Source organism: Notolabrus celidotus, chromosome 14 (assembly GCF_009762535.1).
Source record: "Notolabrus celidotus isolate fNotCel1 chromosome 14, fNotCel1.pri, whole genome shotgun sequence".
NCBI lineage: Eukaryota > Metazoa > Chordata > Actinopteri > Labriformes > Labridae > Notolabrus > Notolabrus celidotus.
In genome coordinates this window covers 20,459,877-20,601,577 of record NC_048285.1, presented here as the reverse complement: position 1 = coordinate 20,601,577, position 141,701 = coordinate 20,459,877, and the positions used below count along the sequence as shown (strand labels likewise).

Here is a 141,701-nt window from a genome sequence, read left to right as displayed (position 1 = left end):
CTTGTACAGCTTACCAATGGGAATGCCTGCTCTACCAACTGAGCTGAACCAGCTCCCCAAAAATACTCAATATTCAGCTTTGACAGAAATATATTCAGCCTTGCCTCTGGGTACAGCTCAGTATGAAAAATGAGAAAGTTAACCGTGATGAGTTCTGATTTCTTGAATTAGGAGTGCCTTGCATGATTTCAGCAAGGTTTCCAATACTTAGATTTTGGGATTATGTCTGAAAGAAGTGAGTGCTATCAATCTCTCAGTCAGCTGCTCTGAGGGGAACAGGGTAGGGACTAAAAAGAGTAATGGAGTAGGCAACAAAGGAAAATAGAAGGAATCTAGGGAGGGAAAGTGTATAGAACATGTTGAATATTACTGAGAGATGTGAGGAGGAGAAGAGAGTTTTGTATGAGGAAGCCTATTGATAGTGGAGATGTTATAAAAACGAAGAGATACGAGGAAGGACTGCTTTGTATGCCCCCTCCTTCCCCACATACTCTTCTCAGCACTGTTTTCCAGCACACCTTGTTTTTCGCCTCAGGGCTACCCTTGATGAATACAAATGATCTGGGACTGTAATGACTCATATTCAGGTAAGATATTCTCAGATGAAAGGCATAATGTTCCAACTTTACAACGATAATGCATGCTGCACTCTTTGCAGAGAGACAGGTCTCAAGCAGTGCCACTGATGCCACATTTTGATGCAGCCTTACCTGCATCTTATTGCTTCAATGCGATCAGATGTTGTGAGTGGGAGGCAAAGAGTCCTTGGATCAGAGAGAAAAGATGAAACATTTGGAAACGCTGCTTGCCAAGGCCTTTGATATTCATGTTTTTTTATAACATTTTTCTTTGTTTTTGCAGCCCTTTTATGCCCTTTCCTCCATTTTCATCCTGCCTTTCCGATATTTGCTTTTCACTCTCACTCTGTCCTACCACAGAGACTTTATCTATAAACATCTGCATGTTCAGAGGGATAAAAACAAAAAAAAAATGGTGAAATCTTCCTTTAACACAAAAAAATAAATGTTGTAACTGTAGATTTTATGCCAGCTCAAACGCTTACAAGAGCACAATCAAAATATTGTAATCTGTTGTGGATTAGTCACAATCCTGGGTGCTTTGGGACATAACAACCGATGATGGCTGCTATCTATCTAGGTCAGTCTCCTTAAGTAGATAATTATTGTGTTTTATTAGCTTTTTTCTACAACAGAGAGCCCTTGCTGAGCAGTTTTTGTGTTGCCAAATTGGTCCAGATGGTTGAACTGGCTGAGTCAACATCCAAACAGTTGTACCGCTAATGCACAATTCCCAATGTCACTCAAAGAAAGCAAATAGCAGTTTATTGATCACAACGGTTTATGAGAAGGCTTGACCAGAAGCTTCTGTTTAAAAGCGAGAACAAGCAGAAGATCAAATTACTTCCACTCTGTTTGCTGGCAGAGATGAAGCTCAGCTAAAAACCTTTGGCACCATTAACAGCTGAAATGGCTGACATTGAATACAGCGTTACAATCATTGTGATTCATTGGACGTTGTTTTTTTCTTTTACATTTTCCCAGGAGCGCTTGGAAAAAGCAATGCATTGCAATTCTGTTGGAGGCAATTTCCTGCGATGAATCTTTAATGACAACATTCTTTCAGGGGGATGGAGCATGTCGCGGCTGATGAAGAGGGCTCGCTAAGGTACAAATCAAAAGCCTGCAAATGACGTCCACAAAGTGCGGATGTTTTTTTTTTGTTGAAGATCACACATTAAAACAAATGACATATAAAAGACACCATCATAAAACAAATCGAAATAAATACATACCTTTAAGTTACTTTGAAATAGCTATTTTACTGAATTACTGCAACGCTTTAACACAGGTAAATGTGCATACAAGGAATGGATCTATCATGTGAAAAAGAAAAAATATTTAACTTGTTATTCTCAGTTCATATTCCCTGTTCAAAACCAGTGCTGGAATACAAAATACTGTCTATGAAAATTAGATTCCTGTCCTCAATTTATGCATGTATTTGATAGAAAGTGAGAGGCCACTGGTGGCTCACTGATTGGATGGGCAGTGAACTGAGCAGGCAGTACCATGACACCTCAAATCAGCTCTGAAATCTACATTCATATGCTGCCTATACTATTGTAAAATATGCACACTGTCACTCATTTAACTTGCACTGAATGTGCATGAGGCAGAAAAAAAATGCTCTGCATAAGCATCCCTGCAGCATCTTTTTCTATCAAGTGAATTATCCCTCTAGATTTTCAGCATAAAGTCTCTGTCAGTTGATAGGAGCAAAATCAATCATAAGACATGCACATGTAGTAGATGGATTAAAAAAAATACAACATTTAAAAGGACTGTACGCAGAATAATCTCAATATAATTATTTTTGGTAGCTGCAATGAAAAACAATCATTATAATACTTGAACCCTCACCCTTTTGTGCACGGTTTCTACTCACACACAAAAATGCACAAAAACACACACTTGGATGAGTCAGACATGGGTCAGGTGACCCCTCCCCTCACAGCTGAGTCACTGGTGACGTAGTCCACAGTAGACATGTGGCCAGACCTTGGCCCCTCCTTTTCCACGCCTAAGTGAGTTTCTCTCTTTCAGTATCTGTCTTATGATGACAGGTTGCCATATGGTGAAAGTCTTGAAGGGAATACAGATGCTCTGCTAGAATACTGTTTCTCTCTCCTCCGTTTCCAGTCTTTGGCTTTGTCTCTCTTGTTTACTCATGTTTTTCAACACTCAGATCTTTTTCTTTGTAATATACAGACAAATGATGCATGTGCTCTCATGATAATATCCAAAGAGGAAGTGTAAGACTGTGTTAACAGTCTGAAGCTGAGTCTCTATTTGGGTCACCTGTCAGCTCTGTTAGAGTAGTGATCAGAAGGAAGATAATGTGGAATGATTAGGAAATTTGTCTTTAACACTTTTATGCATTTAAAGCACCCCAAGAACCGTATCCTGTGTCACTCTTCCCTCTCCCCAGCTTGCTTCCTGTAGGCCTCATTGAGCAGCTGTATCTCCTCCTGATATCCTGAACCTTCCTGCGTCTGCCGTCGGCTGTTCTGCCGGTGAGCCTCTACAGTGTCGGGTATAGTGATATTGATGGTCTCTGTCTCTGGGTTGCCGCTGCCGGGGATGAGCAGAGAGTAGGAAGCTGTCTCACCCAGATCACAGGAGACAAAGCGGTTCTCCCTTCGAGAGTAACGCAGCGATGGTGAGCGTGCATGGGTGGAGGACTGGCTGATGTTTGAGATGATGGAGACGCTGTCCATGGCCTCCTCGTTGTCACAGATTTCCAGTACCTCAAGGTGGATCTTGACGTTGGTGTCCCCAACTCCAGCTCCTATCCCCATTCCGATCTCCATCCCCATCCCCATTCCCATGTTGATACTTATATCTCCAGCATGGCCTCCTGATGCTGGGTCATCTGCACTGGGCTCGTGGCCGACTGATTTGGAGCGATACACTTCCACCTTGGAGGAAGATATGGTTTTGTTTCATAAACACAATTGTGTAACAATGCAATTTAATATGAATACACTCTCCAAAATATCTTTTGGTTTTTTCCATTCATACTAAATCAACCTCAATGAACAACTTTCTGACTTTGAACAAACAAGAAAAATCTTTGGAGCTCTTTAAGATGTTTCCAGCCATTCCGAGTCCTATGTAATTTTTGAAACTATTTTTCTTTTTGTACATCTGACATCTGTAAAATGAGTAGTGTAACATTTAGAAAAACATGTCGTCCTTTTTGAGGATAGTTAGAGGAGAAGATTGGTCATTCCTGTAGGTAGCTAGTCCGACTCTTCTTAACTCAATCAACAGCCAAAACTATTAGAAACAAGTTAAAGTGTGTTAATTTAGTCAATAAACCACAACTTGTATTTTTTTGTGCATAGTTTGAGCAAGGTTAGCTGTATCATCCTGCCACCAGTCTTTATAGCCGATCTTAATGTCTCCTGACTCTTCAAAGTTCAACAAACCATTTATCATAAACATGTTACAGCAAGTTAATTTAATCAACAAATCAAGTAAGAAAACAAGACCAACAATTTGATATTTTTATTTGAGCCTGGCTAGCTGTATCTTCCTAACCCCAATCTTTATAGTCTAGCTAATCATCTCCAGGTTCTTCGAAGTTCAATAAACCCCTACAACCATCTTCAGTCAGGAAAAAAGACAACTACAACTCTCTATTGTTATGGTATTTGTAAAACCTTAACTAATACTTTGTTTGTGCATGGTTTAAGCCAGGCCAGCTGAATCACCCTTGCTAGCTGCATCATTATGCCACTGCTCTTTTTAGCTTTGCTAATTGCTTTCGGTAGTGAAGTCAAGACCACATTAACCGAGACCAAGACATGTCCAAGACCAGAGTGCACAGAGACCAAGACAAGACCAAGACATTTAGGGATCGAGACCGAGTCAAGACCAAGGCAGGGCAAGACCGAGACAACACCAAGACCATATATATCAATGAAAAATCATCATGAGTGTTAACAAAACAAAATACTTCTGTTTATTTTATTTAAGTTTGCTTTAAATACTATTGACATCAACAAACAAGGTTTGGTTTTGTCTTTTTTGCCTTTCTTTTGACGCGCTTCCTCTCTTATTACAGTAATGACACAGAGTGCATCAGTGGTGGTCTCGGCCGGTCTTGATATAAAATACAGAGCCTGCCCAGTCCGAGACCGAGACAAGACAGAGTAAGAATGCTTTTGATTCTGAGACGAGACCGAGACCTGAAATAAGCAGCTTAAGACCGGTCTTGAGACCAAGACCGGTCTCGAGTACTACAACGCTAGCTTTTGGCTCTCCAAAGTTCATTAAACAGCAACATTTATGACAGACTTGTTACAGCACCTTAATTTGACAACAACTATTTGTACATGGTTTGAATCAAGCTAGCTGCCACATCCTGCATTAAGCCCCATTAGCCTAGCTAGCTGTCTACTAGTTCTTTAAAGTTCAATAAAAAGCTTTATCTATCATGAAAAGGGTTGCTAATTGTCCTGAATTACCCAGGACATCCCATATTTCAAACTAAATTGATCTTCATTCCCAACAGTTCACTGATCCTAGATTAGACAAATCAATTGAGTTTGAAATATGGGATCTCCCAGTTATTATGAGGGGCTACAGTTTGCAACCCTTATCAAGAACATGAAACAGCATGTGTATTTAGTCGATAAGTCAAGTGAAAAATGAGGGCAAGCACAACTTGTGCTTTTTTGTGTATGGTTTGAGCTAGGCTAGTTGTATCATCCTGCTCCAGTCTTTCGAGCCTAGCTAACTATCTCTTAGCTCTAACTCTATGTTGATCCAACAAAAATGAGAGCCATATTAGTGGAACTCCTAGCAGGAAAATAACAGGCATTTTTCTTCAAAACTTAAATAATTTCTTAGCATAGTTTCTTCGAATGAACAGGAATCATTTGAAAGACAATATGAGAAGAGATGTTACCTTCCTTGCATTGTTTGGGGAGATTTTCAGTCCATCGCTGCTGACCTCGTAGGTGGAGAGAGAGAGGGTCTTTCCTGTGGGTGCTTGCAGGGAAACAGTGCCCTGAAAGGCGCACAGGGGGATTGACAAACCACCTGATGACCGCTGCATTGGAAAACCAAGGAAAGGACACAAAATGTGAAATCAACACAAAAACATCTTTATCTATGTACTAACATGGCTTATCATACATGTATGAATTCCATCTAGGTTGCTTATCATGCTACTGACAATCAAGACATATCTTACAAGGTTGTTTTGCATTCAATCTCTGCTCAAACTAATTACGCTTATATCATGTCCATGATGTCAAGGGCAGGGAGATAAATGTGTTGACCAGCCATCTCTATACCATGAGGTAATGAGGCTTACATGTAAAAGCCCTGTCAAGCAAGCGCACACTGCTGGTTAAATGAGATGTTAGCATGTAGAAGCAACCAGAGACCTTCAAGGTTCATAGAAGAAAGATGGCAGCTTGATTTATAAGTTTTTTCAGTCATTATGGAATTTCCTCTATCAAGTAATTTCATCTGAATAATAGGATTTCAGTGGATAAAGCATTAATCAAATTCTCTCCGGTTGATACTTTGAAATCTTTTCTGTTTTTTTTCAATTTCAGGGCCCATTAATAACTCTCACATTTTTAATCATACTGAATGTTTACTTGTCATTTTGAAAATTGTCTTCTTAGAGATTAAATTACTGCACAGTGCATCAAAGTGAGCCTCTGTCAACATGATGTTTTTGAGATGATGCATATTGCCAGAAGGGGGACGAGGAGAAGCATCCTGTGGTGCATCAGTGGGGGGGAATGTGGCAGGTCTCATTAAGCTCTCTAAATAATTTAGATTAGTTTAATGTAATGATCTGATTGTGACTATGAGGCACAATGAAGACAAAGAGAATGCCAATCTTTTCTCTGTTCTGACTCTCTGTTTTCCTGTCATTGTATTTGCATCATGAAAAGAGAATGACAAGAGACACAGTGAGGGAGAGGAGACCACAATGGAAGTAAAAACATGAGTAATTCAAATAATGTTCAGAGTGTGTTTGTTGACTTTGATGGATGTGCGTGAGTGTATTTGTTTCTGATGAATTAACAGGACTTATTGTTTTCTATAACATAGTATTTTGTAAATATCTTTAGTATCTACATTCATATTTCAATATAAACCTACATGACACTGACTTAACCATCTCTATGGCACATTCCTTTTACATCACTAATATGGTCAAAGGCTAAACAGATGGCAACAAGGCAGAAATATCTTAGTTACTTTTAAATTTAGTAAAATAAACTTTAAACATGCACACTGCAAAGTCTCAAATCTTGTATCAAATCTATTATCTAATACTAATATCTAATTTTAGGCATCATTGACCTGACAAGACCTGATATAAATTTAATTTCAAGATATTATAAGCCTGAAATAAGGACTACATTAATGTTTAAGAGTAAAATGTAAGTGTTAAAGGTGGCTGCCAATACAGCGGGCAATATTTACTCAGTAAGTTTCTTGAATTAAGTTGCACACCTTGTTTTCTTTTCCCCAGTGTTCTCATGCTCCCTATGACTAATTTTGGTTATCCCTTGACTTTCCTCTTCACCAGGATATTTTGTGTTGTATTTTTTGCTAAACATTAAATTGATTAGCATGGAAAGTAAGCTCAGTGGTTCTATCATGACACCTGGTTTGACTAATGTTTTCAAATTTTAGAAAGTAATCTGAAAAGTTAACACCTATTGCATCAAAACATTAACACTCATGTTCAACTGCAGACAGCAATTCCTTGTAAAAGTGATCATTTTTCAGATACAATGGAAGGTCTGTATGAATATTGGGTGTATTGCCATAACATCTTGTAAAGACATGAATGTTTCTCCCTTATAGGAATTTGAATAACTTAAAGGGGACCACTGTTTTTCAGCACAAATATGTGTTTGGCTCCGGGTGTAAAGTGTCAATCACTAGTGTTACTATTTAAAGCATTTACTGGAGTACCATTGGGACTATGCATACTCTAAAACACTTTATTTCTACCCCTATTCTATACATTGTTAATCATGCACCACCTGTTTAACATTAGCTACAAGCATGTGTTATTCATGCCAATAAATCACAGGATTTTTGCTGCATCTGAATACTGTTGTCCACTTAAAACAATTTCTTTCCTTTTGCATATCTACTTGCCTTACAGGCAAGGAACATACAAACGTTTATTTACAGTTTCGGATGTTTTCTCAGAAGGGCAAACAGGGTTTCAGGTCCCAACATCTGAATTTACATTAGGTCTCTATTTCCCCTCCGGCAGAGAACTTGTGCTCTGTGCTTGCCAATAGAGAGCATGAAGTCACAGAGAGGGTAAAGATGTCTTTAAGCTCTAATTTCACCTCCCCCTGCAGACGCTGAAGGCCAGAGGGGCTGACAGTGAGGAGAGCAGAAGCCGGGTAATGACATCTAGCCTGCTAACGAGGAACAAAACACAGCCTGGAAATTCTATCAATCACAAACTCTTACCACGTGGCCTTCATCTGGCTTTGAGTGCAACATAGGTTGCTCTAGGTCGCAAAATGTTGTTTGTTATTGCTGTTTATTTGTTTCTATAAGCAATGCCTGACTGCACATACATACTGTACTTGAACTTGCATATATTGACCCCAGTCAATGCGAAAGGCCGAAGGGGGCATAATATACAGTTTTCCACTAAGAAACTAAAAAGTATGACACAGAAACACACGTAGAAACACACAGATTCTTAAGCCAGCAGTGAACATCTGAGACTTATACATGATGCAAAGTGAGTGCCAAAGTTGAGCTGTGGGTGCATGCTCTGTGGATTTTCCACCCTCTGGTGATTTTCATACCAAACATTTCATAAGAGGAGCAGAGACAGGAGAAAGGAGCAGAGAGGGAGCATGTGCATCTATGCATTTGTGCTCGGGAAGTAATGCATATTTCTAGGCCTGCTCATTTCTCAGTTGATTTCATATTTTTGAAATGAGCTCGAAGTCTTATTGTTCCAAAAGTCACATACTACCAGTTTGAATTGTAATGCATGTGGCCACTCAAACAGAGTTTTGTCATGTGTGTCTGGTATTTCTGAGGTCAGCCATCCTTTATCTATCCCGCTTATCTCGGGGTCACACTGGGATACAACCTGGACAGGTCACCACCAATTAACCTGATGAGCATGTCTTTGGACTGTGGGAGGACGCTTGAAAGGACCCAGGCATGCACAGGGAGAACACGCAAAACTCCACAGTGACAGGCTCCTGCCCAGCCGGGGATTCAAACAGGCAAGCGAGGCAACAGCACAAACCTAGGACACTATTGTGCAACCAAAAGCCAGTATACATAATACATAAAGGGCTTTACTCTTCTGTCCTTGTTTAGCAATTCAACTGGTTCCACCAAAAACAGAAAGCATTTAGCGTCTGGTTTTACAAGAGAACAAGGTGTCAACATGAAACGAAAGAAATGGATTAAAATGGATTAGAGGGTAGAGTTCGTGAGCTTGTGGTAAACTGCCTTGAGCTGTACTGTTTACATTTACTGCTCCGTGACTTTGCATCTACGGGGTAGATTGACTTCTTCAAACAATACATTAATGAGCTCTAAAACATGGATCCAAAATGGGATGTGTTAAACTTTTCATCCAGTTTGCATGCCACATTTGTATGAAATCATATACATGCAGAGAAATATTCTAAAATCGCATATGTCCATAAGTCAATGAATAAAGCAGAAAGATTGACTGATTTCAGAGGTTCAGGTGAGCAGCAATTGATGTTCTCAAAGGCAGGTTGGGACATGTTCCTGAAGTAGCATGTTGCAGATTATATTTCTCAAAGGCTTCATTATCCTGAATCTATTCATCCCAAATAAAGATGAGAAGATAGGTAGAGAGGTTTTATATCCACATCTAAATTGCATGCACACCCCAATATCTTGACTATAAAAGGGCACACTCAAAGATGCTGAAAAAGAAACGTTGAGCACAGAAAGTCATACAGGAATCCAGACGGACAAAAATGCACCCATACGTACATCCTTTTATCACACCTGGCTGTGTAAAGGCTGCATCCTAATCTAGCAGCTGTGTGTTCTCTTCATCTTTGTACAGGTACTCTGCACTGGGACAACATATAATTTCCTTTTGAGCAAAATGTAAACAGAGACAAGAAGATTAGAAATCCCTATTTTATAGTTTGGTGGACTATAATCACTCCTAAATGATTGTCTCAAGCGCCATATGTTGCATGCAAATGCAGCAGTTGTTAGAGAGTTTACATAAACAGTCTGCCTGAGTGAAAGCTAATTAATCCCAGTCTTACATCTCTGACAGATACAATGACTTAATTTGATGGTTAAACATCAGGCTAATAGGCTGACTTCTCTGCTTGGGGAAAGTGGTGTACCTGTCTGGGCGTCCTCTCTGATTTACTCCTGCACCACTCCCAGTCTGTCAGCTCGATTTTCCGACATTCCTCGTGCGAGAGCCTCCTCTCTGCCCCCTCGAACACAGACGACGTGTCAGTAAGGTTGTGATCCTGATGAGAGGGCAGCAAAGGGATACAACGGAAGCCCTCATCATCATCTCCAAGGGTTTCATGAGGGAGTGTAAGACAATCAGCCAACGCCTCTCCTCCACCAGCTACGGCTTCTAACAGCAGGTCTGCATGAGAGGAGCTGTCCACAGGGCAGGGGGTGCTGAAATCAAAATTGGGTCCGAGGCTTGAAAAGCCGCCACTTTCGAGTGCATCAAGGCGGGTATTGGGGAAGCCACAGTTGAAGAGGTTGTGATAGGCAGGCTTGTCAAGGGTGGGACTGTTGTGAGACATGGCAGCATGTGACAGTTTGTACACCCCATAGCCTTGTTGGAAGGAAAGGCTGAACTCAAATTTTCTTTTCATCTCTGTGGAAAAAGTTAATGAATACAATTTTGAATCAATCTGATGCCAAAAAGATAGAAATAAAATCTGTATCACATTCGGAAACTTGTTCAAGTGATCACAACTATGGAGCATTGATGGTCATATTTACTCAACATTATGTACCTGAGTGCGCCTGCTTTGGATCCCGTTTGCAGTTAATGAAGCAGCCACAGGGCATGTGGATCCATCGCTCAGATAGCACAAACAGCGGAGTGACGGCAGGGGCGAGCAGAGTGAGAAAGAAGCTGAGAGTCTCCAGGGACGGGCTGCGTGTATTCAGTGCGTGGCGGACCAGCACCAGAGTCTGTGAATGAAGGCGAAGGGGAAATTAATTCACTCAGGAGTCACTGATCCAATATGCATGAGGGAGAGGGGGAGGGAGGCGAATGAATGGAGAGAAATTACAAAGACCACTCACCCGTATTTGTTTCTTTGCTTCACATTTTCTTTGCTAGTGTTATTCTAATGTCTAATGCAGTTTGAACTTTAATGCAGCATGATTAGAGCTGTGCTATTCATGGTGTACTGATATAAAAATAAAAGAACACTTTTCTCCTACTGATTAGAAAATTAAAGTGTTTCTTGATAGTGTTTATATAACCAGCATAGGTTCAGGTTTTTTAGGAAATGATACCAGTCAAAACAGATACAAGTAACAGGTATCATAGATCAGTCTTAGGTGAAACATGCTTGTAAGAGGGTGAAAACAAAAGAAAACAATACCTGGAACACTAAGGTCTTTCATTTTTTTCTTGGTATGAATATGAACAAATGTAACAGAAACCCTCATTGCATGGAAATCACGTACAGCACAGTTGGATCCAATAAGTGTGGTCCTAAAGGGGTTGACTAAAAGACATCAAATATCTTTCTCGAATCCCTTCAGGAATGACGTGATTTTAATCTCCCTTTTCAAATATCAGTGTTTGATACAAACCTGTGATGAAACATCTAAATGGTTTAAAAACCTGAAAAGTTACAGATATAGTGTCAGTAATATATCCCTTTAATACTGAAGCTTTTCTCAAAGTTGCCTCAAAGGAAGTGTTAAGTGTCTTAATGAGTCTCAAACAAAAGAGGAGGAGAGTTTAATGTCTCACAGGAAATACTTCTAAAATAATAGTAAAATGATAATGTGATTTAAAAGCCTTTCAAGGTAATGTTGCAGTCTTGTGTGATTTTATCTTCTAACATTTAGGTTTGTTTAACTCCAAAAACCTTCATAAACTTTCTAAAAACATGTCAAATCATGCCAACTTAGTGACTCAAGAGATTCTGCAACAAGTATGAAATAAGTAGCCTACAAACATTATTCTACAGGTAGATTTTGCATGGGATATTTGAGGCCCATCGGTTTGTCAGGGTTTTTTTAATGGCAGAGTATTTATGAATCGAACATTCCACTCTGATCACACTGCTTACCATGATTGGCATCCATAAGATGATTCGGACCACAGCCAGGATCATGGAGAATCGCTTTTGAGCAAACACCACAGGTGTGTCCTCGACAGCAGCAGTGCTCTGTCCGTTTTGAGACACAGGAGACATTCCGCTGTCCTCTTTCTCTCTCAACTGTGTCCCACATGAACTCGGGCTCAGCTCGTTGTACGCGCCGAAACTTTTGTTCAAGCTGTCCCGGGAGAATGACTGGAGATCACAGAGGGGAGCGGAGCCACTCAGCCCCCTCGTCATCTCCAGATAACCGGGGTACAGTAGAGTCCTCTGGGGCTCTCTGGAGCACAGCAGCTGGTAGGTGAGCGGGATAAAGAAAAACAACAAGCCGCAGAAACACAGGGCATAAATAGAGAAAAGCAGCAGTATGTAAAAACTGTCGCTCTCAGGGAAACACCCAAGAGACGCCGGCGTAAAGCTGCCCCATCCGCACAAAGGTAACACACTGACGGCCAGGCTGACCGCCCACACACCGCCGATGGCCCACATCACTCTCAGGGGCCGGCGGACAGATTGAAGCACTCCAAATCTCTTTGTGACATAAAAAGTGTAGGCTGCAATAAGGCAAGCCTTCATATTGCTTGAAACACCCTGGAACACATACAGAAGTCCCGATAAAGTGCACAGGCTGCCCGACCCTCCACCTCCATCTGTCTCCCACTGAAGGAGCGTGAACAAGCAGAGGGGGACCACACTGAGCAGGTCGTCCACGGACATGGACGCCACTATGAGACACAGTGAGGTTTTCCTCCTCATCCGGAGGAGAGAAAGCAACGAAAACACACCTCCGACAAAGGTAGCAGAGGCGAGAGTTACGCATAAGCCGAAAAGAAGGAGGCGAATTTGCCTCTCCATCCCCGCCGGGTCTGTCTTCTCGTAGGTGGCTGTGGAAGGGTAGCTCTGGTTGGGCGCCGGGGAACTGAGCTGCGTCGTGGACATTTTCAGTGAATGAACTTCTCTGCTCTTTCGGCACTTTCTGGTAGAAAAATATTACCCATCAGCCTGCAAAGTTTACAAGGCTGCAAAAACGGAAGAACATGCGCAACATCTCCAGAAAATCCAAGGAGGAGACGTGAATAGAGAAACAGAAAGCAGCATATTTCTCAGGTCCAAAATAAAGCGCACGGTTCCTTGGATGTGGAGTCTCCGGATGCCGTGCTGGTTCACCGTTCAAACAGCGCAATCAGTGCACACTCCTGCTTCCAGCTGCCGATTTACGCGCTTTCGTCATCCTCGTTTCCTTTCACGGAATAATTTGGGGATGGGCCAAACGCTGCCTACTACTACCACCACCCTTTACGTGTGTGTACAACTGGTGGATTGCATGCATTAAGGCTGTGGTTTCATTAACGGCTTAGGTCGACCTTTACCTCACCTCGGGTCATGACAAAATGCTAACAGCCTCCACCCCCTCTCTCAGTCTATGAATATGAGACCTTTGACCGTAACTCAATACAAATGAGGGAGGAAAGGATGTTTTAAAGATTTTTTCCCCTGCTAAAGGAGACTTTTGCTCACGCTGTAGAGCCCATCACTTTCTGGTTAATTCCATGTAGAAGCCACATTGAAATAAGCAAGGTCTGTGCAGCAGAGTGGCTCTTATTGTTCCATTTTCAAACGCTTAATGGAGGCAGGGAACTAAATGTCAGGGCTAAAATAATGAGGGAAATACAAATTAGACAAGATAGATGCAATATTAGTGGTTCCACCAGTCTGAAAACAGAGTAACTGTGGTTATGTGTCTGTTTATTTTCTTATCACAACGATGAAGGTCTCACGAGGACACATAGGACACATTCAAGGCAACGAGGAACTTAAAAAAAAGTTATCATTTCCTTGAGTCATCCAAATGGACTCTGAGATATCAGAAAACATTAATCTTGCTGTCACTCGAGGCATGTGTTTTTTGATGATAACATTATGAGTGATTATGTTGTAATTGAAACAGTTGAACATTAAAGTAGGTTCCAGGGATAACATTGATAGGAGGAGAAAAACATCTAATTAAACAACATGTGACCCTGTAGCTGAACAGAGGCAGGTTAGTTTACAAGTGTAGCCTGTGTTTGTGTGTATGAGTGTCCATGTCCTGTACGTCCTACACACTGGTGTGGTACAACATGGCCTTGCCTGTGGTTGTTCAAGGATTTTCAGGCTGAAGGACTCCTGAGTTTGTTGGTTCATGGGTGTTGATTTATTCTTATGGCTGCCCACAGTCTGAAATAATGCTCTATGTGTCGCACCCTGTTTATCACTGGTGATAGATATTTGGACTCATGCCCTTTATGCAAATGAAAACATGGGTTCGCATGAAAGCAGCCTTAAATCATGCTCCCACTCACTGTATGATATCACTTCATACAGTATCTGTGTATGCTCAGGTTTATTAGCTGCCTGCAGAACACGCAGACCTGACTCTGAGTGCATCTGACTCCAGGTTGTGTTATTGAATTAGAGTTTGGGGCTAAATGACTTACAGCCAGTCTAATGAGTTGACTCTCTCTGGGGGCTGAGAGGATTCATAGAACAAGAGAGGACAAAGCACAATCCACAAGGGTGCATGAATACAAAAACTTATGCACACACAAACACACACACACACACACACACACACACACACACACACACACACACACACACACACACACACACACACACACACACACACAAATACAGATGTACCAGCTGAGCTCAGCGTCACACATCAAGGTGACCTACTTTGAGTGAGTGTTGGTGTGTTCTGCATGTGATAGTTTGTTCATGTGTTCATGCAAGGGCACAAGGTGCGTACCGGTCTTCACGTGCAAGAGAATCAGCAAGGAACAGAGTAACTGTCACTAAACAGGATCTGTTAGAAATTCTAAGAAGCTACCATTCTGTCAAAAAAAAAAATCCCATCATGTTTTTAAGGAGGGAAGACTGAAAATAAATCTAAGACCTGTGTCGCCGAATAAAGAGACAGAGAGGAAGGGAGGGACATAAAGATAGCGGATGGGGTTATTAAAATTTTACAAAGTTGTTAAAATCGCCATGGAGGAAGAAAGTGTCAGTAAGATGTACACCGTCAAAACAAAACAATGTAAAATATTCAAATATGTAAAAGTGCAAACTATGAAGCAGAATAGGAACCTGTGAAAATAAATTCATGAATAAATGAGAAAGAAAGAAAGAAAGAAAGAAAGAAAGAAAGAAAGAAAGAAAGAAAGAAAGAAAGAAAGAAAGAAAGAAAGAAAGAAAGAAAGAAAATGTATACAAGAAGCAGGCACATAACATACAGGGGCGGAGTCTATGGACGCCCCAAATTCCTAAACTATGATTTGCCTTATCAGATGTTAGACGTGTGTTCCTATCAACTGTTGTTGATATTTAAGATGCTGCCAGAAGCTTTCTTTGCATTTAAGTTTGGCACATTTCATTTTGTCCATGCTTCACATTGTATTTTAGACAAACATCTTTTTAAGTCCCTAAACATCTAAACTGATAGGATTTAAATGTTACTACTGTGCGGTTACTTTTTAAAAACTATGATGTTTATACACAGGCATAATACATCTTAGGTTACATTAATGTTAGCGGTTAAAGTAGATATGATTAGTTTGGATAGAAAGGGTAAATAAATGCTATACATCCTATGAATGAGCAGACATACTTTATCCCATATCTGCAAAAGTTGGTGCCCCAGTTTAGCCACCCCAGTCAAAAGTATTCTGGACACCCCCCTGATTACATGAATAGCAAATCTGCTACAGGTGGCCAAAACTGTGTTCCCAATGCATGATAGCCCTTAGACACATTTTATTTTGTAGCTTAAACCAGGTTAAATCTGAAAAAATACACTGCATCATGGTATTTTCCATTTGTACTCACATTCACATCAAACCAAAGAAAATATCCCTCTGTATGCAGACTGACACACCGCCCAGTGTTCCTGCTTGCTGTAACGATGAACAGAATGACACCCGTGCAAACCTGCTTTGGAAATACAAACAGACTTTCCCATTCATTTCACATTCTGCTCTCCTTTTTCAGAGTTATGGTGCATGAAATCTGTGAAATGAGGCCTGATATGTGACTGATATTGTTCTTGTGTCCACATAGAAAAGGTGTTAACCAAAACCTGGCATTTAAAATATTGTAGCATTACAGTGTCTACTTCAATATACATTGATTTACTCCCATGTATTCAAACTTTATCAATTTTAAACTAATGAAGCCACACTCTGATTTGAGAGCAACAGCCATATTGCAACATCTAATGCATCATTCATCTGTGATATTGGCTTGGAAGTAAAAAAAACCTTTGGGTTGCTGTGAAGTTCAAACCCTCTGCTGCATTCATTTGGACCATGAAACAGGAACTGCAAATCAATGATACATGACTGTTACATGTTGTATAAATACCCCTCCTGTTCATTAATAATGCACTGTGTTGTACTTTTGTTCACATGTCATTAATCTGGCGCTTACTGGCCTCTGCTGGGCATCAGAAACTCTGCACAGGTCAGTTTGTAGCTGCAGAATCCCCCACCTTCCTCTCACAAATCAACCCACAGCTTCACTCACACACACATAGGCACAGCATGTACACAGTCTAAGTGCATCATTGCCCTAAGTCACATCAAATATTAATGAAGCAGCCTTTGACAAAGAGACTGAGACAGAAACAGAATGGAAGGTTATATTTGCATAAAATAAGGGAGTAAAACTAAACGAGGACAGGAAGATGATTAGTTAGTGCCATCATTTCATAATGGCTCGACCAAAAAATCTGAGGTGCTCTTTGAGGCGCATGTAAAAGAGAGATTAGACACTTTTCTTCAAGAGTGAAATGAGTCTTTGGCCACAGAAATATTCAACTTAACTTTTCATGGTTTAATCTAAAAGCTGTGATGAATATAAACTGGCTGACTTAAGCTAGACAAGGGCATGTCTATGATAGGGAGGAGACCAAAATGAAGCCAAACGCAGAGTAACTATTAGTCTGATGTTATTTGGATTAATTGTATAACTTTAAGATTAATGCTAATGGTCCCTAGACAGACAGAGGCAGCCATCGTGATTTTTAGTCCAAAAGGCATGAAAGCGTTTGCAGGCTTTTTACAAATCTTTGCTGCCCCATAGTGGCCAACTTTGAACTTGCCTTGCCTTAAGATGCTCAGGGACAATAACCACACATTGTTTAGTGTAACTGAGTCATTGTAAGGGGACCAAGAAAAAGGAATAACAAAAAGTTATCGTCTAAGACAGACACAGGATAGTTAAATATTTCATGGGGAAAGTTTTCATGAAAATAAAACCTGTTAAGTGTACTTTTTGTGTCAGTCTGTCAGAACACATTCAGGAATTTTTCTTTGTAGAATACAACAAAACTATGAATTGAAAGTGTGAAATGAAGCACCAACAGAAGGGCAACCTTATTAGGTAAAAATGTGAATGGAATGTTACAGCTCATATTAAGAGTTTGCCAACAAAAGGAAAGATTTTATAACTATAATGAAATTTCATCTGATAAGCATCCTATTTCAAATACCGACATACAAATTATTAAAGAATATTTCAAGATAAGGGCACACATCTCTATTTAATTAGATAACTCCATTCATTATATTTAAATAGTTCGTGCTGTAGTCTGTGTGAAACCACGGACTGAACAACAACCTTTCCAAGTGAAGCCAACACTTTTAGAGCTCCCTCTGGTGACCGGCTGCGGTTTTTGTTTTAAAGCCTCTTCTATTTACAGATGAAACTATTAAGGCTATTAACTATATTCTATTAACTGAAATATACGTCAAATGAACCTCATTTTTTCAGAGAAGCTTAGTTTTAATTAGTTACTTTGGTCTTAAGAAGATGATCGATCTGTGTAAAAGTGTGTGTGCCTGCGAGACAAAAGCCAGGTTACTACTTCTGTCTTCACTTTACACCATAGTGGCTGACACAATCACGCATACTTGTGCATCTCTCTGGAGTACTCCACTGAAACACTTGAGGGCAGTGTGGTCCATAATTTAGTCAGGTACCCTGTTTCCGGTCTCGCTGCATATTATGCTTGCTTTTTCACAGCGATTCCGAGCCTATTATGTTCAATAAGTGGCTGATAAATGTTGCTGTTGATCATACAGCAATTATCACAAGGGTGAATAGATGGGATGAAATGTACGGCTGATGAATGGATTCAGGAAGCGTTGTAAATGCAGGAAATATGATGCAGCCCAGTGGACCAATCACAGAGCTTGCGGTCCTTGGTGTTTTGACACCTAGCTACCTTTGGGAGGAAGGCACATCAGGCATATATGTGCACATGAGGAGCTGTCATCTTTATCACATCATGGCAGATATATTTCCATTGCATATTGATTTAAAATGACTGAAGTGAGAAAGTGTTTTCCTCTTTGTTTATGTGTGTGTAATCCCAGGCCAGGCAAAAGTTGAAATTTGTGATTTATCACATATAATTCTAAGCAGCCATTTCCGCAGAAACACTGACAAACACATTTTGCCTTCCACCCTCTTTTTCTCTTACATTCAGAAATAGACAGACATGCACTCAAGTTCACTTTGAATATATTTATTTCATGATGTTTCCTAGAGATCTGCAAAAGTGACGAATGCTGTTCTCTAGAGGGTTTACAGAAGGTAAAATCCTGGTCAGTCATCCAAACTGTAAAACACACCCACCCCTCTCAGTAACAATGATTTTGAGCTGAAATGAGTGGAAAAACATCCAACAGTAACAGCATCTGCATGGAAGCAGCCGCTCACTGCCTTCCTGCAATGAATATTTAACACACTGTATGCAAATTTAACTATGGTGAAGTTAAAACAGGAACAAAACGACTTCAAGTTTTTAAAGTTTAAAGGAAAAAAAAAAGTTTGGTGCAGAGTTAGTTGATCTACATTTACAAAAGCTTTTGCAAGGAAGGAAGACGTCGACATGTCACTTGGAAGCCAAGCATCTCCTTTTCTTCACAGAATTGTCAAAGAAAAGTGAGAACAAAACAAGAGCTGATGAAAGTCGAGAAACAACAAATGCAGATGCACATGGAACGAGAGGCAGACCTTCATATAGTATAAAATGAAATGAAGATGTATTGTAATATTATTGTCGGTAGTTCTGGACCAGCCATTATCCCCCACTATCATCCATCTATCCACCCATCCTTCCAGCCATTATCTATACCGCTTTTCCCATTGCTTAGCCCATCATTGCTGTCATTTGGCGAAAAGCAGGGTCACCCTCGACAGGTCGTCAGTCTATCCCAGCACTGACAGGTAGAGACAAACAATTATTCATGCGCACACTCACATGACATTCAATGACCTGTAGAGCATGTTTTTGGACCGCTGGAGGAAGCAGGGAGTACCCAGAGAGAGCCCCCACATGTACATGGAGAACATTCAAACTCAACAAAGAAAAGCTCCAGACCAGTCAGTAGCAGTGGTTTGAGGCAGCAGCGCTATCCACTGCACCACTGTCCAACCCCTTCACTGTCATCAAAACACAAACAAGCCAAAAACTTCAGAATGGTTGTCAGACATCCAGCAGAGTCCTGTATCAAGAAATGATGACGTTTTTCTTGACACTGTTTGTAGAAAAACACCTTATCTTCCCTTTGTTTGGCCTCTAACAAGTTTTCCTTTTTAGTAATAATCTTTTAGAAGTTGCATGGTGCCCTTTCATGAATCCACCTTTGGACAGAAATCGATATCAGTTCAGAAGGGCTCGCAGTGTGGAAATGTGTACTCATAAAAACTCAAATTTCAGGATACACATCTAAAACTTAGGTCAAAGAGTTTTTGTAAGGAAGTTATGCATGAAGCATAGTTGGTGTATGTGCTGTTTAGTGTAAATTTCTTTGCTGGAGTTCTGTGTACAAGTCCAGATAATGTAGAGACTGGCATGACATGCAAAAAGCTGACAGGAAGTCCATATTTAAATAAACAAATTATAAGCACATGACACAGAAGATAATAAGGGTACTTCAAATGAACAGTTTTCCTTCCTGTGCCTTGGGTCATTCATTAACAAGGTGCATGTTAAAAAAATTAAAGCAAATTATCAGACGTGGTGACACTATAGTGGACATTGCACAAGAATAGTCATGCCAGCTAAAATAAGATAAAGTTACCTACTTTAAAGAGGCGGTGTGATATTGAATTCTTGTCAGAGTCTCTTTGGGGATTGGACTCCACAGGGAGACAGGGTGAAGCTGTTTGCTCTGTGCAGCAGCAGAATGCATCTCCCTGTAGAGTCCAGACTCTGGTGTTGGCTCTTGACGTTGTCTGAGGCTGTCGAGATGATGAAGCTGAAGAAAAAGCAAAGACTGGGCAGTGATGGTAAGGAGGCACGTTTGATGATGGTATATTTGAATGAATGGTAGGAAGAGAAAGCCATATTTAAAAAAGAAAGCAGCAATATTTCTGTGATATTTCTGTGATAGGGTACCAGTGAGGGTGTGTTGCAATACTATTGGATATATATGACCAGGTGATGAGAACAGCTGATGACCACAGGAGAGATGAGCAAGCGGCAACCTCTGGTCTCAAAATATGAAGCCCATGCGGAAGTGTTATAAACTGCAATTCATTGAGAGTCCGCTTGAGGCTGGCTGCAGAAACACTGCAAACCACATACACACCAATTCAAAAAAGACAATCTTTGCAGCATTAATAAACATGTTTACAGCCTGGTTCAAAAAACAGCTTCAGTCTACATCGCTAATTTCTCTATCTTTTCTAATTTTTTTCTAACACAACAGTTCAGAAGATATTAAGATTACGAGTTTTTGCACAAATAAGGACATGACTGAATTGATTGACAGGCGGAACACATAGCTGATGGCCAGAAGGCTGAAACCCCACCACTTTACGTCACACTCTTTTGGATGAGTTCAGCATTTCCAATATGGCTCCCGCCGACGATTGGCTTCAAAAGAGTGCTCAGGAACAGATGAGTGATGTCATGGATACTACATTCATTATTTATACAGTCTATGGATATGAGTGAGCATGTGTGGAGGAGGAGTGAATGCAACATAGTGACAAGTGAGCTTCATTTCATCAATGGATTTAGACCAAGCTCCAAACCTGTAGACCTTTGGACGACCGTATTTGCAAGTTTAATGTGAGTGGTCATGAGGATTTTACAGGATATCTAAGTGGAAAAAAGTATTTCTGATAGTAGTGTGAATTGATCTTAAGCAGTAAAACACACATTTGCATCTTTTTCTCTCTGTCCATGACAATAAAAAGAACAGTCTAACAAACTTTCCATGTAATCAATGGGGGACAAAAAATAGGGTTAATCTTCACACTTAAGATATCCCTTCTAGTTTCTTTAAAGGAATATGAGACTAAAATCTTCATCAAACTAAACAAGTTTTACTCTTAAATACTAGGCATCAGTGCTTATAATACCATGTTTGTCTTTACCAGATGGTGTTTTCTTGCTGACCCTGTAGCATGAGTACCCTGGGATGTCTAGGCGATGCTCATTTTTTTGCCAGACGGTTGAAGCTTATCTTAGCTTCAGATAAACATTGGTAAATATTTTTCATGACTGCTTTTCAGTCATCGTGTACATTTGGAAGGAATCTCTAAAATGTGTGAACCCACTTTGACATTATTAGCAGGTAATAAAAGTTTCTAATTTGTCCACCAGATGGACCTATTGCACTGTGGGAGAGCTAACCTGTGTAATGGACCTTGCAGGGTCAAACATAGCCCTTAACAACGGGTGACTCAGGAGGGAGCAGGTGTCCAAAGCATTCCCTAAAGCCAACAAAAGCCAGACATTACCATAGCTGGACAACAATACATTTGTCTTGTACAGCTCATATCTGCTCCCCTGCAGGTTTGCAGCCTGGCTGTGTGATAGTGTGCGGAAACTGTTGTTCCTACAAGTCCTGACTGCAGAGGACAGAGTGGGTTCACTTGGGTCGTGGCTACACTGCTGCAGCTGCCCTACTGGGACAGAAATCATCAAGGTATCTGACTGCTAAGAAATGTGACAAATTAGCTTTGTGTTTTTTGGACCAGCTCTCTCCATGATCTCCAAACCTTTAGTCTAACATTCTGCGCCACACTAATCAGCATAATGAATTCCTCTAGCATGCCTGGCTTAATGGAATCAATTACTTGTAGAGGAAGAAAACAACGAGCCCAGAGTTATTTACCTTGGTGGTTTACAGACAGAACATTAAGGCAAACCTGTGTTGCTTGCTGGAGTATTTATTTACACAAAGAAAGCCTATCATTTGTTTTCTCATTAGAATGAAAGATAGCGTTACATGATGGAAGAGGGAGGAGATAAAAACAGAGCATCATAAGGAGGTGATGTGACAAACCCATCTGTTTCCCCCCCTGTGTGTGTGTGTGTGTGTGTGTGTGTGTCTCTCTGTGTGTGTGTATGTGTGTGTGTGTTTGTGTGTGTTTGTGTGTGTGTGTGTGTGTGTGTGTGTGTGGGAGTCTGCTAGTACTAAGCCTTGCTTCCCTTCCCTGTCCATGTGCATGAAGTGTGTATATTTTTACATTAATGAGAAGGCTAGTGACTTTCATTAAGGCACCATTAGGACCTCTTTCTCCCTCGAGGGCCCCATCTCACTACTGCACTCTCATTCATTCCTCTGATGCAATAACATTAGAGATGCAGACAGAGAGTGGCAGCAGACACATCTCAGAGTCGCATGAATTTGGTAAACTCCAGTAAGTCTGGCACTAATTTTAGAATATACAGATACTTTTGAGCACTGAGTTTTCTGAAGAATCATCAGCCTGCAATGTGATAAAAAGGCAAGGAAGTAAATGATGGAGAATAATTGTTCATTAAATATTCTTTTATGCATGAGGCGTTCAAAGTTAAGAGTTTAACCGCCCAAGTTTTCTGCAACAAACAAATGATAAGCCGCTTGTTTATGTAAGGGATTTTTTGACTGACATCTGTGCATGAACTCGGCTATCATCCACACTCGGCTGACAAGCATGGCTGGGCAAACTTTTAAAAGCCTTTCAAGCAGGCGTGCTATCAAACTAGAGCGCTCTTCAAACCCTGTGGAAGTGCAGCATCTCCCAAGAAAATCACTGGCAGCTGATTTTATCTTGTCGAAGTTGTATTTTTTTCTTTTTTTAAATCTGGTCTTTCCCAAACTGCACACATCTCAGGCAGAGATGAGCGGTTTGAGGAGAGAAAAAAAAGGCTGGTGTAAAAAAAAACCAAAAAGTGTGGAACATCACTAAAAATAATAAGCATGTTTCACTACAGGGGTTAACAAGTGAAAGTGGGTAATGCTGTGCTTTCATTATAGAACATTAGAGGGCAGTGGCTTTACATAAAGAAACCAAAGTGACATCCAGGCCAATCAGAACCCTTTAAAATGCATCTGAGGGGTAGACAGCTTTGAGCAGTTACTGTTAACAAGTCTCTTTGTGCATCCTGCATCCTGCTGTGTGTTTCACCTCGCTGTCTTGACCCCCTTCTGCTGCATAAGTTTCACATCACTTGCTCAGCTGTTGCTGAGTCTTTGAGGAAGATAAAAACAAAAATAGTAGGTCTTTGGAGCAGCAGAAGAAAAAAAAGTTGGGCAATTTGTCTGTCTGTGCTGACTGTTCAAAGTCAAGTAGAGTATAACATTTCCTGTCAGAGAATTCAAGACAGAGGGGAAGACGAGAGAGAGAGAGAGAGAGAGGGGGGGGGGGGGGGGGGCAGAGTGAGTAAAATCCAAATAGAGGTGTAGGAATGTCAGTGGTGGTCGACAGATCATGTTAAGGTGTAAAGATGAAATACTGCTTGAAACATAATGATGTCTTCTTATGGTTGAAAGGAAAATGATGGCAGAGCACCAAGGTGACCACATAAGCCAACGCTTGCTTTCTTATCGATGTTCCTGACCGAGAACAGTGTCACACAGCCCTAAGCTAAATGATGCAGCATTACGACAATAAATCCTGGTTGTTTGTTGACTAGAAAAAAAAAAGAAACCTTGGGAATCCGTCTCGACATGCCTCACATTTTCATCAGTGGCTGCTCTCAGTCAAATCCGCCTTCAGCATCAGGATTATCCCACCGTTGCATCTGCATTGTTAAGCGCCCACATTATGCCAAGCCCAGATTCTTGCTGAAACATGCGGTGTGATGACAAATATAAAAGGCACAAAGGAACAGAATCTATGTCGAAATCAATTCATTGCTACAATAACCAGAACATCCTGTGCATGAACTGTTGTCTCACTGATGCTACTGATCCATTGCTCCATCACAGAGAGGCGAAAAGAGAGAGAATGTGTAAAAGAGGGTGGAAAGTTGTTTTTTTCTATGAATAGTAATTACCCGACACAGAAACACTGAATTCAAAATATATTTGTTGGTAGTCATGATATTTTGTTACTGTCAAGATATCACATAAGTTACATTGGTCCCTGAAAAGTTGTGTAAAAATGCTTTTGGATTTTTTTTTCTGTTGGTAACAGTGTAAGTATGTTGGATATAAGAAAATGCATGAGCTGTTAATTAAAAAATGAAGGTAAAAACACTCTGCTGGTCTTTTCTGTAAGGTCAGTGGTTGTACAGTTCAAGGGTTGTACATCAGATGGCTCATAACCAAGTGGAAACTTCATGTTGTTGGAAAATGCACACCACTGCAGAAGTGCAAAGAAACTGCTGTTCCTCAGGTGGCCACTAGATGGTGGCTCCAAAGGTCAAGGAAACCCCATTAGAGTGCATATTAAAATATCAATTTCTACAGCAGAAATAAACATGTTTACATCCTGGTACAACAAAAAAATAGTTTTGGTCCCCTAACTAGGAATGTCCCTGTAATTGGGCTAAACGGTTAAACGTTGTCAGCCTCATTGGTCGGCATCCGAAATACCAGTTGGTTAATCAAATTATATATAATGGTATTATTGTAGACCTATCACCTGGGTATATGGCGTGTCTAAGCTCTAGCATAGCCATCTGTCACTATTCAGGCTTGCAGCTTTGGTTGGTGGCTGCTGCCATAATGCTCTACTACCAGGATGTAATCAAGCACAGATGAAAGAAGGTGTAGCATGGCACTTTCCAGCAGTAATTTGATCTAGATAAAGGGGTTAAAGTTATGTGATGGTTGTGTCTGGTTAAACTGGCATACAACACATGTGGATGTTAAAGGTGACATATCATGCAAAATCGACTTTTTAATGGTTCTCTACCTGAAATATGTGTCCCTGGCATGTCTACAAACCCCCCCGAAAATGAAAAAAATCCATTCTGCCCCTGTTCTGATTTCTCCACCTTTCTGTAAATGTGTGATGAAACGAGCCGTTTCAGTTTCCAGTGTTTTTCATACGTCACAACGACATCCGGTCTGTAACGGGAGTCAGAGCTCGGAGCTTGTTCAGCCCATAGACTGTATAAAATACAACTCAACTCCTCCTCCGTTTTTCACCAGTTGTAGGCTGTCTTAATAAACACAAAGGTCGGTTTTACTCCCCACGTCTGCAGATTTGAAGATCTAGTGGATGATTTTTATTTTTCTAGGAAAAGTTAGTTAGCATAGCCACATAGCTACATGTTCGTCGCTGTATACCAAGACACACGTCGACATACTGACAGATAAAACAACAAGAAACACAAAGTATGTGACCAATCCTTCAGAAAGGCCCTGCTGCAGGCGCCTCTCCGTCAGGATCAGATTCTGGATCAAATTCAGAGGGTTGAAGTAACGCAGGTCTGTGAGCAGCGTATATTCAGTGTATATTCAGCCAACATGTAAACATTAGATCAGGCACAGACACAGAAAACAGCCTGTTCTGAGCAGGGCTGAAAAAGAGAGGTTTTACAGGCATGCCAAAATCTGATTTCAAAGTGTTTTTTTGAGCATGAACTTTAAAGACATGTTTTGGGGACCTCTTGGACCAAAATATTTTGATGAAAAAGAGCATAATATGTCACCTTTCACCTGAAAGGAAGACAGAAGGCGGGTGATCTTAGCTCCGTTAACGTTAGCAATTTGACATTGTTATATCACAGATTCTGTGTTGACATGTTACACTGTTTTAATTGAATTGTGCTGAATCCTGATTGTCTCTTGAGTGTTTTCTCACCTTTGGACTAATCAAAGACATCAGAATTTAAATTTAAGTTTTTTATCTGTAACAAGTGAACAGGAGATGAAATATTAACTATACTAAGGTAAATAGTTATGCACAATTATGCATGATCAGGGAATTTATATGACTGACAAGTGAGCAAGTCAGTGTTTCTGCATAGCTACCCCTGTGGCTTCATAACACCTCTTGATAATGAATGATGCCACTGAGACTACATCTGTGCTAATAACTAATTTATAAAGCATTAGTAAGTAATTTGATAACAATAAATGGATTAATTATCAATAAATCAACATCTTTTACTATTCTGTTTTGTACAGCTATTTTTGGATCTCCACTTACTTCAAGTAGTCTTGTACTCTTTCCAGCATTTGTGTATTGAGACAAATTGTACAGTGCAGGCAGACAGTTTAGTGGTTTATCAATCTCTAAGAGCTTGGCACAGAGGTGCAAGGGTGTAAGAGAACACACTCAGGAGGAGGCATGCTAAGTGGCCCTGACAGATGAGAGCTATCGGAGGGCATTCTTTGGAGTCTGGATCAGACCAAGTCAGAACAGCAGACTTGTAACATGCACAAAAGATGCTTACAAACTGACAAAGAAATAAAAATAATGATTATTTGACATTTTTTGTCAAATACTACATATTCATTTTTCAATAGTAACAGCTGTTCAGAAGATCTGGGCTTTATTTACATGGCAAGTCTAAATTTAGATCCAATATACATAATGTAACTGACCCATTCTTCATAGAACATCAGCCTCATCCCTGGTACAGCGTGTAACTAAAAGCACAGAGAATAACACATACTGTACTAGCCTCTGAAAACAGAGCAGAACTCAGTCCAGGACAAATTATCACTCTCAGTCTGAGATCAAAGAAACCAACTCCACTGCCTTGACCTTCAGCTGTCAGTGTGTGAGGGTCTTTAGACCGACAGGCATGGGTGTTTAAGTGTGTGTGTGTGTACCTGACAGTGAGTTTGTGTGTGCATGTGCGGATGAAAGTGAGAAACAGAGTAAACAAGGATTCAGGATTCTTGATGTGAAACACCTGCGAAACAAATTTCATCCAGCTACATAACAGCACATTCACAGCTTCAGTTTCGCACCGGAAATTTGGGCTTATCCAACGCCAAGTGTCTGACAAAAAAATAAAATAAAATAGATGCAAAATTTTAAAAGGAACAGTGGTACTGGTTTAAAACTGCAAGTCGAGATGTGAGAACTGTCTCCAGCTTTTGGGAGTCAACAGTCCACTCAACATGAATTAGTGAGTTTTTCGACCACTGTGATACATGTCGCTGCTGAGATCTTGTATCTCCATATTTCATTATTTATTTCTTTTTCAGAAATAAATGTTTTCGATCACCCTTGGTGCCTGTCAGATGGCATTACAAAATTTCAGCCAATGAAATGCCTTAAAAACAGCTTGTGATTGAAGCAGGGTTTTTTTTTTTCTGAAAAGCTGTAGTTTTGGAGATACAAGGTTTCAGGCTGACAGCAGGGATATGTTAGTATTGGGTCTGAATCCCAGTGAGCGGTTGATTTTTTGCTTGTTAAAAAGAATAGCATCCATGTTTTAGCAATTAGTTGACTATTAATATAAAGGGTATACAAAACCCCCAGCATAGAAGACATACTTCATTCTTTAGCACCTACCCAGAGGAAAATTCTACTGCTCAAGGCTTTCTCTTCTAAGTCTCCGGAGACAAAATTGAGATTCTCACTTCAGCCTCATTCAAGTTTCAAATTGTTCTCATTTGTTTCTCATTGGTTTCTCCTAAAATTCACTAGGATAAATAGTTGAGACCATGACATGAGTCTTATTTGAGACTTAAATGAGAGATCTCATTAATGGCTAATTTTCTTCTCTTTTTTAAAATATATTTTTGACCTTTTTGCCTTTATTTGACAGGACAGCTGAAGAGAGACAGGAAATGTGGGGAGTAGTGAGCGGGGGCAGACATGCAGGAAATGGTCAACCGGCCGGGAATTGAACCGGCGACCCCTGCGACGAGGACTGTAGCCTCTGTAAGTGGGGCGCTTAGACTGCTAGGCCACCAGCGCCCAAAAGATTCCACCCCTGTAATTTTAATAATCTGGCTAAATCTGGTCAGCCCTTTTTTGGCCCATATGTTAAATAAATGGTCTGTCATACCTGGTATGAAATCTCTATCTTTTGCAATTTCTCTCAAATCCACTAAACCTTTGTGAAGTTGTTTTGTTCCAAACAGACTTGTAAAGGAAGGACCATATTGTGAAGGCAAAGAAGAGATTTGACCTCTAAATAGCTGATCTTGCAAGTGGTTCAAATGTTTTAATGAGAATTGTAAGTTTGTGGACAATTACATTGAAATCTTAATTTTGCAGGGCACTATAAATGTTCATGAAAAGATGAGCTCAGGCTCTTTCTTTGCTCCATCTGAGCTCAACTTGAGACACAAAAACTGAGTCTGAAAAAAACAAATGGATGAGGTTAGATTGAGAGAGCTCCCTGATTTCTCCACCTGAGCTCAAAAGGAGTCACAAAACTTGAGAAACACCTGAGAATCATTTTGGATGTGGTGACGTGGAACACTAGTAAAGACAGTAACAACAAGATAGTAGGGACAATAAATATAGAAACCTAAATATAGAAATTCTAAGTAAAAATATTTTTTGTGCAAAGATGTATTAAAGTGCTATTTAAAGACATGAATAAATAAATAAATTCACTTTGCCATTTCATTGAGTGAATTCTACTTGTACTACTATGTGTAATAAAAATGATACTTCAGGATGGAGGGGCTTGTTAGGACAAAAGAAAAGAGATTTGAAGGAAATGTGACAGCACACACGGCACAGTTAGGGTACATCACTTACAAACCACTGACATGTTGGGGAGTGATGGTTTCTGGGGGACAATATTAATATTTCAATATAAACACTTTCCAACTCACCATAAGAAAGCAGATCTGGCAAGTGAAGAGGATCCATCCATCCATCCATTATCTTGACCGCCTATCCCGTTAGGGGTCACGGGGGGCTGGAGCCTATCCCAGCTGGCTTCGGGCGGAAGGCATGGTACACCCTGGACAGGTCGCCAACCTATCACAGGGCAGTGAAGAGGATCATGAGTGATAAAAGGAAATGCAACTTCAATTGTGACTTTGTTCATGAAGAAGATTAAACTGATAATGATAAATTAACTAACAGTGCTGTTAAACACACAGGAAAGCACACTGAGCAAGGAAATGGATCTCCTGATTGTACAAACTATGAAAATGTCATCACTTAAACAATCTGTGCTTTAATAAACGGATATCAGAAAAAATGTGAATGAGTGTACAAAAGTGTCAATCACATTTTCAAGCCTTAAAGCTACACCGCTACCATATGGGTCCACACCTTCCATTTGGGCTCTGGAAGTACCGGGAACCACATACACATCCATTCAAAAACAGTCTATGGTCGTAAACCCTGCCTCCTTCATGTTAACAGATAGAACATTTGTCAAGCCATACAATTGAAATACAAATCATATATTTTTTTCTCAAACATGGTTTCTGTCATTACAGTTAGTTTTTATCACGCTATTTTATGACCATGTTCATTTTTCTGACAACTTTAGTTATGCATTGTTATTGATTTTAAAAAGAAGATTGATTGACAGCTCTCTTGAAAAAACTAAAGTCACACTACAAGGACTACAACCTCCCATGTGGGGACCTGATAGCCACAATGATACACTAAGGGGACCCACCTCTCTTGGGAGTACATACAGCCACACAGTTAGTTATGGGGACTCATCTCTGCATTGGAGATAGAAATCTCAGTCACAATAGGAACTCTCATATGGGATAAATAAAAAGTCACACAAGCTCGACACTGGGACTGACCTCCCATGGTGACAACCCATTCCGAAGAGGGAAAAAAAATCTCATCAGTTACAATACTGGGACTTTCCTTACATGTTGGGGCAGATAGCTAGTTACAATGTAGGGACTGTCTTCCTACAGAGATATACACATCTTGATATGAAAAACCTACAGCTCTGTCACAAGGACTGACTCCCATAGGGGTAAAACTCACCAGAGAATAAGTGCAAGTAAGTACAATGTCCTTCCAAGAGACAAAAACATGTGCTTACTGTATGTGTGTAAACAGAGGACATTTGATTATCCAGCCTTGTTTCATTCCTGCCTCAGCATCTTGTCCGTACGCTTGGCTAATATCTTATCACAGTTTATAACCCACTCACAGTATCATAAACCACTGAAGTGACTCCAAAGAGCAGTAATATCGGTGTCACAGAGTTGTGAAGAACAACAGCTGACCTCTGTTATCAGAGTGGAGTTCTGTTTTTGGACACACTCGAAACATTATTTTCTTCAGTCAAATGGCTCATAGATAACAAAAGTTAATAAAAAAACATTCCAAGCTGTCTGTGTGAGGCTGGAAATATTGGCTAAGTTGACACTTTTAACCATTTTCCTCATCTTATCTCCCTGACCATCTCTCTGTTCCTCTTTCTGCTGCCTCATGACCGGCTCAAACCTAAGTCGGAAAGCCTCTGTCTCCAAGTGACAGCAGTGAGGTTATTAATGTGTGTGCAGTTTATCTGCCCTTGCCTGTGTGGGTGTGTCCGCGTGCTAGTTTGTGCATGTGTATGTGTATAACTGTGTTTTTGCACGCTGACAGCAGACTTTTAGCAGAACTGGACAGCTCGTCTGTTGCTGATAGGAGAGTTACTCCCCTGACAGTTCGTGAAGGAGGATGGAACAACCCGTCGGAGTGACCTTGATCTAACCAAAGCATCTTTATGTCTTGCCTGCTGCGAAGACTTCCGCTCGACAATTACACATCAGTGGACTTTTTCATCTGATAAAGAAGAGCTACTTGAGAGTGTAACAAATTTGCTGTTGTGTGTGATTCCTTAGCATATGTGGAGCAAATGCAGAACTGCTTATTAGTCATGGTGTTTGCCTCTTTGCAATAGCAGTTCTCTGGAACACATTATTCACATCCTTGAAGGTGGTAGTGAACAGATGATGTTATTCGATAGCAAAACCAGAATGCTGTCAATCTGATTCTCATAATTAATCACCACTTGAGTAACACAGAAATGTTTCCTCTTTTGAAAATGACATTCAAGTGAAACCACATGCTGAAATTAAAAAACGTCTTAATGTTACTGATGCAATGAACATGTCACTGCATGATTCAAGTGAGGAAGTGTGTGACACTACTTGGTGTGGGTTGGTTTCATTGAGAAATACTGCCATAAAGAGAAATACAGACTGCATGTGAGTTTGTGCATCTGCGTCTGAGCTTTCACACCTGCACCCATTTTTCAACAAAAGACTGTTTAATACCCATGTCACCCTGGGCACAGCGCAATTAAAATCCAATACTCTCCAGGAGTCCATAACATGCTGCTTTACTGACAGCGAACAGAGCTCAAATGGCCAACAGAGAAGGGGTGAGGGGTTTTATTTGAAGAGCACAGCAACAAAACGGTGGAAAATATGATCACAGAGGTTGCACTGCTGGCAAATGTGAACATCTTTTTGAAGCATTGAAAGGCAGCTTCTGTGAAAACTGCTGTCATTTCAGCTTCACAGAGATTCAAAAGATATACACACAGATGGAAATTCCTCGGAGGGGAATCAGGCTGTTCATTATCAAAAGCAATGAAACATGGATGGTATGACAGGGACACACTAAACTAGGCTTAAATAATTATATATCTTTTAAGTTTCAAGGAGATAATTGACAACTGAACTTTTTAATAAGAGCTTATGCAGAGATGAGTCTGTGGGCTGCAAGAAATATTTTGGGTGTAAGAGAGAGTCAAGAATAAAATACTTCACTTCAGTTTCCCAACTGTAGATTCTTCGTTATCACAGTGTATATGATTTATGATAATTATTCAACTCAATCACCTTTATTGTTCAGCTGTGACCTTTAGAGGCTGTAGTAATTATTATTGGATCACCAGGGAAAGCCAAATAACTATAGAGAGAAGGGCAGGAGGGATAGGACACAGGAGTGGGTGAATGGTTCAAACATCACATTTAAATCCATGACAGCAGTGTTAATATAAGATAGTCCTTTACTTGTCCCACAACGGGTAAATTCAAGTGTCACAGTAACAAAGTAGACATATCTTACACACACACACACACATATATATATATATATATATATATATATATATATATATATATATATATATATATATATATATATATATCATTGGTTATAGAGTCTGACCACTGCAGGAAGAAAAGACCTGTTCGTGTCCTTCATCACGTACCAGTGTTTTTCAATTTGAAACATTTTACGTACACATTTGTTTTGACATTTCCTAATCAAGCTATGACTGCTGACATAACTCCTTTTTCAGAGGTTTCTCAACAGCACCAACATGAGGCAACACCCTGTTTTCTGCTTTTACTCTCAACTAAGTTAAAAGCACAAGCTGTATAAACCACGGATGAAGTCCTAACTCCAACTACCACTTGTCAGTTGAATCAACCATGCCCCCTATTATGCACGACTATCAGACTTAGCAAGAGCTAAGTTGAGCTGAAAGACTCATCCACCCACCCTTGTACGAATATAGAGCTGTAGAGACCAAGACCATTTTTTTGCCATGCTGTAAATGTCTAGGGTGCTTTTCCACCAGAAGTACCAGGAACTTTTAGTTCAAGGAGCTACTCTTCAAGGAACTACATGGTTCCTGTGGCCCATTGTTGTCTGTGTTTCCACCGAGGCTCATGAAGATTCAGGCCAAAGCAAAAATGTAATTGCTCTACACCACCAGACCAGTAAGGGGCAGTAAGAAAAAGGAGAAAGCGATAGAACACAGATGACACTATCGGTGGCGACAGACAGGCCAGCATTTTCAAGTTGTACACAAAAATGAGCCTGTTAGCAGTGAGGAGATTCATCTTGTGCTGTCTTTAATCGAGCTTTATTGAATTGCAAAGCTCCCTTAACGCTATTCAGAAAGTAATTTTAAAAGCCATATGGCAGAGATCAACCGGTGTTTTGGTTTAAAGAGCTACCATGTTAATTGGTTAATTTCAATAAGGGCTCTTAATGGAGTTAGCTTGGATTTTTGAGCCATTCCCAAGTGGACATTTGAGAAACTGCAGTTTTGGCATCAACACTTTTATTAGCTTTATTATTCAACACAGGAGGCTACTGTCTGGTGAATAAGTGCTGCTTCAACCTGCTACTCTATTTCCACTGGTGTTTTTTAGTCCATTTTATGCCTTTGATATGCCTGTGTTGCTACCTCAATTACTAGATCAGCTGTGGAACAAGCTGACTCCAAAATTCAGCTTCTGCATTTTTCCACACAGCTGACAAGGAGTAACTGAAGTGCAACAGTTCTATGTCCACCAGGCTGTGTAAAAGGGGCTTTATGTTATCCACTTGTCTCATGTCTGTCAGATGAGCCTGTCACTTGACCCATACTGTTGTTCCTGCATGAGGACAGCATGCTTGCCTGCCAGCACGATGGGTGCCTCTCAGCGAGGCCCCTGTGGGTCATGATGAAAGGTAGGAAAAAATGACTTGGGGTCTCAGGCGTTGGAGGAAAAGTTCAAAATATGAAGGTGTCATTAAAAAACTCCATATTCTGTATTCTGTGCACATGTATTTTTATCAGCAACCACAGCTGAGCATGGAACAAATGAGAAAGATAAGTTACAGCTAACAAATGACAACAAATTCTCATCTGATAAATTCCCCTGCATGTACTGAAACGAGGTCATTCATTCTCTGCAGTGATTCACTCTATTTACTTTCTTCTCACTTTAATGCTAATTTTCTCTTTTAGACCCTACATCTTCTTGTGTTTGCTGAGCTAATTGCTCTTACACAAGTAACCCCTCGATGAACTTTGGGGATCAACATTAAAAAGGGCATGAGCAACAGGCCACATGTAACTTGAAAGCAACATTAATGGATCAAAGCGAAAGGGTTTTTAGTGGGTTATACTTAGCTCTGTCTCCATACTGTAACATGTATACGCTTTTAAGAAACCCAAGTGCTTTAGAGGAACAAATATCAGAGAAATCACCGTAGATGGATCACGTACAATATAGAGTGCTGGTGATGGTCTTATTCTCTCAGTATGTGTTCTTCCAGTCACTGTCAGAACTGACAAAACCGGCAAACTTTGATCATTATGTTGACGCCTCCTTGACTGATGGCATGACACATGATTGACAAGTGTTGTTCTGTTAGGACAGTTGTGTATAGCAGTAAAGGAACTCCTGGGCATGGCGGTATGAGCATCAGGGCAAACAATGTATAGGTTTCTGCAGGTTTTTACAAATGTGTTAGATCTACTTATCAATAAGCACTGTTTGGACATTTCAATGATAAAATTCAAGTGAAAACCAGAACCAGGTGTCTGATATACGCTCTTATTTCAGTATCATAAGCACATGGAGAAATGTATCCCTCACAATAACTAATGAGTTGCATTAAACACTAATAAAATACAAAATGGTTATTTGTAAAACTTTGTCTAGCTGTCCCAATTATTGTGCAGCCAATAATGTAATCACTGACCTTGGTTCTTATTTTATGAAATACAAACCCAACTCCAAGTATTTTTATTTTATTAGTTTGTCATCTGTTGAAAATGTAATGTTGTCCTATTCTTGCGTGTTATAAGATTTCAGCTGCTTAACAGTTCAGGGTCACCCCTGTCTAATATTTTATTTCATGATGTGCCAAATGTTTTCAATGGGTGACAAGTCAGGACTGCTGGTAAGCCAGTTTAGCACCTGGACTCTTCTACCACAGGGCCATGCCGTTGTAATACGTGCAGAATGTGGTTTGGCATTCTCTTGCTGAAAAATGCAAGGTCTCCCTGGAGAAGGCATTGTCTGGATGGCAGCATACAGTATGTTGCTACAAAGCCTGTATATACTGTATCATTCAGCATTAATGCCTTCCAAGATGTGGAAGCTATATGCCATGGACATCTATTCATCTGCATACAATCAGGGATGCTGGCTTTTGAAGTGGCACCAGTAACAGGCTGTGTGGCCCCTCCCAATGAGATTTCCAGAGAGAATGTCAAATTTGAACACTTTTCCACTTTGCCTCAGTCTTATCTTAAATAAGCCTGATATTTACTGGATCATGTCAATATGTGGTTTTGTCTTCGTATGGTATAGTTGTAATCTTCATTTGTGGATGCAGCAACAAACCTGTTGACAATGGTTTTTTCAATTATTTTGAGCCCATGTAGTAACTTCCATTACAGAGTCATGTCTGTTTAACGTGCCATGCCACTTGAGGGCCCTTAGAATCATATCCACATATTTGTTGTCCCTGTCCCAACTTTAAAAAAATGTTATGTTGGCATCAAATTAGAAACAAGAATATGTTTTTCATAAAAAAATTAAAAATGTTTAGTTTTCATCATTCCATGTGTTGTCTTTGCCCTATTTTAATATTTAAGTAATGGATTTCAGTGGCATGCAAATCATCAAAATCTGTTCTATATAAATTTAAAACAGTGTACCAACTTTTTTTTTAAATTGGGGCTGTACATTACTTAGGACTGTCAAACTTGGCAGTTATGTATAGTTAAATTAGGGGTCTAAATGTTATAATGGTAATGTTATATGAGTGGCTTCCAAAAATATGCCCAGTAACCTTCAACAAATCCTGTAATGAAAAATAAAGATTTATGAAATTGAAATGTATTAAATGTATGTGGACGTATTTAGTGAAAATGCAATGATATTGTATGGATGGCCTAAGTGACCATGCAGCATTACATTTTACTGACTCAATTATCCTGTGATGAGTTCATTTCAGTTATTTTTCACGATCTTGATCTAAATGTCAGATGATCATAAATCATATTCCCATAGTTGCAAAATCATCATCATCACTAGGTTTAATTTATTGCATTACAGTGGGTGATGGTAGCATGGGATGTCGTAAGCTTGCATGGGTCATCATGTGACCCGCCAACTGTTTGTTCTTTAGATGACAGGAAAACCAGCCTTGTTATGTCGAAATAACAAGAAGAAAAAAGATGAGATCTTGAGAAAACAGCCAACAGAATTTCTCATTATCACGGGAAACCCAGCTTTCTTATCCTGGGATAATTCGAAAAAAATAAATAATAAACATCTGGCAAAAACAGCTAAAGCTGATTATGTGCTGTACAAGCCAAGGCAGTATTTTTTGACAAAACTTCTCATCCTGCTCTCATTGAACTGTCAAATACCACTCACTGTGAATATTTGCTTTTGAAAACATAAAAAAAGGGTGTTTCTCTGGCAGGCTGTCAATCATCTGATCTGACACCTACCCCCTCTCAGCTGTTACAGATATTAAAATTTCCATGAATTTTTTTTAAAATTGTGTTGCTGATAGTCCTGTTTACTTTAAAGATACATCACTATTACTCTCAGTCTGTTTCACAACCACTTAAAACTCCTTACACTGGCTTTAAGCTTCAAAACCAACCATATGTGTCTATAAGAAGCAATTTACCATATGAGCTGTGATTTCTATTATATTATAGTTTGCCCATCTATTATTACAATTACAATGGTGATTTTCTCATTTTTGACAGCCTTACAAGTAAGTACAGTGAAATATAATATAACAAGAGACGTCAACTCATCTCACTGTTCACCTGAACCTGCGCCCTGGAGCTACTCAGACGCTGCTGACAGCAAGTGCCGCTGACAGGGTCACTTCTAAACGCCGCCCTGACGGAGGAGGTTCGGTTGACGGGGAACTTCAGAAGGCTGCTTCACTGCCTCACTACATGTCATAGGCTCTATAAATATGGGATCTTCCCCCTGTGGATCACACACTTGACCAATTGCGCTGCGCAAGTGTCTGATGGCTCATTTGAATTCAGCGATCCTCTGTGGGTAGATGAGGTACAGTATAATAGGTAGTTGAAGTGAAGGGTCTGTGCGAGAGAGTGTGCGTGTGAATGTGCACTCCTAGAATAGAAATCCAAAGGAAGAAGAAGAAGAAGAAGGAGAAGGAGAAGAAGGAGAGAGGCGGGATCGGTGTGTGCCTTGCTGAAATCCAGGGTGAAGCAGATAGATAGTCTGGAGCAGATCGATCAGCACTTCGCGCTCCCTTTGTGGAATTGATGGATGTTTGATCAGTGGATGGGATGCCCATATATATCATCGACCGAAAATTTCCCGACACATCTGGTAAGTCGTTCACGCAGCCTGGGCGCTTCTTATAACACTGTGCCATCTGTGCGCGTTTTTCTCTGTACAAATGTGTGTGTGGGTCCGCGCGCGCCAGTGCACTATTTTTGCGTATGCGCATGCCGGCTTGGCGACACGGGCCGGGGCAGCGTGCACCAGTTGATCATGCCACCCCCCTTGGAATTCCCGACGTGCAACAGGAGATGAGGAGCTGGCATGTATTTAACTGTGTCTTGCTTAGTTGCAAATGACCGCGTGTGTGCTGTTGCTGTGTATCTTTTACCACTTTTGACACCACTTAGCATTTAGTCCAGTCAGAAACTATTCAATCTTATTTTCCAGCTGGATGTCCTATGTGCCCATGTGCTTTTTGTTCTCTGTATTCCAGCTGTATGGGCAATGGGAATGTTTAGAGTTCCAATATCCCTTTACAAGTCAATTATTTCTATTCCAATCATGCTGCAATCCAATAAAGCAATGGAAAGCAATTTAAGAGGTAGACTTCACCCCTGCCAGATTACAGCACCTTTGGGCATCAAGCCTCCTCTCACCAAAATGATCCTAAAGTGATTCTAGTCTACAGTGTACAGCTATAGGCTCCATGTTGAAAGTGATGTCCCAGAGAAGGTGTTATTTTAAGTTAAAGTAGGCCACATTCCTGCACTTATTCAAACTCAATTAGGTACATGGCATGTTCATGGCTCACATGGATGTAGGTTGTTAAAAAGAGTGACTGTGCAAGCAGTCTCCTGTTGAGTTGTGTGAGTGTGAGTGTGAGTGTGTGTGTGTGTGTGTGTGTGCGTGTGTGTGTGTGTGTGTGTGTGTGTGTGTGTGTGTGCACCTACACGTGTGTTTTTCAGGTGTCCTAGTGAATGATGGGTTTAATTTTGGAGGCATTTGTGAGGTCTCACAAGACATTTTTATGTTTTTAGATATATCATGACGGAAAGACAGGGAGCAGAGAAAACAAGAAAGAGAGCTTTGACTTTGGTGGTCCTTGTCTTCGACCTGCAGGCATGGGAGCACAACTCCCTTGAAGAAGGAACAGCAGAGCCGCAATGTTAAAAGTTCAGAGTGTGAACACTATCAAGAACAGTAATGATAACCATTTGTTCAAACAAGTATTTCGCACTCTCTCATTTCAGGCACAAGTGTCATGCATATAGTGCACTAACTCGAATCTTGATGAACCAAGTAGCAATGCTGATAAGTTAAAGCTCCTGTGAGGAGTTTTTAACTGGATCTGAAAGAAACTAAAATGAACAACTGTGGATCTTCGTGTAAAATAGAATATAAGCAAACTAGATCATTAGAATAAAGACTGATTTTCTGTGTTGTCATTTTTAATGCCTGTGACCACTGCGAGGGGTGTCAGGCGGTGCACCCTGAAGACCCCCCCCCTTTTTTAAATCTTCCTAATAACTGATACATGTGACTTTCCATCAGCAAACATGACTTAACTCATATACAAGACAAGAACAGCAAAGATATAAAAGGTTTGGGTACAAGGTATGTATGTAAATTAGCTCATAGCTAAGTCTGGTACAGCTAAGGGTCTGTGCTCTTCCTGTCAAAGTAAACAAACGCCAAAAAGTTAAAGAAAGTATCACTTTGTCCATAGGGGGCGCCAAAATCAATACAAAAAGAAAGTTCCTTAAAGGAGCTTTAATGAAAATGGCGCCAGTTGGCCTAGTTGCTGGTTCGACACCCGGCCAAGACCCCCTGCTGCATATGTTCCTCCACTCTCCACAACCCACATGTCCTTCCTTTCCTCAGCTGTCCTAATTATGGCAAAACATCCTAATAATAACTTAAAAAATCTGCACACTGCCAAATTATCAAGTGAGAGTTTTTCTATTGAAGAAAACAATTTCCATGGCCATCCTAGAAACACGTTAAAGACTGGGTGAAAAGTGAAGATTTTTTTTCAGCATCTATTCAAAGAAGTTGATTAAACACTACAGATCAGATTTCCAGAATACCTGCTTCTGTCCCAAGATCCACCCCACATTCAAATACATATTAACTGCGATTTTCAAGGTGCATCTTATAGATATTGCATACTCAAGACTGCATGATGGTCAGGGGCTCACCTTCATGGGATATGTAGCCCTCACTATCGCTGCTGTACTCCAGGTATTCATCTTCAATGCCATCATCCAGGGGTCTTTCGACCTTTGAAGTCGGAGCTGTGCAGCCCAAGTAGTAGCACAAATCATTTTATCTCCCTTTTAGAGGAATAATGTTCAATACTTGTCTCTTTACGATGTCTCTGAGCTCTCTTGTTAACATCAAACAGCCCATGAAGTTTTGTATTTATAGTTTCATATGAAAAATGCATTTGAACTACATCCTTGCGTAGACTCGCTTTTAAACCACTGCTGAAAACTTACTTTGAGGAGATACCTACACAAAAATCATTGCAGTCCTCTTATCAGCCCTGGAATGAACAATTTATCAAAGTTAGAAGACAAAAATGTGTTTTCTGACATGTTGATATTCATGAACTGATTTAAGGGTTGAGAACTGGTTGAAATCAGGTCATGGACATTCAGACCAAATTTCAAATTTGAAATCCTGATTAGTGCTCACTGGTTATGTAGAATGGCACATCAGTTAGAAGTATGTGTGAATGATAATTCATTTAAAGGACATGCATTGATCGTTTGATAACATTCATACACCTCAAACACCCTTAGACCACAAAAGAGGATACACTTATGATTTAGAACCTCTCAGTGTCCTACTCTGATTTTATGGCTATCTCCCCCCTCGCTCTTTCTGTACATTCCTCAACTTCATCTTAATGTCCTTTTTCCTTTTTCAATAAATTTCGCAGGAGCTTCATATTTTTGGAATGCGACGTGTCAGTATAACAGTGAGGAAATATATTGTACAGCCTCTACAATGCTGACATGCACGCATGGTTTTATTGGAGCTGTGGGACGGCTGTCACGGTGATGTGTTTGCTCGCAGGATACAGGGCTAGGGGGAAAAAAGTTGAAGTTTTTTGCCCTCTCCTGCAGCTGGAGATACGTTGACAGGAAGTTGTGATTAACATATCAGCTCATGTCTTCCCACTGTCTCATTAGTTCCTCCTTTTATGCCGCCATTCAACAATCTCCTGCTGTGTTTTGAGTTGACTCAGTGTCTGTCTTAGAATAACATAAGTCAAAGGCAAACACTGCCAGGAGAAAGGTATCTATTACTTGAATGAGGCTGCCACTTTCTTCTAGCGTATGCAATGATCTGTGGTGAAGTCATGCATGTTGTAATGCTGGTGTGGAGTAAGGAGAGCGGCGTGTTGTGCATGGTGTATGCAGTAATGGCCAATTACCAGGCTGGGTAACGACTGTTACCTGAGGGAGCTTACATTAGACTATTGTTTAGTCATGAAGAGGAATCACAGGGGATTTGACATTCAGGAGAAGCTGTGTTTATGTGTGTGAGTGATGCATGAAGATTTATGTGCGTTGTGTGTATGAGGCTCTCTGCTTTCTCAAAGGAAGCCAAGAGACTTTGTCCTTTGGTCGGGGTGATGCTCTCATCTCAGCCGGCATGCCGGGAGACCCACCCATCAGCACAGGCGCCTCATGACACCAGCCTGTAAAAGTGTGTGTGAGGGCATGACTGTGTGTGTGTGTCGGCAAGGGATTAGGGATTAATTGCCTTTAGAGATAGACTTAACTGCTTGTTACATGAACTTTGTAAAGTTCTCACTTGGCCCCAGAGAGGAAAACAACAGTGTAGAGTGAGAAGCAGAGGGAAGGTCTGTCTTTGTTTCCGTCCCTCAGAAGTGTGTGTTTTTTTTGTTTTGCCTCGCCACCAGAGGGTAAGAACTTCCATTGTTCTCACCTTTTGCTCTAAGACTGGTTTAAAGAAATACTGAGTCTTTTTTTCTGCATTTGTTTTCTTCTCGCTATCATGCGCCTTTTATCTCACTTTCGCTTTGTATTTTCTCTTTTCAGCGGATGCCCTAAAAAATCTTTAGACTTGACAGAATGTTTGTTTTTCCATTGTCAAAATTAATAAATCTCAGTTGCAGCTGATGTGTTGCCAAAGTGTGAAAAAGTCCTCGCATTTGAGAAGCTAAAAGAGGCGCATGTTTGACATTTTGACTGATGAGTTCGAAGATAAATGGATATTCAGAATTGGATTTCTAAACGGTGCTGACATGGTAAAATTTGTTTTTAAGAAAAGGCAAAGGTCAAATGCACAAATTCCTCAGATGTTGCAGATTCTTTGGTTCAATTTCAGCCCAAATATGATTCATACTTTGAACATTATGTCTATTCTTTTCACTGCAGGTTAGGGTTACTTTCATCACCAACTAATCTATCCCCTCATTTTCTCAATCTTCCATGGCTCTCCCTCTCTCTCTCTTCTTAGGTGAGTTGATACAGTCGGCAGCTGAAGGAGGAGATCTGAGAATGACAGAGACTAACCCCCCCAAGTCGGCTAAAAAGCCCCGCTGGACCTCTCTGGAGATCGGCCTAATTACCATCGTGTCCTTGCTCTTCATCGTCATTGTCGCCCTCATCATCCTTTTCGCCACGCAGAAAACCGGTGAGTGTTAGAGAAAGAGCAGTGGATAAATATCTGAAACCCCAGTGGATCCTTTAAAAAAAATCCTCATCAGACTGCGACAAAAAAACCCAGAGTGATCCAACAAAGTGTGTCATGTAATTAAAAAACTATTTTAGGAGCTCAGACAATCTTTACTTTTCTCCTGCCTCCACAGTATGAAGTGAACCTTTCATAAGTTTTAAAGCTTGCCTTCTTTTAAACGTATCCATAACTTGACCATCACTTACAGCCAAGTTCATGGTTAATGGTTGCACAGCATTTGCTAAAGTGAATAGAAGACACTCGAGCAGTGTGCTTTTAAAGCAAAGTGCAAAAGTACAGCCGCTGAGCTAGAAAAGATGAAAAACGGCGTGCAAAGGTTATTTTTTTTCCCCTACAGTTTCCTGTGTTCTCAGGCAACAGTATGTAACTCAAAACGCTATGCTATTTCACATTTCAAACCTCTCTGCAAGAAGACTCTTATATCTTGCTGTAAATGTCACATAATGAGAAATGGATCATTTCCTTGGTTTTCTCCGCCAAAGGGAACTGATCGAACCTGCTTCAGATCAATGTCACAATTTGAGTATCCTAGGGGGTTTCCAATCATCAATATCCTGACTGCTGCTTTTCTTGTTTTTTGAACAGAGTTATCACAATGATTCAACTTGTCAAATGCCTTTAGAAGAGTTATCTGCTAGTATGACATTAACATGGATGGCAAACAGCCGACCCTCTATCAGATCTGTGGATTAACAATTGACCAAAGTTACAACCGTGAAGTTCAGCAGGTCAAGAAAACAAAACTTTGACCGAAAAACAAGATTTTTTCACTCTATTTCTGATGATGCTGACAGTTACGATGGGATTAGTGGGGAGTGTGTGTGTATGTGTATGTGTGTGTGTATGTGTATGTGTGTGTGTGTGTGTGTGTGTGTGTGTGTGTTTGATTTGAAGCGTGTAAAAAAGCTTTGTCAGGAAAATGAAAATCTTAATCACCTTGTCAATGTTTGCATCTGTGTGCTCACCCATCTGTGTGCACTTTATGAAACAATGTGGGTCATACGCCTGTTAACTGATTGGTGTAAGTGTGTATCTGCATGTGTCAGACTGTGTTTGATTAAGAGTTAAGCACCTGCATTATTCCTGACAGGTTGAAAGGAACACTTTTAAGTAGTTTAGAGTTGTGTGCATGAAGGATGAGATGGAGAAATAAATCACAGAAAAGGGGAAAGGAGAGAATGAACATTTGACATGATGACTGATGACTGCAAATACCCCTCTGAGTGATGATTTGTTCTGCATTTTCCCGTAGATGAAATCTGCACCACAGCTGACTGCACGCAGTCAGGTAAGCACTGTTTGTTTCTTTCTTTGTGCTTTCTTTATTGTCTCATTCTGATGGCTTTGATTTTTCTCAGAGGAGAACAGAATGGGGAAAATTGAGACTGCAGCAGAAGCCGAGGGAATACAGACATGCTTTGAGAAAATGGCCTCTTCAACTGTGAATGTGTTGCCTCTAAGTCAAAACAGTGATCAAACAAACACTCGTGATCAGCAGAAACATGTTGCAAAGGGTTATTGTCCTCAGAGCACCTCCAAATAACTGTGCAATAGAGGCTTAGACACTGGTAATGAGTATGAGCATGTGTCTACAGCTTAAGCAAATCCATCAGGAAACATGCACATCCAAAGCTGAAGTGTTTCAACATACCCAAGTATTAATGCGCTTTTAAAAGTTCAGTTTAGGGTTCGCTTACTGCAGTTATGAGACCATTTCATTTCAAACCACCAGTTCGCCAATCCCCCCCATTTATCCGGGGTCAGATGTGGGTGAGATATAAAATCCATCCAGTGACCTCTGAAGGGTAGACCCTGGATGGTCAGCTACAAGTCGAATGTGCCTGGAAAGCTTCACACAGGATGTACCCAGAGTGCATCCTAATGAGAAATAAAGTAGTTTCAATACTGATATCAATTTCTGAAATGCCTCGGATACATCCCAAAATGCAGACATTGAATATACTAGCCAATGCATGGACAGTATCATCATTTATTTTGAGTCTATCACTTTAAAAAAGTCAACTTGTTTTTCCCAAAATCAACTCTTCCTTCTCCAAAACAGTGTCCTAACCAACAATTTACTGCAACCGTCTCCAGAAATATTTCAGATGCTTTCTACCACCGAAGACAACAACCAGTCGTAAAGATAGGCAAAGAAAAACTACCCCCACAACAACAGTCGAGTACAAGAAAATAACATTATTGAGAGCTACATTGAATATAGAAGTGTCATACACAGAAATGTATGTTTTTATGATGCCAGCGACACAGCTCACCCTAAAGGGCTTGGAGTCAAGTCATGTTAGCTTAGATTGTTTCTCCTGTGTTGTGTCCTCCCCTTTAAAAACAAACAAATACAGTAATCAAGTCGAGTTAAAAGACTGAACAAAGCAGTTTTACATTAAGAATCAGTGTTTTTGTGGTGCGTTTAAGAAAAACCCTGATCTTATAATATCAGAACAGACCTAAGTATTGCTGCTATCACAGAACTCCTATCAGTTAACTGTAAAAAATCAGCACCCTGATTTTTCTCTGATCAACCTCTTTTATGCAACATCACATATCCATTAGTAAGTTAGGAAATCATTACTCCATCAGCTTGTTTCCAGCATTACATGCCAGTTCATATCCATCACATTTCTGAGAAACCAATTCTGTCAGATTTGAAAGACAGCCTTGTTACAAGAGGCCTCTCGGCTGCCTGAGGTAATTTAACTGCAGCTCAAAAAAGTTAACATATTTCCAGTACTGGTGCCAAACTAAACACTGCTACTGCTGTAACGATGTATGTTAAAAAAACAACAACACAGGCCTGTGTATGATATTTTAAAGCTTGAAGGTTATTTTGGTTTAGCACAAAGAATGGAATCAATAGCTTAGCTTGTATTGAAGGTAACAGACGCCATTAAGGCTAGCAATAAATGTAACCTATTCTATCAAATTTTTGTAACACGTATGAAAATAAAGTGTGAAACAGTAGAATTGGGGTTTTGAAGAAGTTGTGTGGCCTTCTTGGGTAAGTTAGTGACTTTTGGCTATCCTAAAGAAATGATAGCTGTTAGCTAAAATAAATAATAAATAAAAAAGTTCCAGAGCACATAACCTTCTTTTGAAGTCATGTGTTAATATTATGCTTCTTTTTCATTGTGATTGTGAACAAACTAGATTACATTTTTGTAATACACAGTAAAATGTAAGCCAGTTTGCTTTGGGATCAGATTGTTTTCCCTCTGTCAGAGTTTGCTGTTTTGCACATTTTCCGTGTTTGTTAGGCTTGGCTAACAGGCTGCTGGCTGTAGCTTTACACTAAAAAGACAAATGTGTATATTTCCCAAAACATCAGATCAAAACATGGAATTTCAGGGATTTCTGATATCTTCAATACACTTTGTAACAGTATACCAGCTGTATTGTCTTGGGTCCTCAAAGCTTTGTTTCCTTGCTTGCAGCGTCTCGCCTCATTGAAAACATGGATGCTAGCGTGGACCCTTGTGACAACTTTTACCAGTATGCCTGTGGAGGCTGGCTGAAAAAGAACATCATTCCTGAGACCAGTTCAAGATACAGCACCTTTGACATCTTACGGGATGAACTGGAGGTCATCCTTAAAGGTCAGACGCCTACATACACACACCCACGCACAAAAGCTAGCAGACATGCAGAAAGACCGCAGCATGGAAAGAGAGGGGTATAATGTGTGATGCATGAAGATGTTAGGACCAGGGGCAATATTTTCTATTACAGTGATAATACTGTATTTTGTCTATAATGCAGAGTTGTAAAGCAACCTAAAAGTGTACTCCTTTAAGCCCACTTACTTTTAAAGAGCACTGAAAAAAAGAGTCTCTAAGACATAAGCTGAAGGGGACTTTTCCTCAGGGACTGCAGCTCTATAGATATCACAGATGCCATGGGAGTTTCACCAAGTTGTGGCCCAACAGATTGTCGACAGAGGTGGCATTATCACTCCATTTGTGTGTTTGCATCTGTGTGTGAACATGATTTTCAGGCTGCCTCTGAAAGACGTCAATACAAGGCAGTGGGAAAAATCTTAATTGCTACTTTGTTTGTGAGTCTCTGGTGTTTTGCCAGCTTTTAGCAAGCATTAGAGTCTTGTTAGTGTCCTTGTGGAATGGTTTATTCTGAGAAGGTCAAGTTTCAGCGCGTGAGCCCTTGTAGATTTGTGTTTTAGGGGCCTTACTTCACATCAAGTTGTCCGTGAGAACGCCAGCGGAGTCTTGAGCAGTGGGTGCTAAATCTTGAACAGGCACAAACTTTCCATGGACAAGCAACACTCTTCATCTACCGTAAATTTACAATTTATACGCCAGTCCTTTTCACCACAATAAAGAGTTTTCAGATTGGTTGCTTGGAAAACAGAATGATTCAGGGGGTATGAGGAAGATTGATCCTCAGTTGGAAAGGAAAACCAGGGTTTAAAGTGCAGCCGGTCTTGATAATTTGCACCAGCCTTGGGCACTATATCTGTCCAATCTTGAGGGAAAAACACAGTCTCGTGTATTAGAGTATCTCTTTTTTCCCTCCTTTCTTACGCTGCCTGCCCTTGACTAGTCCATTGATGACATGCAGATTATTTTTCAGGAGGAAAAACTTGATTCATGGGTGGTTACAGATGAATTTGTTCATTCCATACAAAACTGGATGCGAAACATCAAGTCATCTCCAATAAAAACATGTAAATTAATTCAGAAGTGTTTGAAAGGCAAAAGGACCAATAACAAATCTTTAGCCAACATCTTTTCTTAAATGTTTAACCTTGTTTTATTATTTGGTGTTCTACAAAACAAATGTTTTAACATATTCTTTAAAAACAGACAGGTCTCAGGGCCCTTACATCCATTAAACTTTGAGATGAGTACCTTTCACCACATCAATACATCAAATTTAGAGATGCTTGTAATGTAATCACCATTTAATTCTATACATTTCACCTCCCCAGCGGTGCTCAAAGAAGCAAAAGTTAATCTAAATCCACTTAAAATGTAATTACAAAAGTGTTAAATTGGAATTCTGACTCCCATGGTCTCATTACTTTAAAAGGATTTGCTTGAAAATGAGATTTCATGAGTTTCAGATGTACTGAAGAGTCACTGCCATACAACTTTGAAAGCATGTTATTACTGCAACAAAAGAAGTGTGTGAAGCCACCGTGTCATCACTCTTTGGTTTGGGAGCTATTGTTCTGAAGCCTTGAGTTCAGGAGTTTTGCTGGACAATGTTTACTGAGGTCTTATAATAACTGAGATGGAGGGTTGTTTAATCATATGTTTCCACACAGTTGGGCTTTATTTGGAACCGGTAGTGTCGCCCTCTGCTGGGCATTAGAAAGAGAGCAGGTATAAGGTACTTTAGCATTAGCTTCGCCTTTTAAACTCATAATATGCATACATTCTTTTGTGATCCAGTCTATGGTTACAACCCACACTTGGATTTTTAAGTAACAGAATGAACTATAGTGTCTGCATTTTTTTCATAAAGGAACAGGTTAGGATTTTAGGTGACACAGCAGTGGTTCCCAAAGTGGGATTTGGAACCCCTTGGGGGGATCATGAAACACTGACCACAGAGTCGTGAGATGTTTTTCAAAATAATCTGAACATTTTAGACTCGACAGAATTGCATTCTTTATACATAACTGAAAAGTACAAAAAAAATGAAGTTACATTTAACACAAACAGTGCAAATAAAACATGTAATCAATGTTCTACTTTTTTTCTTTGCTGCCACAGATTAATGACTGTATCATTAGCAGCATGTTTATTTACAGCAGCACAGGGCATGTGCAAACACAGCAGCACACAGCAACATGTGTACAGTAGGTAGGCTAATTTTCTGTGAACCATCTATTTAATTATCTCAGGCTTAAAGCATCACCGGTGTATCTGCTTATTGAATATTGTATGTCCACTCACTACTGTAGTTGAAACATAACGATTACTTGTATTTTGATTCTAGCTATTTGTAATTAGTAAATAATAATATGGATATTTGTCTTTTGTCTTATTTTGTGTTGTTTAATGTCTGTTTTTTAATTGGCTTTTAAGTGATTGTGCGTGGCTGTGAGCATGCACAATTACGAACCACCTCAAGGGAGAGAAGGGGACTCTGGCCCGGTTGTTTTTGGGGTGGCTGGCTGAAAAGTTTGGGAACTCCTGGTATAAAGAGGAAGAAATGTGTGTCTAGGATAGAGGTCAGGATAAATGGAGGGGTCAAGTGTCTGACTTCCCTTGATCAGAAAAGGGTCAAGTGAAAGAAAAATCCTGGCTAAGGAGCTCTTATCTTGTTGCAGCCACAAAAAGTGCTGCAGCAAAGTGGCTTTCTGACGGCAAAGTAAAGTGCTGAAAATTTTCAAAATACAGCGTACACTTACACCAGGACTACTGTTTGAGCCAGACTCTGAAAATTAACTTAATTCCTTGTTAGAGATGACCTCGTCTGCAGGGGTTCATAGCCATGTCAGTTCTCCGGATGGTTACTCAACAACAGGGCCAAGCTGAGGATCAAGATCTCCTGTAAGTAACATATTTAACTGCTTGATTCCACAGCAACTGTGTGTGCTGTGTTTCATGTGTGCTATGCACTTCAGGGCTGATCTGTGCCCACTCTCGTCAATGCTTGTGTTTCCACAGCACGAGCCACAGCTTGTCTCAGGTTCCCCACGCGTGGATCTAGCACGCATCAGGCTGAACAGAGCAGATGGACCTTGACAGGATGTCAGACACATGCACAGCATAGAGCATCTGGTCAAAATAAAACATCATGTTTAGACACCTGATTGTGTATCAGGTCATATAGATAAGAGGATGGTAAATATATTGCTGACAGCTACAAAACAGCCACCAATCTGTGTTCCAGATTGATAACAACAGGACTAAGATGTTAACTGTGTCAGAAGGTTACAGCACAATACAGTTAGACTTAACTGTTTAACTGTTTTATAAACTGTAACCTGATGTACCATGGAAAAAGTCCAAATGAACAGCAGATAAACCACAAAAAGGCACAGTAACCTCAGTTCTCTATACATTGTTGCTATTGCATGATCTGGAAACTCCTTCATGATCTTGTTGAACTGTTGCAAGATTTTCTGCTGCTCCAAGCTGTGCTCCACAGTACTTTTCTGCAGAAACAGTTCCACTGGGGTATTGCACACACCGTCTGACAGAGCAAAACTGTGGTGGTACACAGCACATGCACTTGCTGCAGAGTTATTAACCTCATGCAACTCCACTTTAAAACAACTGAATCATAATATTCAGTATGTAAACAAAAGTTAATGTTAACTTACTCGTGCAACTCACATAGTAAGGTAGTTTCTAGGTAGAAATGTGGTGTTTTAGACAGAACCAAACTGCTACTAAGTCACAATGTTAACCACATGCTCCTGGTGTCAGACAGCTACGCCTGTCCCTGCTGCTCTCAAACCGAGTCATTAACTTTTAACCTACTCTGCTGTTTCTGCTTCTAAGATTTGTAACACAAAGGATATGTTGACCTAAAATGATATGAAAACAAGAAAACGGCTACAGGAGTGGTTAAAAATATATTCACATGAACTTTTTGTTCTATGGTACATTGCTTAGAGCAACTTATGGCCCATCTGTTCTGCTCACTTCTCCATGGCAGTCCTAACACCCATAAAAATCACACATGGGGGAATAAAGAGAAAATAAACATTGCTCAACAAGGGCACGTTCGAGGCATTTTGTAACTGAATGTGTACATACGTACATCGCACGTCTTTCTGTGAATGTGTGTCATTTCACACTTTGTTGTATTTTACTTGTGGCTGGGCAGATTCATCAGAGGTCTTGTAAAGAAACTTTTTCTTTTTTGGTGGAAACAAGAAGAAAGAGGAAAAACAATTCCGACTCCTGATGACATACTCTGCAAAGTGCAATGGTTGAGGTTTTGAGAATCATTGAAGTATTCGCTGTAAATGCTGCATTTATAGTAAAAAGCAATGAAGCGGAGGAAAAACGGCCTTAATCACTCAGAAGCTTAAATCCCCACCAACCGTCAGTGTTGTGCTCATTCCTTCAGGGTGTCTGGCTCACCAGTCAAAGCTGGAATGTCTCCGACTGTACTTTACACTCTCGTTCAGGTTTACTTTGTGTGTGTATATGTGTGTGTGTGTGTGTGTGTGTGTGTGTGTGTGTGTGTGTGTTTGAGCGATGTAAAAAGAGAGTGTTGTGTATTTAAGATTATACGTGAGATTGCAAACCGAGGCATTTGTGCATTGTGCTTTCTCTAACAGTTACAGTAACAATTAAAACCTACCAGCTCTCAAGGTTGAATTTTTCCAGTAATGGCTCATACATGTGGAGACGTAGTCCCTGACAGTGTTAGTCCTCAGCGGAGTTTTGACCTCTACTCTGAGGGTGACATCAAACATGTAACCTCTGATCCTGAGGCTGGCTGCCGCCGCATGCTTGGATACCACCGCCCGCTGATGGACAGATCCTTTTCCTGTCAACAGCTGCAGGGGCCTGGAAACACCTGGACACTGCGGCGCTCTAGGCAGCGTGACAGCAATAAAAAAGTCTGCGTGCATGTTTATGTGTGTGTGAGTAGCTGTGTAGATTTGTGGTTGCTTGTAAATGCCTTGGATTGTTCTCTGCTGCTGTAAAAGGCCATAAATGATTCATAACAAGGATCTGCACTCTGATTGAAACCAAAGCTTGTGTGTACACAATTTGGGGGTTTGTTTTCCAGCTCCCTTGGCTCAGGTGTGTCAAACTGTGCAATAATGGGCCAAATTGACCGTGAGTATTTTAATTACTAACTTATTAGTGCAAGAAAGACAAAGGGGAGTACAAGAAGACGGATGAAAGAGAACAATAAAAAAAAATTACACTAAGTACTGAGAGTTGTGAAAGACAGTAGAGTGATAGAAGGAAAGGTGCACATGAACCATGGGGGGGCTCCGAGTTGAAGCGAATAAGAGCTCTGTTGCCAGTGGATGATGGTACACTGAGGAAAGGTTTGAGGATAGGTCAGGAAATGTGACACAGCATGTGGTAGTCAACTCCAAGCTAAACCCTGTGTGCCTACTACGTCCGTCTGTGCCCGTGACTTTTATCTGCGTGTGCACGCTGACTCCATGTTTAAATCCCATAGTACAGAGATAATTCCAGCCAGCACATAGACCAGCTTCTGTTTCTTGTCGGATTAGGCATTGCCAAAAGTGTTGAAGCATGTCTGTGAGGGAGGCGTGACGTCACCTGAGACTTAGAGTCTGTGTTTTCCCTTTGATAACAGTGATTGAAACAGAACTTCTGTCAAACAGAGCTGGCTGCTATGATACTTTTGAGATTGATGATGGCCTCCCTGATATCAAAATTCCACTCCAAGCAATTGCGCAACACTGTAAATTCTATATTTCTTACAAACATGTCAAATAAAGATAGCAGAACAACTGTTGTGGCCAAGTAAAATAGTATTAATATTGCTGCATTTATTCTCTGCCAACAAAAATATTTTGCCTAGAAATGCTGAGTAGAATATGTTTGTTTGGATGCCCATAGAGCTTAGACCTCCACCAAGCTATGACACAACTCTTGAGTAGAAGTAGCCAAGAGGCATTACTTTGACTGACAACATGGTACTGAGTAAATGACAGAAAAGCTATACTGTGCAGACGGAGAAAAGGCTTTGGCTTGATGGCAGGGCTAATGGAAAAGTCAGGAGCTCACCAAAACAAATGGTTTTACACTCGCTGGAAGAAAATACGTTTTCTAACTATAAATTGAGGGACTCTGTTCAGGTGGATAAATGTTTTTAGCCGACACTGTTACAGTTTCCCCCTACTCTTAAGTCAGTGTTCCTGAACAGAAGGAAGAACACGAGTCTCGTATTTTACTTAAGATTACGGTGGTTCATCTCAAGGCTGTCATTTTCATTTTCTGTCCAGTATTTGTTTCAGAGGGAGCTCATATTTTTCCTTTCCATATAGCAGTTGGCTTTGAGCTACCCTTTAGCTTTAGGCCCCATTAATACAGCAAAGAAGTCTTCCTGCTCGGACATTGATATACGGACATGTTGCATTGCCAAATTCATCGAAGGTTTACCAACATTTTTAAAGTGAACTGATTTAAAGCAGGGGTAGACATCTTAAAAAAAAACAGCAAGAGTAATCTAGGATTTGTATATGTCCAACTGAAAAAATTGCCAGAGATTATCTTCAGACCTCCTCCCAAAGCGGCCCTACCAGATGATATAAACGTGCACTGTGTAGCTGATGGAGAAAAAGTCTACTAAGAGAGTTTTCAGGAGTGTAGCTCAATGCATCATTGTCAACACTAACCTTATTCAACAACCTCTCTCTGCTGTTCTTGTGTGGATAGCTTGTTTAGTCTAACTACATCTCTGCTTCAACTTGTTTAAACTCCAGCTGTGCACTGAGTGTGAAGCTAGAGTGCATGCAGGTAGGCAGGTGGACAGGTAAGACAACCGATGATCTTAATAGGCATGTAGAAAACCATCGTTTCATCTTTTCATGCGGCCTGGAAAAAAATATTTGATAGTTGTATTTAAGGCCTGTGACAGACACATTTATCAGATCTCTTTTCCTTTTTTAAGCGCATTTGATTTATAATCTGCTGTCAAAACTCTTGCTTTAAACTGAGAAATGTTTTTCTGCAAATACTGTAGTTCTTGTAGTGTTCAGTGGTGCCAGCAGAAGGAATTCATTATTGGAATTCAATTTACTTATTTTCTTGCATGTAAGTGTAGACAAATCTGATATTTCAGTTCTCCATATTTGGAATTCAGATTGAGAGTTTCAGGCCCTTCAGGGTCCTAAGAGTAATGCACCAGTCAGTCACCATATACTGTACCTTGGCTAAGAAAATACTAAATAAGAATGCAATCAGAGTCATGGACCCCTTCACATTAGGGGTGTAAATGTACTATTTTCACACTGCACTGTACTTTCTGTACGTTGCTGATGCTAACCAATCTAGATGTGTGGAGATACAAGTCCCCACAAGGACTGAAAGACGAAAGCACACCACACACACATAGCATGCATGGTGGCCACAACAAACAAGAAACGAGAGCTTGAAGATCTCCTGTTATCATTGAGGTATCTTGTTTGAGAACACTCTGGTTTACCAGGGAAATACAACAAAGGATGAAGACAAGTGGATAAGATGAAAGTAGTGTGCTGCAAGTGTTCAGAAGCAATACGTTTCTGGCAGCATGTCCAACTTGTTGAGGCATCTGAAACGGCACCACACAAACATTCAACTGAATACAACTGAAAATACAAAAACAAAAACGCAGCCTTTGGCTAATCATTCTGAGCAGGCCAAATTGTTAAAAAATACCATAAACCTTTTTATAGCAGCAGATCCAGGACCATACCCAGTTGTTAAAACCACAGGGTTTAAAGATGTTTAAGATGATTGAGCTGCGATTTTAAAATTCCTTCTTGTCCACGTTCCAGCAATAAAGACATATTAGCTCTTTATACGACTTGTTTAAGGCATCTGGTAGAACTCACGACTGCCAGATGGACATACTAATGTCTTTTTAGTGTTTTCATTTTCTGTGCTGGAAGGGCATTAAAGAAAAGCGTTAGCACAAAAAACTCAACAGTGTTAGTTTTCTTGGAAAGAAAAGTTGATTTCTTAAAAAATCTATATATATTTTTTGTGTAATTTAATTAAGAGTATTTTAGTATTGGTGACCTGTTTGGGAGTAGGTTACACCGTTATCTATTTTTTATTCTCTTTTTTAAAATATATATATATCATATTATGTTTCATACAGAATGTTATAAAGAGAAATTTGTGAAAGCCTACTAACCTGAACTGTTGACGCTGCACTTTAAATAATGTGTAAAAGGGAACTTCTCTCTAAAGACATTTTTTTCCTGCATTAGTTTCCCTTACTTTGCACAAAATGAGCAGTACACTGTAAACTGTAGTAAACTGAGGTACCTACCAAAGTGTGATTTTTGTGTACCACTACTCCCTTACTTCATACAGTCCTTGTCAATTTCCAACTCCAAATGTGCTTTATCTGTGGTCTAACACAAACACACACTAACTTATAACCTACATTAATCAGAAGAGCACAGGAACTTACAATCTTTGTTCCGAGGAACTTTTCTTCCTGCCTGTTCGGGAAGAAAGGTCAGGACTGAACTGGGGAAAAGGCGCTTAAGTTCGCTGCTCCCTTCCTTACAACAGAGCTGAAACTCAATGAACTGGTCTCATAGTGGGTGATGATAACAACTTGGAGGCAGACCCATCTGGCTGTCTGCTTGATATATTCACGATTGTGGTTGATTTTGATAAAGATGTGCTGTTTTACATTTTATTCCATGTTTTTTTATTATTTCATAATCATGCATCTTCCACCAGGGCTCTTGAAAAAGAGATTTGAGATTCCTCATGGTTAAATAAAGGTTGAATAGAAATTAAAAAAAAACCTTAAGGTAGCAATAAAGATAAATCACCACCTGTACTGCAAACAAGCTGACAAATTAAGTATGATAATCTGATGCACTTCATCTTTATTGAGTACCTGAATAAAGCTGTAAATTATTCACTACTTTATTGAAGGCGTTGAGGGAGTTGTTAATAGGCAGTTTTACTCATTTGCATGAAATTATAGAGGTGCTCTTTGTCTAATGTTTCCTTTCAATGGCTTTATTGCCGCTACAAAAATTTAAAGCAATGACTAAAGGAAAATATGTCTTTGATGTTTTCATATAACATTAAATGATTCTTTTGTAGCTGGCTGAGATTCATGCCTCATTAAGTACCAACTCATTTCAGTTTCAACGTTTGATTGTTCTATGTATATTCTAAATACATGCCTCATGATGATGTATTGCAAGAAAGAAGAACTGAAAACACTGCAAGCGTGATGCTTTGTCAAACCAAGCGCAGTCAAAGATAAAATGGAAATAAAGAGAAGAGAAACTGAAAATGCGAAATCTCTCTCATGCTGAGTGGTTTGGTTTCAAATTGACAAGATGTCTCAAACAAACATCAGGTGGCATAAAAATCCATTCTCAAATAAATCCAAACTCACACACACACACACAGTGATAGAGAGAGTAAGTGTGGTGTGAGTGAGAGGGTAAGCCTTTGCTGTGGTTAAACATTAGCACCAGGCAGTCAGTAATCCAATCACACACACATGATCTGTGCCCTTTTGCAGGAAGCGCCCTGTGAAGGGTCCCTATCTCAGGACTTCATTAAGATTAAATGAGCACATAAATAGTGCACACATGGTAATGAGAAAATGGTAGGATTAGGAAAATGAAAGAGTAGAAACAGGATGATGTGGAATTCAGTCATGCAAGCACTGAGACAAGTAGCAAGTAAAAGAAAGAAATGTCTGGTGGCACTGAGCAAATGAAAGGAATTAAAGAAGATTATGAAATAATATTGAATTTCATTTGGAATAATTTGGGGGCTGTTCAGTTGAGTGACAGTCGTGTGGATTTTGATAAATTATATAGTAACAGAATAGGTGTTTTTTTTTTATAAGTCACGATGATCAAATGTGACATGAAATAAATTAGAGATTAAAGAGAGGGACAAACCTTGACTCATACAAGATAAGAGCTTTATCCAACCATCTTTGTTTGAGTTGTCTGTTTGTAAAGTCGGGAAACTTAGAAAGACACATTTTCATTGTCTCTGTCTTTTGATGCAGACTCACAGTGACATGAGTGATGTCTTGTCAGACTCCAGGGAGAGTTTCCTGTCAGTCAGCTGTGTAATTTAAGATCCATCCTCCTTCCTGTATTGATCCTGGAGTTGCATTGAGATGTGAAGTATGATGGCGTATATCCTGTTGAAACATTTATATGGAGTATCCTTTTGGTTAGAAGGGTCCTTTAAATTAGTAATGACATTTAAAATTCATCATTATCTGGAATAAGCTTATTCCCTTTCTTGTCAAGTGTAGATGAGAAGATTGATGGTACAAAAAACATCTGACCACGTGTGTCTCTTTGGGTGTCTAAGTACGGGATAGCTTACAGCGAGCAGGTTGTTACAACGGACTGGCATGCAAAGACAGAGTTATTTCACCATTAAGATGATCCAGTCAGCTGTAACCACCTGTTCACTATACATTACCAACAAGTGCACACAAATATTGATTTAAAGATGATTTATCATAATTCATCAATTAAAAAAAAAATTCTATATGTATAAAGCAAAACAAATGTCCCTCATCTTCTATGGTTAGCTTACATGGCAATGGTATATATAGCCTTATGAACCTACTTACAGACTGCAAGGAGTTAACAAGTGAATTGAACAATTCCATTCATGGTCAAGTAGCTGTGTTTCTTCCTGTTTCTCCTTCGATTTGATCAGCGTTTCTTGCTGCTTCTGCACTTTTTACTCTGTCTCTTCTTCTCTTTGCTGTGACTGGACAGCCATTAACCATGATTAACCTAAAGTTTCATGATCTCCGAATAAATTAAACTTCATCCATCCATTATCTCTACCACTTATCTCGTTTTGGGGGGGCTGGAGTTTATCTTGGTTGCCACCGGGTGACAGGTCGCCAGTCCATCACAGGGCTAACATATAGAGACAATATTACAGATTTCATTATAACCTATTATATTATTCACTTAGTATAACATGTATCCTTTGTGTTGTTCACCATTTTAGAATGCTATTGGGAACTAATGTTTTTGTCAGTGTCAGCAGCCAGAGGTGAAATTTACCATGCTCTTTTCTGTGAATTGATGAGATTTGATGAATGGGATCAGGTTAACTTTGGAAATACTTTACTGGCAAGAATTAATACACCATTGCTATAGGGTATTGAACAATCAGAATTGTAATTCCATCCATTATCTTGACCGCTTATCCCGTTAGGGGTCACGGGGGGCTGGAGCCTATCCCAGCTGGCTTCAGGCGGAAGGCAGGGTACACCCTGGACAGGTCGCCAACCTATCACAGGGCTAACACAGAGAGACAGACAACCATTCATGCACACACTCACACCTACGGGGCAATTTAGAGTGATAAATCAACCTGAGCATGTTTTTGGGTTGTGGGAGGAAGCCGGAGAACCCGGAGAGAACCCACGCATGCACAGGGAGAACATGCAAACTCCACACAGAAAGGCACCCGCCCGGCCGGGGATTCGAACAAGGAACCTTCTAGCTGTGAGGTAACAGCGCTACCCACCAGCCCAAGAGAATTGTAATTATTCAACATAATAGGTTATAATGAAATCTGTAATATTTTCAGTTTATTCAATGTCTAGCTCACGCTTCAGTGAGATAAAAACTACCATGCCTCAACTGATGGTGCAGTAATGCCCCTGCTAATGTCATAAGCAGTCTTCTTAACCCATGGAATGAACATGGTAACTGCAACTAACCAACCAACCAACCAACCAGACCAACCAACCAACCAACCAAATCAACCTAACCAACCGACCGACTGACCAACCTGACCAACCAAATATACACATGCAATGACTTTCTCCTGCAACAGATGTCACCAAAGACACAAAGATGTAAGGTCAGCAAAGAAACAGCGCACTAGTCAAATCTTGGATGAAGCAGTTTTTATGGGTAATCAACCCAAATATAGAGAGTAAATTGATCATTTTTTCAGGTGCGAGGCTAGCTGTTTTCAATCTTTGCGCTAGGCCAAGCTAAGGTAAGCGAACTGGAATGCACCTTTTATGGAACTGACAAATACCAGAAAAAGAAAAAGATAATTTGTTGTGGATACGTATGTTTCCAAAAGACAAAAACAATTCAAATCTTATTTATATTTGGAAATATGGTCCCGGAAATTTGGTTTTAATTCAATGAACTATAATCTTCTCACATCTGAATAAAATCATTCTGGCTTTAAATATTTAGTCTTTGTTTGTTCTCTGTTAACATGATTTATATAAGCACAATGCATTGCAAAAGAGGTCGGATTAGAATCAGGCAGGCTGGGTTAGGAACTTCATTGTTTGCCAAATGTTTTTTCTTGCAACCTGAAGCCAAGTACAAACTTACTTTGCTCAAACCATTTGTATTTCTTAAAGAAGGGAGAGTCTTGAGCAATTGATACAGTCATTGTGACTAAAACATAAACTATATAGCACGCTTTGTTTGCACAGCTTGATTCTGGTTTCTCTGATGAGACACATTCTGTCTGATGAGCAAAACTGGCAGATGCTTGTTACTGTAGCATTATCACACTTCAAAAACACCTTCATGACCTGAGATTAGAGTAGAATTATCACTGAATATGCATTATCTAAAAGAGTTTCGCACATAAGGCCATCATGACACATCTGTGCATCTTCAAACAAATTAGATAATGTTTGATATGAATGTAAATGCACATGGCTTTGTGATGAGAAACATGTCTAAATGGAACATTCATGAGCTTCTGACTGCTCTCATACAATTTCAGCAGCTTGTTAATGCCCTTTCTTCCATGGCAAGCAGCAAAGATGATCATAAAGTGAACAATTTGCATACAATTTGCATGTACAGGATGTTTGTCTTCTGTGCTTAGAGTTTGATCAAATAAGATTAACACCATCCATTATTCATGATGCAGTTCCTTAAACCAAATCAGCAAAGTAAATTCTGGTCACTGGATCCACAGGCTTCTGGAAAGTCAATGGTTGCATCTTTTAGATGGAAAGAAATCACAAAACAGTAAATATTAGCCCTGCACAAAAACAATAAACCTTATATGAATGTGTATGATTTTTCTTTTTTTCCATCTAAGTCAAGTCAAGTAGGGCATTGAACCATGTCCAGGTATTGGATTTCATGGATTTCAAAGGATCACATCAAAACCCTCCCAAATCTTCGCTGAGTTTAACAACCGTGTGCTGTATATCATGATAGCTGGAACTAACTGAAGTGACTCAGTCAGGATTTAAGCTCCCAATCCGTCAAGGCCTTTTTAAAATGTTCTTTAAAGAAGAGCCCGGTTCCACCCAGGAGCCCTGACATACTAGTTGAACCATCTGTGCTGAACTCTGTGGTGCTACAGTCAGGCTCATAAGGTGTTTCCAGCTCAAAAAGTGCAACCTTAGAGTTCAAGTTTTTTCTTAATATATATTTGTTCATTTTTTTTAGGCATTGCATGACAAATCCCCCAACAGTTTAAGCTCAAGTTGTGCTAAAGTTGCCTGTTGAGTAGGTGTGAGGTTTTTTCTTGTTTAGAAGGACTGAGGGCAAAGAGTTTCTAACACTATCACAACAAATCACTTGCATTCACCACAGTGGTTTTTAGCAAACACCTAAATTACCACGTGGGCGTACGGTTGCACCTTGATGATCTGAACATTCATTTAAGCTCATTCCCAAGCTCATGCTGCTAAAAAGCGACGCAAGATCCTGAGAAATTGTTAGACTTCAAAGCTACAGCATGCAACTAGGTGCCTTCAGGCGGTGCAGGAAGAGTGTAATGTTGGTCCCATTCTCCCCTTCCCCTCAGCTGAACTAGTTTACACCCCAACACTTATCACTCATTTTGATTAGCTGTCTGCCTTGAAACGCTATCCAGCCCGAGGCTTAGCTAACTGGCGTCCATATGCCCACAACAGGTGTTGAAGAGGCAATAAATGGAGGCAATGAAACGAGCAATGGTGCTCACTCTTGTTTTCAAACGGCCTTTTACAGCCACACCCACCGCTTTGTTGCACTTTGATTCTTCTGTGCTTTTTTTGCAGTGACTTTGCTGCTGTGAGGTCACTGCCCTCACCTTGAAAACTGCTGCCATGCTGAAAATCCAATTTAGAGCACTAAGAGAGTAAAATATGCAGTGCGTGTTACCACTTAAATTTGTGGTTTATGCAACAAAGTTGACCTTTACAGTAAATGACCCAAATTATCACTCAATGAAAAGATTAATTAAACCACAACTAATAGTTTGTATTGAATTTGTTATTAAATAATTTGAAGCAAAGATTGGCCATGCACAGCGTGAGGGAACATTTTGTAGCCAAGTCTTGTTGCTCCTGCTATTGTTATGCTTTTGATGCCTTAGATGATATAACCCCTTCTCTTTTTTCAAAGCTGGCAAAGTGTACTTGATATGATGTTGTAGAGCTGCAAGAATAGTGAAAATTGACTGTTGAGTCTGTGAAGTCTGTTCAGTAAGAAAGGGTTCACATTAAAGTTTTATTTGTTCTCTGTGATGCTTTGATATCGATCAAGAAACTCTATTAAGATATTTGGCAGTTCTGTCAAACTTTGCAACAGCTGCCATCTGAAAAAGTTACAATACTGAGAATGAAATCGAGAAGTATTGACATTAGTTTTCAATCAGGTTTTCCAATTAAGATGCAGTCGTAACATGTTTTCTTGTCTCGTATTTAACTCATATTTTCTGTTGTGTCACTGATTGCTATGCATTGCCACAGTGTGAAGTTTATTCTACTGGCACTGTCTTGGCACACAAGGACAGACAAAATGCCTTAATTAAAATGATGAAACGCATCTGGGCTGGATTTTGTTTTGATCAACAAAAGAAAATGATAGCTTCATTGTACCTGAGGTTATCTACACTCCTCTCTGTCTCCACATGTACACTCTCTCCTCTCTTATCTTTCAGCTGTGAATCTTTACTTCATGCCTGCTTTGTTTCTCTGCTCCATTTGTAGGTGTCCTTGAAAAAACAGAGGAGGGGGAAGCCGCTGCGCTCACCAAGGCCAAGACCCTTTACAAGTCCTGTACTAATGAGAGTGAGTCAGCAGGGATCAGACTTGAACACAGTTTTCTGTCTTCTATTGCTCTTAAGTGAACATTTTTACTCACTGTCATCAAAGGTTATGTTTTTTTCTCATTCATTTTTTTTTGCAGAGTGAAACTCAGCAAGGGTTTTAAATAACTTTAATAATTATTTGAATTCATTATTATTTTTCAAAGGATTAGTGTCTTTCAGCTTTAAGAGCTCATGGAACTCTGATAAATGCTTTCTTAAAGTGCAGTATGTCTAAGACATCACAGCATTAAACTCCTTACATATGCCCAAATTGACGTACACTAGCTGTGTTTGATCAGAGGAGGAACATATTAATCATAACCAGGTTTCTTTTCTTCTTTTAAGTTAATTTCTGAATTTGTTTTAGTGTAAAATTTGGCTATTGATTATTAAAACTGACTTTTGTGCTCTGTTAAAGGTTTAATTGAGCTCAGAGGAGGCACCCCTTTGCTTGAAACGCTGCCATACGTCTTGGAGTGGCCCATGGCTGTGGATAACTGGGAAGCTAACTATGGTAGAGTGTTCCTTTCCCACTTTCACACCTCACAGGTTCCATGACAAATCAGTGGTTCCCATTTTTGTCCTCCTCTCTGTGTTTGTCAGGCAAAAAGTGGAGGTTGGAGGATATCATTGCCAAGCTGAACGAGAAATTTGGATCTCAACTATTGGTTAACTTTTACGTTGGCACGGACGACAGGGACTCCAATTCACACATCATTCATGTAGGTGTGCAACTGTAGCCGGAAAGCCCTTGTTTCTCTGTTTCATATGATACTGATGCTCACACAACATACCCAACCAGCTGGAAAATAACCAACCTCAAATATCTACTTGCCAGTTTGACCAGCAGGCAAGCCTTGGCCTTTTGTCCAGAGATTACTACGCTTGCACAGGACCTTACACAGAGGTAAAGTTCACATTAGCACACACCTAACCATCCAATGAATTAAGACTTTTAACCAAATACTGGGCACAACAGCTCCTTGTGTTCACTTGGGTCACTGCCACTGAGTCTGGGTTGCATGTCCCCTGGAGTTTCTTCCAGGAAACACAATGCATGACAAATGATGAGAGTATCCGTGTAAACATCAGAACCTTAATTAACTTTGTGTTTATTTGCACGCTTACATGACTTTGAAAGCATGTGTGTATGTAATAAATAAAAATGCACTCACAGGCAGTAAGTGATGATTAAACTCAGAGGGGCAAAACAGCATAGATTTGGTTGCGCCTCAATCCAGACCAGATGTGTGTGTTTAGAGCGCACATCCTCTGTTCTGGTTTCACTTTCCAGTTTACCAGGGAGTCTAGATTGATTTGCAGAGAGCAGCACTCAACCACACTTAGCTCCAGGCAGGTTGAGAGTGTGTGTGTGTGTGTGTGTGTGTGTGTGTGTGTGTGTGTGTGTGTGTGTGTGTGTGTGTGTGTGTGTGTGTGTGTGTGTGTGTGTGTGTGTGTGTGTGTGTGTGTGTGTGTGTTTCCGCAAGTGCATGCATCCCCCTGTTTTGGTCATGGGTTAAATCCAAATCAGTGACCTCTTTTCCTTCCTGTTTAGTTATGAAATGAATATCCTGAAAGTGTGCATGTGTGTATGTTTGACAGGCATGTCGGGCCTACGAGCAATACATGATTGACCTGGCAAAGCTGATCCGCACTGACCGTGGGCTGGACATCAACGAAACCAGGATCAGAGAGGAGGTTACACGTGTCATGGACTTTGAGAGAGACATCGCCAATGTAAGTGTGCATTCACACTTTTCATTCTTCCAGAAGATGTAAAAGTAGTTAGTCAGATTTGAGAACCTTCTCCTTGTCTCGAAAGGAGTATCTTGAGAAAGAATCAAAGAAAAAAAACATGTTCCAGCAGTTCAATTTGTAACTCATCGTCTATCTCAGCTTCTCATAACAGAAGGATTTTGTGAGCAAACAACTCCTGACATTACGGCCTTCAACTCCTGCAGTCGGAGCCCAAATCTCCCTGCCCAGTGTGTGTTTGTGCTCTCCAGTCAGGAGCAGCTGCTGTGTGAAACAAGTCTTTAACCAGCCTGATCCCTGCTCGGCAACTTTTTCTCAGACATCAACAGGTTTCCACACTTTGTCATTCTGTGCCGGTCCGCTCCGCTCACTGCCATGCTTGACTTCCCTCTGCACTCGGCTGCTGGATTTTATAAGGCAGTCACCACTCGAGCTCTGACATTTACAGACCTGAAGCCTCCCGGGGACTCTGAATATGTTTGTTGCTGCTGGACCCGCACAGCAGTTTTGCACGTGTCAGGAAACAGGAGGGTGATGTTGTGACAGCTTTTTTGATTTTCCACCTCTCTGTCTTGCTCTCTCTCCAAGGCTACTGATACTCCAGAGGACCGTAACAACCCAGTGTTGCTTTACAACAAGATGGAGCTGGGTGATTTGAACTCCAACTTCACCCTTGAGGTTGCATCACAGGTAAAAATAGACTGTTTATCTGACTGAATTCATTTTTTTCCCTTCTCCTAGCTCTTTCCACCAATCTTCTTTTTCTCTCTTTCTCTGTGCTTTCGGACTCCTCCTGAAGGTATTTAACTGGAGTTACTTCACAGCGAAGATAATGGATACAGTCAACATCAGCATTCCTGACACAGAAAAGGTCATAAACTACTCCCCCAACTATTACCGAAGACTCAACCTCATCTTGGCCAAATACACAAAGAGGTATGTGGTAGTATGAGTGTGTGATTATGTGTGTGTGTCACAGCGCGAGCCTGTGTATGATGAGTGTGTGCTTGCGGGGGCGGATAGTGTTGCATACAATAAAAACAGCTGTTCTCCCATTATTGATGCATCGTAGCTTTGTGTGAGTAAGCGAGTGACTTTGAATATCCTCTCTCTCCTCACAGGGACCTGCAGAACTACATGGTGGGCCGTTTTGCTATGAACAGCGTGATGAGCCTGAGCAGAGCTTACAGGGATACCAGGAAAGCCTTTCGCAAGGTACACTGCACCTGTCTGTAGATTTGCACAAAGGCCAATTAAAACTGGGGGCCTGATTCACTAAAGAATTGGAGATTTTATGCCTGCTAAACTTGTGCAAACAAGACAAGAAGATGATGTTTAATTCACTTACAAAGGATTTAATGCTGGGCGGAGATTTAGCCTAATGGTTAAAACATGCGCCCATTTAGCAGGTGGCCACGGTTTGATTCCCCCACTCTCTCCCCTGGTTCCCTGCTCTATCCACTGCCCTCTCCTCTGTAATAAAGGTGTAAAAGCCCCAAAAATGTAACTTAAAAAAAAACAAAGGTTTAAATGCACCACAAACTGCACTGCAGAGTAAACAGCGTGTCTGTGGGCGTATTAAAATGAGCCATTATGCATTCATGTGGGGCAAAATTTGACCCTTTCTATGCAAGTTAGCCTCATTGCAAAACACATATCATTCACAAACACTGGGGCTTACAACCATGTGCAGTCATAGTCAAATTTTTACCACCTGCTGACAATTGATGACCACTAATTCGTGGCTGACCCAAAAGTCATATTTCTGTCCAAAAAGTCTCATAATATAATTTTGAAATCGTTATTTGTACTATAATCAGGGGTTAAATCAATGTCAGGCTATTCTTGGGTTAACTTGGCATGCTCTAGCACACTGTTCCACTCGTATGAAGACAGTCTGAGCCTTTGCAAAGACTGGGATTTAGCGTTTTTATCTGGATGAGCTTGTTTTTGAAGTTTTGTTATAAACCGTAAAATTTGTTGTACATCTGTCAAGAACTAAAATGCAATATACTTGTAGGAAGCATCCCTTTCTAAGCCCATCATCCATATGAGAAGAGATCTAAGCTTTGTGAAGATGAGAGCAAACAGCTTAGCTTCACAGAAGAGTGGAGATGTTGACGGCTTATCGCCACAATCAGATGCAAAACAAGAGCAAATTGCAAGGAGCTGCAAAACTTTATAAGTGTGTTTTCGCTTGAATATCATCAGCACAGTGTGTGAGTTGGACCCTGAGACGGAGCAGATAGCAGGGGCAAATAGTCCAATTCTCTCTTAGCAACTGCAATCTACTCCTAGTGAATTTGCCACTGAATTTTAGGCATAGAGATCAATATTGGCGTTGCCATTTATAGAGCTGACCTGCTCGCAAGGCTAAAAATAAACGTGTAGGTCTTGGCTCTAATAGACACTGCCTACTCTCAGTTCCATTCATATTACTTTTGTGTATTTATGACCTCTTTCTATTTCTACTTTTCCTCCTAATGTAAGCATTCATAATTTCCCTCCTGCCCTATTTCTGATACAGCTTAAATGTTCTGGTAATGCATGCAAGAATTGCCATGAGTCCTTTTTAAGCAATATGCTGAGTGGTTTACCCTGCACCTCTAATTGATCGGTGCCTTGTTACTCTCCCTTCAGGCCATGTCCGGCACGACATCGGAGGCAGCAGTGTGGCGACAGTGTGCACTTTATGTTAACAACAACTTGGAGAACGCTGTGGGACGACTGTACGTGCAGGAGGCGTTTTCTGAGAAGAGCAAAGAACTGGTTAGTAGAGGTGGATTACACTTGTATTATTAGATCCAGAGAGGGTCAAAAATAATGACAAATATTTTCATCAGGTTTGGTGTGTTTTCATTTTGTGTGTGATAATTGCATGCCAGAAATGAGTCTTTGAGGCATGTGTTTTCACAAAAACAGTGAGAGTGTTAAAATATTCAGATATTCATACATGCAGTGTGGCAACTTGTGTTTTTTTGCCTCCCACTTGAGCTCTCTCACCTGAGTTTCTGTCACCTTTTGTCCTCCATAGTGCTGTTTTTTTTTTGCTTGCAACAGATGAAAGCAGCTGAACAAGGTGTGCCTGTTATCATGCCTACACCACCTACACTGAAAATCCCACCTCCTGGCACGCGCATGTATATGTGCAATCTTCGGCACATGATTGAGTGAACGCTAGCCAGAATTTGTGTACGTGTATGTGTGACTGTGTGCATCTGTTGAAATGCTGAGTGTCTCGCACACTGTAAATCTCTGTCATCTTCTGGACCTTTGCCCACTCAGGCATGTGGATCTCGCATCACACGCTGTGTAAATGAGCCTGTGAGTGAGTGTATGTGACACAGGACTCCTTTGAAAATGCATATCAACACTCCTTTACACGAATACATGGCTTTATATACAGTGCATGTGTGTTGATGTGCTGTTTGGACTTGCAGCTGGCACATATGCTCAGCCACTAAAATAATTAGATCAGGTACGATCAGCAGTGGAATGTAACCAAGATCATTTACACTTGTGCTTAAGTAGCTGTTAAAGGGGCTTAAACTGTATTTGCTATTTAATACTTACACTACATTACTACTTATATTACATGCATTAGTCAATTACTTCTAATTAGCAACCATAGCTAATAAGTCATTAGCTAATAAAGGCATCATGACAAATAGCACCTTCTTTTAGAGTTTTCATGTCGGTTGTACTACACCACACTACTAAAAGTTTAAGTCCCATAAATGTGCCATGCGACAATATAAGACCTCGAACTATTAGAATATTCGGATGATCTGCCAATACATGGATACACACTGAGTGCTGCCTCAATAACAAACTGAAGGGAGTAGCCTGATATGCTAGCTTGTTAAGCAAGCTCTTGTGTAGCAAGAGTGCGCTATTCTTGAGTGTTATTGTTGTTTACTTTTTTAAGCCAATGTTGATTTTTGAATTGAGCAAAAACATCTGAGACTGAGCTCACCTAAAGTCGTATCCATGTTAGCATTCTTTTTTGATAGCCATTTTACTTTGCATGAGTTGGCAATATTGCATGCATATTATATATCTGTTCAAAAAGGTAATTTAGCCTAGATAGTTAATTTTTTTGACAATATATTTTTTTAAATAGAGATCTCAAAACAGTATAGACAGTTTTATATTCCAAGTATAGGGAATGTTCTTTGAAATAAATTGATTTTAAGAGTTTATGATGAGATTATTTCTCCATTACGTCTTGAGCCTTTGCCTGCTGAAGCTATAACCCTGTGTTATTTGGAGTCAAGGTGAATAAAATTCAGTTTAATAGCAGTGGATAAGTACCCCGATGGGAAACCATGATAATTCTAAAGCAAACTTTCATAATTTATTTGGATTTAAGAGGCTTACCATTGTATCTTTATGTGTTTGACCTATGCAAAGTATTGTATTGGAATTTAAATGTAAACCGATACCCATGCATGCTGCTGACCTCAGACATTTAAGTATGTACACAGCATTTACTCACTTTCACATTCTTGCACACACACAGACACACACACCCAAGCACACATGCTGTATGCTAAAAAGCCTCATCAGTATGGTCCCTGCGGGTTTGTGGAGAACCACAGCATGTTGTCCGAGTGGTCACGCTGTGAGGGGTCTGCTGATATGATGAGATACTGGAATGCCTCTGTCAGCTCAACCGCTGCGGTCTCTGTGGTTAGAGGGATCTGGATCTGGAAGGGCAACCTCCCCTGTCACTGCAGTTTTTGATTTTTTTCCCCTTTCTTTTGGCTCTTAAATGTTTGTTTCTTCAGGTACTTTTTTCGGAATTATAGTAATTTTGTTTTTGTTTCGTCCCTGGACTCAAATAGTATTTTATTATTATGATGACCATGGCACAATACATGGTTTGCACAGCATTATGCCATCCAAATGGCGACAGTCAGTCTGTCTCTGTGTGCAGGCGTATTCTTGTAAACTCTTGCATTGTAGAAATACCACAGGTTCCAACTATGCTTTTCATGTGGATGTTGGAGCACCTCACTGTCTGAATTTGCATGTAAAAATAACAAATATCTTTATCTTGAGACCTCTATAGTAGTGCCAATGCTAATGTTATGTGCAGAAAATATGCTGGTGTAGAAATATCACTTTTTTACACACATCTATTTGCGCAATAAGAATTGCTAAATTGGTTTGTTTGGTATATTATTGTGTTGGCAAAAGATTGAGCTAAAAAGTCTCCTTTATTAGAGTCAGAGGGCTCTGAATTATTTTGGAAAACACATTTAATCCCAGAACTACTTTGCATCTGTGAGTAAATTAATATTTAATGTAAGTAATAATTAAAAGCCTCAAGGAGCAGAATGTAAACTGGCTGTGTAATCAATAATGCATTTGCAAATTTGTGTTGGCCTAGAGACTGTCAAAGGTGAATAAGGGCCTGTGTCCTTTTAATGCCATTTTTTGCACAAACAAAGCCTTTTTCTATAAACTGATGCTGTTCAGCGTTGGAGTGTCCTAGCTGTTCTCAGTGTCCCAGCTGTCCTAGCACTCGCAGCGCTGTTAATTGAAAATGGAATCAACGTTTAGAACACTGCCAAGCTCGTCAATGTCAACGCTCCTTCATTGACCAATCTAAATCAGGAAAAAGGGGAGGCCTTTATTTGATGTACAATTTCCACATCTAGTGCTTTGACACTGAACATTCAATACTTAGGGATGCGGAAGCAGAAGTGTCGTGGAACAACTTTTATCACCTAGCAACAGTAAGCACCGATGAGAGTGCTTACTGGGTGCTGCCAGTGCACTAAAAGGGGGTTAATGGACACAGGCCCTTAATGTACTGATAAACTTTGTACCTCTAAAGCTTTTCATCGTGACAGTGTCCTACAAAACATTTTATCTTCTGTCTGTCACAGTCACACGTCTATATTTAGTCATTTGTTAAAATAGCTGAATCTTTTATGAGTATTAGTGCATCTGAAATCATGAATCACAAAAACAAAAATACATTACCGGTAATATGAAGTGATGTCATCACATTTACTGAAACCCTGAGTGCTTCTGCAGTGATTTATGACTTTGTAATGATGAGGTCGGAATCATGGAAGCTTGTTTGTATGACTGTGTTGCACAATATGTTGCAAGATATTTTTTTTTAATGTTCTTTCAACTAGATCCTCTCAGAGGGACACACACCCACACTATGGACATTTTATGTTGACTGACAGTTATTGTTCAGTTCTTTTCATGATATAAATTTTGTGACTGTTGTATTTTTCTCTCTTTGTGTGTGTGTGGGCATCAGATGGAGGAGATGATTAAAGACATTCGGGAGGTGTTCATTAGTAACCTGGATGATCTGACCTGGATGGATGCAGAAACCAAGAAAGCAGCCGAGGAGAAGGTATAGCTAAATCAACTGTGTGTATTGTTCCTGAGGATTGAGTATGATGACTGTTAGACCTTTGTTAACTGTGTTTCTCTTCTTTTCTCTAGGCTAGAGCTATTCGGGAAAGAATTGGCTATTCGTACGACATTATGGATGACAAATACCTTAACAATGAGTACAAAGACGTAAGTGTCTGAAAAGATGTGAATATGACTGTTTTTCCCCTTTTACTAAATCAGTGTAGCAGAGTACAGAGTGGGTTCATTGTGGCAGTTTATAAACTCTCTGAAAACCTCTCTCTGAATTCTTGGCTTTTATGAGTTCAGCGAGAGATCGTATGACCAGGTGTTGATAGCTCTCATCACAGCTAATCCTCCCATTTTTCTGGCTGTGCATGTGTTGGTGTTAGCTGGACTACAGTGCAGAGGAGTACTTTGAAAACAGCTTACTGAACCTGGAGTATGTGCAGAAGAAACGCCTGCGGAAGCTCAGAATCAAAGTCAACAAAGATGAGTAAGTTTTCCCGGTGGGGGCAGAGTTAAATCAATACTCAGGGAACAGATTAATTTAGGATTTGCAGTATTTTAAACTTAAAGTTATATTCAAATCACTGACAACATTTTTCTTCTTCGCTTATGGTGCTTGTGGTCTGCCACACTAGCTTGCATTTAGCACGGTGCACTCACATTCTCCCACACAAACTCCTACTCGCAGACACAGTTCAGCCTTCCACTCAGCAGCAGGAACTCTAATGTTAGCATGTTGATATAACTCACAGGTTAATTTGAATATTCTTCATTGAGTGTGAAATGTGTTGCTCTGTGGTGCTTACTTTACTATACTATAATTCCACCCTCCTTGTCTCCTTCAGGTGGGTAACTGGAGCTGCTGTGGTCAACGCCTTCTACTCATCCAGCAAAAACCAAATAGGTATTTTCACCCTGGGACATGCAAATACATTCAGCAACCAAAACATTTGTGCCTTTAGTCAAAATTCAACATTTGCTTTTGTTTGAGAAAGACAAACTTATTTTATCACCTCCCCCACCCCCTGCTATCAGTGTTCCCTGCAGGCATCCTTCAGCCGCCTTTCTTCAGCAAAGGCCAGCCTAAATCCCTCAGCTATGGTGGCATCGGCATGGTAATCGGTCATGAGATCACACATGGCTTTGATGACAATGGTATGATTTTCCACACTGTTGCTTGCTAATCCTCCCAGTGGTACTTTTGGCAGCTCTATTGGTATTCGGATAGAAATATCTCCTTTCTTGTGCTTGGTACCACCTCAGAAAAAAAAACATGTTTTCAAATGCCATACCTGCTTGTATGCAGATCACATAACCCCAATAAAATTCCACTGCACTTTTTTTCATGGGGTTATACGAAGTGATGATATTTAATCTCAAAAATGTCACAATCTTTTTTGGACAGCTACTCATAACTAAAAGCCATCGAACTGTATAAATATGAATGTGATGAGAAAAAAACTTGCAATTTACCTTATGTTAAAAGTTGTTTTGGTTAAAATATAACACTTAATGAAAGCTTTTATGCCTTTGCCTCTTGTTAAGGTCGTAACTATGATAAAGATGGTGACCTAAAGAACTGGTGGACCCCTGAATCCACCCAGAGGTTCCTCGATCTGTCGAAGTGCATCGTCAATCAGTACAGCAATTTCTCCTGGGACCTGGCCAATGGACTTCATGTATGTCCTGGGAGAGCATTTCTGTCCTTCTTTTCCCCTTGGTTTTGAAGTTTTTATAAAATGCACAGCATTTCCTCAATATTAACTCAACCTTTTTTTGGACTCATTTATTTCCTTTCTTGTTAACTTTGCCAGCCTATCCCTTTCCATCTTTCAGCCTGGTTTTGCAAACTCATATGTCTCTAATATTATTCGTGCTGACATATCAATCCCTCTCTCCTCCCCTGTCCTGCTACTCTGAACAATGCTTCTTTTGTACCCCTAGCAAAATGATGTCTTGTATCCCAAAGACTGATTTCTGCTATTTGCTATAATACAGAGGAAAAATTACCATCTCCCCAGGTCCTGTTTTCCCTCACAATCTGTGTTGTCTTTCTTTTCTTGTGTCCCCTCTCTAGTTAAATGGTAACGACACCCTCGGGGAGAACATTGCTGACAATGGAGGGATACGGCAGGCATATCAGGTAATGAGCCTGAAAACAGAGGAGGAAACTCGGATTAAGAGCCCTGGGTTAAAGATGACAGAGGATGACATTCAGTCTGTGGTTTGATTTTGTCGTCTACTTGCTTACATTAATGGATGTGTCATTTTGCCAGGTCACTGGCTGGCTCATTAGCTATTGTAAACACAACAACAAAAGACATGATACTGCAGCTAAACTCAGCAGTTTTGACCAGAAAAAAAGGCACTCGTGGATTTCAGTGCAAAAAGGAGATAATAGATTTTTCAATGAGATAAACCTTTATATTCACGCCACATTTTATATTTATTAACATGATCCCAGACTCTAAATCTCTATTGATGACCTGAAGTTTCATAACTGTCAGAATAACAAGCAAATATGAGTTGTATATATTTTCATGTATGGCTTTGAATGTCAATCAGCGATGAATCAGAAAGGATACTTTGAGCTAAATTCAGTGTAACCACATTAAATTGGTGGAAGTGATATCTAATACTTTATAACACAAAAAATAATGTCTTTTTGAGTATATTATAAATGTCTTATTAATAATCTCTGTGTTATATTCATCCTGCAGGCCTATAAAAACTATGTGATGGATCATGGGGAGGAACCACCACTGCCAGGCATTGACCTTTCCCATGATCAACTCTTCTTCCTAAACTTTGCTCAGGTAGATAGCAATGATGGATGGATGTATGATGGATGTATGATGGATGGATGGATGGATGGATGGATGGATGGATGGATGGATGGTGGGTGGGTGGATGGATGGATGGATGGATGGATGGATGGATGGATGGATGGATGGATGCCTGCATGGATTTTTTGAATGAATAATTATTACATGGATGTTGGATCACATTCTTAGATGGATAAAAGGAAGGTGATTGATTGATTGATTGATTGATTGATTGATTGATTGATTGATTGATTGATTGATTGATTGATTGATTGATTGATTGATTGATTGATTGATTGATTGGTTGGTTGATTGATTGATTGATTGATTGATTGGTTGGTTGGTTGATTGATTGATTGATTGATTGATTGATTGGTTGATTGATTGATAACATTTTTAGGCATGATATACAGATGAAATGATGATAACAGCATTTTTAGATACCAGGTATTAATATGTGTCAAATTGATGAAGGATAATGAATAAATAATGAATGGATGGATGGAAGAATGCATGGATGGATGGATGGATGGATGGATGGATGGATCACTTGATTTATAGATGGATTGATGAAGTGTATCTGGTGTATGGATTAAAAATCATATGAAATTAGTTGGATGAATGGATAGTTGAATGGATGATTTATTGGGTGGTTGGATGGATGAATACATCATTGATTGGATGGTTAGTTGAATGAATTCATGAATTTACTATTGTGCGATCTCCATATTTTGCAGGTGTGGTGTGGAACACATCGACCAGAGCAAGCTGTGAATTCCATTAAAGTAGATGTACACAGTCCAGGGAAATTCAGGTACATTCAGAAATGAGGTACCTTGAAATAAACCATTCATGTGCTTCTTATCCATGGCCTCTAACCCCAACCAACATCCTCCTCTGAATGTTTTACAGGGTACTTGGTTCCCTTCAGAATTTCCCAGAGTTTGCCAAAACATTCAGCTGCAACAAGAGCAGCTACATGGTCCCTGACAACATCTGCCGTGTATGGTGATCCTTGGACTCCTGGGATAGGCACTGTTGCAACATGGATCATCCCTGTCCCACCTGCAGTGCCTCCCCTCTCAGACTGTTGAAACACTTGAGCGGGGGGACGGCCACTTGGAAGTGGAAAACCCTCTAAGCTCTTTAATGGATGGACCAGGGCTGGTGGACTGACGCTGCAGTATGCACAATCCTCTGAGAAAAGCAGTGGACTATACCCTCGCAGGCAGACAGAGCACTGTCTGCCTGACTCTGATACTGTAGTTCTTTCAATCAGCCTAATTATTCCGCTACTCACTGGATACAATCACTCCCTATGTTTTTTCTTTCTCCTCATTTTGACCCTGGTTTGTTTTTCATTTAATCTGCCAATATGTATGTGAGTGTGTTTCAGACATAAAACTGTACAAGTAGTGGGGAGAAGAGGTGCAGACAGACAAATGTGCTGAAACCCACTGGCATATGAATACTCTTCACGCCCACTCATACTTATACACGTGTAACAGGGCTGAACCACTGTTCTGTATGTGGGACTGAGCTGAATACCTCTCATAAACCTCAGCTGGTGTCAACCTACATCCTCATGCTGATTCACTCAACAATGTACCCATAATGTACTCTTTGTTTATATATAGAACTAGAATAGGTAAATTATTATGGAAAATCAGAATTTATTTTGTTCAATAGACCAGTAAATATTGAACCATAATCACATATTACACAATACTAATCCTAATGACTCAACTGCAGTTGACAGGCGGCTGCTGTTCATTAGCAGTCTGTCATAATAAACCAAAATGAAGTTTTCGCCTTTAAGATGACAGCTGGTCGTGAATCATTGAGCTGACAATCGACAAATACCAGACCTTTTTTTTATACATTCACTAGGCCTCCTGTGTGTGTGTCTGTGTGTCTGTATGTCTCTATTTGTTTTGTCATCATAATCATTGCCTACAGTTTGCCAAGCAAGCTGGTATGCCTTACATGATCTGCTGTGCTTCTGTGTGTGAGAGTGTGTACATGTATTAGCCAGAGGGGATTAACGGGATAAATCAACGTAACATTAAAGGAATATTTCAAAAATTTTACAGATACTTAAATTGTCTTTCTTGAGAAAAGGTAGATGAAAATGCTGAAGCCAGCAGCCTTTTAGCATAGCTTAGCATAAACACTGTAAACAGCTAGCATAGCACTCTGCAGAAGTAGGAAAAATCCCTACCATTATCTTAAGTGCTCATTTAAAAAAAGGCCACTGCTCGTTTGTGTAATGTTTTGTACATTGCATTGACCAAAGAGCTGTCAATATCCAACATAACATATTTAATTGAGGCTAATCTCTGCATACAGATTATACACATGAATATAGAATTTTCAGCATCTGATGTATTTTATTTTTTTTGGTTATAGCATGTTTGTAGAATGATACATTTCAGTTTGAGTGGATTTTGGAGACCCTTCTGGACACATAATGAGGTAAACTGTCCAATTTAGAACATTGAAAATCATATTTGGTAATTTATAGGAATCTATATCTGGTCAAGGTTGATACAACTCATCTACAAAATGAAATACTACAAAAGAAAGATAGGTAACCTGATACTGGAAAACAAAAAAAGAAAAAAGGATTTCCAAATATGGATATTTTGATTGAACTTTTGAACAGCAGGGTCCAGGAGTAAATATCCTTCCACGTCCTATGAGTTATTCAAACTAAGTGTAACATATTCATTTGTATGCTTTTATTGTGCTTGTCGGCAGAATTTATTCAACCTTTTGACAGAACTTGGGTAGCTGTTTCCAATTAATTTTTGCTAAGCTAGCTAAGCTAAGGTAACCAACTCTGGCTATTGCTTAATAAGAAACAGAGCGAGGTATAAATAGTTCCAACTTATTTTTGGTAAGAAAGTCAAATTATGTATTAACAAAATGATGAAGTATTCCTTTAAGAAAGATTTAAATATTTTTTAGTCTGATCTTGGTCTAAGTTTAATTTTTTTTTTTCAACCCACCACTTTTTTTTTTAAGTTGAACATGTGTCAAGCAACAGAAAATGACATAGTCAAGCTTGTATATGTGTACCTCTGTTTTTTAAAAAAGCAGACTAAGGTTTGCTGGAACACTGAACCTTTCAAAAGTTAATGCATCTTTGTAAAAGCAGGAGATTGAATGAAGTCACTGGGTCCCAGTTTAGGATTCATCGTTTTGTATGGCTTTATTTTTTCATGTTGAGGGTTGAGGTTGATGTAACAGGGGCTGTAACATCATCAACTATTGAAATCTTTGCCTTTTGCCTTTTTTACAGAGAGCAGTGCAATGACTGATCCATCACAATGATCTAGCCTGTATACAACACCAATCATGACCAGCCTTTATACATTGCTGTTTCCCCTCCTGTTCTTCTCCTCCATTGTTTGTCAAAGCTTTCTTTCTCACTCTCTTCCCCCAAGGCTCGTTTGTTTCCACCTGTCACTCTCTCTCCATCCCTCCACCTGTAGTAAGACAGATATACCTCAGTTGCCTGTATTTAGATACTTTATAATAATGACGGATAATCATCTTGAGGAGCCTTTTTCTTTCAAAATAAATCTTTAAATAACACACTGGGCCTGCAGGCACGTTGTCTTATGAGGTCTATGAGTGTATGTGTTCTACTTTTTTTTCAGGATCTTCTTTAGGCAAGCTCTTCAATCTGATACAATGAAATGTAACATTACATCCCGAGCGTAGGTGGTTATTTTAAGCAGCGAGCTTCAAAATGGGAAACATTCAATGTTGGACTTGAGTGTGCACTGAATGTGAATGCACACAATATCCTGGTCCTGCTGACTTGATATTACACCTCTTTATGGACTTTAGAGACTTTAATCTTGTGGAAATGTTCTACATCAAAGAGGAATAATTCTTTTGCAGTTTGCCTTTTACTTTTACCAAGAATGCAGTCTGTGATTGTCTCAAAAAAAGATAAACTAGAGAGAAGTATTCATGCATACTGTCTCACAAGGGGAGTATTAACATGGGGGCTTAATTTTATGTATTAATTTCCTCAGAGGCAGAAAAAAAACAATAAGTTAATTTAAATGCAGCATTAGCCTAAACTCTTTCCCCACTAATTGGACCTATAAGCATTTGGGGAATAGAGGCTAATGTGTTTAGCTAGTCAAAGGCCCGATGCAAACAAATGAATGTGCAATATCTTTATGGCTGCTCCCAAAGCTGCCTGCTGATAAATATACCCGATGCAGCAATGAACCATGCAAGCACATTCTCTGGCACGAGGATGGCTTGTACACAGACTCAAACTGGAAAGGCATACAGTCAGGGATGTACAGGGACTGAGGAAAAAAAAACTTGTGAAAACTTAAGAGGTAAAACCAGAAAGCCAAAGAGAATTATAAAGCGCAAGATGCAGAGGAAAGGAGTGCCAAGAAGGAGCACTAAAAATATGGCGAAGTGCGAGAAATCTCTGGAGGATTCAGAAAGAGCAAGAGGGGCCTGAACTAGAACACACTTGTATAAATATACTAAAGTAAAAATTGGAGGGGTTGCGACCTTACATTATTCATTTTCTCTTCTTTTTTGAAGCAAATATATTTCCTTTTGATTGACTAACTTCAAAAGGTTCCTTCAAAGTAGCCAAGTTGAATTTGTTGGCTTCCAAAAACCAACTATGGATCGTTTTTGAAGCATTTCAAATGTTTTAAAGGTAACACTTATTCCCTATTTCATGTCATTTATTGTTAAATCATAAATCTCAAGCCTGTCTTGATTGTGTTCAAATGTAATTCCACCTCTCTGGATCTCATTCAAGTATTGTTTTCAGCTGAATATCAGTTGCAGTTGCTTATTTACAGCCTGGCTTCCCCTCTTGCTCTCCCTGGCCGGCAGCACTTTGGCACAGAACCGAAAGTTCACACCACCCACTTTCCTCGTGGTCTCACCCTCCCTGTCATTAGCAGCTATGCCTGCTAACATCACAGCTAACATTACAGCACCTCAGCATGTTCCTAGGAGGCTGAGCACAGTGTTTTGCACTTTGCACATTGTAGACAGTCGAGGATTTATCCTGAAGACACACAACGTATAAGAGATGTTGGAGCCTGTTGGAGTGCACAAAAGTGAGATACATGACTTGATGGAAGAGAAACATAATTAACACCTTTGTGCTTGAAACCTTTGATCTTGAAGTTTTTAGAGATTCACCCACGCTGCTCTGTCTTTTGTTTTTGCTCTCAATACAAAGTTCAGCACCCCTCTAATGCTGTCTAGTCGCAAAACGACTCAATCTTTCTTCATGTGCCCTTGGGGCGACCCGAACCGTGGGTCCAGTGGTATGTGTGTGTGTGAGCGTGTATGTGTGTCGTGTACTGAATGTGAATGTAGATGGGGGGGTTGTGGCCTCTGGAATGCCTCAGAGCGTGTGTGTGTGTGTGTGTGTGTTTTTGTGTGTTTGCGTGTGTGTGTGTGTGTGTGTGTGTGTGTGTGTGTGTGTGTGTGTGTGGCAATAGAGAAGATTGAGGTGCATGAAGAGGGGTCAAAATGTGCGCACACCTCAAAGACAGCATGCACAAAAGCACACATGTATGCAAACATCTTTATAAGGATCATGAGAGGTAAACAGTTTCAGGTATGGCAAATAGAGCAACCACTGCGACTGCAGCATTGATTTCAAAAGAGCTCTCATTGTGAAGTGCACTCTAACTGTGCTCTCGTTGTTAAGGGCTGTACATCCTTGTTTTAAAAGTTTTAATTGCCATGGCTTTTATACCATTTCATACACTGGTATGGATGAAAATGAATCATCTAGTCTGGGGCCTATTTGAAATTCGTATTGCTATTGTTGCTCTCAGTTTTTAAATTGGACTTATACCACTGAAAGTACAATGCTCTGACTTTAAGTTCACAGGCAATGCAACTTTTCTGACCCACATTTTGTGTATTTTTAAAGACGTGATCCACTGAGCACCCCGTAGTTTGCCTGTAGAGTAACAAGTTGTATAACACAAAGTGTAATACAACTATACAGCAAAAAACCCAAATCTTACTGAGTGTTTCTTGTAAAAAATAATAGTCACAGTCTGTTATTTCACTTAATATATCAGGTTTTTCAAATTGACCAGAAATACATTTTGTTTTGAGATATAACAAACCCCTATAACAATGAATTTTTTGATCAGAATGAGTACAAATGGCTGCCCATGCAGCAAGAAAACTTTCTTGATAAGTTGAAACAAGATGGAATACTTATTTCAAGAAACCTACAAGGAAATTTTCTCACAGCATCAGCAGCCTTACTTACTCAAGGAAATCAAAGAAGTCTTTGTTTTTCGTTTTTTTTGGCTTGTTATATCTTAAAACAAGATTTTTTCTGGGCTTTGCAGACCAATGTGGCTTAGATTAAGTTTAATGACAGATTATGACTAGAAAATTATATAAGATCTAAGATTTTTGCAGTGTATGAGTCCCAAATGATAATTACACTAAATGGCTTTGAAGAATAAGAAAGCGCTTAATTGGAATATACATTTGAGACTCTAATTTAATGACAGAACCTTGTCAATGTGTTTTCCATTTGTTGCTGAGGAAAGATTCAAAGTTTCCCTTGGTGTGTTAGAGGATAAACACTTTGTATTTAAAGTACTGTCATAGAATGAGTGCTCCCTCCATAATTAATGTAAAACAGTGACATCATGTGGTTGTTGAACATATATGTGCTCCTCAGCTGAGCCTGTGGTGTTTGATTAAATAGAAAAGTTGGCTTAAATCACAAAAATAGCACCCAAAAGCACAATAGAGACTTTCAAATGGTGGACATAAACCATCTGTTTTCTGAATGGGATCCTCTTCTTCACACTTTAAACGGCACATTTACTAGCTTTAATGCACCTAAGGACAGGGCTACTGTTACTGATAGCTCACTATCAGCTCGCATTTGTATAATTCAGCAACCTGGAGCAAGTCATTTATGATTCTTTTTCTCCTCACGTTCTGACCAGCCGTCTGTGGTGCACCTATCTCTTTCGCTTTCTGCCTTGATCTTGCAGAATGTTCAACCACTCCTCCTTAAATGGAAGAATTATGTCCTTAAATAGCGATAATGAGAGCGTTAGCTGGTGTTTGTAATTGAGCACAACAACATTTATGTAGAGAAAAGTGCTTGATTGATGGTGTTACACAATAGCAGAGACGTTTGCCATTAAAGTAACCATCGATCCACTTTTAGCAGAGGACAGGTGAGAGATCAGGTTCATTACTTTTACATCTTAGGGCAGTCACTAGCAGTGTAGACTATGCAATTCTAATTAACTGCTCCAAGTTTGAGACAGGCATGAAGGTCACAGCACTTAATTGGTTGAGCTGATATAACAAACTTTCTGTCTCAATGGGAAAAGCCGGTTCTTTGACACGCAGTACTCTGTGGGGCTTCTCTGGATTAAAGGCTTTGTTTTTGCATTCCATTTTGATGCATTTATCAGGCCAAATAATCCCTGCACACACAGACGTTGAGTTCTGTCTTGCATTGTTAACCACTGCGGATGTAAAGATGGCTACAAATGTTAAGTCGTTCTCAAAACTATATCACAAGAAAGGTAAAAGTACCTTCTGTCCTGTCTAGATTTGAGTAATTTAATCTCATGACATCTGGTCCATTCAGTTGTAATGCTGACATCAAAAAGTAGCAGGTCTCTTACACAACAAGATCACATTACTGCAATTGTTGCTTGCGGCATCTGAATATATTTTAAGGTTTTATTGATTTTTTAAAGCGCAGTTGGATCTGGCCTTAAGCAACTGTTATAACCAGCTCTCTATTCCCCATGAGTCCAGGAAGAGCATCAGATTCACATGCTGGGGTCCTGTTTGTGGCCACAAAAAAAAAAAACATGGTTAAGACCAACGGAGACCTTGCTCTGCTCTCAACACTGCTGGGCTTTCAATCAACCTGCCTCAGGCCAGGTTCTTGCAAGAGCACATCCACACACACCTGCAGCACTGCTGCTTTGACCAATATTGCAACCACTGGGGACAAAAAACAACAACAAGACACTTTACTATTAAAACGATTTAACAAGCTTTTATTGCACAGGAATTACGTCTTATTCAAAATTCTCTGCATTTTGTTCTTATTTAGCACAGTTTCAACTTCTTGTGACACCAATTAGCCTCTTCCCAGGATAGAACATCTGTCTCTGTTGGGTCCTAATCACATATTTTCCATTTTGTCATCAAATGGGTGCATTCCAGCGCTCTACTGTGGGAGCAGCATGGGCAATAAACATGAAATCTAAATAGTAGACACACAGAGCTGATACACCACACCTGGAAAACATCTTATTATACAGCAACCATGTGGTGTACCTGCATAATGATCTATCTGAAGACAGAAATACCAAATGAAGGCTGGCTGGAGGGAGTGAGTGGGGCAGTGAGGGGTGTTGTGCTGTTACAGAAGCAAACAGATTGGGCATGTTAACAGCCAAACACATAATTATTCTTCCACAACAAACCTGATGCTAAAGAATGACTATAAATTCTGTGTTCATAACAAGCTTAAATTTGCATTCATATCACAGAACAGGATTGTGTTAGCATGTTAGCCTACATGAACATGTGTGTACGTGTTGGTTGTACACATGTGTTTCTGCTGATCCTACTGCATTGCTGTGGTGTTGAAAGTTTCCATTTTAACTTCATTACCCTCTCACACTGATGTTTGCATCTGGTGCACATGTTCAACATGACAGCTGTGTTTTGGCATATTTGGCCTTATTTGTGCAGGCTTTTGAGGCTTACACCTCCGGCTTCCTGGAAAGTGGATGTGGCATAATCTGCAGTAACAACCAGACAACCTAATGCCCCTGTTATTAAACGCAGACTTTGAAATGCTCTTTACAGCTGACGACACTACTATTGCAGATTCAGAGGCTTAGCTGTGATGGCGAGTTATGAGCTGACATGTCAGGCAACCATTTGTTGTTTGATTACATCAAGCTGAGATCCAAAGACTTGATGTAATCATGGAGGTGGTGCGTGATATAGCTTTAATCTTGAGTTCAGGGATGTGCCAAAAGCGAGAGGGCTGATAAAGTGCTTAGGTTTAAAATAGGTTAAAACAAATTACGAGCTAAAGATGCCTCCAGGGCGGACATGCACATAGCAGTTTACAGTGTTTAGGAAAGTACAAGTCCCCACCCAATCCATTGTTTTTCTGTTCACATCCTGAGAGGGAGAGGGACCACTCATAATATAAAATAAAGAAATGACATGAGGTAACCATGGCAATGACACTGCCAGTCCTAACACTCTATACTTTCGATCCCCAGTCGTGTGACAGAAGTACACTGAGGACACACACTCACAGTTACATCCATTCATCAGTGTACTATGTTACAAAATGCTATCTATTTTTCCTCCTCTAGCTCTAAAGAGCTCTCCTGAACCAAGTGCAACAGCCTGAATACATACAACCTGAAATGTAACACATCTGCTATTGTTAATGGAAAAGCAGGGTGTTCTCATTAGGTCCTTTATCCGATGGTAGTTAATGGATGATGACTAAATGAGTTATTAGCCACAGTGTAGAGGTCATTTAATGATGTATTAAAGATATCAAAAGGGATAAAACTACTAACATGTGTTTTTCTAATTCATTTATAATTAGACAGACAAAAGAAACTTTCTCCTGTGCTCATCATTACCTTAGCAGAGGTCCTTAAGATAGTTGTCCACTTTAACAACATCATTTACACATCTCAAAAGATGACAGTGTGGTATATTACTAAACAACATCAAAGCCAAAAACATAATGGAGATGTTTTCTTCCCGCTGCAAGGAGACCTTAATTTCTTGTGATGAATTCAATTTCTTCCTCGCACACCTTTTTTCTGCCGAAGAAGATGAAGAAGGAAAAAATCATAAAGTCCATTAGTAGAGCAAAAACACTGGCTGAGCCTGTAGCCTGGCTGTAAGCTGTGAAAAATGAGTTGTGTGTTTTTCTTTATTGGTATCGTAATAGCAGTATAGAAGCCCACTTTTTTCCTAACACACACTCCGATACACTGACTGATTGGGTGCAGTTTTATATGGTGTTTGCTTTATGAAGTTCAACAAGGCTGATATTGGAGAGACTTTGTTGCATTTTAGAGTGTACACCACCAAGGTCCTACAATGACCTCTAATTGAATGAACTGATCTTTTTAATCATGGATTTTACTTTTTGATTTAAAGCTACAGTAGGCAACGTCATTTCATTAGCACTTTGGGTAGAGTGACACATTTTGTTGATTGCAGGTCACAAACAACTAACGTTTGAAGTGTTCTTTTAAATACACTGATTGGCCTATTTCTAGTAAAAAATTACATCTTATTAAAAGATATGAGCCAGATTCACCTGACAAGTAAGAAAAACATCTCTTTCAAGAAACTGCAAGATGAAAATAAGACTTGAACTGCTAGTAGTGGGTAAAAAAAAATCAGCCTTGTGAAGTTTTAAAGTATGGTAATATCCTTTTTCAGCAAGAATTAATTCAAGAACACTTGCATTCATTTTGTGTAAATGCAATGTAAATGTGTCTGATCTGTGTCTGCAAGCGCTTGCCCCAGGGTTAGGAGATCACCATCTGAATTTCATGGCAACCAGGGCAATAGTGATGTTTTTATCATCACAGTAATATTCCAAAATTCAATCCATCTCGACCTTCAAAGACCCAGAGACACTTTCACATGCTAATATTTAATCACACCTAGATTACTTTCTCTAAATCAATTGGGCTGTGCAAAAGTCAGCTTCCAGGCTTTTAACCAGAACCAAAAAACGTGACCACATCACTCCTCCCTGGCTCCCAGTATGTTTTAGAACTGATATTAAGATTTTACTGGACTTTTAATTACCTTCCTCCCTGCTACGTAAAATACGTTTTATACCTCATACCTTACTTCTGTGCTGTGGCAGCCAACACATACATTCAGAAAGGGCAGAGGTTTTCTAATTGCGTCAAATTGGAGATTGCTGGGTCAGTGATCTCTTTCAAATCTCATCTCAGAACATACTTTTATAAGACAGTCAACGCATCTGATGTGTTTTAAAGTAACTGTTCTTTCGTAATCCCTATGCTTATGATTATATGACCAGGCTGTTGTATTTTACTGCCTTTGTAACTTGAATTTTAAAGGTGCCTTGTAAATAAAGGTAATTTATTTATTTTTGTATAAGTTCTATTGTTCAATTTTTGGTATACAAGCCAATAACATACTTTAAAGAAAGAATCATGTACCCAAGGAAAGAAGAAAACAAAGTAGACAACAGCTGCGCATCCAGTAATCCATCCTACGATGAGCAGAAAGGGGAAGAGTTTGTGGGAAGAGGTGGTTGGATGAGCATCTAAGGAGGCAAATATAGAAACAATAAGAGAATTGTTAAGGTGTGGAAAGATTTATTTTTACTCAGGATCATATTTTGACATAATCCCTCAGACAGAATGTGGATTTCTTACCTCTCTTAGACATGGTACCTCCCTGTGCTCTAATCTTCTTGTTGCTGGTGCAGTGCCAGACTCCATGCTGTGAAGAGTTGATACCAGCATCCAGCAACCCGGGGTGGAACCTATCCGGCGGACTTGGAATGAAATCCATCTTCAGTTAGCCCTTCATTGCTCCCATCTGACTTAACTCTTCTCCCCCATTTTCACCCAGAGCACTGTATCTGACAGAAACGTACATTTCCCCTCATCTTTCCAAGGTAGTCATTCTCGTCACGTTCCTCTCTCTGTGGACCTGGTCCCAGCTGTCCTGGGCCCTGAAGCTCCTCTTCCTGTATCCCCCTGGAGGAGCTGCTGCAGCTGGGGCTGGCAAATTTCTCTCTAGAGGGTTAACTGTGTCTCCTTTTAGGTCAGGATTAGAGCTAGAAGGAAAACATACTTATTTCAGTGAACGGTATCTGATCATTTATCAGCTTTATGAGTGCTGAATGGGAATTTGACAAATCTTAGACAAGGCCTTGTTCAGAAACTGGATGTTAAGAGATCTAGCTTCAGAAAATGTGCGTATTTCCTCGCTTTAAGTGTTATATAAGATCATTCAAACACTCAAGTGGCTTTATTCATAAAGCTGCCTCGTACAAAGAGTTGTTCCTGGTGAATCAATTCTAAGAAAGTTCTTAGAATCACAACGCTTTCTAGGAATTTCCTCTTAAAGTCAAGAGTAGATCCTGGTGAAGATAAAAGTTATTCACAAAGCATCTTCGCCCCCAAGAGAACTCCTGAGGTGAAAAACTCTTCATGTTAATGAAGAGGACTTTTAAGAGGCTCAAGAGTTTCTCAAACAGAAGAGAAAATAGCCGAAAGACGGTGAGATAAGAGGAATGTTCTCCAAACACTGAATGACTGTGAGTTAATGAAACGCTTAAGATTGGATAGTGATCATGTCGCGCTCACATCTCCAAGCACAATTTGACTCTGAGAGGTTTGCAGTTTGAGAGCACGGGCAAAGGTCCCGACCTCTTGCTCTCAATGGAGAGTGTGTGTCGTTGATGACTATCAATGATCAGAAAATGGGCAAAGGTCTGTAAAACTGTTTTGAACTCCAACCTACAACCAGTTAGCTTAGCTTAGCTTTACACCAAAGACATAAAAGGAAACAGGGCAGAAAAAAGCTGCCATGGCTCTGTCAAAAGATAGGTTTGCCTAATTATTTTGTAATGTATGTACTCTGTATTTCACAAAATTTCAAACTACACCTTTTGAGGCTAGGAGAAGGGCTGAAGAGGGGGAAGGGAGGGGAGAAGAAAAGGCAGAGAACAGGAGCCAAAGGTGGAATTACTGGATACTATTTAAAAAACTGACAAAAGCTGAAGGAGGAGAGCAAAAGAAGAGAGAGAAGGAGAGAGATCAGGTGGTCTGAAAAGTGGAGTGCATGTGAAGAATTAGAGGAAAGGAAGAAAGAGGGAGCGGAAAGGAGTGGACACTCTAAGCGTAATTGGATGAACACTTGTCACTGACAGGGCCTGCTCCTGAAAATGACAGCTCTTTCGCCCCCCCCTCCCCCTCTCTGACCCCTTTCATCTTTAATAGGCCTCTCTAATTTATTTGTACGTCTGCACAAGCTCTCTTAGGCACCCGCATATAGTCCTCCTCCTCCTCTTCATCATCATAGTCTGTGTACTGTAGTCTGAGAGATACGAGCTGAAAATGATTGCATGATTACATGGAATTACCCAACCTCTTGCTCTCACTGGAGAGTGTGGTTGTTGATGACAATCAAAGACTCAAAGTGTGCTCAGGTGTGTGTGTGATTATTTTCTTTAAAAAAGTTTGTTAACAGAAAAAGTGCTGCAAAGGCACAGTACAGTACAAGGACAATAACATGTGCATCATCTGTTTGTAAGCTGTTATCTTCAGAGATCTGATTGAATACACCTGGGTTTTGCTCCATTACTGTTATCTCTAAATTAGTGTACCCTCTGTTCTCTCCCCTCAATAACAATCTAATTTTCTCCTCCTGCAATCTCATTTCCCTCCCGTGTGGCACTGATTTCTGTTTATCAAATGCATCGTCTTAATCTTCCCAGCTCTGCTGTAGCAAGAAACAACCTGTAACCACTGCTGCTCACGCATCTAACCCTGTTACCTCGCTGCAAAGAATTCATCACAACGCTTATTTCACACAATATGTTGAGCATCACCACAAGATGTTTTTCTGGCTTTTGCTATTTCTGATCTGTTAACTAATCAACCCTGTTAATACTCCATCTTTCATTTGGATTCCCCTCGCTGTGCCTCTTATCTTCCAGCTTATGCATATCTGAGCTCTGCTCCTCTGCTTTCCTGCAGGAGGAGAGCCCTGCCAGCTGATGGCAAAGTCTATTCCAGGTAGAGTTAATCAGGGAAGATATGCAGTGTTGGTGGGCCCTAATCCATGTTCATGTTAAGGCAACACAGACTGAGTCTGAATCTCTGAGTGAAGAAGTTTATGCTTCCTGTGAAGGGCAATATTTTGAAGAATTAAAGATATTTTTTATTGGACATGCCTGGATGATTTAAGGCCATTACTGAAACACAACACACTGCAATTATAAGAGTACACCACAATTAACTTTGACAAACAACTGCAACAAAACTGTTGCTGATTTTTGTGCAAGAAAAGAAAAGAACATCTCGGAGGGATCACTCCTCCATAACTCAATTATGTGTCTGTTTCTGTTCTTAGCACTCTTTGTCTCTGACTTTGTCTGGCTTGATCACAGGTGAGCTCATTCCTGTCAGACTAAAAGCACACAGTCTGTATTCCCCTGGAGGGGGATTTCTTTTTATACACTACAATGGCTTAAAAAAGAGAAAGAAACTCCCCCACTCAGTCTAACTCTAATACATTTCATTTGAAAGCTTTTATTAGGCAGCTACGCTTCAAATAGTAAATAGTTGGTGGCAATAACAAGCTATTTTAATTAGGCTGTACTATATGTCTGCAACTAATCACATCCCCAGTGCACAATAACAAGGATTACATACCAAACATCCATTTTAATTTCACAACCTCTTCCACATATATTAAGCTGGAAATGTAAAACACTGTGCATGTTAGGATATTCATATTGTTAAGATGTTTGTATTGAATGGGAAGACTTCACTACATAGGACCCTAGAGGCTGAACTCCATTCATAAAAAATGATACTGTACCTATAAAGCCACAACAACTGGCTCTAATGTACTGCCATTACAAGGTTGGACATTTCTGCTGTATAGGTCAAGTTTGTAATGTCTATTGCACGTAGGCGTTATGGTGGGGCAAAGTTGTTCAGCCTGGGCTCCTAGTAACAGAAGCGTAATGGGGGTAAAGATGTTAGCTATGTTGGTGCTGGGCAGAACAGCACAGAGTGTTCGTGCATGTCTAAGTATGTGTATTTACACACCGTATCCCTCCTCTGTTTCTGCAACACCCTAATGCAATGTGAAATTACACGCTGGTACACCAATACTACACTGCTGAGGTGTTCAATGTGTAAGTAATCAAGGCATGGTGATAGTGGAACTCAAAACCAGCACAGTTATGGAAGTGTAATGTGTCGTAGGCTGTCAAGTGGGTAATTTGGACAATCTAAAAGAAAATTCATAGTGACTTCTTCGACAAGCACATAATTGTGTCAGCTTTTTTCCAGATAAATTGACAATTGACACTGTGATGGTTCCAGCTTGTTAAAAGGAGGATTTGTTAATTATCTTCGACACTAATGAAAGTAGATGAACAGTCTTTGTGTTCGATATTGTTGGGCAGACAGAAGAAGCAATTTGAAGTGGTTATTTTTGGCTTTGAAAACAAGTCAAGCTCGTTCTTATTTATTTATGTATTTATTTATCATTTTTTTAATCAATCTTTTTTTTACTCCAATTTCCAATTATAACATGTTGAATTTGTAGATATACAGTACATGTGTGCATAAACTCACCATAATATTAAGTGTATATGTCACCCTTAAAGTACTATTTTTTCCATCCAAAAATTTGCAGCATCCAGTCGCGGTTCTAGACCAATTTTACTGGGGGAGCCAGGCTGGGGCCTAGGGTGTTATCAGAGGGACACAATCAACCCTGACAAAAGAGACTGAGAAGGGCGAGGACCGGCTGAGAACAAACTGGCAAAAATCAGTGCATCCCGGTATACTAGACATATATACTACCGTGTACTATTTCAAAATGCAGACTGACAGCAGCTGTTTGGCTGTTTACACTCAACATGAGTCCCTTAGCGCTCTAAGGGACTGGAACCAAGTGCCACACGCATGTGTTCCGCCTGTAACATCGGCACGATACCAAAGCTTTTTTTATTGTATATTATTTGAATGGTGTGGAGGGGGGCCACAGGTTGGTCCAGGTTCAGTTTTGCAGGGGCACTGGCCCCTGTTGGCCCCTCCCCAGAACCGCCACTGACTGCATCCTACATAATAGTGCAACCAATATTCCTGTATAACACACAGAGAGGGGTGTTTTATTGTTTTATGGTATTTTACTCAGAAGATGGCCCTATATTAAATCAATCACAGACATGCACTGTCATGACTGCCAGTGCAACCACTACCAACACCAACTGCACATGACCTGCCTTTGAAAATTCAACCCCATCCATTGTGTATTTGAAGCAACTGCTTCGCCATGCAAAGCATGCTGGGATACATGGTGACACAGACCAGGCTGGAGGCCCTTTTTATTAACAGCTTTCCTTCCTCACTAGGTTATAATGATTAATTTAAAGAAAATGGTAGTTTACTATGTGGTAAATAAATGTTATAGAGTGCCCACTTCTTGGAAAGTGACCAGCAGGGGTTGGTGGCACCACTCCAGGCAAATTGGTAGAAGCAGGCCTGTATCTGTATGATAAAGCTTATAGTTAGAGCTGGCTCAGGTTTTGACCAGCTCTTAGTTATGCTGCTATAGGCTTGGACTGCCGGGGGTACTGGCACACAGACTCATTGGGATCCTATCTCACCCCAGACCGTTCCGGACTTATCAGAACGCAATGGAAATCATCACTTAGACAGACAGATCAGGGAACTGCATTTTATATACTGGTGGGAGTAACATTACCAAATTTACAGCACTCAACAAGGTCTCATTAAACTCCAAACACTACATCAATGAATAGGCACAGTGAGTTAGACTTTCAAATTAAAATCCACCCTTTCAACACTACAGGCATTAAATACCGTATGGCCCTGAATCATTCAGACCTCAGGGTTTAATGGCAGTCAAAAAATGCACATCATAAAAAGGCGACATACCTTTATAGATTATTCTAACATATTGTACTGAAGAGTTGACAAAAGTAATACATTTACGTTCAACTCTGCAACAGCAACTGAAATACAACTTTGAAGGTCTAAAACAGAAACATAGCAAATAAAGGAGTAAGTGATATATTCAGTTGAAAGTGTGCAGGACTGTTTGTGCAGCTTTTCATCCCATCGTCCCTCTCCTACCCACCTTACTCATGTGTTCTTTTGTTCTTTCTAACAATGACACCTTTGAGACAGCCCTCTTCATCATCTCACTTGTTGGAGCGGCATTGACAGAGGCAACATTTGCCACCTTCCTTTACATCTGACACACACCTCTGATAAGGTGTAGCACCCTCCCAGATGATATTAAATCACATTTTCGAGAGCATTTCATTGTAGTTTCATCATGCTGTGAGACTTAGAGTGTAATGATCTCGCTATTTCCTTAACCATTAACATCAAATGAAAAAAGACAACTTCCACAATGGTGTAGATAATCCCTTTGACCCCTTACTTCAAAAGGCGTGAGCTAACAAATCAGAAGTGTGCTTCATGCTCCTGCTGATCCTTAACTTGGGTGTGTGCTCTGTCTTTTTCGAGCCTGTGAATGGCTTGTTCATACAGTATGTATTCAGTATATGCTGTTCTGTTATAGCTTTGTGTTGGTTGTCTCCTGCCTTGCACAGTTTGGGGGATGTCTGGCCTCACTATAGTAAAGGGGATCTACATCATTATTGAAAGGCTTTCCCAGGTACTGATCTTTTTGCTGTGGCTGACCCAGGCACCTGCTCATCCTGCAGAAAGAGGCATCATCGACATCCAGGGACCCGAGATCATTCTTTAATGTGCTATGGGCACTGTGGTGGGATTTCCACTGTTTCTGGACTTAATTGGCCTGCTGGCCTGTCTCGCCTCCTCCTGGCCTTCCTCCCCAAGAAACTCCCTGACAACTCCGGCATGCTGATCTTCTGCACTGTCTGGGTTTCATTTGTGCTTGCCAACATTGGTCCTCCAGGGAAGCATACTGCAGAGATTTTTGCCATCCCAGCCTCAAGTTAAGGCCTTTTGCCTTGTAGCTTTGTGTCAAAGTGTTTTATTGCTGCTCAGAGGCTTAAGGGAAACATTGACACACCAGGGCCTGATAGTCGGCAATAATAAAAGGTTAACGCAAAGGACTTTAAATCAAATCTAAAATTAAACTTTTGAGAGCTCAATGTTGTCCAACATGATTCATAGAACAAATAAATAACAGCAACAAAATGATATAGAAAGGAATATTCTGCATTAAACATTTCAGTAGTAATGTTAAAATGTCATTTAGCAGACGCTTTTATCCAAAATGACGTACATACGAGAACAAGAACAACACAAGCAAAGATCTAGAAGAAGAAGAGGAAACAAGATCAGGAAGAGTAACAAAGTGCTTCAAGTCAATTTGGGTGCAGGTACTGCCAAGCAGTGTAAAGGCAATGCACAAAAGTAAGTAAGGATTTTTTTTAAATTTTCTTTTATAATAAAATAAGGAACATCTACAATGAAGCAACCAAACCATTTAAGACCTTCCATTATCATCAACAATTAACATCACCTCAATAATGACCAAAGTACCAAGTGCTGGGTCACTCCAGAGCTGAACACAGATTCCCAGAGTAGAGCAGGACAGTGCGAGTCAACTGTAGCTGGAAGACATGATCTGCCACTGGGGACAACAGTGGAGAATTGTCTAGCTAAATGCATAGTGCCTCCTAAAGAGCTGGGTCTTTAGCTGTCTTTTGAAAGTAGAGAGGGACTCTGCAGATCGAATGGAGTTGTAATGTATAGTTAGTGGGTGATTATGTGGATTAAAATCTGGGCAACCACCCACTCACTCACTATATATTATCCAGCTTATTGTATAGCTACCAAGACACAAACAATTTGACAGAATATTGATTTGATGATTGTAGTGATGTTGAAATGATCTCTCTGATCCCACAGTCAGTAACACTACGATGCTACTCGATCTTATCAGCCTCCTTGCAGGACTACTAAACATTTAATCAAGTCAACTCCGGTCAAGTCAAAAAAGACAAGCTTTTTTCTTATGATTCACATTGAACATTTTAAATTGAAGGTCAAGGCGACTTCAGCAGGAATATTTATGTGGAATGTCCTGCCCTCATCCAGCTTTCTTCCTTCTCTTTGCAGTTGACACACTTATTATAAACTCAAATGAGGCAGATGTTACAACTTTTGGCATTGCTACTATTATCATCACCCAATTACGGTTTAAGTTTCTATATCAACCAGAACTTCGGAGATGCACTTGCCAGCTCTGTGGTCATAGCTTGGATTGCAGGACAAAATGTTGCTTCATTTTTCCCCTATCAGGGATGGATGGGGCCCAGTGGCTCCTCAGGCTGCTCTCACATTATGTAACTGTCTGGGAATCAGATCGCTGGGGACAAGTGTTTCAAAATAGATGGTGCAAATGTAATTGTATTTGTCTTACTATGTGATACTGGGTTTGGCGGTAGTTCATTTCTTGGTCATGTGTAACTGTCTTTATTTCCTGACTCTCAACACCATCCTGAGACAGACACATGTTTTTGCCACAGTGTCAACAGGCAGGGGTTAAAACTGCCAGACACCTTTTGGCAGATGATTTGATATGACTTGTGACATCAGGTTGTTCCTGCTGAGAATAAGTCCCTGTGTTATGGGGTTTTGATCAATCAGAATCAAGCGGTTTCACAGTCGGGTTATAACTACATTTAACCCTCCTGTTATGTTCCGGGTTAGATTGACCCATTTCAAAGTTCAAAAATAAAAAAATAGATTGTTAAAAGTATTTTTTTGGTATGAAACGTCTTCTGCTTGGCTTAATTAGCCTAATCAACATAAAATAAAAATGGCTGATTTAACAAATTTGCAAACCCCCCCCCCCCTTGCATGTTTATGTTACATAGATACTGTTTGTAGGTTAACTTGACCCGGCAGTAAAAGTGGAGGCTAAAAGGGGTAAGAAGTGTCAAATACTAATTGTTTCTTTGCAACTGTGTGACATATTTCACCCCAATCACAAACACACACATGAAAAACAAATGAATTATCCTCATTGAACTATGATCTGTGAGAATTAAAGAGAACACCATTGCACTAAATATTCATTTAAATGGTTAGTAATGGAGTTTATAATGAGATTAAAAAAATGTTTATTGGGATTTTTTGGGTTCTGACACTTTTGGATAATTAAATATGCCCCCAGGTCAACTTAACCCAGGAACATTATTGCTGTTCCTGAGAAATAAACATAACAGGAGGGTTAAATACTGTTTTCTACTCTGCCAGTGTTATCATCACACAATTGTATCAACTCTAGCTGTTGAGTGCAGAAAGAAAATATTCAAATATGATTGTGTGCATAAATGGAAATAACATATGTCATCGTTTTAACAGCTCATGACTTACTGTGAAGCCACATGAGAGCCCATCATAAACATTCTGTCAGACAGTGAAAGTGTGAGTGTTTGCGTCGCACACTGTGAGAATTGCTCAATCACACACTTATAATTCAGCATGTGAATCTCTGTATCTCTCGACTGCATTCTTTTGCCACATTTCTTATCAGTCCTCCAATTTTAGAACACTCAAACATGGATCTGATTTCCTAATTAGATTAGCATAGTGACTCATACCATACAAGAAAAAAAAGACATCATCACTGCAGCTTCTTCAATTTTATAGCAGTTCTGAAAACCTCCAGATCATACCCTGCTCTATATAATGTAGGCCACCTCGTGGGCCTCAGTGAATGGATGCTATTATGGCAAAGACCATTAGGTTTGGGTGCAGTTTCTTTAGTGCGCATCCCCTCTGTGACACTGGCTTTCTCCACATAATGGGTGAAAGACAGTCGGGAAAAAAGTGTATCCGTAAAGAAATGGTTTCAAGAAAGGAAAATTACAGACAGCAAGGATTATGGTGAAAGAGAAACCATCAGCATGAAAAGAGAATTCAAGTAAATGCATCATTCTGTGTAAGGCATATCCTTCACTCAGCGTAATAGCCTTAGATAATCATTATGCAAAGTCACTTATATGAGCATTCCCCTTACATCCTTACACCTTATTCTACGTCCTGTCTTTTAATGCTGTCATTAGTGCATTACATGCAGTTTATTCTGACAGGTGCAGAAGACTTATTGTACCTCACAGTAAATGTAATAACACTACAGCCGCACTAAATGGCCCTTTATGTTCAGCTTTTTTAAGGCTGTGGAACATTAATTCAACTTTATGGTCCTGTTTGAGTAACACAAATATCTAGTCATTTGAATTTGCTTTATGTTGTCAAGCATCTAGTTGTGAATATCTTTCCCTTTGTTAATGTATTATTTCAAATTTTCATATTTCCCATCGTTTTTCAGTTATTTTGTCCTTTGAATCAGAAATCCAGACTTCAGACTTTCACCTTGTTTCACCTTTGCCTTGAATGTTGCAATGGAAACTTACAATAATTATCCTTGTCAGACTAAAACCGCTGACATAATTTGCTAATCACTGCTTTTTCAATCGTGATTTACTCCCTTAATTAGCTGTGTTTGTTCCAAACGCTTAAAATTAGGTGGGTGGAAAAGTCTCGAGTAGTGTAATTGCCACATTAAAATCACAAGTGGATTCTCTACAGCACTAATAGACAGACACATAACAGAATATTTTCTTTGCACCTATCCAAACCGTCAACTTGAAGATTTAAGTTGTCAGACTTAAGTTCAAGCAACACTTTTCACACTGTCTCCACAAAGTAATCGCTGCAGCCTGCACAGAATTGACATTTACGTCATGGCTGCTGAATTGCCTTGAAAGGTGTTTGTGTGATTTTATCCTCCCTGTATCTCTGTTCCAATCACTGCTTGTACTTAATTTCACCCCAAGATATTGTATCATGACTTCATATTCATAACATGGTGTTTTGCATTACAGCTCATGCCTCTGTCTTCAGTGGGGTAAACACCAATGTGTCATTGAAGGGAACACATCTGGTCAGCATTTGCTCCATGATAGACACACGCACTGATGACAAGTTTGAGTAAATAGCTGCATATAAGGAGACGTCATGACCTTATTACATCTTGTTAGTGTCCCTGTGTTCATCAACACACTGTCAGCAAAGATAAAAATGTATACCATGTCCTGGAGGGGTTTCTTTAAATTCTTGACTTATTGTTCACAGTTGCTCTTTTGATGGGTTTCAGACAGCCACTTCCCTGAACGTTTGTATGCCTTTAAAGGTCCCATATGATGAAAAACACATTTATCCCTCGCCTATACATAAATACTTAAGTCATCCTCCAGACAAACAACCTAGAGAATGTGAAAGCCAAAAAACACTGTTAATGTAGCCCACCTACTGGGAAAACAAGTCCCTGTGGTGATGTAATGAGAGGAGTGATTTGCATAGGCATGCATGCAAAACCACTCCCACTCCCACTCATTGATCAAGTCTGCTTCCTCTTATGCTATTCTGGGTTTTTATCAGTGTGGCAGAGTCAAGATGTCAAAGTTGTTGCAAAAACCACACAAATGTCTAAATTCTGTCTCAGCACTGTTTGATCAAAGAAAACAGTGGTTGCTTTTTATTTTTCACAGCAACGTGTCAGCTGCAGTTGGTGCTAACTTGTGTGTTTGTGCTAACTACTTCACATTAGATTGCTTTGATGAGGGCCAATCACATACAGTTAAACACAAAAGAAAGAAGGTAGGAGTAACAGTCAAGTTTTAATGTACCTCTCAGAGGCATGCTGTTGTAACCACAGATGCAAAATTTCAACATTCCCTCCGCCTGTTCACAGTCAGATTTTGGATCATGTGGCACAGGTTCTTCTTGAATACTCACCATGTTTGTTTTGGTGTTTTTCCGCCTCTGCATCTGTCTGCAAAGGTCTGTCCCCTCCCCCCTCTCACCACATTTAGGCAGACAATCAGTGCAGCTCCTCATTTTAGAACCCCCATCTACTAAAATTACTGTATTTTGATAACATGGTAAGAAACTGAGAGGCTGCATTTTCCCCACAGAAGCGGAACTTGTGATGTTTATTGCAACTGAATTCATAACCTTGTTTAAAAGACTAGGGCATGCTGTATGAAGCTAAAAATACCGTAGTATGTGACCAATAATTTAATGGCTTATTCATCCTTTGAAATACTTTCTCACACAGTGTTTTTCTCATTCAGGCAATTCAAGCATTAAACAGAGATGACTAATTTTTGCGATCTATAAACAATACTCTCAAGGATGACTTTTTGAAATAACACAAAGACACGATATGCAATAAACGAAATCCAACCCCTGTCTCTGTCGAGAGAGGCGACAGACATGAGTTGAGAATAAAAAGGTTGAGAAGAGTGAAGGCTGGAAATACATCTGCACCCCCACAACACCTTTCCCTCCTATCTGTCCCTGATGGACGTCAAAGACATGCTGTCTCTCCATCTTCCAATTTATTCCTCTGCCTTGGGAGGAACAACAGATCAGTCAGTGTTGGATAATCAATGTTAGGATGAGAGCAGCTGTGTTGAGAGGGAGGAAAAATGTCTGTAACTTTAGTTTGTTATTGTAGGGAACAGCCAGGCGTGATGTTTGTATGTAAAGGCCTCTGGAGTATGAGGATTTAATTAACCAATGACAGCTGGGATTTCCACAGCATACCTCAGAGACTCTGGGCCTCGTCATTCTATCTGGAGCCAAATCAGCATGGACACTGCTGCCAAATCTCATTCAGATCTTGCATTTAGCTGTCCTTCACATTCTCAGTGAGGACATCAAAGGAATGTCATGTTGCTGGGACAATAAAAGTATTTGTTTTGAGAAAATTATAATCATTCCTTTTTTGTTTGTTTTCTGTTGACTACCTTTCCATTTTCAAAGGCTTATACACAGACTGTACTCTGGGCTCTAAGGTTAACATCACCTCTGGTTGAAATATTACATTTTGTATCATTTCTGTGATTATGCTACTCGTCTTTATTTATACTTTACAAATAATTCCATGTAGTTAAAGTCAATATGTAACTTAAATAGGGGAACAAATGTGCTAATGTGATGACAACATTATTTTGGGAAAAGTTGTGTTTAAGAGCAAAGAGTTGTAATATCATGGTTGCACATGTGCTTATTATGACAGAATGACAGAAGGTAGCATTGGAAGCACACTGCTACCATCTGGTGGTAAAATGTTATTGTTTATTTTCAATGACAGCAAGCTTATAAATTATGTGTCTGCAACAATTCATGTCACCTCTTCCAAATGATAATATATGGTGAATGAGTTTAAAGGGACCATGTATCTTTGAAAACACCTTTGCAAATACAATAAAAGATGCCTGTAGACATACATCCCCTAAAATTTATCAGAGGAACCTTTGGACATCAGATATTTCCTTGTGTTCTTTTCTGGCCGTAGCAGGATTATATAGCACTTTGGTGCAAAGATGCAGCCCAGTAGTCCATAACTGGAGGCCAAGATTGCAAACACCTCAGTGACTGTGGAGTACTTCCCTGGAGAGCTGATGTAGGCAGGTACAAAGGCTACCCACACTGCGCAGAAAATAAGCATGCTGAAGGTGATGAGTCTGGCCTCGTTGAAGTTGTCTGGGAGCTTCCTTGCCAGGAAGGCCAAGAGAAGGCAGAGGCACGCTAACAGGCCAATGTAGCCCAGGACGAGAGCAAATGCCACAGGTGAACCTTCGTCGCACATAAGAATGACAATGGCGCTCTCACGTGGCATGAGTTTTTGTGGCTTTGGAGGAGCAACAACCAGCCACACGGTACAGATGATAACCTGAAATTAGACACATTAATCTTTAAGCGTTGGAATTATTGCTAACTGGTCAAAGTACTTGACACATCCAATGTTCTTACCTGGACCAGTGTACAAAAGGTGATAATGGCTTTTTGCTGGGCAGGCCCAAACCATTTCATGACATTGCTGCCTGGAAGTGTAGCCCTGAAGGCCATAAGTACTACGATAGTTTTCCCAAGAATACAGGAGATACAGAGGACAAAGATGATGCCGAATGCTGTGTGTTTCAGCATGCAGGACCACTCAGAGGGCCGGCCAATGAAGGTCAGAGAACACAGGAAACATAGAGCCAAAGAGAAGAGCAGCAAGAAGCTGAGTTCAGAGTTGTTTGCTCTGACAATAGCAGTGTTTCTGTGACAAGAGAATATGAGAACCACTACACAGGTGCAGAAGCAGCCAATAAGGGAAATGGCCATCAGGGTGATGCCCATGGTGTCGCTGAAGGAGAGGAACTCCACCTGTTTGGAGATACAGACGGTCCTCTCGTCGTTGGACCAAAACTCTGGAAGGCAGCGCACACACTCTATGGCATCTACAGAAAAGACAAGAAGACTTTTGCTGCCACAGTTTTGTTTTACCTCTGCGAATGTAGGTCAGATTCTCTGGCATAATTTTGGCAGCTAGCCTTTCCTTACCAGTCTGATTGCTAATCTCCCCAGCTGTACAAACCACACAATCATGGCAGCAGATAGGGAAGTGAGGTCTAATCGCCTTTCGCGTACCTGGGGGACAGATGCTGCTGCATACTGATAAGGGAACCTAAGTAAAACAGAAAAAGCATACTACTCTAGTCACAACACAGTCACATAATGAAAATCTCAAGCACAGAATACCATCTACAATTGCATTATTCTGTTAAGAGCCCTACTTCAGTTTTGTTGCCATTCCAAACAATTCTCTGTTCTTGAATCTGAAGTTTTTGCTTTCCAACAATAGTCGTCTCATCAAATTTGCCAATAGTGACAAACTCCATTTCCCCGTTTGGTCTCAGCTGCCAGTTAACCAGGTCATATATGGCTGCAGGGTCACCATTCTCATCAAACTTGGTTTCATCACCGAATGAATTCAAGTATTCCACCTGTTTTATGTAATGAAGCAGCTGAGAAAGAGAAAGTGGAAACAATCACCCTGAAGCAAAACGTATAAATGTTTTAGCATCGTTATTCTCTTTTGCAATCCAGACTGAGATAGAGAACACTATTTCTTTTTCACCTGCCATGGCTGGATATTGTCAATATCTGCACAGGCCTGCAGAGGAAATGGCCCTTTTCCTTTCACACAGCTCCTCATAGTCTTGATTGCATGAGAAATAGCGTACACCGCTTTATACACATTGTAGGAAATCCTTAGCTGTGACACATCAGAATAGATATTTGTCACATTCCCTAACTCTTCCTCTCCAGAGCATGAAGGTTTCCCCTCATCCTTAAGTTCTGTACCTTCAGCAAGCAAACCCAGGTTGCACTGGAACACCTCCTCCCAGAAGGGTACCAGGAAGGGATCGCTAAGGGCGTCTGGGTTTGAGGGGTGCAAGCGAAGCAGAAATTCTTGCAATCCTGGGATGTTTGCTCTTCGGATGGCAAATCCCATTGAACCCTGGAGGATGCTGTGGTACTTTTTAGGGGTGGAAAGGACAGCAGCTGTGCTCCAAGCCTCACTGGCCAGCCACTGGATACCAGTGAGCCCCTCTCTAAATTCAAGGAATGGCAATTTTATAGATGACATTTGGGAGGGGAAAAACACATCATGAATTCAAACTTGGTAAACCTCAGTTTTAAAACAAACAAAACAGAAACATAATGTGATGGATTCAAAACATATACAGTAGTATCATGCCTGAGTGCTTCATCAAACAGTGCAGCTGTGTCTTGTTCCACGGCAAACACAAGAATCACACGTGTCCCTGAAGAACGGATTTTGGAAATGATGGATGAAATGGCAGCCTGTCCTCGGTTCTTTGGGATGATCTCATGAAGAGCAATACAGGCACCAAGCTTTCTAACCTGAAAGAGCAGTTAAGAAGATGCATAACCACTTATTTCTTCTAATTTTCCCTGTTTGTTCAATCAGTTGTATATTGAAAATGATTAAATATTGATGCATTCTGAAACTTTATTCAAGGGCCTGTGGCTTACCTCATCAGCAAAAATGTTAGCCCCTCCGCGGCCATAGGCATCATCTCCTGCAATCACTCCCACCCAAGTCCAGCCAAAATGCTGGACCAGTTGAATGAGTGCATCAACCTGATTGGGAGACCGAGACATAGAGAGGGACAGGGTACTTTAGAGTGATTCATGGAGGTTGTTACATTTCAAGCAATCTCTTGGATGGTCTTCTGTCTCTTACCTGAAAAAAGTCGCTCGGCATAGTCCTTAAAAATGCAGGAAACTGATTCTTGTCACTGAGACAGGCACAGCTGGAGAAATAACTAACCTGGATGGAAGAAAAGAAAATGTCAATACAGGGTAATCGTAAATCTACATTGATCTGTTATAGGAAACAACATACTGACTGTTCATTTCGTTCATTTTCGATCTCTACACAGAAGTGACAGAAGCTGTGACAACTTTACCTGTGGCACCTGGAAGACCCCCAGAAAACGAGCCACAACGAGAGACTGAGTGGAGCCTCCATCTCCTATCACTGCTGGTACAGTTCCATGACATGTCCCATTACCCCCTGTCTCTCCCTTGACCCCTGAACCCTTTTCACTACCCATTAACTCCATGGCAGCCTTCAGTGCCTGATGGGGTGTACTGCAAGAATCATAGATCTTATAACCAAGAGTGATGTTAGGAATCAGTTTGGCCTCTTTGTTGATCTCCTCGATAGCAAAGATCATAGTTTGCATCCAACGAAATGTCCGGAAGTTAAATCTGAGAGGAAAAACAGGATGGATAAAAGCCTTACAGAAAAAATCTACTCTCTCAACTCTCAACTTTGGACACAACAAACACTGATGTCCTGAAATTACAGCCACTTAATTTCAATTGCAAAGTTTCAGCTACTAGAAAGCGGCTTACCTGGTGCAATGTGTGGGAGGAGGCCTAGAGGTGAAGGACAGACTTGGCTCCACCACCATGTCATGCAGAGAGAAGAGTCCCCCCAAAACGATGTCCCCCTTTTTTTCAAGTACAGGTAAGGACATTGAGCCTGGGATGATATTGCATTGCTGGCTCTGGTCTTGGTGAGACTTGTATGGGAAAATTACACACCACAGGAGACTCAAAATAACAAGCTGAGTCATTCTCAATGAAGGACTAAGCTCATATGATCTCCTCCAGAAATGATTCGCCATTGGTCCTTTGGCTAATTCAGCATACCCTTAAATTGTAAGTGCAGCTTAAATCCACAACAAAGATGCTTGGAGAACAAATAAAAGCTGGGTAATCAATCAAACAAGCATTCTGTAAACTAATAAGGCCTGGAAACAAAAGATAGTGCACATAGATCAGTACTGTGATGAACAGTAATGTTGAATGCATACATAATCTACAGTCCATAAGGAAAAATCATTTTTAAATCCAATTCATTAAGAAAAAGCATCTCATCATCAACATACAATGACAAGATAAACTCTATTTAAGGCAAACTCTGCATCTTCCTATTGTTTACACAGCCCAGGCAAGCGCGCCAGTCTCAAGTACCAAGTAAGACATGCTGTCATGTAGCCTATATATATACTTAAAGCCTCATTTCCCCCTGGGTTTCCGATCAATGGAAAAGGAACCCATGGCTTCACAGTAAGTAACAACAATAACAAGTCAGTGGAGTGAGCACTTGACCATAATGCAGAAAGACATGAGCTGTGTCATGTGGCAATGTCATGCCTGACTAGGCCCAACTCACTTTTCAGTGATGTGAAGAGGCAGGCAGGAGGCCTGTGTCACAAGGGGGGCTGCTTGTCTAAGTTACAGACCTTTCAAACACATTCACTCAGAGAGACACATACAGGAAAACAAACCTTAAACACACAGGTGCACCGGTGAGGTTAACTGAGCATGATCTGTAAGAATTGTGCACAGTTCCAAATTCTCCCTCTGGGCAACAGCATCTGTAAATACAATGTTCATTTTCACTGTTGTGCCATGTGACAAACAACTTTACGTGCCAATTATACATGATGACAAGCCAATCACTATAATTCTCTTTAAGTGTCTAGCAAAAATAGAATCATATATCTTAGACAACTTTTACAACTTAATGACACAAAATGTGAAGTTAATTTGATCACCCCTCATCAAAAATAAATCTAGCCATTCTAAATTTAGGTGAATTAAGAAATGATGTTGAGCCCTAAGCCAAAAACCTTGGTCTCACTTTAGAGCAGAACTTTTTTGTTTTGGAAGAGAGTTGTGCAAGTCCCTGATGTCAGACAAAGATCTTGAGAAGCTAACCCACATTTCTATTTCCTCCTGCTTCCACTACTAAAATTCAGTATACACCTCTCATCTCTTCAGAAATCTATCAACCCCTTCAGACAGTTCAAAATGCAGCAGCTTTTAACTAGAACCAACAAATGTGCCTGCATCACCTTTATTTTAGCATATCTACATTGGCTACTTGTTCTAAGGATTGATTTTATGAGTCTTGTAATCACATTTGTGACACAACATTTATTCTAAATTATCATTAGTATAAAGACTGAGCTTGTCTGGAACTGCTGCTAGGCAGTGGATGTCATATAAAGTGTGTAAAATCCTTTGTTAAAACATTTTCTATGGACATTTTTCAGATGTTGATACATTTGAAAATTAAAAGTAAGCAGGATGAGATTTTTCTTGTCCAAAATGCTACTTACTTATGTGCAAGTTAAAATAAGCAAAGTACTGCTTTGGCCACTGTGGGCACCATAATTGGTACAAACCAAAAGCTCTTCATATGTTTCATTTTTTTTCAACAAACTGTGTGTCTTCTATCTTTTCTCAGGAGTTAATCAGGTTTAATATGGTGAAAATAATTACTTGTTGTGGTTTCTGACATCATTAGTGAGACTTAACCCTCAGGCTATAAAGCACAGCGCTAGAGAGTGTGTCACAAAGACAATTTTGTTACATGTTGTTATGCCTCGGGTCATGTAGGTTTCCTTATTCACTTAATATGTCCCTTTGTGACAGTCAGGAGAGGAAGGACAGAGGGGTACAAAGAGTAAGAGTTATGAAACACTGATTTCCTTTTCTTGTAAGTCAGCCATTCACAAAACCAGAGGCCCAATGACTCCATGCTCTCAGGGGATGAGTGTACCCTCATTGTTTCTGAAACAAGATGATTATAAGTGAACATTACCCAGATTGCAACTGTATCACAATAGTCTTTACAGGGATATGTGATACAACTAATTAATTCCTCTGAGGATTGGATGTGCCACTGAATTCTGTCAGACCCTGTACAGATGGAAAAAGACAGAGAGACAGAGTAAAAAAAACAAAACAAGCTGACAGACTGATATAGAAAGAGCAGTGAGAAATGTGGATTGAATTGGTAATCCAAAAAATACTTGAGACAATAAATAAGAAAACTAGATGTGTTTGTTGAGATAGAGCACTGATTAATCAGAAAGAGACATGCAGGCAGTTCGACAGACAGACAGACAGACAGACAGGAGATGTTTACTGGGAGAAAACAAAGAAACAAGAAAGGCAATCTGACAAACAATAGGAGGGAAACAAAAAACAGGAAGTAGAGATGACCATGAATACAGATAAACAAAAAGCTTCAGTCAAACTTGTCATCTTTTTTGCTGCAACAAACCCGATGTACTGTATATGTACACTGTTTGAGAAACTCCTTTAAATTCTTAATGCAAAAATTATAACTGTTTCTAATTCGAGATATGAAATATGTTCACACTTGAGTCTTTGTTGACCCTGTTTTGAGCCTGAGTTTATAGATATAGGAATCTGAGTGGTTATAGGTCATCAGAACACCTTTCTCTCTTGAGAAACTGCCCAGTTACACTCACATCTAGGGCTGTCGCAATAACCGATATTTACAATTACCGTCGAGTGTTGAGTGACAGTGACTGCAAAAGGAAGAAAATGAAAAATGTGAATAAGCTGAAGACACGATTAATGGATATTAAGCCAAAGAGATCAGAGTGGATAGTTGTCTGTGGTCTCAAACACACGCTCTCCATCCCTGATTGAGTTGGCATATTGTTGTCAGATATTGTGCGTTGTGGATGTTTTGTTACCAGTTCATCTAGTACCCTTTTCACTATCCATTATCAGTGCACTTGTTCTTTCTTACATTTTTGTTGTATAATTATGGTAACAGACTTTCTCTGTTCACTTTCCTATGCTTGTATTTTGCCATGGAACAGGTGAATGTTGCAGTTGAAGATTGTGTCGACTGATTCAATTCATTTTTCCCCAAAGTTTTCGATGAATATTGTGATGATACAGTTATCGTGATTTTCTTTTGGCTACAATTATCATGAGGCAAAATGTTAATATTGTGACAGCCCTAATCACAACTATATAGGAAGATATTTAACTAAGGGACTATTTTGGGGAACCAAATTAACTCAGACCATTAGGGCAGCAGTTTCAAAAACTTTCTGGGTATGGATTCAATCTGAGGAGGCTGTCCTGAAAAAACTTTGAAAAGAGGGTTACTAAGTGCTTATCGTGTTAAAGCAGTAGACTATGTAAAAATCAAAGTGCTCTTAAATACTTCAATTTAACTACAGAGGAAGACAAGCTGCAGCCCTATCCATTGTGGATGGTCTGTGTTTTTCCTGTTGGTGTTTTTCAGTATTTTTATAGCTTATGCCCCGTCAGAGTAAAGGCATTTATCCTTGGCTTCAGCAAGGGTACCTGAAGATAAACCTACGGCTTCTATATCTCTGAAGAAAAACTTTAGTTACCCTTGGAAAGACGATCAGACAACTTTGGGGATATGCAAATCCATGTAGCTGGGTTTTAATTTCAACTACTGAGAACTTCTCAGTATAGCAGCTAATCTTGAAATCTTGAAATGCTCCATGCTTGGCCGGTCCTCAGCTAGTCCCCTGGTCTCCTCTTGCACTTGTGCTTGAATTACCTTTACAGGCAAATTAGATGTCAAAACCACCTCAACTGAGCAATGAGCTTTCTTAAAGTTTCTTTTAGATGTCTGAATTTCTCACTTCTTTCAATTTCCACCAGTCTATACATCTTGCAAAATAATAACATTTGGCAGCTCCTTATCATGATCATATGCATTTGATTTGTACACAGCACTTATGACCAGTGATGAAATTGACTTGTAAATCAAGAGCCTAAAAGCAAAGATGCAATCCTGAGACCATTATACTGGGAACGATCCAATCCTTGGCAGATGAATCAGTCACAAGGCACAAACCTGGCAGGGCCCAGCTTCCACTAAGAATGTGTTTGAATTTCTGCCAAGCACTGCTCTCATTTCAATGATGGAAGGACAAATGACTCATGGTAGAACCAAATACAGTGGTATTATCCCACACAAGAGGACATGGATTCAAATGATCTCTAAGTCAACAACATAAATGTTGGAGAACATGGGCAATACTAACATGGCTCATGAAGGCACCATTTGAATGGTGATACAACAATGAAGATGCAACAAATGGTAATGGACTGCCTTTACACAGCACTGATTCACCACTGCCCCCCAGAATAGAAAGAAGTTGCCTCATCCAGTAGCAGCCTAGAAAAAACGTGCCACTGAATTTGATATCCTAATAATCAGAGATCCTTGCCAGGCAAGGCTGCCATTGCCTTCCCTTGACCTCTAGGTTAACTGCAAGTCAACCAAGACAGAACCCATTGCCTCCATCAGATGTATTTAGAATGGGAGCCAAGCTCAGATTGTGAAAAGAGAAGGACAATCTTGTGGCTCAGTGTTACCTTACAACCTTTAGTTCACGTCCAGCAGTGGTGGAGCTGTTACCCTCCCAAGATACTGCAAGTCATGAGAGTATGCCTATCTCCTCAAGATGTGTTCTGTTTACTTGAGATGACTAAGACCATTATTGGTATCCTGCCAGGGATATTGCTGTTGTGGAGACACTTTATATGAGTGAAAGCAGTGCCCACATCCTTGGCAGGAAGACCCAAACATTCTTATGGGACTTAAGGCACTGCCAGGTTTGTGCCTTGTGACAGATTCTTCTGCCAGGGTTTGGATAGCGCCAAGGATTGCATCCCTGCTTTTTGTTAAGTCAAATCTCTTTGTTTATCAGTCAATCTGTCTCATTAATTGTCAAAAGCAATGATTCATTTCCACAATAATAAGGTCATGGAAATGAGCTGCAAAAATGTGTTTTCTCTGCAGGATTTATAGACTTGTAAACACCTGAAAGGAATCGTTGCCCAGTTGACGTAGTTCAGATGTCTGCTTTTGGATGACCTTTCTGATGGCGTCTTTCCAAGCATGTGCTCATGAGGAAGACCTGGGAACAGGCCTAGAGTTATAGCTCTTGTACAGTAAATTGGCCTCAGTTGTGTTTGGTGTTCATCTGACCACCAATAAATACAACACTTTTTTTTGTGAAGTAAAAGTTAAGGGTTGTAGTTTTGATGGATAGAGGCTTCATTCACAATCCTTTCATTTTCACATTCCATGTTAATCAGGACCCTTACACTTTTCACCAATGGAGTGAAGGCAGTTTTCTCATACAGTGCTGGTACTGGTTGAGACCTGTGGTCGGTCACCCTCACTTTATACTCTTAAAACTGGGGCTGAGGGGTAAGAAGCTGCCTGTGCAACAGTCCCAGAACAGAAGGTTCTCTTCAGTACGCATGATCTAATAATTGGATAAGGGAACCACTTATCTTAGTCCACCTTGGCTACTTTCTGCAAAATAGTACCTTTGGTGTTGGCCACTAAAAGAGGACTATAGATTTGCAAATGAAGACTTTTTTAAAACATGAACTATAAGTCTTAACAAGGCCCTGCTCGTTGTCTACATGATTACATGCTGTATGCCTGCAAAGTATTGATAATCTGCAACACAGATTCAGTAAGGTTGGACAACAGCTCAATTGTAGACATTAATGTACTGCAGGTGTGTTGCAAAAGGTCATCTGCAAGAAACACATAAAAAAATTCAACTTCCATAAAGTTCCCTGAAGTTGGCATGAATTCAAAGCCATGGGTTTATCTGTGAACATATTCTAGTTACTGATGCATCACACACTGATAAAATTTGAGCTTGTAAACAATAAAAATAAGCTAGATATTTAAACATAATTTTACAACTCGCCTCAGTACGAAACACAGTTGAGGTGTAAATGTTCACAGATCGCAGTCTATGCCTTGTTCTCTCTCTGCTGATGTGATTCACAACATGCATGAACTGTTAGCAAAAGGAGCATTGCTATGTCTTAGCTTGGTGCTAAGTTTACAAAAATGTGCTAAATTTTAAGATTGGTGGAATACAAAGATAGAGTAAATAAAGGGAAATTAATAAATAAAGGCAAATTTTGTGTAATGTGCTTATTTAGTGTTGGTATTAGCCAGTTTCATGTAAGCTGAACTTGTGTGTTATGCTAATTTAAACCTTTAGGCTACCATGCTGGACAACAGACTGCACTAGTGAGCAGGTGACATGATGCATTTCTACAAGCTTACCATGTGTTTTGATAATGTATTGGCTTTTTATTCATAAAGAAAATAAGGGGGGGGGGGGGATATTTACTAGTGTAGGAGAGTACCCGTACAATTTCATGCAACTATCTCCTTTATTCTTATAATTTGATTTTTTTTTTTTATTGTATTTTGACTTAATTCTTAAAATTTCTACTTTATTGCAACTTTTTATTAAGTGCAAAATAAATACAAAAAACCTTCCTACACTCATTATTTTTTCCCCATCTCTGGTCCTAGAACTCTTCTGTAACTAGACTGTCAGAAATGCATAAATAAACCATTGTACTTGTTATACAAGGATTGTTGCTCATGGCTCTTATTAATTATTTTCAAGGTTTAGAAATAAAAGAGACTTTTTAAAAAAGTAGAAATCTAATCAAATATCAGGACATTGTACCCAATGGCAGACAGTTGATTCTAATGACTTTTTCCTCCTGGGGGAGAAGGTAACACACCTGTTTGTTTACTTATACACAGGAATATCCTTTGAGCATAGTGTTGTTTTAATTTTAATTCTAAATCAGTCATGAAAAACAACAAGCAACGGAGCATACAACACACTCGGGACAACTTTGTTATTGTATTTTTCTGGGAGGAAGGTGGAGTCATGGCATCATCCTAAACCTGCCAATTTACTTTTCGCCCCTTGGGGCTCTAGAGGGGAACATGGGGACAGTGAGGCAAGCAACGACAAGCAAGAGTTTCCGACAAGACTGATGACATCTGGGCCTGAGGCTATGAAACAAGAGTTCACCAGGTGTTATGTTGGAAACTCATTAATTCAGGGTTTTAATGAAAGGTAGGCTCTCTCTTGCAAAGCAAACTCCACATGTTAATTAGCAAGCACATAGAAAAATCGTTAATGAGTACAAGCTACACAAATTAGTTTGATATTGAGTGTATTAAAAATATACTCATGTTAAACAAATCTAGCAAAGACTTCTTAGACTCCATAAATACATTGAAAATGAATGTGAACATTGTTCTTTAGGGCCTCTTCAGAAAGATCATTTATATCTTAATATCATATGACTTAATTTAGCTTCATTTGAACACATTTAGTACATTTCTAACAAATATTAAGTAACATAACAGAAAAAAAATGCCATATGTAATCAGCGATGTGTGTCATTACAACACAAAAACAGAGAAAGTACAAGCCTGTATCCATTTGATCCATGCTGTGCATTACCTGGCTCTAGTAATTGAATTACTTATTACAGCTTTACTAAATGTTCGTCTGCTTCCAAACTATCACTCACCAGTCTCATTTGCAGACATACTTTTCAAGCTTTACTAACTATCTAGTCTAGCTGACACTTGATTGATAACATTGCATTATAACTGGGTAACAGTACAACTGGTCAGAGCAACCAGGATGTCCAACGCCATCTCCAATTCATGATTTATTTGGCTGTAAGACTTACGTAATTGTCCTGCTGTAACATCTGAACTTCCATATGGCAAAATACCTCAGAACCCAAAGGTGATTTTGCACAGATATTTTAAAGTATGACCCATATGTGATGAAATCAGTACTACATATTGTCTGAGCATTGTCACAGCAATGTGCGACATCATATCTGGAGCTTATCTGATCTCAAGAATCGGGTTATTTTGATACTATCAGAATATGGAGTCATGATGTTTTTTCAATATGACTAATGCCGTACACACTTTGCATTTCTGATGTCAGCTCAGTATTTTTATGCTTTAGTGACAAAGAGTGATGATATTCCACATATTTGGTAATAAACCAGCCAAATGCTGGGTCCATATACTTCAAGATTTGACATGGGGGCATATTTGTCTATTCTATTTTGGAATTTGTGTGTAACATTTGACATATCTAGACACACTATATATGTCCCAATACAAAGCCTATTAATTAATCTCCATATATGCTCCTAATATAATCCAGATTCTTGCAAGAATTGAGAGAAAAACTTTGGATTATTGGAGTTTTGGTGCAGTATTTGGAGTGGAAAAGCGTGGTCCACACAGGTCTCCTATATATATTCCAAATATCATGCTAAAAACTTAAAAACCACACAGCCTTCAGGAAAATGAATCAGGCCTACACGAAGCACCACCGAATAACCACAAATCAACTTCTAAATGTCATATTTGCTATGGGAAACTCAGGCTTATAGGCCTTTCCAGGTGTCCACATAATCACCAGACAGCCAGGTGGTAAGCATGAGTGAAAAGACTCATCACAAAGGATGACCTTTCCCAAGTCCTCATGGCTCTGCTGGTCTTTGGCAAACAATGCTCCGCGTGACTTTTTGAGATTTCAGTCCATCTGGGAGTTTGAGTGGTACTTCACATCATGAGATGCTTGTCTTTATTTCTGAAGGTCAAGTAGTGCCATGCTTTAATGATTAGATGTTTATAAATTAATGCATAAGGGAAAGCATAATTCAGATGTGCAGAGAACACACTGATATGGAAAACATCCAGTCTGAAAGAATTATGAGCATTGCCATATAATGACCATTACATTATAAAGGATGCTAACATTATAAAGGATGCTAAATGAACTTTCATAACAGCTGTAATAGCAAAAAATAACACCTTTATGTATCCTATTGTTTCCTTCTGATTTATTTAATAGGTTAAAAACACATCACTATAAATTTGAGTGAAAAATGAATGTTTGCTGCTCTTTAGAAAAACTTATTTTTTTCCCTTTGATGGACTGTGATCACTTAGCTGGCTCACCCAAAGTGGGAAAGAATAGATCATTTTGGGCCTTAAGGACGTGATGTAATCACAAGTGTACTTACAGTTCAATAGAAAATTATCTTTATGATTTGTGACTGTGGTTCTTTATTGCCTTGTATATACCTATGGTTACTGAGTTGTCAGTAAAAACCCTTCACTAAAAGTTACCACTTCTAATAGTTCTACTTCTTACTTATACTTCCTATTGCTATTGTTAACCTAAGTGTACTTGTAGGAAGGTCATTAAACATCATCTGAAGCAACACAACCTCCATCATAACATCTCTCCCTCTTGCTCTTGTTTTTTTTTACTTTAGAGCAATTGCAAAATATTCCCAGCAGAGGGCAACATTGGCCATAATATGGGTATGCCAGATTGGTTAAAATTGTGAATCAGCATAGTACAATTGTATCAATATTAAAGGACTGCAATAAAATAAGTTTAAAAACATATGTTTATATATATAATTTTTCTTACCAGCAGTTTCGGTCAAGTTTGCTGTCATAACAGCTGCACTTCTCCACTATCTCTCCATGTACCACCCAATAAGTGTGAATTACTATTTAAGACAAGCATTTTCAAACTTTTTGGAACAGTTTGGTGAAGGCCTAATCTCTCTTTGAACATTAAGATGCATCAAGAAGGAGACATGAAAACAGAAGTTGAGCATTATAAAACACAGAGCTCTAACCTCAACCAATTTAACAATTTTGGGTTTGAACTGCAGAAAAAAAAAAGGAGTACTGGCCTGTTATTGCAGTATACTGAAGTTTTAAAATGAGAGTGGTCAGAGTGGTATTATATCAAGGTGTATGCAACATTTTAGTAATACCATATAGATCATCATTGGTGTGCTATTACAGATTTAAAGAAAGAAAATGGGATAAAGCATGGGGAGAACTAACAAAGGAGGGTCTCAGGCTTAACTTCTTTTGCCGTTGGTTCAATCTCCCTTATGAAGTAACACGGTCCATGGGTCATCTCATTATCATTGTTATTATGGTTCTTGGCCCACTGCTGCCAAACCTCTGGATATTTCAGGTCTTGTGATGCCTGTACTTTAATTACGTAGGCTAAAGGCCTTGGTAGACCTGATTGTAAATTAATATTTGTCCTTGACATTTACACAGTCAGCGATTATTAAAATCAGCCATGGCAGTCTTGCTCTACAAGGCCAAGATACAAGATAATACAAGATAATTAATAGCCAGTAACCATGTCAGGGAACAGTGATTTGGATAGCTGTGAGGGGTTACATCTTTTATTGTTTGAGGTATGTCAATTTAGTGCTGTTATTAAATATATATATTTTCAATGATATATTTATTGTAGAATCACAATGTAGCCATTAGCTCTATTATCATGACGTCTGATACTGTCTACTGTCTCCTCCTAATCAGCACAAACTCTTTCTGTTTAATGCAGAGCATTTGACATTTGTAGAATCTCATAGATTAGAAACTGTTAAAGAAACAATAGTGTTTTTCAGACATGCAAAGACACCCAACAAGAACTAACCTAACAGAAGAACAAGCAAAGGTCAAAATAGATATATGTCAATAAAAAATATGTTGACATGTAGTTTTTATACATAAAATATGAAGAAGATCATCTATATGTGTATATTACAGTTTTTTTTTTTTTTTTTTTTTTTTTTATCACAATATTAAGGGGGGCTAGGGACTTTTTGGGGGTGTCATCACCCTGCAAGAAATTTTTATCCCCCCCCCTTTTCACATTTTAAAAAGGAAAACATTCACTTTTAGAATCTCTCTATTATTATTATTATTCTTTAAACTTCAATGACTTCAAAATGCAACTTCATGGTCAAACAGAAGTGTCAGATATTCTGCTCCAGGGCAGTCTTGTTAGAGGCCCAAAGTTCACCAGCAGAGATCATGAGAGACTCATGATGCAAGAGCCCTGAAGGGAAGTTTCCAATGTAAACTAAGAGGGTAGGTGTGAAGGCAGACAGGAGACAAAGTGAACTCCAGAGGGAGTCAGTCAGTTGTTAGTTTGTTATGTTTGTGAGTGGGAAGAGCCTAAGGTTAAAGTCATGATCAGACCTGAAGCACTTGCACTTCCCCGAACGTGTTCCAACCAAATCAGCCCCCTGAGGACAAATGCCCTGAAGAGCTTTTAAGTGTTTCATACACTAACAGGTATTCATATAAACACACAAACAACAATTTATTTTTTAATTAAAAAAGACCCCTGCGGTGTATCAGCTGGCTAAACATGTCTTAGACTGCAAAATAACAGTAACACCAAATTAAAAATCCTATGCTCCAATGCCCCACTAAGACAGGTGTGTTGACTTGTTTATTATGATCATTTGTCAAAATTTTAACTTTAATGCCAAATCAAAGAGCTGGATTTCCTAAAAATGATAGTGCTGATAACGGAGCTGAGCCGTAGATATGCCAAAAGTTTACAGTAACTTATGTGTGTGGATGGTAACTGAATAACAACAATAACACCTTTTTGCATTCATTACTTCTTTTCTTTGGAATTTTATATTTAACATTTGGAGAAAGGAAAGAAAATTTCAGAATGAGGTCTTATCTCTTAGATCTCTATATCTATAAGCACATTGCACACGCAGCAAAATACTTCAGCGAAAATAGGTGTATAGTAGTAGGGTTGATTGAGAGAGGATTTCATTGACTACATTTTGAAACACTGAGGCATTAATAGCACCATTAAAAAAGCACCAGAGATGCGTAAAACAAATGAAAATCATAACTAAACATGTGAAGATTTTATAGGGCCCAAGTGTTTTGGTTTAACTTACACAGTTGCCTGCTGTTTATATCCATCCATCCATCCATCCATTATCTTGACCGCTTATCCCGTTAGGGGTCACGGGGGGCTGGAGCCTATCCCAGCTGGCTTCGGGCGGAAGGCAGGGTACACCCTGGACAGGTCGCCAACCTATCACAGGGCGCTGTTTATATCTTTAAACTGAATTTGAGTTTTATGGACAGTTTTCCTCTGAATCTCTGAAGGAAAGTATTGTAAGACCAAACAAGATATAGTACATTTTGGGTCAGGATAGCAAACATCAGATTAGCTTCATAGCCATTTTCAGTACTTTTGGGAGAAAATGACCAACTGACTACAATGACTGCAGACCATTTGGTTTTGCAACTCATATGACTAGGAACTATACTGTCTTGAAATGTCATAGTTTACAGATACAGTTAAGTATACCATACCAGCTGTTGTCACAGCCGCAAAACTTGTCCAGTGGGTTGGTTCATATATTGTGCCAGAGCAAGCCGGACGGCTTCCGTTGTAAGAAGTAAAGCCAATATACTGCCTCAATGGGCACTGGTTACATATGAGTGTGCCCAGAAGCAATCTGTCTGGAAAGCCCTTATACAGGATTTGAGAAACCTGGTTTTGCTACCTGGAGAACTCTGAAAGAAGTCATTTATATGGCATAGATAAAGATAGCATAGATAAAGAAGACGCAGAAATAAAATGCAGATTAGTCTGTCATGCTTCGATCTCTTTACAGCCTGGTTAAAAAAACGGCTTGGCCCAACAACGCTAATCTCTCTAATGGCACACACTGTACGGGGGGTGAATTTTCTTCTAACGTGACGGTTAAGAAGATATTAAGATTATGAGTTTTGCCCAAATAAGGACATGACTGACGTGACTCCCGGTTGGGAACACACAGCCATTGGCTAAGAGGCTCACACTACGTCACACTCTGCCTAGTTGAGTTCCGTATTACCAATATGGCTGCTGCCGTCGATTTGCTTCAAAACAGCTCTTAGGAACAGATGGGTGACGTCACGGATACTACGTCCATATTTTATACAGTCTATGGTAGTAACGTTAAAATAACAGTTGCTTCAGGACTTGTTAGTGGCTGTATTCAGAGCCTGATAGCTGTCAGTAAGCCAACAGTACAGTGCAGCCAACTTGTGTTGCGGCTAACTTAAGCCCTTTACACTTTAGCAGAGCTGCAGGATAAGTTCAACAGAAACAATTTGTCAATGTAAGTTGTGTGGTATTGGGTGCATGTTATAGAGTTGTGTTTATACACATAGGAGCCAGTGAGGCTGGCCCTCATAGACACTCGATCCATCCTTATGTGGTCTGATAGTAAGTTGACCAATAAAATGCCAGAAACTGTCCCACTAAGTGCCCCTACAGTCTTGGTAAAGCTTCCATTGACATGTCTCGATTGGCAGTGTTATACTGTTGCATGTGTGTAATGACTTTGTGTGTATTTGGATATGCCTCTGCCTATTTGCAGCTTGTTTGCTGTTTAGGTAGTCTTTTTGTGTCCTCTTGGTTTTGAATTGCAGCGTTTTTCTGGCCTTGCATATGCTGTAGACTTAACATTTAATTTATGTGTTTATTAATTTGCACAATTTCTGAATTTGCGCCACAGTTCAGCTTATGAAAATTGTTTGGACTGCTGCAGATCAATTAGCCATGTTGGCCACCATAACATTAAGTATGAAACCAAATCAATGACGTTTTTCAGAGTCTTTTAATTGGAGCTTTGATTATTCTAATCAGTGCCATGACATCTGATTCAGTTTTTGCAGATAGTTACTGTGTAGCTACGGTTTTCATATTTCATGAGCTATTGAACAGTTTGATTAAAAAATATGCATTATATGCAGAAAGTTTTGCAGAAAACGCAATCTACAAATTAGGTAGGAGTACACCTTGTACTGTTCTGTCCTGCTCCTCTCTGATTGGTTAGTAAGTGGTCAGTAAACATATAAGTCCAGTTTGATTCAAACCTGACTGGCTCTTCCGTCACCATTAGGGAGGGGGAAAATGCCACATGTGATGACGGGGTTGGTATTAATTGTGGTCCTGTTTGCATGCAGAGCTGCGGAGGGGGACACTCCTTTCTGTCACATACTGGGGACTCCGGAGGTCCCTCTGCTCTCCAAAGAGGGAGATGTCATGATTGGGGGAGCATTTTCCATTCACAGCAAAATCACACAACCTCTACTTTCTTTTACAGAGACACCATCACGTCTAACATGTTCCAGGTAACTATCAGAAGTGTTTCAAAGACTTTGTTTTACTCTCTTCGAGTGACTACAACATCTTATTTGGCTTTTTTCTCTCAGGATAAATCTCCGGGAATTTCGATTCGCTCAGACCATGATATTTGCAATCCAGGAAATAAACAAAAGTGACTATCTTCTCCCTAATGTTTCTATCGGGTATCGTATTTATGACAACTGTGGCTCCACATTATCATCAATGCGTGCTGTGATGGGCCTGATGAATGGTGAGGAGCTGTCTGTAGGAAAGATCTGCTCTGGACAATCAGCTGTTCATGCTATCATCGGGGAGTCTGAATCGTCTTCGACCATTGTGCTGTCACGCACGACTGGACCATTTGAAATACCAGTGGTAAGAGGGATATCTGTGTGTATCAATGTATAAATCAAATGCAAACTGTCCTTAGTTTGCTCTCTGTGTGTTCTCAGATAAGTCATTCAGCTACCTGTGAGTGTTTGAGCAGCAGAAAGGAGTTTCCATCCTTCTTTCGGACCATCGCAAGTGACCTCTACCAGAGCCGAGCACTCGCTCAGCTGGTCAAACACTTTGGCTGGACATGGGTGGGTGCAGTCAATAGTGACAGCGACTACGGCAACAATGGCATGGCCATCTTTCTCACTGCAGCCCAGGAGGAAGGAGTCTGTGTGGAGTATATTGAGAAATTTCACAGAGCAGAGCCGGAAAAACTCATGAAAGTGGTAGAAGTGATCAAGAAGAGCACTGCGAGGGTAATTGTTGGTTTCCTCGCACATGTTGAAATGAACAACCTTCTACAGCAGTTGAGTTTGCACAACATAACTGGCCGGCAGTTCATCGGTGTGGAGGCCTGGATCACTGCGGACAGCCTTGTGACTCCTACCAGCTTCAGTGTGCTGGGAGGTTCATTAGGATTTGCTGTGCAAAAGGGTAATATAAGGGGCATGGATGATTTCTTAATCAAGGATTTCTGGAGGACAGAGTTTAAGTGCACAGGAATGAGCAAGGACACGATGACAACGACATCCTACTGTATAGAAAACAAGGATTTAATTGAGCTTAAAGATTATATTGATGATGTAGCTGAGCTGAGATACTCCAGTAACATATACAAAGCCATATATGCTGTGGCACATTCTCTGCACAGCATCCTGAAATGCTCTAAAAAACAGGGGTGTGACAAGACTGTTAAAGTTACTCCTCAGCAGGTGAAACAAATACATTAACAGTTTATTTATAAGTCATGCAAATTGATATTTTGACATGTTTTTGTTTTATTTTTAGGTTGTGGAGTCTTTAAAGCGGGTGAATTTTACCATCAAGAACGGGGATCAGGTGTGGTTTGACAGAACTGGAGCAGCTGTGGCTCGGTACGAGGTAGTGAACTGGCAGAGGGGATCTGACGGCTCAGTCCAGTTCAAACCTGTTGGCTACTACGACGCCTCCCTCCCTCCTGGGCAAAAGTTTGTACTCAAGACTGAAGCCATAATGTGGCCTGGAGGAAAGACAGAGGCAAATATCCTTACTGATTCCAAAATCTGCATTTAAATAGTCCTAGTTTGCCACTCTACAGCTTGATGGTTGGTAAAAATAACTTGTGATTTATTTGCTCCAAAGTTACCTGTGTCAGTGTGCAGTGAGAGCTGCCGTCCAGGAACACACAAAGTCCTCCAGAAAGGAAAGCCAGTCTGCTGCTATGACTGCATACCGTGTGCAGAGGGAGAAATCAGCAACAGCACAGGTAGATGTACCACAGACGTGAGCTGTTACAATTTGAGTACTGTGTTCACTTGCAGGAGTCTGTGCATCATTTTGAAGTTACTTATGGTACAGTCTCTTTTATATGTTTCAGAATTAGCTAATTAAATTACAATAATAGTAATGATATTTCTGTTACAGATTCTAATGACTGCATAAAGTGTCCCGAGGAATATTGGTCCAATCAAAACAGAGACGCATGCACACTGAAAATTGTCGAGTTCCTCTACTTCACCGAGGTTATGGGTGTGATTCTAATATTTTTCACTCTGTTTGGTGTGTTCCTCACTCTTTTTGCGGCCACTCTTTTCATGGTGCATAAGGAAACTCCCTTAGTGAAAGCCAATAACTCTGAGCTCAGCTTTCTCCTGCTCTTCTCTTTGACTCTGTGCTTCCTGTGTTCTCTGACCTTCGTCGGCCGGCCTTCCGAGTGGTCCTGCATGCTGAGACACACAGCATTCGGCATCACATTTGTCCTCTGTATCTCTTGTGTTCTTGGGAAAACTATAGTTGTGCTAATGGCCTTTAAAGCAACACTCCCAGGCAGTAATATGACGAAGTGGTTTGGGCCCACACAGCAGAGGCTCAGTGTTCTTGCTTTTACACTAATACAGGTTTTAATTTGCATACTGTGGCTGACCATAAACCCTCCCTTTCCCTTCAAGAATATGAAACACTACAAAGATAAAATCATCCTTGAGTGTGCCCTGGGATCACCTATAGGGTTCTGGGCTGTGTTAGGATACATTGGACTCTTAGCTATTCTCTGTTTTTTTCTTGCTTTTCTGGCTCGAAAGCTGCCTGATAATTTCAACGAAGCTAAATTAATCACTTTCAGTATGCTGATATTCTGTGCAGTGTGGATCACCTTCATCCCAGCATATGTTAGCTCTCCTGGGAAGTTCACTGTAGCTGTGGAGATATTTGCTATTCTGGCCTCCAGTTATGGGCTTCTCTTCTGCATTTTTCTGCCAAAATGTTTCATCATTTTGTTTAGACCTGAGCAGAATACGAGGAAACACATCATGGGCAAGACATCAAATAGTGATAAACGTTATTAGATGTTTCATATAATGCTTTTTCTCAGTATATTTGCAACACAATGTTTTATTCTTGTCATCAAACCACAGCTGAACACAAATACAGAGGTCCAATGAGATATTAGCACATCTTTTAATTATATATCTGGTAGGTTGTCTATATAATGCCTTTAAATCACTATAAATCTCAAAGTCAATACATTATTGCAAAGTAACATTCCAACCTCTAAAGTGATTATAAATGTTATTTATTGAATCATTGCGGGTAATTCAGAGTCAATATCTCTTTTTGTGTCAGCTACATTTGTATAGTAAAATTAAGTAGGCTTTATTAAGTTGAGAATCATGAGCGAGCACATACTTTGTATTATTTAATGTAAATAAAAGATTCTCAAACCATCCCCGACTACTTGTTTATATTTAACCCAATGATGGCAGTCACAGTGGTGGTAACCCCTCTTACTATCTCATGTGCAAACCCACTCCATGAACACAGTCGTCACATAAGCATAGTGCATGAACATTAACATGTGTGCCATGGGAAAAAAAACGTTTGAACATATCAACTTTACATGACAACTAACATAACCAACATTCACACCTGATGTCTGCCCTGTAAGGTTATGATGTCCTATGTTGGCCCCTGCGTAGCTCCACTGGAGCAGGTTTAAAATTGAATCATTGGAAAGGTCACATTATTGCTCTGACAACCTACAAGTCACAAGCATAACAGAAAGTCGTAATATATTAGTACCTGATAATTTATTTAGATATAAGGTCTAGAAGTAAGACTGTCGTGATACTATAAACCAAGAAAAAACATCCTAAAAAAGAAAAAGAACAATAAAATAGTTACTATGAACAATATTGGCAAAAATTGAATAAATAAAAATAAACTGAAAGACAACTTAATGTTCTTTAAGTCATTAATGGTATTTTGTTAAATCAAAATTAAGAAAATATATTCAATTCAAACACAGTTATTGTGCTGAGTGGTATACAATACATTTAAGAATTCAAAGGTCCTGTTGAGAACAGGAACCCCTCCTCTCGCTTTTGAATTTTCCAAATATAGAAATAACCTGAAGGAACACAGACTGTGTGAACTATGTGAATTATTCCAGGTTGTGAATAAATCACATTTTATTTTGTATTGACCTCATTATGATGAGTAAAGAACTCCTCTGATGTTCAAAGTCCTGATATGTTTTGGTGTACTGATGACGACTGACTGGAGTGGACGTTTAGTTATAATACTCACAAGTTGGCCTCTTTTGTTTCGAAAGCATGGAAGAAACTATAGGATAGTTCATTTTTGTTAAGACTATTTTTGTAATTTACATGTCTACATGGTCTTTGTGTGTAAATGTAATATCAGAACCATTGCATATTCATAAAGCATGCAAAAATCTGAAATAATGCAATAAATTAAACATGCAGCAGATAGATCAAACTGTGCAGCTGAAATAGTTAAAATATACATAATGAGTGTAAATGCTACGCAGAAAACATCAGTGAAGATTAGTCAGAGAAAACACAAATCCAGAAAGAAGATGTAGTAGGAAAAGCACTGCACAGACTTGATATAAGTCTTCAGGCCTTTAGGATAAGAACTTATAGAAATGCTTGATTTTACAGCTTGAGAAGGGCGGACTAAAGACAGAATTTGATGTGAACAAAGATCCAAGAATGAACTTGGACTGACTCTGGCTGCTTTCGCTTCTTTACAAACGTCTTAGTATCATTGAATTTTGCTTGTTGATGAAGTTAGCATCTAAAAATAGAACACCAGCTAAAATGAAGGACAGCTCATCAGTCTGACGTCATCTCACAGTCATAAAATAAAGGCACCACAATCACCATCATCTTCAGTGAAAAGCTCTTCCTATCAAAGGAGGTACACGTTCTGGTCAGTGTGAGAAGAGCTCATTAGGTTCCGTTTCTTTCTGTGAGTATTTTCTTGTACCAGATGTGTGGTTGTGCATATAAAATGATTCTCTTTGTGCTTTTTATGAGAACCTTTGGAGCAGAGGACGACCCTGTGATCTGTAAGATGATGGGGAGCCCAGCGTTTCCTCTGTTATCTAAAGAAGGAGATATCACAATTGGAGGAGCTTTTTCTCTCCATAGCCAAATCTCAGAGCCTTCACTCTCTTTCACAGATACTCCAGAACCACTAACATGCTCCAGGTACTGTTTGACATGTCAGATGACATTTTTACTTTCTTGAAAGGAGAGAACACATATTGACTGAAAACTGTTCTTACTTTCAGGCTAAATTTCAGAGAGTTTCGTTTTGCTCAAACAATGATTTTTGCCATTGAAGAGATCAACAATAGTAGCTCTCTGCTGCCTAGTATTTCCATTGGTTACAAGCTATTTGATACCTGTGGTTCAACGCTGCCCTCCTCTCGTGCAGCGATGGGTTTATTGAACGGACGAGAAAGGACTTTAGGAAAAAACTGCTCCAGCCAGTCATCAGTTCAGGCCATCATTGGAGCCTCTGAGTCTTCCTCCACGATTGTGATGCTACAGATTTTAGGGATCTTCCAAGTACCAGTGGTAAATATTCTGATTATTAACGTTTGTTGTTTCTTCCAAGAGGTTTTGTGTGACTTTTTTTCAAAGTGAAGAGTAAATTCTGGTGCTTTAGTGTGATACTTTAGTGTCAATCTGACTTCTCTACCCTCCTTTTCTTTCCATTAGATTAGCCACTTTGCCACGTGTGCTTGCCTGAGTAACAGAAAAGAATTCCCCTCTTTCTTCAGAACCATACCCAGCGACTACTACCAGAGCAGAGCTTTGGCTAAACTGGTCAAGCACTTTGGCTGGACCTGGGTTGGGGCAGTTAGAAGTGACAATGATTATGGCAACAATGGCATGGCAACATTTGTCAAAGCTGCAAGTCAGGAAGGAGTCTGTGTTGAGTACTCAGAAGCCATCTCAAGGACCGCTGACCAGAGTGACCAGGTTGCCAGGGTGGTCAGAGTGATCAAAAGCAGCAGTGCAAGGGTTTTAATCGCCTTCCTTGCCCAGGGTGAGATGAATGTTCTGCTTGAGGAAGCTCTGAAGCAGAACTTGACTGGGCTTCAATGGGTGGGCAGTGAGTCCTGGATTACAGCAGGTCATCTAGCCAATAAAAGGTACTCGGGAATACTGATGGGGTCTCTGGGCTTCACCCTAAGAAAAACAAAGATACCAGGCTTGCAAGAGTTTCTTTTGCAGGTTAACCCGAGCCAGGATCCTCAGAATAATCTGCTGAGAGAGTTCTGGGAAGCAACATTTGGCTGCAGTTTTGAGTCCAGTCTGACTGGCCCTACAGCATGCTCTGGCTCTGAAAGACTAGATGATATTAATAACCCTTTTACAGATGTGTCAGAGCTAAGGATATCTAACAATGTGTATAAGGCTGTGTATGCTGTAGCTCATGCCATGCACAACATGTTAGAGTGTGGTCAAAGTGGCAAAGCAATAAATGAGGCATGTATGTGGAAAGATGATTTTGAGCCACAACAGGTAAACAGTTGCTTTTGGGTTTGATGTAATTCAAAATCATTTATCTGTGTGAGTAATTTACCTAAGTTCTGTTGGTAGGTTTTGAGACACCTCCAAGATGCAAATTTTACACTACAGTCAGGAGAAAGGCAGTATTTTGATGAAAACGGAGACCCTGCAGCAACCTATGAGCTGGTGAATTGGCAGAAAGACCAAACAGGGGAGACGGTCTTTGTGGCTGTAGGGAGCTATGATGCTTCACTACCGAACGGAAAGCAGTTTACCATGAATGGGATAAACATAGCTTGGACTGCCGGATCCCCAAAGGTGTTGAATATTGAGTCCTATTTATGTTACAAGAGCATAAACTATGAACTTAGAAGTTGTGGTGTTGTTACAGAGGCCGGAGTCTGTCTGCAGTGAGAGTTGTCTGCCGGGTTTCAGACAAGCTGTTATCAAAGGTAAACCCATCTGCTGCTTCTCCTGCATTGCCTGTGCTGCTGGAGAGATCAGCAACTCCACCAGTGAGTACAAGCTTAACTTAAATCACTCTAACATGTCCAGTCTACGAATCACACTGTCAGTTCCACGAGCTCTGCAAACACCTGAGTGTCTCTTTTAGGTTCTGCAGAGTGTTCCCCGTGTCCCATGGAGTACTGGTCAAACGAAGATCATAGCCAGTGTGTCCCAAAGGTGATTGAGTTCCTCTCATATGGAGAAACCATGGGCGCCCTCCTCGCTGCTTTCTCACTGTTTGGAGCTTCTATAACAATAGTGGTGTTGTGTGTCTTCTCTTGGTTCCGTCATACCCCTCTCGTCAAAGCCAGCAACTCTGAGCTGAGCTTCCTGCTGCTCTTCTCCTTGGCCCTGTGTTTCCTGTGTTCTTTGACTTTCATAGGCCAGCCAACTGAGTGGTCCTGCATGCTGCGGCACACAGCTTTCGGCATCGCTTTCGCCTTATGCATGTCTTGTATCTTGGCAAAAACCATAGCAGTGGTTAATGCTTTTAGAGCCAACAGGCCTTCCAACACAGTCCCTCAGTGTTCGGCTGCACTTCAGAGAGCCAGTGTTCTCAGCTGTACTCTGCTTCAAGTGTTGGTTTGTTTGCTGTGGTTAACTCTTGCCCCACCTTACCCTTACAAAAACACAGCTTATGCCATTGAAAGGATTATTTTGGAGTGTGATTTGGGGTCTCCCATAGGGTTTTGGGTTGTGTTGGGATATAGGACTCCTGGCGGTGCTGTGCTTTATCCTTGCTTTTCTGGCTCGAAAGCTACCTGATAATTTTAATGAAGCCAAATTCATCACCTTCAGCATGCTCATATTCTGTGCAGTATGGATTGCTTTTATCCCAGCGTATGTCAGCTCTCCTGGGAAATTTACTGTAGCTGTAGAGATATTTGCTATTCTGGCCTCAAGCTTTGGGTTGCTTTTTTGTATATTTGCCCCAAAATGTTATATTTTACTACTACAACCAGAGAAAAACTCCAAAAAACATATGATGGGGAGAAAATAAGAAAAACACTTAAACTTACGATACCATGTGATGCAATGCGATACAATACTAAACAACGCGATATGAAGCGATATGATTGGCTACCAAACCACACCATACCAGACCATTACCTCCAATATCACAATACAGAGATTCTCTAATAATTGATGACCTGCAGAACTAGGATATAGTGATGCATGATGATATCTGAATGACTAAGAACAAGATTAATGTCAACAATGCCCCTATGAGGGGTCAAGATGTATTGATGTGGAGAATTGAGTTGGTAGGGAAAGCTGTTATTGATATATTCAACACTAGGGGTACAATATTTATGCAACATTAGTCAGAACGACGATATATTTCCAGATATTTGTTTTGTCCCACCCCTAATTCTAACCTTTTTTAAACGTTACCAAACAAACGAACAAAAAATAATAGCCTTGCACTCAAATCAATTCAGGTTTCTAAATTGATTATTTTTAATTATATGCTGTTTTGTCCCTGTTGGCACACGAGTCACTGTCGCAGTCAAGCTGTGGCAGTGACTACCTGCTGCAAAATTTCCCTGCAACTACTATGATGGAAAATAACACCACCACTGTGCTGTTGAATTGCACTTTTCACTTTAAGAAAACTTTTGAAAAGTTGGAAGTTATATAAACTCTGTGTCAAACAGAATTCGAATATCACTTAAGTTCCTCGAGTTTGAGCTACCACCTCGAAGCTAAGCATACAGGCACAGGTACTCAGAATGATGAGAGAGGGCAACTGAGTCACAAAATCTGGCAGAGCTCTATTAAGGAGTTTTAATAGCCACACACCTGTGAATGAAACTAAATCAAAGAAGTTAACCACACTGCTTGTTTAATGGTTCGGAAATTACTGCAGGACGGTGTTTTCTTTTTTGTATTTCACAGTCATAGCACTTTGAAGGTGTCTCCTACCTCTAAGTTATGGATTATGACCACACTGTAGTAGTGCAGCATTTATTTGAACAATACATCTAAAAGTCAAGATCATTAAGTTAATGTCATTGCATTCATTTGGTTCCTAGACAGAGACAACATTAACATGGTTAATATAGAATTTTAAACAAATTTGAAAAGGAAAATAATGGAACCTTAAACATGCGATTAAAATTGTGATTAGTCATAATAAAATATTAAATTGTAGCGACTGATCACAGTTTTAAGAAAAATATGGTTAGATAGCCCTTGTTTGAATTAAGGATATTTTCCAGACAATGCTTACTCTGTGAAACAATGTATGTGAATTATAAAGTCCAGCTTCATTATAAATGTAATACTTCAGGCTTTTGGGTTCTTGGGGACAAGGAATATTTTTCCTTCATGCATCGGCTCATGTGTTAAAAACTAGTTTATATCATTCAGCTTGAAATAAAAATAAAAACTAAAATAAAAAAATATATAATTGCATTTTAATTGCTCAGTCTTCCCCAAAGACTATTTAAGCTCCCTCATAGGATGATTCATCTGTATGTCAAACCACAGTGACTGTGATTGGTGAGGGGAAAAAATCCACAATTTTCACCAAGGCTGTCCCCAAGCCCCTGTGGCTTTGTCATAGTCATGAAAAAAAACTATAAAATGCTCAGAGTTAGAGGGTTTTCTCTTCGAGCCCTAGGTAGCAGATAGTGAGGTGAGCAATCATGCTGCTGAGGGCAGTTCTGCTACTTCTTTCCCTCTTCGCTATCAGAGGAGGAAAGCCCATGTGTCAAACATATGGGACAAAAGAACTGTCACAGTTTTCTAAGGAGGGAGACATCAACATTGGAGGCATTTTCTCCTTCCATCAGAACCCAGTACAGGTCAATCCAGCTCTCCATGTCAACCCAGGAACCATCCAGTGTGAAGGGTAAGAAAGGGAGGAAAACATTTCACTCTCTTGTATGTATGCTTGCCTTATTTTATTAATTTTTCAAACAACTTGGTCCATCTCCTGTTCACAGACTGGACCCAGGTGAGCTCCAGTATGCCTTTACTATGATGCTTGCCATAGAGGAGATCAACAATAGCTCAGATCTGCTGCCGGGGGTGACACTAGGTTACAGGATCTTTGACTCGTGCCCCAGTATCCCTTTGTCTATCAGGGCGTCACTAAACCTGATGAATAGGTGGGAGAGCGGGGAGGAAAGCTGTAGGAAGCTCTCCTATGTGCATGCTGTCATAGGGGAAACCACATCCACCTCCACGATAGGTATTGCACGCACCATGGGACCGTTTCATATACCTGTGGTGAGTGCTGAGGGGCATCTCTGCTTTCTGCACACATGGACTGTCAAGTGAATTTGTCTTGTAAAATTAGAGGAAATAATGTATGTGAAAATATGGCATTACATGTGTGTTTTATTTCTCTGTTTAAACTGTGTTTCAGATCAGCCATTCAGCCACTTGTGCATGTCTTAGCAACAGAAGGGACTACCCCTCTTTCTTCAGAACTATACCCAGTGATATCTACCAAAGCCAAGCCTTAGCAAAGCTTGTGAAACACTTTGGCTGGACCTGGGTTGGGGCTATCAGAACTAACAGTGACTACGGTAATGGTGGAATGGCCACTTTCCTCGAAGCAGCAGAAAAAGAAGGAGTGTGTGTTGAGTACTCTTTGGCTATTTACAGAACTGATCCAAGAAAGTGGTTCTTAGAAGTGGTGGACATTATAAAAAAATCCACCTCCAAGGTTATAGTTGCCTTTGCAGACGGCACAGATCTGGACATACTCATTAAGGAGCTGCATGCTCAGAATGTGACAGGCCTGCAGTGGGTGGGCAGCGAGGGCTGGATCACTTACCGCTACATTGCCTCTGCTGTGAACTACGCTGTGGTGCAGGGGGCGGTTGGCTTTGCAGCATTGAATGCTCACATCCCCGGTCTGCAGGAGTTTCTGGCTGACAGAAGGCCCTCTACCGCCCTGGGAGACCTGGGATTGGTGGAGTTGTGGGAAACAGTGTTCAGCTGCACCCTGACTTCCCAAGCAGAGACTGGAGCTCAGGGTTCAGTCGCAGCCTGCACGGGGAAGGAGTCTCTGAGGGACACAAACACGCGTTTCACAGATGTTTCAGATGCCAGTCTGCTGAATAATGTTTACAAGGCCACATATGCTGTTGCACATGCATTGCACATGCTGTTTACTTGCAAAGACGGAGAGGGGCCTTTTGAGAACAATACATGTGCTGAAAGGGAAAATGTTCAACCATGGGAGGTAAAAATAAGAAACTGTCTAAATAAAGAAAAGTGAACACAACTATACACACATGTATTTTAATGACATCACTGTTTCCTTGTAGGTGCTGCATTACCTAACACAAGTCAATTTTACAACTAAAATCGGTGAAAATGTGTTCTTTGATGAGTATGGGGACCCAGCAGCACGTTACGCGCTGGTGAACTGGCAGATGGATGAGACAGGTTACATACTTTTTGAGACCATCGGTTACTATGATGCCTCCCAGCCTGAAGGTCAACAGTTTGAGATGAAAGCAGGTGTGAATGCCATCTGGGCAGGCAATAATCACAAGGTAATAAATGTACTTGGAAGATTTTTTTAAATGTAGTTAGAACTGAATCATTGAATGAATATGGATGTGTTCCTTTTCTATATCCAGGTGCCAAGGTCTGTCTGCAGTGAGAGCTGTGTGCAGGGGACCCGCCGGGCTTTCGTCAAAGGCAAACCTTTTTGCTGTTTCGACTGCATCACCTGTGCTGACGGGGAGTTCAGCAACAGTACAAGTGAGACAGCAGGATTCCTAGCCTTTACTGTAGCGCTCATCGTGTTTCTGTTGGGCAAAATCACTGCCGGCACTTTATTGGTGTATCTGAAGATGTCTGTACTGTACAGCCTAAACATGTTTATGCTTTCAGATGCGGTGAAATGTGACAAATGTCCTCCTGAGTACAAGTCCAACGAAGAGAGGAATAAGTGTGACTTGAAAGCTATTGAGTTCCTCACCTTCAGAGAATTGATGGGGATACTGTTGGTCACTTTTTCTGTCTTCGGGGCCTGCCTGGCCATGACTGTAGCCCTGATATTTTTCCACTACAGGCAGACTCCTATTGTGAGGGCCAACAACTCTGAGCTGAGCTTCCTTCTGCTCTTCTCTTTGACTCTGTGCTTCCTTTGTTCTCTGACCTTCATCGGCCGGCCCTCTGAGTGGTCCTGCATGCTGAGACACACAGCATTCGGCATCACATTTGTCCTCTGTATCTCTTGTGTGCTGGGGAAAACTATAGTTGTGTTAATGGCCTTTAAAGCAACACTCCCAGGCAGCTCTGTGATGAAGTGGTTTGGGCCTGCACAGCAGAGGCTCAGTGTTCTGGCTTTCACTTTGATACAGGTTTTAATTTGCATACTGTGGTTGACCATAAACCCTCCCTTTCCATTCAAGAATATGAAACACTACAAAGATAAGATTATCCTTGAATGTGCCCTGGGATCACCTGTAGGGTTCTGGGCTGTGTTAGGATACATTGGACTCCTTGCTGTCTTGTGTTTTCTTCTTGCTTTTCTGGCTCGAAAGCTGCCTGATAATTTCAACGAAGCTAAATTCATCACATTCAGCATGCTGATATTCTGTGCTGTGTGGATAACCTTTATCCCTGCATATGCCAGCTCTCCTGGGAAGTTCACTGTAGCTGTGGAGATATTTGCTATTCTGGCTTCAAGTTATGGAATGCTGTTTTGTATTTTTTTGCCCAAGTGCTACATAATTTTATTAAAGCCTGAGAACAACACGAGGAAACATTTGATGAGTAAAGTCACCCCGAAATCCCTTTGAATTATCAAACTGTAATCAAATATTTGTACATTTTCTTGTCATTGTCATGTCATTGATTTTTTTATGTATATCACTGTACATTTCTGTTGTCCCAACAAGTTGCATTAAAAAGAGTGTTTTCATGCTTAAATGATGAGGGAATGTATGGCTCTGCACAAAAACCCCTTCAAGGTCTCAAGGTGTGTATATATCAGTCATTCAGATGAATTAGAAACGTATTTTGATCATTTATTTTGGTTATTAAAAACAAAAAGTAACACATTTTAAGCTATACTGCCATATATTACAGTACTAGACTCAAGATTTTGAGCCTTAAAAGCAGACTTTCAGTTATGGATGATATATTTTAACTGTTTAATAGTTCACAACATCAGTGAGTCTTAAAGTTGTTTTTTTTATTGTTTTACACAGTAAAAGTAACAACAATAAATGTAAATATATCCTGACATGTGCTGTCTTCTCTGTGTTACTCTCCTGAGAAAATATTCTATAACTCGAATAACATTTTTTATGTTACAGGACAAAATTGTTCAAATTGAAGTGACTACAAAACAACACAAAGATATTGTGCTCTACATATTTCAAATGTTTCAAATATGATTTTGTTTCTGTCTGTAATTCAATGTATCAATAACTGTTTATTATTAAAGAAACATTATATTAAGCCTGTGTTTACTACTTTTCTTGAGCCTTTGACTGAATCCAAAATACAGACATAAAGAGAGGTTTATTAAGAAAAGTGTTGCAGACAACCATAGTGTTAGTAAGGTGTCTCTGTTTACTAAAGGTGGAAGCATTTGTGTTTTTTTAAGTTATATTTTTAGGGCTTTTTGCCTTTATTCTATAGGACAGCTGAAGAGAGACAGGAAATATGTGGGGTAGAGAGTGGGGGAAGACATGCAGGAAATGGTAGACCGGTTGGGAATCGAACCGGCCACCCCTGCAACGAGGACTGTAGCCTCTGCATGTGGGGCGCTTAGACTGCTAGGCCACCACCAGCACCCCAGCATTTGTGTTTTTAGACCTGATTATCCCTCAGTATAATACTCAACAAAGTATTGTTTGCTTTAAATCATTAGGCATGCATTATACTGCCTGGCATTAAACATGAACACATGAATCAGCCAATATCATGATTGATGAATGATGCTTTCTGAAAATATCACCAGTGCCTAAAATACCTATTAATCACATTTATGATTGTAAGAATAACTGAGCACAAGAGATTAAATTCAATATGTACACTGAAGCCTTCAACGGTGACACAGGTTTGTCATACACAGCTAAGACATTCTAAAAATTAATGGCCCCAAACTCTTTTTCTGACTGGTAACTTGTTTGCTTCCCTTTCTTGGTCCTCAGAGATTACATTGTGTCATTGTGGTGATTTTTGTAGGAGCAGGTAACTTGCAGCACTGATGTAAAAGACAAATTTCCCTATGGGGACAATAAAGTATATCGTACCGTATCGTATCGTACATATCTCTTTCTGTCACCATTTTTTATACTGCTCCAAAATGTATAAATACTTGTGCACACTCGATTTTGCTCTTGTAGACAGTATGACATCCACACAGAGGTGGTTAGAGAAGGGTTGGGCACTGTTGCAGCTATTGTCGGTTATGTCTGTCCCACAGGCTGAGAGGTCTGTGTGCAGGCTGAGCGGGGATGCAGAATACCCCCAGGTGTCCATGGATGGGGACATCATATTGGGAGGAATTTTCTCTTTCCACAGGCGCTGGGAAGTAGGACTGCATACCTACGAGAATAAACCACTGTCACTGCAGTGCATCAGGTAAATTATGATATTGAAATATTTTAGATTTCACATTAAGAAGTACAAAAGTTTATCAAAATGTGTACTGAAGTTGGAAATCTCCTTTTGTGTGATTTATAACCATCAAATGTTTCAATTTAAATGCTATTGTTTCTTTTCAAGGATGTGCACTATGTGTAATTCTCTGCATACAGTCTGAATTTCAGAGGCTTCCAGTATGCCCAGGCTACGCGCTTTGCCATAGAAGAGATTAATAACAGCACAGACCTGCTTCCAGGGATCTCCCTGGGCTATCAGATCTATGATTCATGTGGATCCATCGCTAGAGCTGTGAAAGTCTCTCTTGCCCTGGTCAATGGTAATAACATGGTATCTGCACCGTCTGAGGAACCATGCACGAGACCTGCTCAAGTGCAGGCCATCATGGGAGAGACCTTTTCCTCACCTTGTATGGCTATAGCGACTGTGATGGGACCCTTTTCTATCCCTCTGGTGAGTGAGAAGGATAAGATTGAAATGTGAACAATAATGTTTAATCTGTGATTTGTAGGCAAAGAGGTTTAAGAATAACTAAAACTGAGTGTAATTTTTGTAATTTCAGTGCATCTTTATTTTGGGTTTTATTTCCTTTTACTTATAGATCAGCCATGCAGCTACTTGTGCTTGTCTGAGTGATAAAACAAAGTACCCATCCTTCCTCAGAACCATACCCAGTGACTACTACCAAAGCAGAGCCTTGGCCCATCTGGTCAGGCACTTTGGTTGGACTTGGGTTGGAGCTATCAGGACAAATGATGATTATGGGAATAATGGCATGGCCACATTCACAGCAACCGCCCAACAGCTGGGCATATGTCTCGAGTACTCAGTATCTATCTATAGAACAGATCCACCTGAAAAGGTACAAAGGATAATTGATACTATAAAGGCTTCTACTTCCAAGGTCATAATCGCTTTCCTCTCTGCCTCTGATATGAATTTTTTAACAAACATATTGTCTCACCATAATCTGACTGGGTACCAGTGGGTGGGCAGTGAGGGCTGGATCTTTGATTCCCAAATTGCAGCCACTGGTGGGAATCACATTCTGGATGGTGCTATAGGCCTGTCAATCCCTATAGCACAAGTCAGTGGAATGAGAGAGTTCATGATGGATGTGAAGCCACTGATTTTATCTGGTAATAAAATGTTTACAGAGTTTTGGGAGACAATATTTAGCTGTAAGTTTAAAAAGACAGCAATAAACCAGAAAGAATGTACCGGACAGGAGGATCTAACTGGAGTGCAACACGGCTTCACTGAATTGCCTCTCATGCCATTTTTCAAAAATCTTTACAAAGGAGTGTATGCAGTGGCCCATGCACTTCACAAGATTCTCCACTGTAATGAAACATGTGACACTAAAGTTCAGCTAGATCCATATATGGTGAGTTGAACTCAAACAGTTTTAAATGTATTATTGTACTGATTTGACATAATGTTGCATAAATGCATATCTTCTTAGATTTTACAGCACATACAGAAGATTCAGTTTAAAACACAGGATGGAGATGAAGTTTACTTTAATGAGAATGGAGACCCTCCAGCAAAGTATGAAATTATAAACTGGCAGCCAAAAGAAGATGGCATGGTGGACTTTGCCATAGTTGGTCTTTATGATGCATCTCTACCTGAAGACAAACAGCTGATTCTGCAAAATAAATCTTTAATGTGGGCACAGAGCTCAAAAAAGGTAATCTCAATGAAATCAGTATTAATCAAAGTTCAATAGAAATATCCATATTGTATCAGTTTATTAAAGCTGTGTATAAATGTTGGCTTTCATGCATCAAAGATAAAACTATGTCTGCAAAAATAACCCCAAATGCTCATACATCTTTCTCATTTTGTTTAAATAGGTTCCTCTGTCTGTTTGCAGCGAGAAATGCCTCCCAGGAACTCGCAAGGTTCTCCAGAAAGGGAAACCTATCTGCTGCTACGACTGCTTAAAATGTGCAGAGGGAGAGATAAGCAACATTTCAGGTGTAGTATTATTTAATAATGTCATGATCACATGGAAAGCTATAGAAATTGCATGGTTTTATGATCAGAACGTAAATGCAGAGGCAGATTGATTGCATTGCTTGTACAGTAATCAAATAGTCTATAAGCAAATAAATGAAAAAGTATTACATGCATTTGTAAAATATCTTGGAAATTGATATTAGGGCTAGACAACAATTGTTCAAATTGTATGTAACTCAAAAATATTTTAAATTACTTTAATTTGAGAATGTAGAAAAATCGTGGTAAAATTGAAGGAGTGTTGTTTAAAATGTACAACATTTTATTCAACATTTTGCCCTATTTTGGATCCTGACAACATCAAAAACGAGACGTTAATTCATTGAAATTAAAGTGTATATTTTCCAAGAAATACAAATTTTGATCCAAGGCATCCTGAACAACTTCTGGTTGAAATTGGTTAATGGCTCTTGAATAAAAAGCAGAGGTGACTTTTCTCTACACATTCATGCTGACAACAGGTGATGTATTATGTAACTTTGTTTATAGTTTGTTTCAGTGATGATAAGAAAATAGGAGTCAAACTTAATCATATTTAAGGTAAATAAGGGAATGATAGACAACATTAATGATTATGTGTCAGGCAAACTGTCATAAAGATGTATTCTATTTAAATGGTAACAATGTGTCTGTCCAGTAGGCACAGACACAATGCAATATACAGACCAGAAGTCACATGTACAGAACACATCTGAAAACTGCTCCAATATTATCTTCCAGATTCTATCACCTGTGAACAATGCCACCCTGAATTCTGGTCTAATGAGAGAAGAGATGCCTGTGAGAAGAAAGAGGTCGAGTTTCTATCATATCATGAGATTTTGGGTGCCCTGCTCACCTCAGCGTCTCTATTGGGAACATGCATGACTGCTATTGTGGCCTTCATTTTCTTCAGGCACAGGCAGACTCCTATTGTGAGGGCCAACAACTCTGAGCTGAGCTTTTTACTGCTCTTTTCTTTGACTCTGTGCTTCTTGTGTTCTCTGACCTTCATCGGCCGGCCCTCCGAGTGGTCCTGCATGCTGAGACACACAGCATTCGGCATCACATTTGTCCTCTGTATCTCTTGTGTGCTTGGGAAAACTATAGTGGTGTTAATGGCCTTCAGGGCGACACTTCCAGGAAGTAATATGATGAAGTGGTTTGGGCCTGCACAGCAGAAACTCAGTGTTCTTGGATTCACTCTTGTACAGATTATAATATGTATTCTCTGGTTAACAATTTCTCCTCCTTTTCCCTTCAAGAATTTTAAAGATTTCAAGTACAAAATCATATTAGAGTGTGCTTTAGGTTCTGCTATAGGCTTTTGGGCTGTCCTTGGGTATATAGGACTGTTAGCCATGTTGTGTTTTGTTCTTGCTTTTCTGGCACGTAAACTGCCTGATAATTTCAATGAGGCTAAATTCATCACATTCAGCATGCTGATATTCTGCGCAGTATGGATCACTTTTATCCCAGCATATGTCAGCTCTCCTGGGAAGTTTAGTGTTGCTGTGGAGATATTTGCCATTCTGGCCTCCAGTTATGGGCTTCTCTTCTGCATTTTCCTGCCAAAATGTTTCATCATTTTGTTTAGACCTGAGCAGAACACTAAGAAACACATCATGGGTAAGACATCAAATAATGACATACATCATTAACATATGTCTAAAAACACGTGTTATGTTGCTGTAACTTTTAATCCACAGTTTTCCTTGTAACAAAAAATAAGGCATGCTGGTTAAATAAAATTTTGATTACATATTCATTTGATGGGTGTTTTTTTAATGCACATTATCAAGAAATGCCCCCTCTCCACAACTGAAACACACAAAATATAAGAGAGAGCTACCCACATATAAAGCTTCTTTCACTAATACAGATAAGCAATGTGACAAAATATTCCTTTTCCTCAAGAAATAAGCCAACATTGATAAACGTCTGGCTCCAGAGGCCTCAAACTATGTCATAATTATGTGGCAAATAAGTAAGTTGGCATACTAACAATCATAACTAACAATTTTTGTTGAGCTACCACAATTTTTAGTTCTAAAAGCCCCCTCTAGTATCATGTAAGCTCTTTTATACAATGTTTTATGATTCAGCTCAAGTTCCTTACTTTGCAGCAAGTACTCTGATTACTTCTAATCAGAATTATTTCCCCACAGTATTTGATTATTAAATGTTATCTAAATACTTTGGGGAAAGAATTCTGATAACATGTAATCTGACAATGTAAGTAATCTTAAAGGCCCTGTGAGGAGTTTTGAACTGGCTGAGAAACAGACTAAAAAATGATACTGATGCCTCTTTATGACCTTCAATTGCAAACAAGACCATCAGCAGCAACACTGGCACCTTCTCTGTTGTCATTTTTAATGCCTGAAACCGCCCTGAGGGGGTAGGTGTCAGACTAGATGATGGACATCTCGCTTCAGAAGCAGCCTTTATTTGACTGTTTTCATGGAAAACAATCACATTGCCTGATAAAGTTGGCTGTTAAAAGACAACAGGAGGAGGTTTGTGTGGAAAACACTACTTTTGTATGTATAGGACAAGAGATAAGAGGTATCACTTTGTCCACAAGAGGGCGCCAGAACCGATACAAAACAAAAGTTCCTCACAGCAGCTTTAAGTGATTTGGCTTTCTCCCACTGGAGTTTGAACCATTATTTAATCAACAACAAACAGACTTATGTAGAAAGTAAATAAAAACCCCATAACATTAGAATTCAAAATTATCCCACTGCACAGAGGACTATGATTTTAAACTACCAATCTGAAATGGGAAGTTTAAAAAAGCCAATGACTGAGCACTGCAAGTGGGTATGTTAGTTTGGTGGTTAGTCCTATACTGCCTTACAATAAGCTGATTCAGGGTTCAAATCCAGGTTGGGGCCTTTCCGGAAACAAAGAGTGTTCTGGTTTTCTCCTACTGAAATGTGATCCAACAATTTTGATCAAAAGAATGTACTAGAAAATCAATTCACGTAAACAATTGACATCTAAAAAAAACCCACATTATATTAAGCCTGTGTCTACTACTTTTCTTGAGCCTTTGACTGAATCCAAAATAAAGACATAAAGAGAGGTTTATTAAGAAAGTGTTGCAGACAACCATAGTGTTAGTAAGGTGTCTCTGTTTACTAAAGGTGGAAGCATTTGTGCTGTTACACCTGATTATCCCTCAGTATAATACTCAACAAAGTATTGTTTGCTTTAAATCATTAGGCATGCATTATACTGCCTGGCATTAAACATGAACACATGAATCAGCCAATATCATGATTGATGAATGATGCTTTCTGAAAATATCACCAGTGCCTACAATACCTATTAATCACATTTATGATTGTAAGAATAACTGAGCACAAGAGATTAAACTCCATACGTACACTGAAGCCTTCAACGGTGACACAGGTTTGTCATACACAGCTAAGAAATTCTAAAAAGTAATGGCCCCAAACTCTTTTTCTGACTGGTAACTTGTTTGCTTCCCTTTCTTGGTAGTTGTGGAATTAAGGGTTTAGCACTCCGTTGGTTTCAATCCTACCTGACAGACAGAAGTTTCTCTGTCCATTTGGGAGACTTTTCCTATGGGACAGCCCCTCTTACTTGTGGTGTTCCTCAGGGGTCTGTTTTGGGCCCTATCCTGTTCTCATTGTATATGCTGCCCCTGGGATCTATTTTCCAGAAATATGGCGTCTCATTTTATTGTTATGCTGATGATGTGCAAATTTATATGCCATTCAGCTTAAAGAGGAATGGATCCCTGCAGTCCTTATTCAACTGTTTGAAAGATGTAAAGTTATGGCTGAGCCTAAATTTTCTGCACCTTAACGAGGAAAAGACTGAGGTCATTGTATTTGCACAGCCCCAACAGTTCGATGGGAGCACTCTCGGCCCTCTCGCAGCAAATGTTCACTCCTCTGTAAAGAGCCTTGGAGTTCATTTTGACAGAGCCTTCAAATTTAGGAAACAAATCTCTTCTGTGGTTCAGTCCAGCTTCTTCCAGCTGAGACTCATAGCGAAGGTGAAGGCATATCTCCCTCCTAAGGATCTAGAGAGAGTTGTACATGCCTTTATTACGGCTAGGCTTGATTATTGTAATTCTTTGTATGTCGGCTTAGACATGGCGTCTATTCAGCGCCTGCAGCTTGTACAAAATGCGGCAGCTCGCCTCCTGACTGGCAGGAAAAAGAGGGAGCACATCACACCTGTGCTGCGTGCTCTCCACTGGCTCCCAGTCCGTCACAGGATTGATTTTAAAGTTGCACTTTTAACGTACAAGGCCCTAAATGGATTGGCACCATCCTACTTGGCTGATCTTCTCCATGCTCACAACCCAACCCGAGCACTGAGGTCAACAAACCAGCTGCTCCTGGATGTGCCTAAAAGTCGCCTTAAGACCCGGGGAGACCGAGCCTTTGCAGCAGCGGCCCCCAAGCTCTGGAATGGCTTGCCACCCCAATTAAGATCGGCCCTAACTGTTGAATGTTTTAAATCTTTGTTGAAGACCCATCTCTTCTCTTTGGCCTTCTCCTCGTGAAGAGGACATTAATATCCTGATATGTTGTTGTTTATTGTTGTCTTCATGTAATTTTTACTTTTTACCTTGTAAAGCACTTTGGCCAACACTGGTTGTTTTAAATGTGCTATATAAATAAAGTTGACTTGACTTGACTTGACTCAGGGATTACATTGTGTCATTGTGGTGATTTTTGTAGGAGCAGGTAACGTGCAACACTGATTTAAAAGACAAATTTCCCTACGGGGAAAATAAAGTACATCGTATTGCAGGCATGTCCAAAATACGGCCCGGGGGCCAATCGCGGCCCAAGGTCCATTTATTTATGGCCCTAAGCTTCCATCTTAAAATGTGTTATTCATAGCACAGATATTAAACACATTCGGAATCATCTGTACATTTGCAGTTTCTTTCAAGCGCACAAACAAAACTAAACTTGATCCAGAAATGTCTCAAAAAGATTTGTATGGACTACTTTCATAAAGCCAAAGCTCTGGATATTCTGCAAGAATATAATTAGGAGGAAACAGAAGAACCCTTAAAGGTGACAGGTTTTTCAAATTAATGTTTTTATCATGAAGTGAAAATGTTCTTGATGAACACTAAAAGTTCAGAAGACACAAAAGAGGACACAAGACAAGATCAAAATTATGAAATTGTGCAGAAACGGCAAAATATGGTGCATAAAAATAGTTCAGAATGCAAGATAAGAATTATTTAGTTCCTAAATTGTTGTCTGCTGGTCAGAAAAGTCTTAAAAACAAAATGAAATAGAAGTGTGATGAAATCCAGATTGTAATCCTGCCGTAGAAAAATAATGGGACAATATTTTTTCCCACATTACCCGACCCTACTGCAATTTTTTTTCCTCCAGAAGAAGATAAAGTTTGCTAATGTTTACATGGCTTGTGGAGAACTGAGGACTACATAGTTACTGTTTTATACAGAAAAAATGTAAAATAATTGTTATTAAATAGAGATTTCATATATAACTTTTATGATTCCTAAGTCTTAGTAGGAGCCAATGGCCCTGAGGTATTCTGACATCATCAAATGTGGCCCTCCTTAAAAAAAAACTTTTGGACATCACTATCGTATCGTATCGTACATATCTCTTTCTGTTACCATTTTTTATAGTGCTCCAAAATGTATAAATATTTGTGCACACTCGATTTTGCTCTTGTAGACAGTATGACATCCACACAGAGGTGGTTAGAGAAGGGTTGGGCACTGTTGCAGCTATTGTCGGTTATGTCTGTCCCACAGGCTGAGAGGTCTGTGTGCAGGCTGAGCGGGGATGCAGAATACCCCCAGGTGTCCATGGATGGGGACATCATATTGGGAGGAATTTTCTCTTTCCACAGTCGCTGGGAAGTAGGACTGCATACCTACGAGAATAAACCACTGTCACTGCAGTGTATCAGGTAAAATATAATATTGAAATATTTTAGATTTCACATTAAGAAGTACAAAAGTTTATCAAAATGTGTACTGAAGTAGGAAATCTCCTTTTGTGTGATTTATAACCATCAAATGTTTCAATTAAATGCTATTGTTTCTTTTCAAGGGTGTGCACTATGTGTAATTCTCTGCATACAGTCTGAATTTCAGAGGCTTCCAGTATACCCAGGCTATGCGCTTTGCCATAGAAGAGATTAATAACAGCACAGACCTGCTTCCAGGGATGTCCCTGGGCTATCAGATCTATGATTCATGTGCATCCATCGCTAGAGCTGTGAAAGTCTCTCTTGCCCTGGTCAATGGTAATAACATGGTATCTGCACCGTCTGAGGAACCATGCACGAGACCTGCTCAAGTGCAGGCCATCATGGGAGAGACCTTTTCCTCGCCTTGTATGGCTATAGCGACTGTGATGGGACCCTTTTCTATCCCTCTGGTGAGTGAGAAGGATAAGATTGAAATGTGAACAATAATGTTTAATCTGTGATTTGTAGGCAAAGAGGTTTAAGAATAACTAAAACTGAGTGTAATTTTTGTAATTTCAGTGCATCTTTATTTTGGGTTTTATTTCCTTTTACTTATAGATCAGCCATGCAGCTACTTGTGCTTGTCTGAGTGATAAAACAAAGTACCCATCCTTCCTCAGAACCATACCCAGTGACTACTACCAAAGCAGAGCCTTGGCACATTTGGTCAGGCACTTTGGTTGGACTTGGGTTGGAGCTATCAGGACAAATGATGATTATGGGAATAATGGCATGGCCACATTCACAGCAACCGCCCAACAGCTGGGCATATGTCTAGAGTACTCAGTATCTATCTTTAGAACAGATCCACCTGAAAAGGTACAAAGAATAATTGATACTATCAAGACTTCTACTTCCAAGGTCATAATCGCTTTCCTCTCTGCCTCTGATATGCATTTGTTAACACGCACATTGTCTCACCATAATCTGACTGGGTACCAGTGGGTGGGTAGTGAGGGCTGGATCTTTGATTCCCAAGTTGCAGCCACTGGTGGGAATCACATTCTGGATGGTGCTATAGGCCTGTCAATCCCTAAAGCACATGTCAGTGGAATGAGAGAGTTCATGTTGGATGTGAAGCCACTGAATATATATAGTAATGAAATGTTTACAGAGTTTTGGGAGACAATATTTAGCTGTAAGTTTAAAAAGACAGCAATAAACCAGAAAGAATGTACCGGACAGGAGGATCTAACTGGAGTGCAAAACGGCTTCACTGAATTGTCTCTCATGCCATTTTTCATTAATGTTTACAAAGGAGTGTATGCGGTGGCCCATGCACTTCACAAGATTCTCCACTGTAATGAAACATGTGACACTAAAGTTCAGCTAGATCCATATATGGTGAGTTGAACTCAAACAGTTTTAAATGTATTATTGTACTGATTTGACATAATGTTGCATAAATGCATATCTTCTCAGATTTTACAGCACATACAGAAGATTCAGTTTAAAACACAGGATGGAGATGAAGTTTACTTTAATGAGAATGGAGACCCTCCTGCAAAGTATGAAATTATAAACTGGCAGCCAAAAGAAGATGGCATGGTGGACTTTGCCATAGTTGGTCTTTATGATGCATCTCTACCTGAAGACAAACAGCTGATTCTGCAAAATAAATCTTTAATTTGGGCACAGAGCTCAAAAAAGGTAATCTCCAATGAGATCAGTATTAATCAAAGTCTAATAGAAATATCCATATTGTATCAGTTTATTAAAGCTGTGTATAAATGTTGGCTTTCATGCATCAAAGATAAAACTATGTCTGCAAAAATAACCCCAAATGCTCATACATCTTTCTCATTTTGTTTAAATAGGTTCCTCTGTCTGTTTGCAGCGAGAAATGCCTCCCAGGAACTCGCAAGGTTCTCCAGAAAGGGAAACCTATCTGCTGCTACGACTGCTTAAAATGTGCAGAGGGAGAGATAAGCAACATTTCAGGTGTAGTATTATTTAATAATGTCATGATCACATGGAAAGCTATAGAAATTGCATGGTTTTATGATCAGACTCTAAATGCAGAGGCAGATTGATTGCATTGCTTGTACAGTAATCAAATAGTCTATAAGCAAATAAATGAAAAAGTATTACATGCATTTGTAAAATATCTTGGAAATTGATATTAGGGCTAGACAACAATTGTTCAAATTGTATGTAACTCAAAAATATTTTAAATTACTTTAATTTGAGAATGTAGAAAAATCGTGGTAAAATTGAAGGAGTGTTGTTTAAAATGTACAACATTTTATTCAACATTTTGCCCTATTTTGGATCCTGACAACATCAAAAACAAGACATTAATTCATTGAAATTAAAGTGTATATTTTCCAAGAAATACAAATTTTGATCCAAGGCATCCTGAACAACTTCTGGTTGAAATTGGTTAATGGCTCTTGAATAAAAAGCAGAGGTGACTTTTCTCTACACATTCATGCTGACAACAGGCGATGTATTATGTAACTTTGTTTATAGTTTGTTTCAGTGATGATAAGAAAATAGGAGTCAAACTTAATCATATTTAAGGTAAATAAGGGAATGATAGACAACATTAATGATTATGTGTTAGGCAAACTGTCATAAAGATGTATTCTATTTAAATGGTAACAATGTGTCTGTCCAGTAGGCACAGACACAATGCAATATACAGACCAGAAGTCACATGTACAGAACACATCTAAACACTGCTCCAAAATTATTTTCCAGATTCTATCACCTGTGAACAATGCCACCCTGACTTCTGGTCTAATGAGAGAAGAGATGCCTGTGAGAAGAAAGAGGTCGAGTTTCTATCATATCATGAGATTTTGGGTGCCCTGCTCACCTCAGCGTCTCTATTGGGAACATGCATGACTGCTATTGTGGCCTTCATTTTCTTCAGGCACAGGCAGACTCCTATTGTGAGGGCCAACAACTCTGAGCTGAGCTTTTTACTGCTCTTTTCTTTGACTCTGTGCTTCTTGTGTTCTCTCACCTTCATCGGCCGGCCCTCCGAGTGGTCTTGCATGCTGAGACACACAGCATTCGGCATCACATTTGTCCTCTGTATCTCTTGTGTGCTTGGGAAAACTATAGTGGTGTTAATGGCCTTCAGGGCGACACTTCCAGGAAGTAATATGATGAAGTGGTTTGGGCCTGCACAGCAGAAACTCAGTGTTCTTGGATTCACTCTTGTACAGATTATAATATGTATTCTCTGGTTAACAATTTCTCCTCCTTTTCCCTTCAAGAATTTTAAAGATTTCAAGTACAAAATCATATTAGAGTGTGCTTTAGGTTCTGCTATAGGCTTTTGGGCTGTCCTTGGGTATATAGGACTGTTAGCCATGTTATGTTTTGTTCTTGCTTTTCTGGCACGTAAACTGCCTGATAATTTCAATGAGGCTAAATTCATCACATTCAGCATGCTGATATTCTGTGCAGTATGGATCACTTTTATCCCAGCATATGTCAGCTCTCCTGGGAAGTTCAGTGTTGCTGTGGAGATATTTGCCATTCTGGCCTCCAGTTATGGGCTTCTCTTCTGCATTTTCCTGCCAAAATGTTTCATCATTTTGTTTAGACCTGAGCAGAACACTAAGAAACACATCATGGGTAAGACATCAAATAATGACAAACATCATTAACATATGTCTAAAAACACATGTTATGTTGCTGTAACTTTTAATCCACAGTTTTCCTTGTAACAAAAAATAAGGCATGCTAGTTAAATAAAATTTTGATTACATATTCATTTGATGGGTGTTTTTTTTAATGCACATTATCAAGAAATGCCCCCTCTCCACAACTGAAACACACAAAATAAAAGAGAGAGCTACCCATATATAAAGCTTCTTTCACTAATACAGATAAGCAATGTGACAAAATATTCCCTTTCCTAAAGAAATAAGCCAACATTGATAAACGTCTGGCTCCAGAGGCCTCAAACTATGTCATAAGTATGTGGCAAATAAGTAAGTTGGCATACTAACAATCATAACTAACAATTTTTGTTGAGCTACCACGATTTTTTGTTCTAAAAGCCCCCTCTAGTATCATGTAAGCTCTTTTATACAATGTTTTATGATTCAGCTCAAGTTCCTTACTTTGCAGCAAGTACTCTGATTACTTCTAATCAGAATTATTTCCCCACAGTATTTGATTATTAAATGTTATCTAAATACTTTGGGGAAAGAATTCTGATAATATGGAATCTGACAATGTAAGTAATCTTAAAGGCCCTGTGAGGAGTTTTGAACTGGCTGAGAAACAGACTAAAAAATGATACTGATGCCTCTTTATGACCTTCAATAGCAAACAAGACCATCAGCAGCAACACTGGCACCTTCTCTGTTGTCATTTTTAATGCCTAAAACCGCCCTGAGGGGGTAGGTGTCAGACCAGATGATGGACATCTCGCTTCAGAAGCAGCCTTTATTTGACTGTTTTCATGGAAAATAATCACATTGCCTGATAAAGTTGGCTGTTAAAAGACAACATGATGAGGTTTTTGTTGAAAACACTATTTTTGCATGTATAAGATAAGATAAGATAAGATAAGATAAGATATTACTTTATTGATCCCCCGGGGGGGAAATTCAGTTGTTACAGCAACCCAGACATAAGTACAATCAAGAAAGAAGTTTCAATAAGTACAAAATAAGTACAATAAGTACAAAATAAGATAAAATAATAAAATAAAAAGATAAGTAAAAAATAAAAATAAAAAAAAATAAATAAAAACAAAATAACATAAAAATAAATAAAATAAAATAAAAATAAGTAAAATAAAAAAGATAAATAAAGCTAGAATACAATTTAGATATATACAATGTTACAAATGGAGTTTAAATTAAATAGCAGTAATTACAGGCAGTATTAAAAAAAAAATGTTTCAGTAGTGACAGGTTGACATGGTGTGATTATGGTTGGTAATGACAAATTAATCAATAAATAGAAGAATATTTGTATGTAGTATGACCATGAGTTGTACTTAGAATAGTAATGTAATTTAACAAAATATAATATAGCAAGATAATTATATAATACAGTATATTATACATTATAATGCCAGCAGCAGTCAAGAGAGAGTTCAGGATGGGATGATGGAGCGATGGAGTGTGACAGACCGAGCAGGGATGTTATGGATCTGTTCAAGGGGGGGGGGTCAGTGGTCAGCATGGTGCAGTCTGTGGCCTCCATTACTGTTCAACAGTCTGATGGCGGTGGGCACAAAGGAGCGCCTGAAGCGTTCAGTCCTGCACCGTGGTGGAATGATGCGCTGACTGAACGAGCTCCCCATCAGCCACAGCTCATCATGGAGAGGGTGAGAGGGGTTGTCCAGGATGGCTCGCAGTTTGTCCATCAACCTCCTCTCAGCCACTGACTCCAGACTGTCCAGTTCTAGGCCAACCACAGAGCGGGCCTTCTTAACCAGCTTGTTGAGCTTGCTGGCCTCACCCGTCTTGATACCTCCACCCCAGCACGCCACAGCAAAGAAGAGAGCACTGGCCACCACAGACTGATAGAAGGTCTTCAGGAGCCTGCTGCAGACACTGAAGGACCTGAGTCTCCTCAGGAAGAATAGTCTGCTCTGTCCCTTCCTGTAGATGGCATCAGTGTTGGTGGACCAGTCCAGTTTATTGTTTATTTGGACCCCAAGGTACTTGTATGAGTCCACCCTCTCCACTTCCTCCCCCTGGATGAGGACTGGGGCTGGGGGCCTCCTGTTCCTCCGGTAGTTCACCACCAGCTCCTTAGTCTT

General features: G+C 39.9%; 8 protein-coding genes across 8 annotated transcripts; 6 read left to right on the top strand and 2 right to left on the bottom strand.

Moving 5' to 3' along the window:
• Window positions 1-1,315: 1,315 nt before the first annotated feature.
• On the bottom strand, window positions 1,316-13,242 carry LOC117825975 (probable G-protein coupled receptor 149). The gene is made up of 5 exons (XM_034701993.1): window positions 11,894-13,242; window positions 10,595-10,775; window positions 9,956-10,452; window positions 5,497-5,640; window positions 1,316-3,499 (listed from the first exon to the last, which is right to left on the bottom strand). The coding sequence occupies exons 1-5, from the start codon at window positions 12,860-12,862 to the stop codon at window positions 2,990-2,992; spliced, it is 2,301 nt and encodes a 766-aa protein (XP_034557884.1). The 5' UTR covers window positions 12,863-13,242; the 3' UTR covers window positions 1,316-2,989.
• A 23,429-nt stretch (window positions 13,243-36,671) lies between these two features.
• LOC117825454 (neprilysin-like) lies at window positions 36,672-75,169 on the top strand. The gene is made up of 23 exons (XM_034701317.1): window positions 36,672-37,221; window positions 41,611-41,787; window positions 43,103-43,138; window positions 45,300-45,461; window positions 60,493-60,573; window positions 61,012-61,107; window positions 61,197-61,315; window positions 61,432-61,500; window positions 62,196-62,330; window positions 62,937-63,038; window positions 63,148-63,284; window positions 63,470-63,563; window positions 64,989-65,117; window positions 68,635-68,733; window positions 68,826-68,903; window positions 69,128-69,231; window positions 69,590-69,648; window positions 69,780-69,899; window positions 70,290-70,423; window positions 70,822-70,887; window positions 71,465-71,560; window positions 72,307-72,383; window positions 72,482-75,169. The coding sequence occupies exons 1-23, from the start codon at window positions 37,179-37,181 to the stop codon at window positions 72,579-72,581; spliced, it is 2,313 nt and encodes a 770-aa protein (XP_034557208.1). The 5' UTR covers window positions 36,672-37,178; the 3' UTR covers window positions 72,582-75,169.
• A 20,410-nt stretch (window positions 75,170-95,579) lies between these two features.
• LOC117825497 (extracellular calcium-sensing receptor-like) lies at window positions 95,580-99,305 on the bottom strand. The gene is made up of 10 exons (XM_034701369.1): window positions 99,202-99,305; window positions 98,751-99,054; window positions 98,525-98,611; window positions 98,314-98,421; window positions 98,002-98,181; window positions 97,391-97,774; window positions 97,047-97,277; window positions 96,814-96,937; window positions 96,238-96,710; window positions 95,580-96,157 (listed from the first exon to the last, which is right to left on the bottom strand). The coding sequence occupies exons 1-10, from the start codon at window positions 99,258-99,260 to the stop codon at window positions 95,717-95,719; spliced, it is 2,391 nt and encodes a 796-aa protein (XP_034557260.1). The 5' UTR covers window positions 99,261-99,305; the 3' UTR covers window positions 95,580-95,716.
• A 14,139-nt stretch (window positions 99,306-113,444) lies between these two features.
• Window positions 113,445-116,441, top strand: LOC117825324 (extracellular calcium-sensing receptor-like). The gene is made up of 6 exons (XM_034701108.1): window positions 113,445-113,548; window positions 113,630-113,918; window positions 113,996-114,751; window positions 114,828-115,055; window positions 115,161-115,284; window positions 115,443-116,441. Exons 1-6 carry the CDS (start codon window positions 113,460-113,462, stop codon window positions 116,360-116,362), a joined length of 2,406 nt encoding a protein of 801 aa, XP_034556999.1. The 5' UTR covers window positions 113,445-113,459; the 3' UTR covers window positions 116,363-116,441.
• Window positions 116,442-118,331: 1,890 nt separating this feature from the next.
• On the top strand, window positions 118,332-121,352 carry LOC117825323 (extracellular calcium-sensing receptor-like). Its single transcript, XM_034701107.1, is given in 7 exon segments — window positions 118,332-118,531; window positions 118,615-118,903; window positions 119,048-119,857; window positions 119,936-120,163; window positions 120,237-120,360; window positions 120,459-121,059; window positions 121,061-121,352. Coding segments are annotated over 7 exon segments (2,544 nt in total).
• Window positions 121,353-123,063: 1,711 nt separating this feature from the next.
• LOC117825446 (extracellular calcium-sensing receptor-like) lies at window positions 123,064-126,126 on the top strand. Its single transcript, XM_034701298.1, has 6 exons — window positions 123,064-123,209; window positions 123,304-123,589; window positions 123,729-124,553; window positions 124,639-124,869; window positions 124,957-125,080; window positions 125,213-126,126. The coding sequence occupies exons 1-6, from the start codon at window positions 123,064-123,066 to the stop codon at window positions 126,124-126,126; spliced, it is 2,526 nt and encodes an 841-aa protein (XP_034557189.1).
• Window positions 126,127-127,363: 1,237 nt separating this feature from the next.
• Window positions 127,364-131,607, top strand: LOC117825682 (extracellular calcium-sensing receptor-like). Its single transcript, XM_034701601.1, has 7 exons — window positions 127,364-127,394; window positions 127,684-127,921; window positions 128,098-128,395; window positions 128,544-129,329; window positions 129,408-129,635; window positions 129,802-129,925; window positions 130,688-131,607. The coding sequence occupies exons 1-7, from the start codon at window positions 127,364-127,366 to the stop codon at window positions 131,605-131,607; spliced, it is 2,625 nt and encodes an 874-aa protein (XP_034557492.1).
• A 4,085-nt stretch (window positions 131,608-135,692) lies between these two features.
• On the top strand, window positions 135,693-139,646 carry LOC117824887 (extracellular calcium-sensing receptor-like). The gene is made up of 6 exons (XM_034700379.1): window positions 135,693-135,898; window positions 136,074-136,371; window positions 136,520-137,305; window positions 137,384-137,611; window positions 137,779-137,902; window positions 138,665-139,646. Exons 1-6 carry the CDS (start codon window positions 135,726-135,728, stop codon window positions 139,582-139,584), a joined length of 2,529 nt encoding a protein of 842 aa, XP_034556270.1. The 5' UTR covers window positions 135,693-135,725; the 3' UTR covers window positions 139,585-139,646.
• Window positions 139,647-141,701: the final 2,055 nt, after the last annotated feature.

What these genes read in the sequence shown, in the direction of transcription:
- LOC117825324 (XM_034701108.1), top strand. Translation starts at nt 113,460, where the DNA reads ATGATTGGGGGAGCATTTTCCATTCACAGCAAAATCACACAACCTCTA. An exon ending in GACCATTTGAAATACCAGTG is followed by an intron (nt 113,919 to 113,995) that starts GTAAGAGGGATA and finishes GTGTGTTCTCAG; the next exon opens with ATAAGTCATTCAGCTACCTG. An exon ending in TTAAAGTTACTCCTCAGCAG is followed by an intron (nt 114,752 to 114,827) that starts GTGAAACAAATA and finishes TTTTATTTTTAG; the next exon opens with GTTGTGGAGTCTTTAAAGCG.
- LOC117825446 (XM_034701298.1), top strand. Translation starts at nt 123,064, where the DNA reads ATGTGTCAAACATATGGGACAAAAGAACTGTCACAGTTTTCTAAGGAG. An exon ending in GGAACCATCCAGTGTGAAGG is followed by an intron (nt 123,210 to 123,303) that starts GTAAGAAAGGGA and finishes TCCTGTTCACAG; the next exon opens with ACTGGACCCAGGTGAGCTCC. An exon ending in GACCGTTTCATATACCTGTG is followed by an intron (nt 123,590 to 123,728) that starts GTGAGTGCTGAG and finishes ACTGTGTTTCAG; the next exon opens with ATCAGCCATTCAGCCACTTG.
- LOC117825454 (XM_034701317.1), top strand. Translation starts at nt 37,179, where the DNA reads ATGCCCATATATATCATCGACCGAAAATTTCCCGACACATCTG. An exon ending in CCAATTCACACATCATTCAT is followed by an intron (nt 61,316 to 61,431) that starts GTAGGTGTGCAA and finishes TCTACTTGCCAG; the next exon opens with TTTGACCAGCAGGCAAGCCT. An exon ending in GCACAGGACCTTACACAGAG is followed by an intron (nt 61,501 to 62,195) that starts GTAAAGTTCACA and finishes TATGTTTGACAG; the next exon opens with GCATGTCGGGCCTACGAGCA.
- LOC117825975 (XM_034701993.1), bottom strand. Translation starts at nt 12,862, where the DNA reads ATGTCCACGACGCAGCTCAGTTCCCCGGCGCCCAACCAGAGCTACCCT. An exon ending in TCTTATGGATGCCAATCATG is followed by an intron (nt 10,776 to 11,893) that starts GTAAGCAGTGTG and finishes CTTCATTCACAG; the next exon opens with ACTCTGGTGCTGGTCCGCCA. An exon ending in TCCAAAGCAGGCGCACTCAG is followed by an intron (nt 10,453 to 10,594) that starts GTACATAATGTT and finishes CTTTTTCCACAG; the next exon opens with AGATGAAAAGAAAATTTGAG.
- LOC117825497 (XM_034701369.1), bottom strand. Translation starts at nt 99,260, where the DNA reads ATGGTGGTGGAGCCAAGTCTGTCCTTCACCTCTAGGCCTCCTCCCACA. An exon ending in CACTCAGGCATGATACTACT is followed by an intron (nt 97,775 to 98,001) that starts GTATATGTTTTG and finishes AGCATCCTCCAG; the next exon opens with GGTTCAATGGGATTTGCCAT. An exon ending in ACAATATCCAGCCATGGCAG is followed by an intron (nt 97,278 to 97,390) that starts GTGAAAAAGAAA and finishes TCTCTTTCTCAG; the next exon opens with CTGCTTCATTACATAAAACA.
- LOC117824887 (XM_034700379.1), top strand. Translation starts at nt 135,726, where the DNA reads ATGTCTGTCCCACAGGCTGAGAGGTCTGTGTGCAGGCTGAGCGGGGAT. An exon ending in GGGCACAGAGCTCAAAAAAG is followed by an intron (nt 137,612 to 137,778) that starts GTAATCTCCAAT and finishes TTGTTTAAATAG; the next exon opens with GTTCCTCTGTCTGTTTGCAG. An exon ending in AGAGATAAGCAACATTTCAG is followed by an intron (nt 137,903 to 138,664) that starts GTGTAGTATTAT and finishes ATTATTTTCCAG; the next exon opens with ATTCTATCACCTGTGAACAA.
- LOC117825682 (XM_034701601.1), top strand. Translation starts at nt 127,364, where the DNA reads ATGTACACTGAAGCCTTCAACGGTGACACAG. An exon ending in CTGTCACTGCAGTGCATCAG is followed by an intron (nt 127,922 to 128,097) that starts GTAAATTATGAT and finishes CTCTGCATACAG; the next exon opens with TCTGAATTTCAGAGGCTTCC. An exon ending in TTCAGCTAGATCCATATATG is followed by an intron (nt 129,330 to 129,407) that starts GTGAGTTGAACT and finishes ATATCTTCTTAG; the next exon opens with ATTTTACAGCACATACAGAA.